This window comes from Ochlerotatus camptorhynchus, unplaced genomic scaffold, assembly GCF_037179485.1.
Source record: "Ochlerotatus camptorhynchus isolate MF236.1 unplaced genomic scaffold, CSIRO-AGI_Acam_v1.1 ptg001143l, whole genome shotgun sequence".
NCBI lineage: Eukaryota > Metazoa > Arthropoda > Insecta > Diptera > Culicidae > Ochlerotatus > Ochlerotatus camptorhynchus.
In genome coordinates, this window is record NW_027041522.1 from 54,428 (window position 1) to 185,976 (window position 131,549).

Here is a 131,549-nt window from a genome sequence, read left to right on the forward strand (position 1 = left end):
ACTATTTTATAATGTAATCTTCGAAATTCAATCAGTTTTAATCCCTGCCAGGGGCCGCCTCCCATCTTTTCGGGCCGTTCAATATGGCGTCACAAAACCGTCCGATGGGCTGTATATAATATTGTCATTTTCGCATCGAGATTTGGCTAGGTACCCCTCAGTACCCAACGCTGAAATTTTCAGAAGTACTATTTTATAAGGTAATCTTAAAAATACAACCAGTTTTAGACCCCGCCAGGGCCCGCCCACCCTCTTTTCGAGCCGTTGAATATGACGTCACAAAAACGCTTGATGGGCTGTATATCACATTGATTTCAATGAAAAGCATTGGTGTATTCAGCAAAGTTGTATATTTTAATGATGCCAACAATTTCTTAGAACATGATAAATTGATCAAATTTGAAAAAAGCACTAATTAACTCAAAAAACCAATATTAAGGTAGTCTTAAAAGAAAATCTATTATAGCTCTACAGGGTTATGATGTAGAAATTTGGTGTCTATAGCAAATGTTCATAAAATTAACTGCTCTACAACTTTGTCCAAGACATGGAACCATTATCTCGTAACTGAAAAAAGTTAGAATTTGCATGTGTAATACTAGCTTAAAGATTATTCAGGTGTGTATTTCAAAAGATGCGAGATATAATTTTGAGCAACTTCTCCCAAGACACCCAGTCTCTAAAACGTCCGAAAAGGGTAGAAAATATTTTTGACCGTCTTTATTCATATTCGTGCCACTGTGCGTCGGTCTCTGTTCCGCAATCTAGTGCCAATCACCGATGGACATCGATTGCCATCCATTGACGGCAATCGAATGTGCAGGAAGGCAGCTTCCACACCTGCGTAGGATATCGCACCCATTCACAACACACATGGGCCGGGACCAACGGCTTTACTTCCCTTCCGAAGGAAGACGTGACCAGAGATTTTTATGCCTCAGAAAAATCCCACCGACCTCGGCTGGGATTGAACCCAGACCCATCGGGGTGTTAGAAAGCAGTCACGCTTACCACTACACCACCGGCGCCGGCTGAGGGATAAATCCTGTTGATGCATAGTTTATCCATGTTGTCAAATATCATTGCTGTACTATTCCTCGAAAGAACCACTCACTTTGAACAGAAAATATACTGCCTGAAAATCTTAAATAATTATGTTTAATGTATTTTGCGGAAAACCATTTCGTGGTCTGGATAAAACAATAAAGAGATAATAATAATAATTCTGACCTATGATATTATGAGTTACTAGATAACATAATGAATTCAATTTTAGTGCAGGAACGGGAACGACGTATAGAAGCCAGAAATCGATGATTCGCACCATTATGGAATCAAATATGGCGTCTTCCGGTTTGTGAAAAACTGTCAAATATGGATACTTTCAAAACGGGGACGACGTGTAGCGGCCGGAAATCTATAATTGACATCATTTTAGAAACCAAGATGGTGACTTCCGGTTTGTGAAAAACTGTCGAAAATTGATTATTGACATCATTTTGGAATCAAGATTGCGACATCCGGTTTGTGAAAAAGTATCAAATACCTTACAATATAGGTATTTTCTGAACGGGAACGACGTGTAGAAGCCAGAAATCGATGGTTGATGCCATTTTGAAATCCAATATGGTGACTTCCACTTTGTGATGTAATTTCCAATACCCTTGAATATGGACATTTTCGGAACGGGGGCGACGTGTAGAGGCCGGAAATCGATTATTGACGCCATTTTGGAATCCAAGATGGCGACTTCCAGTTTATGAAAGTGCCAATTAAATTTTATGCTATTAGTTTTCAAATTATGTTTTTTTTTTCGATAATCTGTAATTAATATGATTACATTTACTAGAATTGTATACATTGAATGCTAAACAACATGCATGATACCAGTGACTTGGTTGTGGAATGCATGTAGCACTAGAGGTTTTATAACAAGTGGTAATGGCCTCAATAGCACCTAGCATAACTGGAACTGGAACTCACCTAACCTAACTGGAACTGGAACATAACTGAACCAGGATCTCTAGTGAAACAGCGGAATTTAATTTGAAGCTTCATTTAAAGGAAATACAACGCACTGGTAGTTAAAGTTGAAGAGTTCATAACTCAACGTCCACGATGGCCAATTGGATTTCAGTATCAAGGATTCTTCATTCACTTGGTTTCATTACCTTTGACTATTTGGCCAGCAACCATTTCAATTCCAGTTTCAATTATGTTTGGTACACAGCAAAAAATAATTTCAATATCACATCAAAGTGGATGCACTTCAATTGTGTTGAAAATATGGTGTAATTTGTCTATAGATTACAAACAGTGAGAGGTGTTGCTTTTTATCGCTTAAGATTCAATTCAAATTAAACCGTGAAAAACTTTTTTCCTGTCGGTATATCTGGTATCGTTAGAAAGGACAAAGTTAATCTGATCGTTTAATAGATGTGGATCGGTGAAAAATCGAAGAAAATTTGTATTAAATAGTGATTAATCGAATCACTATTAATATAATAATAGAGTAAAAAACATCGCACCGGCCGATGGCCGAATGCGCTCCGCCGTTAAGGACTATACAAGTGTGAAGTGCGGTTATTAACCCAACTCAGTGAGGTCGTCCCACAATCGTATGTGAGAACCAAGGAGTGCGTAAAACAATTGGCGGCTAGAATAGCCCGCAAGCGTTCTGCCGTAATCAAAACAAAACTGGAGAATGTCTGTTCAATGCGAAGTGTGTATAAAGGCTTTAAATGTAGCCAATGACCGAGTGTTTTGTTTTGGGGGATGCGGTCAAATCGTGCACGCAAAATGTTCTGATTTGACAACAGCTGGTGTAACGGCACTGCGAGAAAATGTGTCGATAAAGTATGTTTGTCATGATTGCAGAAAAAGGCAAACATGCATTAATAGTGTGATGAATAAATGTGTAGAAATGTTGCAAAAGCTTGATGATGCTATGAAGCATATGGAGTTTATGTTTGTTGAGATCGAAGAGAAGATAGTTGCAAAATTGGCGGAAAAGACTGAGCAAAAATGCAAAAATGTGATGGAAGAGTTTATGCGTAAAAATAATAAAGATTTAAAAAACACTGAGAAAAAAATTGTTGATGCCCTGACTGGTGACATTCAAAAAAATGTAAAAACCCTCGAGAAAAGTATTGAGAACATTAATGTAACCAAGGAGAGCAATGGCTCTGTGAATAGTGGATTGAGTTTACAAGGACCAAATTTTGCAGAAATTGTTGGCGGAAAAAAACAAGACCCAACTAAGTCAGTTCTTCGTTCGGGCAGAGTATTGAAAAAACCTGAAATTGCGATTACCCCAGCTGATGACAAATCAGATGAAGTATCGATAGAATTATCAAGTGAAGAAAACGCATCTGCGCCTAGTGTTGAAAATAGAAAAAGCCCAAAAAAAATAAACATTGCAAATACTGTGCGTATCAAACCAAAAGTTGTGCAGACGAATCAGGACACGAAGAAAGAAGTGCGAAGTAAAATTGATCATTCATCAGCTGGCATAAAAAGTGTGAGAAACGCAAATAATGGTGCCATTCTAGTGGAATGCAAATCGATGAATGAAGCCACAGGCAGGCAAATGACAAGTTTGGTGAAAATTATGAAATATTTATTGAACAACCAAAGAAACCAAAAATCAAAATTATTGGGATGGATGAGGAATATGAAGAAGAAAACTTAAAGGAAATCGTGATGGAACAAAATGAAATCGGTGAAATAAAGCATTTTAAAATTGTGAAAATGATCAGAGTCCCTGGCAGAAAATTCAATGCAGTATCGGTGATCTGTGAAATTGACTCGGAAGCATTCCAAAAAATTATGCGTCGGGGTAAACTGAATGTAGAGTGGGAAGTATGTAACGTTGTGGAAAATGTTAATGTATTACGTTGCTACAAATGTTGTGCTTATGGGCATCGATCAAATGATTGTACAGGTAAAAAAATCTGTGTAAGATGTGCTGGTGATCATGATGTGAAAGAATGTTTATCGGAAGAGGAGAAATGTATTAATTGTGTTACTTTGAACAGTGAGAGGAAATTAAATATAAATGTTGATCACGCTGCTTGGAGTCCAGATTGCCCAGTGTACAAAAGGAATTTGAAGGTTTCTAAGCAGTTTATAGACTATGGAAAATAGCAATTAAGTAGTGCGAATGTTATTTACCTGAACATTGGTGGACTGACTGCTCATTTTTGCGAATTAGAAATTATTGCAAGCACATTGAGACCCAAAATTCTGATGATTACCGAAACACATATAACAGATGATATTGATATGGCTGAATATCAGCTTATGAACTTCACAACATGTGTGTGTTATTCTGACTCGAGGCATACAGGAGGAGTTATCATGTATTGTCATGATTCAATACATTTCCGGGTTGTAAGCAACATTTGTTTCGAGCGTAATTGGTTTCTCGCTTTAAAAGTTGAAAATGGTTTTAAAAGAGGAATGTATGGCTTAGTGTATCATTCCCCGAATGACAGTGATTCCAATTTCCTTGAGTTTCTGGAGAACACTTGGCTTGAAAGCGTGGTTGAATCGAATGTGGACAATTTTATTGTTGGTGATTTCAATATAAATTGGCTAAATTGTAAAGATAGTGAACGGTTACGCAGTGTAATGCATGGATTTGGTCTCAAGCAAGTAGTGACTGAAAGTACAAGATGTACAGCGTATTCTGAGACAATGATTGATTTAGTGTTTAGCAATAGTTCTGTGACAGATGTGTCAGTGCTAAAAGATTACAAGATATCAGATCATGAAACTCTTCAGATCATCAGTAAAGAAGAACAAGATGTGCGAAATGAAGACACAGGTATAACAATTAAATGTTGGAGAAAATATTCAAAGGAAGCGTTGCAGGCTTTACTTAGATCTAATTTACCAGAGACGAGTGAAAGAGAACTACATGAGAAAGCAGAAGTGCTTGGATCAGTTCTAGAACATTGTGTAAATCAGCTTGTTGTGGTGAAATCAATAAAATGTACTTCTCACAAGAGATGGTATACAGTTGACCTAAAGCTTCTAAAAAATGAACGAGATGAAGCATATATGACGGCTAGTGGAAGTTGGGAAGAGCAAGATTGGGAACGATATAGGGTCTTACGAAATGAGTATTCTCATTCTGTGAGGAGGGCGAAGGCCTTATACACCCAACGTAAAATTGAAGAGAATAAAAACGATAGTCGTTCCCTCTGGAAAGTGCTTAAAACGTTATGGAATAGTAAAAATCGTAATAGTAAATGTGTCAAGTTTGATGGAGTTGACATTGAAGATGAAAGTGAAATATCAGAAAAATTCAATGGATACTTTGTAGATAGTGTACGAGAAATTCACGACAGTATTGAAAATGTTCATGATGATACGGCACTAAATGAAGACTCAAATGAGAGGTGGAATATTTTCGAACCAGTGACGATGGAAAACCTCAAGAAGGTAGTTAATAATTTGAATAATTCCTCTGGTCTCAATAATGTAAACCTACAAGTGTTAAAAGATTCCTGGGATATGTTAGGTGAGTACCTATTAGGAGTAGTAAATGAATCTCTCGAAACTGGAGAGTTTCCGCGAAGCTGGAAGCAATCAGTTGTTATTCCGATACAGAAGATTAGTGGTACAGTTAAGGCTGAGGAATTCAGACCCATAAATATGTTACCAGTTTACGAAAAAGTATTGGAAAGTATAGTTCGAGAACAAGTCACTGCGTATCTGAATTCAAATGAAATCTTAATTGCAGAACAATCAGGTTTTCGACAAAATCATTCATGCGAATCAGCGTTAAACTTACTTCTATATAAATGGAAACGTATGCTAGAGGCTCGTAAAACTATAGTAGTAATATTCTTGGATTTAAAACGTGCGTTTGAAACTATTTCACGTCCTATGATGTTGAAAACACTAAAAAAGTATGGATTGGGAGGAAATGTCCTCAAATGGTTTGAATCCTATTTAAATGATAGAACACAAGTGTGTAGATATGGTGATAAGGTGTCATCACCCCTGACAGTTCCACTTGGAGTACCGCAAGGAAGTGTGTTGGGACCACTATTATTCATAATGTACATCAACGATGTAAAGGCAGCGATAGGATCATGTGAGCTGAATCTTTTTGCGGATGATACAGTTATATTCTTTGGGTCAAAGGATCCCAAAGAAGCCTTACAAAAAATAAGAGAGGGAATCGTTCAAATTACTAAATGGTTGAGGATCAAAAAGTTGAAATTAAATGTTCAAAAAACTAAAATGATGATTATATCTAATAAAAGGAATCTGAATCTTAATGAGTTTAATGTTGATATAGAAGAAGAATTGATAGAAAGAGTACAGGAGTTTAAATATTTATGAGTGAAAATTGATGATAAACTAAATTTTAAGGTGCATATCGATTATGTGATTAGTAAAATTGCTAAAAAACATGGAATTTTATCAAGACTGAGAGGAAAGCTTCCGTTTTGGAGTAAAATTTTCTTGTATAAAACGTTAATTGCTCCCCATATAGATTATTGCTCATCGATTCTGTTTCTGGCAAGTGAAACGCAGATAAAACGGTTGCAAAGGTTGCAAAATAGACAAATGAGATTTATTCTTCAATGCAACAAGTATACACCAATCAGAATGATGTTAGATACACTGCAGTGGTTATCGGTTAAAGAACGAATAGTTTTCAATGTGTTAACAATTATATATAAAATGACACAAGATCTTTTACCAGAATATTTGAGGTCAATTTTAGTTAGTGGAAATGATATTCACGAGCATCGTACAAGACGGATTAATGACTTAAGAGTAGTTCCATTCTCGATGACATCGACGCAAAGGTCAATTTATTATAAAGGAATTAAAATGTTTAACTCCCTTCCAGGAGTTATTAAAACAGCTAGAACAGTACCTGAATTTAAAAGAGGATGTGTGCAGTGGATAAGAGTGAATTATAGATAATTAAATAGGTGATAGATTATTATAAATTAGGATAGTGTTGTTTTTTGTTGTTGTTTTTTTCATTTGTGAATTTTAAAAGTAAACATAAATTTAAGTCGGAATGAATTGATTAAATGTTAGATTTAATGAAAAACTTAAACTGTATGTAACTGTATTATGAAATTATCGGATCGATAAATAAACGAAATTTATATTATTATTACTTGCCAAAAAGGACAAAATTATCATTAATACAGTGCTTGAACTGACATTACGTTGCTTTTACTGGATTTATTTATTGTTGTGGCCATAAACATTACATGACATTTTCGATATGATTGAAGTGCATCCTCTTGGATGCCACATTAAAATTTATTTTTTGCTGTGTACTATTGAGGCCACTTGTTAGAAAACCTCTAGTGCTACATGCATTCCACAACCAAGTCGCTGCTATCACATGTTGTTAAATATTCAATATATACAATTCATGTACATGTAATTAGATAAATTATTGCGCACTTCGCACCAAAGTCGACTGCTGTTCTAAAAATAATTCCTTAAAATTGCATTACCTCATACTAGACAAACAAATTATTATCAATGTTCTATTGCCACTTGTCGATGTACTGTTAAATGTAGCAGTTTCTTACATTGAAATGGAAAATATTATTATTGATTGAACTGAGCGAAAACAAATCTGATAGATTTCTTTTATCGCAGGAGTATACTTTGGTGCAAAATGCGCAATGCAGATTATCGAAAATAAACGTCATTTAAAAACTTGTTGCTTCAATCTAGGTCAACTGACAACTTCTAGAATTAGCTACATGGGCTTACCCCAAGGTTCATGTTTAAGTCCCTTACTTTATAATTTCTATGTCAAAGATATTGATAACTGCTTAGATAATCGATGCACGCTTAGAGAGCTTGCCGTGACGATGCCGTGGTTTCCCTGAGAGGTCCACGTGCGGAAATCTTGCAAAGACCATTGCAAAATTCCCTAAATAATCTGTCTTTCTGGGCAAGAAATTTAGAAATCGAGTTTTCACCTCAAAAAACTGAATTGGTAGTGTTTACAAGGAAGCGGTTTCCAGCCCAACTGCGTCTTTTGGGCAGAGGCATTACCCAATCTTTTACCTTCAAATTCCTTGGAGTCTGGTTTGATTCAAAATGCACTTGGGGTACCCACATGAAGTATTTGAAAAAAAAAACTTTCTACGATCAATTTCCGGGACATGGTGGGGTGCTCACCCGGAAGACATAATTAAACTGTATAAAACGACTATTCTTTCAGTTCTTGCGTATGGCTCTTTTGGTTCCTCTCAGCAAGAAAAATCCACCTAATCAAATTGGAACGCATTCAATATCGTTGTGTACGTATTGCCCTTGGCTGTATGCATTCAACACACAATATGAGCCTAGAGTTTCTAGCGGGAGTAAAACCCCTGCAGAACCGTTTCTGGGAACTCTCATTAAGAATATTGATTAAATGTAGTGTCAGTAACAACCTTGTGATTGAAAACTTCGATGAAATGCTCGAATTAAGCATCCAGTCTAGATTCGTACGAATCTATCTTAATTAAATGTCATTGGATATAAGGCTTCCGTGCTATAACCCCCCTCGTGTGTGCTTTACTAACAACAGTTCCCCAATTGACTATGATCTCTCCATGAAACAGGCTATTCAAGGAGTTCCAGATCAACTTCGACCTATCTCAATTCCCCGTATTTTTGCTGAAAAGTACCAACAAGTCAATTGCAATAAAGGGTGATACGGTCAAAATTTGGTCAATATCAACTTGACGTATTTCTTTCAATTTTGCATTTAAAAAACCTGAACACCCCTCATTTTGAAGGTGTGTGTGTGTAGAATGTTGCTCCTATTTTGATTTTGGAATTCACTCTTCAATTGTCAAAATGCCGTCCAAGCAAGAAGAGCAGCGTATCAAAATTTTGCTCGCGCATCGCGAAAATCCGAGCTACTCGCACGCAAAGTTGGCAAAATCGCTAAAAGTTGCCAAATCAACCGTTACAAATGTAATTAAAGTGTTTGGGGAACGTTTGTCGACAGCCAGGAAGTCTGGATCGGGGGGAAATCGAAAACCGGAAGCCGCTGAGACGACAAAGAGAGTTGCCGGTAGTTTCAAGCGAAACCCTAACCTCTCTCTCCGAGATGCCGCAAATAAGCTGGGTGTATCGTCTACAACCGTGCATCGAGCCAAAAAACGAGCCGGACTATCGACTTACAAGAAGGTAGTGACTCCAAATCGCGATGATAAACAAAATACGACGGCCAAAGCGCGATCCCGGAGGCTGTACACGACGATGCTGACGAAGTTTGACTGCGTGGTAATGGACGACGAAACCTACGTCAAAGCCGACTACAAGCAGCTTCCGGGACAGGAGTTTTATACGGCAAAAGGAAGGGGAAAGGTAGCAGATGTTTTCAAGCACATGAAGCTGTCAAAGTTCGCAAAGAAATATCTGGTTTGGCAAGCCATCTGTACCTGTGGCTTGAAAAGCAGCATTTTCATAGCTTCCGGGACTGTCAACCAAGAAATTTACCTGAAAGAGTGTTTGAATAAACGTCTGCTGCCTTTCCTGAAGAAACACGGTTGTTCCGTACTGTTTTGGCCGGATTTGGCATCTTGCCATTACGGTAAAAAGGCCATGGAGTGGTACGCCGCCAACAACGTGCAGGTGGTTCCCAAGGACAAGAACCCTCCCAACACGCCAGAGCTCCGCCCAATTGAGAAATACTGGGCTATTGTCAAGCGGAACCTAAAGAAGACCAAAAAAAACTGCTAAGGGCGAGCAGCAGTTCAAGGCAAACTGGCTTTCTGCGGCGAAGAAGGTGGACAAGGTGGCTGTACAAAATCTGATGGCAGGGGTCAAGCGTAAGGCCCGGCAATTCGGATTTGGAAAAGCGGAAGCCTAACTGAATATTTTTCCTGAATTTTATACTAATTGAACTTGAAAAAGAAATTTAATTTGATTTTTTAAATAAACGATTTCACCGATTTACACGCGTTTTCCCTTGACCAAATTTTGACCGTATCACCCTTTAGAAGATTTTTCACTGATGGATCACGTATTGATGGATCCACTGGCTTCGGCGTCTTCAATGAATACTCAACCGCCTTCCGGAAACTTCAGGTACCTTGTTCCGTTTATGTTGCTGGGCTAGCAACAATTAACTTCGCATTGGGGATGATTTCCGACATGCCCATAGACCATTACTTCTTCTTCTCGGATAGTTTCAGTTCGATTGAGGCTATTCGGTCGATGAAACAAGGTAGGTCATCTTATTTTTTTTTTTTCAAACGTAAGGGAGCAGATGAGTTTGCTGGTCGAAAGATCATATATCATTACCTTTGTATGGGTCCCCTCACATTGGTCAATCCCAGGCAATGAGAAGGCAGACTCTCGAGCAAAGGTGGGTGCACAACAAGGCGAGATTTATGATAGAAGAATTTCACATGTAGAATTTTTCCCATTAGTACGTCAGAGTTCTCTTTTAAGTTGGTAAAACGGTTGGACAAGTAATTCTCTTGGGCGGTGGTTACATTCCATTATTCTAAATGTTTCTTCGAGAGCGTGGTTCAAAGGTCTGGACGTAAGTCAGGGATTCATTCGCGTGATGTCAAGACTTATGTCCAGTCGTCACGAAACATAGACGGCGTTGAGATTGAGTTTCAATTTCTTCAGTGCACGTTCATTGAACGCGCGTGTTATAGTACGTTCAGACTACAGAGTTATAACATGTTATAGCGCTATCTTGATGGTGGTTTTTGTGTTGCAATTATTAGACAACATGTTATAACTCTCCAGTCTGGACAGCGTTTTACCTTTCAAACTCAGGTGTACTATGCACATCGAACATGATACTTTGTACCTGCACGCAAGTGTGAACATTGAGGCTTGCTATGTTTCAACAGAAAGGGCAGACGAAATCGATGAACGCTACTTATATGCCTTTAGCCTACACATTTTTCAGAGTAATAACAGACCAGAGGTGAACATGCCAGTCTAGTACACTCAAAGTTCATGGTTCGAGCTTAAATTATTCCGTTTTATAATTCTTTTTAATATAACGGCGCCGGTGGTGTAGTGTTAAGCGTGATTACCTCTCACCCCAGCAGGCCTGGGTTCAATCCCAGTCGGCGCCGCCGCGATGTTCTGAGGCATAACATCTCTGATCACGCCTTCCTTCGGATGGGAAGTAAAGCCGTTGGTCCCCGGTTCATGAGTTGATGGGTCGATAGGTAGGATCCAGGTGTGGGAGCTGCCTTCCTGGTGGCACGTCGGTAGCATTGGTGCTCAGCACGGAAAACAAGATCGACGAAAAAAACAAACCAAAGGAAAAAAAAAATCTTTTTAATATCATTCATTCTTTCCAACGCCAACGTCTGTTTGCTGCACTTGAATACGAACGATGTTTTTTTAATACTGAAGCAAACGATGTGTGGACATAAACGTTGATGAGGTGTGTGTGTATGAGAGAATGCTTAGGTAATGCACATCAGTGAAGTTGGTGAAGTGGTTGAGTTGAGACTAAGATACTGATGCATGCTCAATATCGGTGTCATTTTTTGATTTTGTTACTAAGGAATCCGATTTTGACTGACAAACGTTTCTAAATAGTAATGGAGTAAAACGATATGCAGATGGAACAAAAAGTGGGGAGGGGCCTTACATGATAAGTATGGAAAGATGCGTGTCATAAGAGAGGGGTTAACAATTTGAAAATATGTTGTACGACATATTTGAATCGTCCTCTATACTAAACGTCAAAGTTCGTCCTCTTCTTTTTTCAAGGTTTAGTAGAAAATTATTTATCAAATTATTTAATGAAGCAAATTACCAAATTCATATAACTGTGAAACACAACATCAAATAACCTGTAGGAGAATTATTTATGGGACTTGTTGAAATTTGCTTATGGCAGCTGATAGCTGATAGCATATGATAGCTTCACAATAACAGCCGCTTCCGGGGTAATTACCAGCAATAACTTCCTTCCAATAATAGATACACTGGAGTCGCTTTTTACCCGGTTTTTTTTTACACGGTTTTTTTACGCGGTTTTTTTTTACGCGGATTCCGGAATTTACGCGGTTTTTTTTACGCGGATTTTGGTTTTTTTTACGCGGATTTCAGAATTTACGCGGTATATCGCTTTTTACGCGGTTTTTTCTTACACGGTCTTTTTTTACTCGGTTTTTTTTTTACGCGGATTTCGGAATTTACGCCGTTTTTTTTACGCGGATTCCGGAATTTATGCGGTTTTTTTTTACGCGGGACGTATCACCCGCGTAAAAAGCGACTCCAGTGTATTCGGATAAAAATTAGTTTTCCACCACGCTGAAAATGTATTGCGTTTGCCAGTCACACAATAACAACGGAAAGCAAAGCTGAGTCAAAAAACTAACGATGTTTTTCAAACGCTGAAGCAAGCGATGTTTGAACGTGAACATTGCACTCATGCTGGAGTGCAAGTTCATTTGCCTGAGTGCATGTGTGAGCATAGAGTGAATGCTCAGATAAGTGCAAAAGCCTGCTTGCACATCAGTGCTATGCTGCACCTTGAAGACTGCTTATGTCCAACCACTACTCGCTAGACGCACATCTTTACAGAACAAACCTCGTTGTCAGCAATATATGTAGGTGCAGAACCGGTTATGATGACATCAATCATGCAGTTTGGTACTGCCCGGGTAATGACGCCTCCAGAGCACGACTGTTGGATACCCATGTGGCCCGAGGTAGACAACCCTTCCGTGAAGTAAGAGATATATTGGAAACCCGTGATCTTCCCTACATGCAGTCGATCTACGAATTCCTTTGTTTGTCTGATGTTAGAGTCTGATGTGACCATCCCCTCCTTTCCAAAACAATTTCCAGCCATTGTGTCCCAGTCTTATTATCCTCCTGTTTCTGTGCTACTTGCCCCTGCCCAGCCAGGATTTGGTCAACCTTCCGAGAGTAGTATCTGAAGGAGACTTCCAGAAACCAGTTTTCTACCTAGATCCTTCCAATCGAAATTGTGATCCATTAACCTCGAGCCCGCCACGAGTAATTGGTTTCCAAAACTAACCTAGAACTACTGCTGTTTAAAATGTAAATTCAAACATTACTGATTTTGGCTCCGCAAAGTGTCACACATAACTGAGCCTAGTAAATAAATGAACTAGTTAAAAAAAAACATTTTCTCAAGTCTTGACGTTTTTCGGTTTCAGCAGTTGATTTAAATCTAGACCAACAATTGAAATGGCCTAAGCTCCATTTTGTAAAAAAAAAACCTTGTTAGGTCATTTTCTTGCGAACCGAAGTCCGCAAAGATAAACCAACATAATGAACAGGTAGGGAAAATTTTCCTCTACCCGATTGTGGTTTAGGTTTGCGAATGAAGGTTTCGGTTCGCGAGAAAATGGTCCTACAAGGTTTGTTTACAAAATGGAGTTAAGGCCATTTAAATTGTTGGTCTTGAAATGATGTCCAAAAATCATAGGTTGCTCAGTTTTTTAAGGATTCAGAAGCGAAGCTTTCACAGGTCTATAAAGAACAATCCTAGATACTAGAACAGATTGAATGGCCGAATTCCAGCACAAACCTGGTTCATTCGTTCATACTGAATAATTACAATTCTATTCAAAGTTTCACCCAAGTAACCAACAAGCCCACTATATTGTAGTATAAAGCTAATATGCGGCTAATATAAAGCTTAGCATGCCCTATGTTAGCCGTGTATCAGTCTTATTGGTTACTTGGGCACAGTATTCTGATAGGTGAAATCTGAAAATCGTTTTTTCAGTTTCGAAATTTCTTCAGCCACTGCTTTGCAGAAGATCGTTTTTAAGCCAAACGTCATATTAAATAGTTATTAATTGCTTAAGAGATTGATAATCTTATGGCATGATCGAGCAACTGTTTTGTGGGCAACACTGTATTGTGCAGAGTGAAATTGTGAATTTTTGTAATGACAAGACAGCTCCTAATCATGAGCAATTTCTGAGTTGCTTTTGATGCACCTCGAGTAACTCACAATGCTCAGTGATCTTTCTCACTGTCATTTGCTTTCTCACTTTTCGCATCACAGCAACATATTAAGGTGCACTGTCATGCGAAGCCGAAAAGCTGCTGTCAATCAAAACCTCGATCAAAACAACAATAAAAAAAAACATGTTTACAGATCTCAATAACTAAGCGAAACTCGGAGACACTTTAATTAATTGATTTGATTATCTTGCATCATCTCTGCTTAATAACCTTCGTTCAACCTTTACCAACTGTGAACTTGAACGGTACCTATGGATCATTGAAGATGCTGAGGTTTTGACAGCACCGTACTGTGGCTACCACAGTATTTTACATTGGTTCGTCCGTATACAGTAGCGCCAAATGAAAACTGTGGTGGGTTCAAAACTCAGCCATCTAAAATGATCCATTGCTGCCTAGCTGCCTTACACATACCAAGGGCGAATGATTGTCCGGCTTGATTTGGTGGAAAAACTCGATTTTTTTTTTTTTTTTTTTATTGTAGTCATTTTAACACTCTTGGGTCATTCGTGACTTGTCCGGGGGTGAGATTTGAACTCGTGACTTTGGCGTGAGAGGTATGGATGTTTACTACTACGCCGGGGTCGCCCCCGAAAAACTCGATCTGCCTGACCAAATACTCAAAATCCGGCAAATTACGTACCCCGCACGTACTACAATACTCGTCGAAGCAATCCCCTTCCCATGGCTTGGCAAACTGCCGCTGAATGAAACTGCAAACCGAGCTCTGACTGACTCATGTGCCGTTCTACTGACGGTGGACATCCATCCTTCCTCTTTTGGTGCTTCTGCTGTGCCTTCCGGATAATCGTGATACGGTCCCGTTTCTGCGATACGGCAGTCTCCTTTAAAGTAGAACATCACTAGATACGTGTGTTCTTCGGTTTCTCATTGGTTAAGTCCATAGCGGCCCAGGTGTACAATTTGTTGTTCGCCTCCATCTGTTTTATGAACAGTGCTGACGATATCGAGTGATTGGTAGCGATCTTGTGAACTTGATCACGTCTCAAGTCGATCCTGTACTTGGTCTTAACATGAGCGTGGGAATGCTAAGAGAAAGTCGACGAAGATGAATCTGTCAGCTTGATTTGCTCTTCGTCTTCCTGACGAAGAGCAGGCTTGAAATTCCAGATGTTTAGAAGGATAGCTGTTTGGAGAACTTGTTTGATCAGCGATGATCCTTTTGAAGTGACAACTGGGACTGGTTGCTGAGGAGGAAGAACAACTGTTGAAAGCTGGCTGGAACTGTAGTAAGCAGGCACCGGAACAGGTTCTTCCATAATATTCAAGCTATTCGAAAGTCTCAGGATACACTTGGGCTTATTTTGTTTACAAACAAAACTGACGTCTGATATGAGAAGCATATTCTTAAAGCGAGTAAACGGAGTAAGCAGAGAAAAAAAAACGATGAACGTTGATTAAATATTGAGGTACATTGAGTTACTCGCGAGTTACTCGCTGCAAAAAAAGCAACTCAGAGTAAACCTGTCGCACCCCTTGGAATTTTTAGAGAGATATGAACAAAACATCTCATTTTTCCATAGTAATTTCCATATAAACTCCATAAGGTTTGTGCCAAGTCAGTTTCATGATAAATTAGTTAAAATTTTGGAAGGCTAATCAGTATCCAATTTGGAAACGCTGAAACGGGATTTTGAGGAGCTCCAAATAAGGAAGTTTATATGTACCGTGATGTACCCTAATTCCAATCAGTGCCTACCTCCGTTTAAGCCAATTTGTCGTGAAACATCAGTAAAATTATGGATAAGCGTGATTACCTCTCACCCCAGAAGGCCTGGGTTCAATCCCAGTCGGCGCCGCCGGGAGGTTCTGAGGCATGACATCTCTGATCACGTCTTACTTAGCAAGGCAAGTAAAGCCGGTGGTCCCCGGTTCATGAGTTGATGGATCGATAGGTATGGTCCAGATGTTGGAGCTGCCTCCCTGGCATCGGTAGCATTGGTGCTCAGCACGGAAAACAAGATCGACGGAAAACAAAAATCAGTAAAATTATGTAGTTTAGTGTTCACCTAACGCTGCATTGTGAGAAATGATATGAACTGAGTAACCGGAAGGACTTTACCTCCAGAAGAACTTTTATACAAGTACAGACAATATTTTCAAGCACACTGCTCGGTTTTTATGTCGTATTTTGTAATACCCCGTTTTTCCACGGTTTTTTTAAACAACGCGTTTTTTACACGTATTATTGTTTACACGGTGCGTATCCTCCGTTTAAAAAAAAATACCTGAGTGTATATTGATTTACATCATTCAAGAATTGGCATAAAAGATCTTCTTATTAAATTGTTTGAGTCCCTAGTAAACGAAGCGTCCATTGATTAGACACATCGTAGAACGATTTTTAGAAGTGCATATCTAAAGCCAACGAATAAGTACGCAAAACCAGGTATTAAGAATCTTGAACAAACGTCAAACAAAGCGGCTGGTTTCAGCGAGAATCGCTCAAGTTGAAGATTAAAAAAATTTCGCCAGCACTGCCATCCTTTGCCATTGCTGCAAAAAGGACTTTGCTGAGGCATGAAACAATGAACCCGTAACTGACGGTACTTGTGGCCTGCAGCACAGGACGTCCAGTCCGACATTTGAACGGTGAACGGACTTTCAACACTCAATATGACGAAGGAGATTAAAAAAACAGCGCAAGACAAGTATTAAAAGGCTCACAACTTTATTCTGCCTCACTTGTATCACGTACCCACTACCAACAAAATAAGAAGTAACGGTAATTGTTATCCTTTTCGTTTGCAAGTATCCTTTGTACCTCAAGCGAGTGAATATGCAATGTGCTGCAGCTTTCAAGCAGCGGAGACGTTGACCACTGATTTTCACCTGCACTCAAGCGAGTAAACTGTTACATAAAGGGTAAATTACCCCCTCATTAGCGTGCCTCTTCAATCGATATTCCCTCTCTCGCTGTTGTTAGAGATGTACCGCTATTTTGAACAGTGCTGCAATTTGACATTCTGCCCTTGAAGTAGCGCTCCTTCCCCTTTGAACGACGAATTTTGAATTGGCAAGCCTTGCTGTCTACAACTATTTGTCACCCTCCCCCATTTTTAGAGTAGTCACCCCTCCGGAACTTCGTCGGTCGGGAGGGTGCAAAGGGGTGCCGTGTTCGGCTAGCCCCTTCAAATCGACACTTGCAACTTGTACTTTTTGCCAGCTATTAGAGCCGCGTGGTTTTCGGCACTTGTTCCCGGAAAAGTGCGTTTTACCCTCCAAAAAAGTACGCGCACATGAAGAAGGTTCTGACTGAGACGTTTGGTCGCACCGTGAGAAGGGGAAGAATGGCCGCCCCTTCCTCAGAATCGATCTAGACAAACACGCCATCGAGGGGGTCTAGTTTCCTGCTATTTTGAAGGGACCTGTTGATGGTGGTGGATGTCTCTAGAAGGTAGATTTGTATCGGATTTGTTCCCTGATTTGTACAAGGTGCCATCCGGTTGGCCTTGGCCGTGAATGTGTCTGGTTGGGGGAACTACCCTAGTTGTAATAATTGTATGAAAGTAATTTTGTGTTGCTGACTGAAGGCTGACCTAGTTTAATGAATCAATGCTGAAACTTCCACAAGAAGGGTGTAATCGATGAATGTTTTATGACCTTCCAGGATCTTTGTTTGCTTGTTAATTTCAAATTAACTCTCATGCTACTGTGACACAGCATCGACACGCATTTTGCAGGTTTTGTAGTATGACTGTTAATAGAGTATTACAAGTTTTCCAGAAAATTGCTTCGCATGTTCATCAAGAAAACTCAAAATGGCATAACGAAACTCACAAACTCCATGCATACATAAATAAAAACTTAATCACGAAACGAATTCAGATCCCTTCGCTGGATGACAAACCTGTCATCCGCAAGATTTGATTTTGAAAATTAATTTCTCAACTCGTCACCGATGAAGCATCACCTGGATCCCACTCTTGCCATCAACTGAGCAAGCATAAATTCATCCATTCGTGTTCACTTCCAGCCGTTACACATCGACAGATGCAAGTAATTAAAAATAATTAAAATGCAGAGACATCTGATCTGCTCAGTTGTCTACTTCTAGCGTGAAAAAAGCATCTTTACCAGTCATGCAAGCATCAAATTTTCCCTTTATTCTGGTGAAACAGCTTTGGAAAAAAATAAACTTGTTTTATTATTCTACTTTCTGCCATCGGCTACAGGTAAGCTACACTCAGGTCGGTCATTATTATTGTGGAAACATGATGTTTTTTTTTGTTTCGCTACAATCGTATCATATATTCTTCCTCTAAAGTCCCGCAGCCAACGCAAGCCCTACCGGTATGCAAATGAGAGGATCCTAGCAAAAGTTCACCTTGGTTTTCACACGTACACTTCGCAACCGCGTGGTACAATTTCACTAAATGTGATGAGCGATGATGGTTTTGTTCATTTGTTGGCATTAGTGCTACTGTATGATTCAACATGATGATGGGTATGTGGATGTATGCTCGATCCATTTTCTCGTCAGGACTCGTACTTCTACTTATGGCAAAGGGTGCGAGTCGGCATTACCGGCTCAAGTTATCCCACGATGATATAGAATGATTGTAAATGTTGCTCACGTATCAGCCATGGGTGATTTCAGAAGATGTTGGAAAATAAAATGAGATGAGATGATTTTTATGCTAAAGTTGAATGAGAGCTGTTTTGTGTTTGAATCATGCTCGCATTCATCCTCATTGAGCTTATACCAAGTAGTAAAAAATTTCAGCAGCTTGATTATGACTGAAATAAGTCGTTTAGAAGTTTCTATAACCGATTTGTTACAAGCGTGACAACAACAAAATGAACCAATTATTGAACAATTCTATTTACTTTGACTATATGTTTAAAGGGTGATACGGTCAAAATTTGGTCAAGGGAAAACGCGTGTAAATCGGTGAAATCGTTTATTTAAAAAATCAAATTAAATTTCTTTTTCAAGTTCAATTAGTATAAAATTCAGGAAAAATATTCAGTTAGACTTCCGCTTTTCCAAATCCGAATTGCCGGGCCTTACGCTTGACCCCTGCCATCAGATTTTGTACAGCCACCTTGTCCACCTTCTTCGCCGCAGAAAGCCAGTTTGCCTTGAACTGCTGCTCGCCCTTAGCAGTTTTTTGGTCTTCTTTAGGTTCCGCTTGACAATAGCCCAGTATTTCTCAATTGGGCGGAGCTCTGGCGTGTTGGGAGGGTTCTTGTCCTTAGGAACCACCTGCACGTTGTTGGCGGCGTACCATTCCATGGCCTTTTTACCGTAATGGCAAGATGCCAAATCCGGCCAAAACAGTACGGAACAACCGTGTTTCTTCAGGAAAGGCAGCAGACGTTTATTCAAACACTCTTTCACGTAAATTTCTTGGTTGACAGTCCCGGAAGCTATGAAAATGCTGCTTTTCAAGCCACAGGTACAGATGGCTTGCCAAACCAGATATTTCTTTGCGAACTTTGACAGTTTCATGTGCTTGAAAACATCTGCTACCTTTCCCCTTCCTTTTGCCGTATAAAACTCCTGTCCCGGAAGCTGCTTGTAGTCGGCTTTGACGTAGGTTTCGTCGTCCATTACCACGCAGTCAAACTTCGTCAGCATCGCCGTGTACAGCCTCCGGGATCGCGCTTTGGCCGTCGTATTTTGTTTATCATCGCGATTTGGAGTCACTACCTTCTTGTAAGTCGATAGTCCGGCTCGTTTTTTGGCTCGATGCACGGTTGTAGACGATACACCCAGCTTATTTGCGGCATCTCGGAGAGAGAGGTTAGGGTTTCGCTTGAAACTGCCGGCAACTCTCTTTGTCGTCTCAGCGGCTTCCGGTTTTCGATTTCCCCCCGATCCAGACTTCCTGGCTGTCGACAAACGTTCCCCAAACACTTTAATTACATTTGTAACGGTTGATTTGGCAACTTTTAGCGATTTTGCCAACTTTGCGTGCGAGTAGCTCGGATTTTCGCGATGCGCGAGCAAAATTTTGATACGCTGCTCTTCTTGCTTGGACGGCATTTTGACAACTGAAGAGTGAATTCCAAAACCAAAATAGGAGCAACATTCTACACACACACACACCTTCAAAATGAGGGGTGTTCAGGTTTTTTTAAATGCAAAATTGAAAGAAATACGTCAAGTTGATATTGACCAAATTTTGACCGTATCACCCTTTAGTATTACTTCTGCGTGAAGTCAATGATTTACATAGTTGAAGATGCTAATTTCAAATAAGATACTAAAGTGGTAATTTTTGTACGATAGATGAGGAGATGAAAGTATAGAATTGATAGTTCCGTTAGAGTACGGCAATGTGAAAATTGCATATAGAGAGTAAAAACGGAGAAGCGGTTTTGCTTAATGAGCAGAATATCATGGGTTTAATCCCAAGCTCTCCCACAACATAATAAACCGCCATCGTTGCGCTCCGAGAGCATAAAGCGCAGTCAACCAATAGTTGAATTGTTTAAACCATGAGTTTCGGAAAGGGTGTATGCATGATCTAGTTTGGAAGACATTGTTGGCTGCTTTCAGAGGCGCCGCTTCATTTGAATAGCTTTTTGTTAAGTCGGTCGTAGATTGTGGTAATGTAAGGGGCTCGGTGACTATAGAGCAACCGTTTTTGCTTAGTGAGTAGAAGATCATGGGTTAAAACCCAAGTCTCATTACATTACTGAGCTAATCTATCATCCAGGTCACTATTGTAGGAAATGGTTAATATCAGAAATTGAAGGAACGATTCATAAAAGTAATAAGTATACTTAGATCAATGTGACGTACGCCTGATCCGGATCGGAAGACATTGTTAATTACTTTGGAGGGTTTCATTTCATTGTAATAGCTTCTTGTAACCGATAATGAACGCTCGTTGATCGTAGTTTGTTGTGATGTAAGGGGCACGGTGGCCTTAGAGCGACCATTTTTGCTTACTGAGCAGAAGATCATGGGTTAAAACCCAAGTCTCATTACATTACTGAGTTGATAGAATCGCGTCATTTGCTTAACAGACTTTAAATGATTGCATCACTTGCTAATGTGAATCCAGATCTAATTTACCCTTCCCACTAATAAAAACGTCCTTCCCGTGACAACTGTGGATATGCAGAGGTATACTCGGTCTATAGTAACAATGGTTGTTGAAATAACAATCGTTTCCCTCCCCGATGACCGTAAAGACGTGGCCTGCACCGTTATTGACCTCAAAAATAAAGATTTTCCAGATTTTGTACACTGATTGCCAGTCCCAAGCCCCATTCATATTGTTCTTTGTGAAAATTTCGCTAAATCTGGTCAATCACGGAGTACCAACTACTGAAATGTATGGTCGTGAATGTTCATGCTCTTGCTCATGCCCTATAGCAGCTTTTCTCAATCTATGGGTCTTGACCCAACGGTGAAGATGGGATGCATAAATTCAGACCACTTGATCATAGGTCTTAAAAATGCATGCAGAATTTCTGTGATTTTAAAATTATGCTGGAATTATCAATGTCAAGGTCATTTTGGCATTATACAGCCCGTTTGGAAATTCTAGGCCATTCTGACTAATTTGGACCATTTTTGGCGGTTTTTAGGGCCATTATAACGTTTCATTATTATTGTGAGAGTTGTCATAAAATTCTTGATAAGATGTTTAGGCCAATTTGGCGTTTTTAAAGTAATTCCTGGCCGTTTAAATCATGTTTAGCTATTGTAAGGCCATTTTAAGATTATTTCAGTGTTTTAGATATTATTTTGATGGTGTTCAGGGTTTGGACCTCCCTTAGCTCAGTCGGTAAAGGCACAGCTACAAAGCAAGAGGTGGCTGGGTTCGATTCCCGATCCGGTCTAGGAATTTTTCGGGTTGGAAAATTTCTCGACTTCCCTGGGCCTAGAGTATGATTGTACTTGCCACACAATTATACTAATGCAAAAATGATACAGGCATCGAAAGCTCTCAATTAATAACTGTGGAATTGCATCTAGAACACTAAATTGAGAGCACGCAAAAAGCTAATATGCCATACGCAATAAGCTTGAAAAGCGAGGAAGAAGAAGTCAGGCCTATATTAATGCCATTTGAGCCGTTTTGAGGCCTTTCTCGCGATTTAAAGCCTTTTTTGGATTACCTGGTCATTCTGGCTGTGATAGTAGGCCTGGAGTCTTTTTTATAATGTTATAAGGTGGTTTTCCAATTAGTTTCAATACTACATTATTGTTCTCATGCGTTTAGATAGCTCTTTCAGCCCTAATTTGGGCCCATACATAAATTCAGCAATCGACTAAATTTTCAATAGCGACCAAAAATATCCACTCGCACCGTCCCAATGATGCGTTCATCTAGATAAATTTGATATTGCGCGTTTCACACCAAATTGGACTAATAAGCGCGTTTTCACTTATTAAAAAGTGTGATAAAACTGCAAGCTTACGTGTAATCATCTTGGTGTCTTCGGTGCACTTATTCCTTATGATGCAAGCAATCAAAACGATTTGACGGAAACGTGCACTTTTATCACACTTTTTGCATTTTTGGGACAGTCCAGGTTCAGATGCAATCAGCAATAAATAGCACATTTTTAGCGATGGGCCCAATCTTAGATCCATAGGCCAACATTATAGCCTGTCAAAATAAAATTGTCATGATAACGATCCTGAGCGTTCACAAGGACCAATACCGAAAACGTAAACAATAGCTTCTTTCGAAAGTTTCTCGTAGTTCAAAGTCAATCCATGTAAGCTACCAATTATATCGGATAGGAAGACTGTCCCTCTACTCCCAATCATACTGGTGGTTTACTTAAGTGGTTTTTCATTTTCGAGAAATTCACGGAAAAAGTCATTGTTTCAAGCACAGTGTGCTGAAAGTAGATTCGGCACAGCTTTGGCACATCCAACGGCACAATCAATGTAGGCATTGAAATGTTCATTAAATAAAATGGGAGCATTGCTGGACAGCTGTCATTTAAGTTGTTCACAACATTACGTGCTGTTTGACTGTGTATTTCAGAAACATAATCTAATGTAATATACTAGAGGAACTCAGACCAGGAATTCAGTTATCGGTTCACATTTAAATTCGAAATTTAGGCTTCCGAGGGCTGTCGATGGCTATCGATGCCGGTCACAAGTCTTTTAGCTACTACGCAAATGGAGTGTACTACGAACCGGAATGCAAGAATAATTTGGATGGATTGGATCATGCAGTGGTGGTGGTTGGATACGGAAAACTCAAAGGAGAAGATTACTGGTTAATCAAGAAAATTTTATGTTAAGGCAACGGCTCGGGAGTGGCAGGATGTGGCCTTGTAAGGGCCCTAGTTTTCAGCAGCAAATCACCAGCAAGCGGTCAATTGGTCATCAACCAAATCACACTCACTTGAACAATACCGAACTACTTTTCACGGCACAATAACATGGAATTTTTATTGCTTCCACTCAACCTAATTAACTTACAATGTTTAAACCGATTTTCACTGGGTGAGGTACCACGATCGAATTCTCCCAGAACTCCTACTCGATGGCAAAACCGAACGTCTTAGCTTGGGATCCTTCTTCTTGGCATAATCCATTCCGATGTTGAAAGCCTCCGAGAGCTTCTTGCCCGGAATCATCACCTTTAGCAGTTCTTCTTCCAGATTGATCAGAAAGCTGTAGTGCTTCTGAATCGTTTCCGTCGGATTGACCAGCAACGTTCGGACGACATTGGAGCAGTAGGACTTGTAACGCGCACCCAGATCACAGATGATCGATACGAAGTGCAGACAGTCTTGTCGCTGAATGAACTGAACATCAAGCTGTAATTGGCAACCGACTGGATAATCGACGGGTAGCACATGTCCAACTAGTTGGTATCCACTCCGGAGACGTACCTTTTGTCCGTCAGAGCCTGCTCGACACCCTCCGACAGTTTGGCATGTTTTATTTTCTTACCAGCATCCATAATCTCCATGATGATCCTTGTTGAATACATCTACCGTCTGATGGTGATAACCTCGGAGTCCTCCTTGGAGCACATGATGCATGCGATTGGGATACTGATGTCGAAGCTCTTGTCCTTCATGAAGGCTCGCCACGATTTACAGAATTCACCCGGGAAGTTTTCCTTGGAGAAGACGCCCAACGTTTTGCCATCTTTGGATCCCTTGATCGCCTCCAGCAGCTTATCAAAATTGGCCTTGTCTTTGTCGTTCTTATCCCGAACCAACAGCTTCACCGACGGAATGCCCTCCTCACAGTCCTTCTCGATCTGCTTCAAGAAGTCGATCTTCTTCTTGCTGGTAAGGAAAAAGACGGACTTTTCGCCCAGGACCGTAACCGTATCGGTCAGCTTGTATCCCAGCAGCCAGCAGCCAGGTCTACGCCGACCGCCATCAGAATGCAATCCAGCTTCTACAGCGAATCATCATGGGAAAACCCTGGTTCCTTCCAGTTGGCGTAGAGGCTTTTAATTCGTCGGTAGAAGAAATCCTTATCGAGCACGATATTCGAAATTTTCGGGGCCGTTCAGTTATCGCATACTAGAGATGAACTAGCCTAACGCTAAAAATCTCTTAAATAAAGTCTAAAAAAAAAAGTTATCGCATCCAACGGTTTTCTATGCGGGGACACTACCGGTTGCTCTCCGGCTTTTTGTTCTTTGTTGTGTCCTGTTGGATGACTGAGACCGCTCACGGTCCATCTCACCAGCATTCCTCCTTGGTTGCCGCTAGACCTATGTTATCCTTCGATTGCAAACCAAAACATTCAAGCTGTCAGAAATACCGGGTTGCCAAATTGGCAAATCAAAGTTGGCGCTCGTGGAGAATAGAAGAACTATAAAAGTGATGATGGTTTCAAAATTTTCCACGGGGAAGTATACGAGTGCAATCTTAAAATGCTTTTATTTTGCAAATGGAACATTTTATTTAAATCTGGTTGCTGCTACAGTGGTAGAAAAGCTCAAATCTATGTGTACACCTAAAAATCTGAAAAGAAATGAATTTTTCTATATTATTTGTTTATTGAGTAGTCCTTAAGTTTTCTACTAACATAGCATCAACCAGATTTAAATAAAATGCTCCATTTGCAAAATAAAAGCATTTTAAGATTGCACTCGTATACTTCCCCGTGGAAAATTTTGAAACCATCATCACTTTTATAGTTCTTCTATTCTCCACGAGCGCCAACTTTGATTTGCCAATATACCATATAAGTATTTTACAAAAAATCGCAGCTTGCTCTAGATCGGCACACTAAGAAAAATGTTGATCCAAATGGTGTGCGGAGTGACCTACCCTTGCATTCTTTACGTTTGCGACATTGGCTATTATGAAAGAGAAGCGGATATATGGTTGCATGCTCAGTAAACATTGACGTTGACGACAACTCTGTAACTATTTGCTCCTATGGTAAAATCCGATAAGCATCGGACAATATGTGCATAAAATCTAGCGCAATATGACAATATGTACATGGTACCAGTGAGGCGCCGTCTTTTCACGCAAAGCTTGACAGTATCTTATGGGATTTTCATAGGAGTGAAAAGATAAGGAAATTACCACCATGTTTCACGCACAGACTGACGTTTGCTGATGGGAATTTGCCATAGGAGTAAAGAGTTACAAAGTGGCCGGAAAGGCGAGTAGCAGAAGAAGCCTGATATTACTTAATATTTTTTGAAGTTCATGTTCCACTTCTGCACGAGTAACAGAATATCTTTTCTTAGCGCAATCGATACGCTAACTGCTGGTAGCTGGAGCTGATTTCTCTTCCTGAGACAGTTTTGTCACGGAACTTGGCCACAATAAAAACCTTACGTTTCTTCCATCGCTCAGGCTTAAATATCCTTAAATAGTAAAAACATATCCACTAAACTAACGAAAATTGTAGATGTCCACCAATAAGCACTTAATGTAATACCATAAGGTAACATAAGGTCCCGAAGAAACGTACTCAACTCCTGGTGAGAAAGGTGAGTAAAACCATATAGATTCTGGGTAAATGGTTCTAATTGTATGTTTCTCAAATTTAGAATGGCACCGGTATGAAAGGGCAGTTTTTGCGCTGTCTAAATATCCTTCAATACTGTGGACCCAGTAGAATCTGAACGACACTTCGAGCATATTATCAAGGCTCATTTTTAATTTGAACTTCTAGTAACCCTATTAGCATCAGAAAAGCAAGTTTATGGTAGCCTTATTTGCTGTTTTGTTTTGATTTTACGTTCTGTTTCGCATTCGCAATACTCTATTTCATGTGCTAGATGACGTTTGAGCAATATTCAGATTGCACGGTGTGCAGATTGGCAGTGTTAGAAATAAAAAGTGATCAAATTAAGAACAGTCAGATTACCGGGGGCCACGGTACTGCTGAAAATTTAACAGCTACGGAACTGTTTGAATGGTGAAGTTACCAGCAGGTAGTTGGTTAGTATATTATAATTATAAGTTTCTGAATTTTGAAAATCTTTTTAATTCTTAACGTTTCAGGTATGCAGTAGTGCATTTCTGACCAATGTTTGTGAACCTATTTACAAAACTCATTCAAAACCGCATCTATTTGGTTATGTTTCGAAACGATATCCCAACATGGGGATTGCAATGTTGAATTCTATTTCGAAAACTAATGATTAATCACCTTGATAGAGCCTAGAGGAGCCAGTCGGATGATGTTATGTCTGATATAGAACATTTGCAGCGGATCTCGGCTTTTCATTTTCACCCAGATACATAACGTCAACATCTGAGTAAACTTTACGCAGTTTCCTTCAAAAGTTGAAATTGTAGTTTTCAGATTTTTCCGGATATCACGTACTTTGAAAATTCATAACTCATGAACCAAGCATCGTAGAAATAACTTTGCATAGTAAAAGGTAAAACGGTAAGGAAATTATCTCAGCAATCCACAAAAAATATAATCTGAAAAATGTTTTTCACGAAAATCAGGAAAAACCATGGTCAGAGTAACGAAAATTTTTCCAATGTTTTTGTCATGCATCAATACTTCTTATCCTTCACTGGTGAACATTTCAGGGTGATGTCTCGTACCAGTCTTAAGTTATGACCAAACAACTATCGACCAGCCATAGCAAAGTCATGTAAATAATCGTTTTCTTTTTTTTTGTTGGGAAGTTCTCCATAATAAAGTTATGTTTACAAAGCTGGTAGGCCCTTTTTAATTGTTGGTCAAGAATTTATTGTATCGCATAAATCGAGGGGTTTCTACCAAGCTTGTAAGGTGATCGGTAACACTAGTTTACAGCATTTTTGAACTCGGTAAGGTGATGATCATTTCCAATGCAAAATCCTACGCTGAATTCAATGCCGTGGTCAGAAAAAATTAAAGTAGAGCCATTTTTGAGATATACAAAAATTTTGATTTTTTTGAATTTTGGACAAAAGTACGATTACTAAAATGTCAATATCTTTGGAACTAGTGCACCAATTGTAAATTTTTTTTTTATTAAAATGAAGCTAAATAAATTTGCTATCGTTCACTAGAATGTTATGTCTTAATTAAAAATTTAATTTTGAAGTCATTTAAAAATTTACAGCATTTTTTTTTAATTTTTGCCTGCGAATTTTCCATAAAAATCTTGTTTTAATCAACATTTTTAATGGGATAAAAAGATTCAAAAAATCATTCCATAATTTATTCTTAAAGTCCATTCAAAACCGGAGAAAATGAGCCTTTAATGGATGAAATCGGTTGGAAATTGTCGAAGTTATGAGCATTTTTGTAAAACACTTAAAAATGTTGCTGAAATACAACAGCTTTAGAGTTCCTTTTCTAGGTGTCGTTGTAAGCATCCAAATCGCATGTAAAGTTTTCATGGGAGATTCTTTTCTCTACATATCAATTTGAGTAAGGCATATCAGGATTTAAAACCGAGTTGATACAAAAGAAATTTATTTAGGTTTTATTAAAAATAATTGAGAATCGAATGACTTTGTCTTCGATGTTTTGAACTTGTTTCTCGAATCAGAACCCAACAATAGTCACCCATCATTGCTTCATCCCAAAACCCTTGGTAACGACGTTCCATCATCTTCATTTGTTGGTGAAAACGTTCGCCGTGCTCATCACTCTCGTCACCAAGATTTTCCGGGAAAAAATCCATGTGAGAATGTAGGAAATGTATCTTTAAAGACATATTCACACCTGTGTTCAGTGAAATAAAAGGATTTGAAATTAATTATATGTAACAAACACAATATTTTTGATTTATACCTATTTTCTCATAATTTTTGAGCAATTCATCGACGGCTTCCTCATAATCTGGGCTTCTGAAATTTCCTTAAAAGGTTGTGACAACACGCTGGAACGGTTTCCACGCTTCTTCCTCATCTGGTGTCAAAACTGTATTGAATGCGGAATCATTGAGCAGTTTTTTGATCTGTGGGCCAACAAATACACCTTCCTTTATCTTTGCGTCAGATAAATTTGGAAATACTGATTTCAAGTACTGGAATGCCGGCCCTTCTTTTTGCAACGCTTTGACGAAATTTTTGAATAGCCCAAGTTTTATATGTAGTGGTGGAAGTATTATGCGTTCTTTTACCACAAGAGGATCATTTTTAACGTTGTCTTTACCAATTGTGAAATTATCCCGTTTTGGCCAATCTTTTCGGACGTAGTGTTCCTTACGAGCTCGACTGTCCCATTTACACAAAAACACATATATTTTGTGTATCCCTGTTGCAATCCAGTCAACATGGCAACCACTTTAAGATTGGAACAAATTTTCGAATTGTGTTGATTGTAATTTATCAAATTGAGCAATAGAGCCATTGATTCATACGTTTCCTTCATATTAACGGCATGAGCTAATGGAATAGAAGGTTTCTCATTCCATTGATGCAGTAAAACGGCTTTCAAGCTCAACTTGCTGCTATCGATGAATAAACGCCATTCAGCTGGAGCATATGGCTCACCAAACTCTTCAAACAAACCGTTTACGTCATGGCAAAAACATGCCTTGTCCTTTGTAGAATAATATTTGTCAAATTTCTTGTGACGATTCCTGTGACAAGAAATTTTGACCTCCTTGCTCAGCATGTTGTGTTCTTTCAAGCGTGATGCCAGCAATTCGGATTTCTCCTTCGATAAGTCGAGATCTCGCACCAAATCATTTCGGATTGTGTAAACAGTTTTGGGTTTCTTTCCAATTCCACCTCGAAGTCTTCCTCGCATTCCTCCTTGAATTCCTCCTCACTTTTTGTAACGGTCGATTCAACAGAGGGCGCTCGTTTCCGCTTTGGATAAACAGGATACGGGACCGAACTTGAATGTGGAACAGGTTTTGTCATAGAAGCCACTTGTGGATACTCAACTGTTTTGTGACGTCCTTGTTGCTTAACTTTTGTCGAGCAGAAATAACAATCCGTTGCATGACAAAACGGTCGACGCCATATGGTGGGCATGTCAAAGGACAAATAGCGACTGACAGATAACAAATAAATGAGTTAGTAAGTAAGACATTAACACTTATCAAAAATAGATGAAGTAAGATAATGTCGATCAGGAAAGAACAAAGCACTACCATGCTGTACATAAATTGTTTATATGAAAGTTATTCAAAACATCAATTTACCTTGCGCCTGACATCCACCTTGCCAAGCACGTTTTGCACGAACTACATAATACTTTTGAAATCCACGGTTCGTCAAAGTCTCCAGGATCAATTTTAAAATAAAGCCTGTATGCAGTTTGCAACGAAGCAGTGAAATTGACCGATTTTGTAAATATATAGTTGCCACACGCGTAACAAAACTTTTGAGGATCATTTTTACACTTGAATTCACGTTTTGTCGTATACATCGTTAAGCAATGTTAAAGAAAGAAAGCTGTCAAATTGAGTTGGTTGCGTTAGGTTCTCGCCGAGCGGTCTCACAAACACTAGCGTAAATTATATTGTTGAAAATATCCCATTTAATTTTGCGTGACAGCTGGTAGTGTTAGTGAAATGCACCGTATGCGTACACGTCCGCAGAAAGGCTTACTGGAAGTGGTGCATGAACCTAGGAGCGGGACAACGGCCAATCTTGGAACATTCAATTTCCATGATTTTACAAAAAAATTCATAACTTCGACAATTTCCAACCGATTTCATCCATTAAAGGCTCATTTTCTCCAGTTTTTAATGGACTTTAAGAATAAATTATGGAATGATTTTTTGAATCTTTTTATCCCATTAAAAATGTTGATTAAAACAAGATTTTTATGGAAAATTCGCAGTAAAAATAAAAAAAATGCTGTAAATTTTTAAATGACTTCAAAATTGAATTTTTAATTAAGACATAATATTCTAGTGAACGATAGCAAATTTATTTAGCTTCACTTTCATAAAAAAAGATTTAAAATTGGTGCACTAATTCCAAAGATATTGACATTTTAGTAATCGTACTTTTGTCCAAAATTAAAAAAATCAAAATTTTTGAATATCGCAAAAATGGCTCTACTTTAATTTTTTCTGACCACGGCATTGAATTCAGCGTAGGATTTTGCATTAGAAACGTTGGTCAACCACTAAAGTTCACACTTTTTATGTTGTTTTGTTAACTAGTGTAATTATAAATAACCACAAATTAGGCCGGAATAAATATCTAGTTTTTCTTTTGTCAAACCCCCCCCCCAATTTTGGAATATCACCAAGGGGGAAATAAAATAAAACTTTCAGTGTATATTTATTTTTCTGAAGTAATGAAATTGGGTTGTTAGCGGAATGCTTTAATAAAACAGCAAAATAGGGTTATCTTCCATTTAATTCCACTTAATTAATTTTGGTATCCATGACAGATACGTATTTCGACTACAATGTGCAGTCTTCATCAGTGCCATTCCCACTAAAGAACTTATCAAAATCTAACCCCCTTAAGTACTCATCCCCTAGGTATAAAAGTCAAGATCACAGGTATATAAATGAAACTACAATGTGTTGAATCGGAACCTACCTAACTAATTAAAACCAAAGATTTAAGTAAGCTAAAGGAGAAAAATCTATTCAACTCTCTAATAAGGAAAATCCCAAAGGCTTGGTAGCCATCATAATGAAGTAATGAAATTGGGTTGTTAGCGGAATGCTTTAATAAAACAGCAAAATAGGGTTATCTTCCATTTAATTCCACTTAATTAATTTTGGTATCCATGACAGATACGTATTTCGACTACAATGTGCAGTCTTCATCAGTGCCATTCCCACTAAAGAACTTATTTCCTTATTAGAGAGTTGAATAGATTTTTCTCCTTTAGCTTACTTAAATCTTTGGTTTTAATTAGTTAGGTAGGTTCCGATTCAACATATTGTAGTTTCATTTATATACCTGTGATCTTGACTTTTATACCTAGGGGATGAGTACTTAAGGGGGTTAGATTTTGATAAGTTCTTTAGTGGGAATGGCACTGATGAAGACTGCACATTGTAGTCGAAATACGTATCTGTCATGGATACCAAAATTAATTAAGTGGAATTAAATGGAAGATAACCCTATTTTGCTGTTTTATTTATTTTTCGCAAATTCATTTGGATGGATACTCGCTTTGCTAGATTTTATTATGTTGTTGTTGTTTTATCACCTTGTTCTTTTAAAGAATTTTCACATAAATTGGTACTTGACCAGTACGGCATGAAAGGTCCTTGAAATCGGATCAGCCGGTTTCAGTTGTTGAAAACGGATTTCATCGAACATCATTCCTAATCTTGTTTGGCAACACACTAGATAAGCCACCTTCAATCTGATCGTTGCGCACATCTTCGTCTTGTTCCAGTCAGATCACTACCAAGAACCATTTTCATTGGGTCGTTATCCGACATTATTACGATGTGCCCAGCCCACCGTAGTCGCCAGATTTTTGCATTCGATCTACATTTCTTAACTTACAAACCTTCTGCAATGATACTTCATTTTGTGTATCCAAATAAAACATATTACATACTAAATACGCACAGGGCATCGTCTGCTGACCATTGCCGCGGGTATATCGTGGGAGTCCCAGGTACCCGGTTCAAGCTTTAGTTGGCGGCGGTGGCTCTTCTTGACCTTCTATCCCCTGAGTAGTTAGTGTGAATAAGGGCGTCTATGTGATGTTTTGCTGTACCTGTTGTGGACATCTAGTGCATCCTGTTCCCTCAACTTGTTGAGGACACCCTGTCTTGCCTCAAAAGTTACCCTTTTTGAAGTACTAGTCTTCACAACATAAAGGGCACCATTACGGAGCATGAGATTTGATCAAATTATTCGCAGTTCTACTTGTCCAACGCCCCCGGCTGGGTGAGGGATAGAGGATGACACACACACACACACACAAACCTTCTGCAATGATACTTAATGATTCGCTTCTTTTCTACAGAGATTCAAAAATTTCCGAGCTAAAACAAATCTTTTCAAAATTGGTTTAAAAATTTTAGAAGTGAGACCAAATCAGAAACGATTCAGGAAATTCCTAACTGAGGTGACACTTTTCAAAGCAGATTCAAAACTGAGTCTGAACTTTTTTGAAGTGAGTTCAAACTTTCGAATTATTTTTCAAACTGAGTCTAAACTTTTCTGTTATGTTATTCCATCGTTTTTAAAGTTGTCAAAACTTTCCTGAAGTGATTAAACATATTCCAAATCCAATCTTTAAAGAATTGGTTTCGCATTTTCTGAAGTGAGGCAACATTAGCTGATTAATCCTTTTCCTAAATGAATCCAAGGTTTCCTGCATTGATTCAACTTTTTCCGAACTGAAACCAACCTAGTCAGAACGGGTTTGATATTTTCCTAAGTGAGCTCAAGATTTTTGTTAACTACTTTGGCATTTGGCAAGGACACAATCTTGCTTAGTGAAAGTGTAGAAAATTTTCCGAAGTGAACCGACAATATTTTTAGCTTAAATTTTCCAAATGGTGTCCAACCTTTTCTGAAGTGGTTCAAAACCTTCCTTAGGGTGTCCAAACTTTTCTGTTGAGTGATTGAATTATATTGAATGTTAGCCTGAGCTTTCCTGAAGTGATTTACCGAACTTTTAACTCTGTGTTTTAACGCTCCCTTAGATCCCTTCCTCGTTCTTGTGAGATTCACATCCTTTGAAAATTAGGCTGAGATTTTAAAGAATGGACCTTCGTGTGTTCATACACGCAAACCAAAAATCTATTACAATGAATGTTAGTTCCGTTTCCTATCATCCTCTGTTCATGAACATCGCAACGAATGTTAGAAATTGACCATGCAGGCGATGTAATGGTTTTTTGTCTTTTTTTATTTCGTGTTCCATCTACGCTTTCGACTATACCAGTAAGCTTGTAGAACGACGTACATTGTAGAACATTGTAGAACGACGCACACACTTGTCTCGAATCTCTCCAGCAGAAAAAGCATACGAAGTCGAGCATTTTTATTTCGTTTTGCATCTACGCTTTCGACTATAGGTACCAGTAAGCTTGTAGAACGACGCACATTGTAGAACATTGTACAACGACGCACACACTTATCTCGAATCTCTCCAGCAGAAAAAGCATACGAAGTCGAGCATGCGAGAAAATGAGCGCTTCATGTTTGCTTTTAGGCTGACCATATTCAGAAGCATGGAAAAAGCAGTGGAGAAAGCACAGGTCTGATAGTCGCAACGTCCGTGGTTCGAGTCCAGTCGCCAACCTTTTTTCTACTTTTTTCGACATAATTAATTTCACTCACTAATACAACTCCACATTTTTCGGTATCCAATTTTCTTACATCGGACCGCAGCTAGGTATATCGCATCCTCGGTTCATGCGGTCTCCACTTACATCCTCTGATGATGAATCCCACATAATTGTAAGCGAATCTTACATCCACCGGTTGGGTGTACCTGATGGTAGAATTTTTTTTAAAGCAAGCACAATTGTTGAGAAAACTGGGTTTACATCCACAAAAGCACGTATTTTTTATAGAAATTTGGGTTTCTTGATCAACCAAGTTGGATTTTGGCTCCGTCCTTTTAAAAACAGGCTTGGATGTTATGGAATAGACCTTTGTGAGTTCATAAGTGATGGTAGATTTTTTGAAGCCAGGTTGGATTTTGGTTCAATCTTTTGAAATTTGTGCTTGGATTTTATAGAATGGAACTTGTTGAATACCGGAAGGACGAACCTGGTTAATATTCACAAAATAAGGTTAGAAAATTAATTTTTCTGTTTTTCCGAACTGAATTTTGGCTTCTATCTTTGAAAAATAGGCTTGTATTTTAATAGAAGTTGCTGAATCCATACGTGAGGATTGAATTTCTTCAAATTTTGAGAATACCGAGTTTAAATTCACAAAAGTACGTATTTTCATAAAAACTTTGATTTTCTGTTCTGCCAAATTGAATTTCGGCTCCGATCTTTGAAAATAGACTTGAATTTTATAGAATGGACTTTGCTGAATCCGTACGTGATGGTATATTTTTTGAAGCATGCTCAATTTTTTAGAAAACTGGGTTTTAATTCTCAAAAGAACGTATTTTTATAGAAATTTGGGTTTCTTGTTTAGCCAAGTTGAATTTCGGCTCCTACCTTTGAAAAATAGGAGTGGTTTTTACCGAATTGCTCAATCCATCCGTATTTTCATATAAATTTGGTTTTTCGGTTCTGCCGAATTGCATTTTGGCTCTTTGAAAAATAGGCTTATATTTTTTAGAATGGACCTTGCTGAATCTATACGTTGAACCGGGTTTGTAATTCGAAAAAGTTTTTTTTTTGGTTTTCCTTTTCTGCTTAGTTGGATTTTGATACTGTCCTTTGAAAGTTACGCTTAGACTTTATAGAATTGACCTTGCTGAATTCATATGTGATGATTATTTTTTTAAGCACACCCAAAGCCAGGTTTAAATTGACAAAATTACGTATTTTTGTTAAAATTTGGTTTTTATGTTCAGCCAAGATGGAATTTGGCTCCTTTCTTTGAATATTACAATTGGATTTTGTTGAATAGACCTTCCTGAATCAATACGTCTAGTTAGATTATATTTGGATAGGGAGGAAGTATCGAAAACAGAACGTTTTTTTTCATAAGAACTGTTACGTTTGTGGTATTCCGCTTGATGGTTTATCCGGAATTTATCAATACCCAAAAATCAATTGCTTTGATCCTATTCATCTACATTATTACCAATGTTCTTCCTTGAAAGGATACAAAAACTTATGCGTGAAATGTCTTGTTGATAACTCGAGTGTTACACATAATAAATTCAACATTTGTGGCAACAGTGTCAAATATCACGGCTTCAAAGAAGTATAAGGCTAAAGCGGAGGCTAAGAAAAAATGTTAGCGTTTGAAATATACGGTTTAGATATAATGTAAAACGAATTTCAAATGCCAAATTTCAAAATTCGACTGATGCGAGCATCAAGTGACAAAAGAAAAACTTGTGATTTGTTCCGGCCTTATTCAAATATTTAGTGATTTTTTAATTACTCAGTGATTTTAATGTAATAAAAATAATTATGGGTAATTTATGAGTAATTTCAGTAATTCCTACTGCTTGGAAAATAATTTGATAATTTTAAATATAATTAAACTGTAATTTGAGTAATTCCATAAATATTGTACACTGCAATTATCAAATTCTTTATTATTCTCTATAAATTTTATGATTTTAGTTGTTTTAGGTATACTTTACTATTGAATTAGTGGAAATCGAATTTAGATATTAAAAAAATGAAAATCCGAACAAAATAGGGGCCACATTATGCAACCCTCGATGCAACCAAATCAAATCGACGTGTTCATATTAGGGGCGATCCATTTATTATGCCCCACCCCCCTTTTGTTACGTTTTTCCTATACCTAATTCATTGCTTGTCACAAAACCATAAACCCCTCTCCCTCGCCCACCGTCTTTAAGTGTGACATAATATATGCATCACCCCTTAGCGCAATAATCGAGATTTGATTGCCAGCTTTGTTGACATTCGCATCAGCGCGCGTAAATGTCCAGATCCAAATCAAAACAAAAGCAACAGACGAGTCTTGCTATATTGAATTACATTATTCACAGTCAAAATTCAGATTTTTCAATGAAACTTTTTTTTTAACTCAGTTTGAAATATGAGTATAACATGATTCCAGTTTTGTTTTTTGCTGGGCAGCTCATTTTTAATAATCGAGCTTGGATTTCGTCACATTTCTTTAACAATTCCATCTTTGGAAACATTGTTAATCATTGAATAATTGAGTAACTTCAAAGTAATTCCTAAAATTATTCAAGTAATCGTAGTAATTTCGGTAATCGATAGTAATAAAAGTAATTTAAAAGTAATAAAGTTATTTTAATTAATTGAAAAGTAATCAGAGTAATTTTCTGTAATCTAACTGGCACTGACCGGTAATTATCGCTGGTAGAAACCCCTCGGCGTGAATGCACCTTCTAAAAAAACAAATCACTTACACTATTTCAACTTCCAGGTCCTCGTTATCGACAGTAGTGAAAACAAATGAAGCACGCATTTTTCCCTCTTTCTTGCGTTTTCCTTCTACTACCTACAAGAGAAGCAGCACCAGTAAGGTGCGTAGAAAATGTTATGTTTATGAAAAGAAAATCGATTTTTTCTCTGTTTCCTTCTACTACTACTACTCGTTCTGTTTCGCATTTCCGCACACTACCGATTAAACCAACTTAAATTTAAGTTGCGTTCACCCAAATCCGCAGAAGCGTAGGTTACTCATAGGTTGAGTAAATTTTTTATCGATTTCCTGGAATAACTTTTCGATTGTGAGAAAAATCGAGAGAGGTTTCACTCAGTCTATTAGTATAATCCCAGGCTGAATGAAAACCCACTCAATTTTGAGCCGATCTCATCGGCCGTGTTCCGTCCGTTCTACCTAACCTAACGAATGGCATATTGGCAGAAATTTCTTACGCACGAGTGGACTTTTCTTCTGCACCCAACCCGCTAGATTCTGGCCGTTGTTGTCTAGCACAATATGCACGGAAAATGCGTGCGGATCTTAACGGTGATGATGCACCGTGAAAAAAAATCACTCTTGTGGATCACACGGAGAAATTTCCAGAGAAATAATATTTGCAACTGTGCTCCAACCAGCCAAAGGATGTGCGAACGCACAATCCGATTCGTCGGTTATGGTGCCACAAGAACCGTAGTGCAAAGATGGCCACGCTGAATCAGAATCTATGTCTTCCAGTTGAAAAATGTACTCGTGAAGATAGGGGTGTTGCACGCGGTTCGACGAACAGTGCAGTAGGGGAGGAGGGGTGGCGATGCGTCATCGCAAAAAAAAACCCTCACCGTTATATCCTTGCTGCGCGTATCACAATCCTTAGCACCAGTCAGAAATGCTGGCGGAATCGGAAGAAGCAGCACTGATGTAGTGGTTATTGCGTAGGAGCAAGCATGTTCTGTATTAAGAAAGGGGTGGGGGATTCGAGTGCTGGGAGATTTCCATGATGCGAATGTGCCTTTTCGAATGTGTTTCATGGGGATTCCTCATCTCGGGGTATGGTTAATTTTATGCATGTCCTTTTGCTGTTTTATTTGCTCGCAAGGGATTTAATGAAGGCTTCTCAGTGCGTTTGAATGCACTGCTATTATTTGGGTGCATATCGGATGCAAGGCATTGTTGTGAAATCGTCATGGCATAGTAGCTCTCTGTTTGCACGAATGTCGAATTAAGGTGTACAATGGATTTGTGCGTGTACTTGTGCTCTTTATCCTCCTTTTTTTGTAATTGTCAATCTAAGTTCATGTTTTTATTCAAATGTAAACAAATGGAGCTTCATTGTTTCACGTTGACTTTATTTTGTCCTATGACGTTTTTGCATCTTCGTCTACTAATGAAATGATATTTTCCCCTTACTTTGAGATGGATCGTATTCCGTGGATTTCACAAGATTATGGTTTTGTAAAAGAAAACTGAAATGGAAATCCTTGAATGTACCGTTTTATTGCGCGAAGCCCAATCGTGGTCAGCTAGTTCAAAGTCAGCCGTCGTTCGGTTGCCAGAAGATGAATGGCCACCGCCAGGAAAATATGCGCACAAAAGGATAATAAATTTTATTTTTAATCAGCCTCGTACAGGCACCTTCGGTCATAACGCAGAACTTTTTTTTCTTCCTCCCAGGGACTGATTATCCTTGCATGCAAATATAATGCCGTCCCGTCAAACAATCAGATATGAGCAGCAAACGGTCGGTGGTAGGTAACGCTGACAGAAACAGAAGGACCTCAGCCTTGAGCCGGTCGATGTGTGGTTGTAGTGCTCGCAAACACATCGAATGCGCCAAAAATTTATTAATCTTGTAGTAATTCATGCGATACGGTCTCTGGATATAAAGTAAAATAAAAAAAATATTTAATTACCTACCAATACACGTATAGTAAGCCATAGCAGCAAAAGCATTTTTTTTTCGCTTCTCCGCAGACAATGGCTTTTATAATGGATCTCTAGTTTAATGTCGTTTTACGGTTCGGTTCCTAATTTTTATTCACAAAATGGGATTCAATACTGCAGTCGGTCAAAAGCCCCTCCGTATCAGCACGGTAACTGTAACAATGAGCAAGTCACCCTACTCGTAGATCGTACGCACTCCTGATGGTAAAAGGTTTCGTTGGTCTCACACTCTCCTGCTCTGCTGCTCGATCCTTTTATGTGTGCTCAACATATCAAATAAAACGACAGCGACAACGATGACGAAGAAGACGAAAAAGAATCGAAAGAGGAAAACTGAAATCAACATCTGCTCCTTTTTACAAACATCAAACACATTGAACCATACCCGTACACTATAAACTATGCGCTGGCAACGAACGGGCAAACCAAACAGACAGTCGGCTAGTATTCCATGTTTGTGCTGCTAGGGGTGGTCAAATTACCCACTTGCATGGATTTCACACCGAACATTGGGCTACTCGATTCATTCGTTGAGATGTCATCACGAGGACCCCTAGCATATGCACATTACATTGCGCACCACACACGCTAGAAAAAGGAGCACCGAAAAGGAGCAGAGCAATGAAAATGGTGTACGTTGGGAATGAAATTATGCTCGCACTATGCGCCACCGATCGAGATCGAGCCACATGTTTACATACGGTTTTCGAATTACGGCCTACCGGCGCTGGCCGATTGTGGAGCATGGTGGACTAACTAACACAGAGCGGATTCATGCCTGCATGCACCCTGGCACGATAATGGACTGACGGCGCGGCGGCGGAGAACAGGATCGACAAATCGTTGGGAATGAGGTTCTATGGGCAATGTAAAACAGAATGTAATGTAACGATAAAATCTACTGCCATTCCAAGTGACCGTTGTCTTAAAAGTTGGCAAAGTAATTTGCAGTTAGTGGAAAACAGATGACGTTTACAAAGTACCAGTTTGCTTCATTTTTTTCGCAGCGATGAACGAATCCGTTTAAATAGCTCAGTAAACAAACAAGTACAGACATCTTCTACCTGCTGCTGGTCGAGGTTTTCACCAATGGGTTGGTAAAGAGGAAAGTCGAAACAATAGCTTTATATGCCAAGACGATGGCAGCTGCAGCTGCAGCATATGCCAATTTAAAAGGACACATTTTTTTTCGTTCATCGTATGCGACGTTTCGTTGCTCTAGACTTCCTTGAGTTTTTTTTATCGCTTGTTCGGAATATTTCGGTGTCTAACTCAACCTTCTCACAGGTATCGCACAAGACAGATAAATTGTTTTCTTCGGCAGCCGTATGTGTGCTCCTTTAGAATCGATGAAAGGATCCAAACAAAATTAAAAAAAACGCTCCTTAATGAACACTAGACTGATGCAAAATTTGACTTTTTCGCTCCACAGTGCTTAAATGGTTTCAAATCGGGTCCTGATTAGCCTCCCAAAGTAACAACTAATTTGGTTAGAAACAGACTTCGCACAAGCCATTTGAAGTTTACATGTAAATTACTATGGGAAATCTCAACTTTATGTTCATTGCCTTCTAGTCTTTTTCCTTATTGAGCTGCGAAACAGTTTGATAGCCATTCTTATAGAAAATTTTCTCAGCTACAACTTTGCTCATGATCGTTTCTATGTAAAACGAGACAGGAAAAAGTTATTAATTATTTAAGAGATTGGTAAACTTATGACATGATCAAGCAGCTGCTCTGTAGGCAACACTGTATTTTGCAGTGTGACATAGTAGCCATGATTTGTGTGTCGTATTCAACGCCCCAGAAACACCAATGTTGCCTGCTGAGCAGTTGATTGAGCATGATCATAAGACATCAGCGCATTGAAACATTGATAACTTTCGATCCTTGCATTTAATTAAAAAGTGGTCTTCAGCAAAGTTGTAGCTGGGAAAATTTTCTACAAGCACAGTTGAAAATTATTGAAGCAGATATGGTGAATTATTAGATAGACATGAACAAAAATCTTGGTTTTACCATAGTAATTCCCTTACAAACTTCAGATGGTTTGTGTCATCTCAGTTTTTTACCAAATGGGTTCAAATTTAAAGAGGTTAGTCAGGATCCGATTTGGAATCGTTTTAGTATTGTGGAGCGAAAATTTCAAATGTTGCATCACTCTAATGAACACCCAACTGATCTAAAAAACCCAATTAAAATCCTTAAAAAGTGTGAATAATCCATAAAAAATATAAATAGGGGAATTGGCTGTAATGTTGGCCTATGGATCTAAGATTGGACCCATCGCTAAAAATCTGCTATTTATCAATTTTATCTAGATGAACGCGCGTCATTGAGACGGTACTTATGGATATTTTTGGTCGCTATTGAAATTTAGTCGATTGCTGAATTTATGTATGGGCCCAAATTTAGGGCATTTTAGTTGACATTACATCCATTTCCTCTATGTACACTTAACAACTGAGCAGTTCCAGGCCAAAAGCAAAAAAAAAGAATTTCAGACTCGACCTTCTCCGATTTGCATGAAATTGTTTGTAATAGTTTGTTATGGGCAATTATTCACATTTGCGATAAAATTCCGCCATTTTGAACCTAGCATTTTTTTTAATTTATCGTAGCAGGAGAGCGAGGGGGCGACACATCTAAAATGGCACGTAGATAGCATCTACGATAAATGTCCTTTTTTGGATCAGTGTAATTCTGTCAGATTTCTCTCCACCTTTCGCTTTTGTTTTCGCTTCATCTACTTTGCCATGCTTCAAAGATGCAAAAGATAGAAGCAGATTTTGAAATTTTGATATCAACACAGTAATCTGGACGTTGCTAGAAGGGTATGAGTGTGAAGTGAAAAATGTGTAATTTGAACAGATATCAGCAGTGATAAATGTTATTATCGGATCCGCTGTTGGTCACTATTGAGATTAATCATCACCATCGGCGTAGCTAGAAAATTTATCTGGAGGGAGCCTAGAGGGCCTGTTTCATTTATATTATTTTGCTTAACTACGGTTTAATAAAAACTCACGAAGATGTTATTCAATCAAATTGCGTCAAAGTAGCGCTTTGTTGGGTGTGATCAGTTATATGACATTGAGCCTTGCTATTATTTTATTGGTGAAACAATAAATTTGATTATATTTATTTCATAACAAAGATTGGGACCTCGATTGCGGGAGCCTTTAAAGCTTACTGATTTTGGACAAGCAATGATCGTTCAACTTTAAAAAATTCTGAGAGTTAGGTAATTCCATAATTTTGTAACTATTTTTTTAGGTTTTAAATATTTCATCATTAATATCAGACATAGGAACCAAAATTAAATTCTCAGAATTTTAATTTTATAATTTTATGAAATTCTGGCTTTGAAACATGGTAAAGTGCACACAGAAAAAAGGTTCAAGATATATGTCAATGCACAATTCTTAACATTCTGAATATTAAAATAAAAATAGTTTTGAGATTCCGCTACCATCTGATTTCATGATTTTGTAACTAAAAAAATAATTTATCTCTGATACAGGTTGTAAGCATAGATTTTTCAAATAAAAAACGTTATTAGATCAATTGTCATAATTCTAGGACTAAGATAACGGCGCAGGTGGTGTAGTGGTAAGCGTGATTACCTCTCACCCCAGCAGGCCTGGGTTCAATACCAGTCGGCGCCGCCAGGATGTTCTGAGGCATAACATCTCTGATCACGCCTTCCTTCGGATGGGAAGTAAAGCCGTTGGTCCCCGGTTCATGAGTTGATGGGTCGATAGGTAGGGTCCAGGTGTGGGAGCTGCCTTCCTGGCACGACGGTAGCATTGGTGCTCAGCACGGAAAACAAGATCGACGGAAAAAACAAACCAAAGGAAAAAAAAAATAGGACTAAGATAAAATTGAGATCCTTCCTAGGCAGTCATTTCATAAAAAATCTAGTACATGAATATTGAAAACAAATGAAATAAGAATTTCTATAATTATAATATGTTTAACCTAATCAAAAGTTTCATGAAAACTCCACAAAATAAACATGTTTGAAAAAAAAAATTCGATGAAATTTTGATCAAAATAAATTTTAGGTATAAAAAAAGGGTTTGATATAATAGGTTTCGATAAGTTTTGAATTTTCCGGACTTCAAAATTCGTAATTAGCCGACGCCGGTGGTGTAGTGGTAAGCGTGACTGCTTTCTCACCCCAATGGGTCTGGGTTCAATCCCAGCCGAGGTCGGTGGGATTTTTCTGAGGCATAAAAATCTCTGGTCACGTCTTCCTTCGGAAGGGAAGTAAAGTCGTTGGTCCCGCCCCATGTGTGTTTGATTGAATGGGTGCGATATCCTACGCAGGTGTGGAAGCTGCCTTCCTGCACATTCGATTGCCGTCAATGGATGGCAATCGATGTCCGTCGGTGATTGGCACTAGATTGCGGAACAGAGACCGACGTTAAATAAAGGAAAAAAAAATAAAAATAAAAGCAGAACTGTAGCTTGAACCTAAATAGACGATCGAATTTCAGAATGAGACCGATATGCGATTACTTTGCTGGATGGGACAAATTTGATGTTGTTTTCATATCTTTCATGAACAAAGTCCGATCTTGGCGAAGCAAGCGGTTGGCCGTTTCAAGAACCCCTTGCTTCCCACGGTTGACATACTGGAAGTCCAGAAGCTGAACTCAGTATCTTTCAGCGAGGGTAAAAAGAGCTTTACCCCCACAGACTCGTTTCGGGTGACCTTTTCTGGTTCAGCCCTTCCTCACTACATCGAGTTGGGAAAACTTCGGCTACCTGTGCGTTTGTTTGTTCCTCGGGTCATGAACTGCCAAAACTGCAAACAGTTGGAACATACGGCCTCTCACTGTGGCAGCAAGGCACGCTGTTCCAAATGCGGGGAGAAGCACGAGGATGGCACCTGCACAGTCACTGGACCAAAATGCGTGTACTGTAAGGGAACTCCTCATGGTCTCTCGTCGTGCCCGGCGTACAAACAACGCGGGGAGAAACTAGAACGCTCTCTTAAGGAGCGTTCCAGGCAGTCTTTTGCAGCAATGCTAAAAACAGCCACACCATCAACCAACGACAAAAATCCCTTTGCTGTTTAGTCTGATGACGAGTCTGACTCTGACTTGGCTGAGGAGGGAGTTTCTTTCAGTTTTCCGGAAGGTTCTGCACGGAAACGAAAACGCATCCGTTCGCGGAAAGTTGCAGATAAGGATCCCCAAATCAGCTTGCCCAAATCAAGGAGTGATGGAAAAAAGGAAGTTTCAACTCCTCCTGGTTTCCGCAGAACTGATTATAACCAGAATTTTCCATCTCTCCCGGGGACATCCAAAACCCCTGATGTCCCATTTTTAAGAACAGAAGCCCCTTCTTCATCTGGGTTGTTCTCATTTGATAAAATTGTGGACGATATTCTCAAGTACCTCAATATTTCTGATCCTCTCAAAAGCATTGTTCTGGCAATGCTTCATTCTGTGAAGACCATCTTGAAGCAATTGACATTGAAGTGGCCCCTCATTGCAGCAATCATTTCCTTCGATGGATAATTTTCCAAACGAGGTCGGGGATTTGATCACTGTTCTACAGTGGAATTGTCGAAGTCTCATTCCTAAATTAGATTCTTTTAAGTTTTTAGTTCACAATAATGATTGTGATGCATTTGCTGTTTGTGAAACTTGGCTCTCTTCAGATATAGATCTTCCTTTTTATGATTTTAACATTATTCGACTGGATCGTGAGGATTCGCGTGGAGGAGGGGTACTTTTGGGGATCAAAAAGTGCCATTCCTTCTATAGAGTGAATCTTCCACAATTTCCAGGTATTGAAGTTGTCGCATGTCAGGCTTTTATTAAAGGTAAGAGCCTTTGTATTGCTTCTGTTTATATTCCTCCTAGAGCCGTTGTTAATCGCAAACAACTTTCAGATATCTGTTCAGTACTTCCTGCTCCACGGTTGATTATGGGAGATTTGAATTCCCACGGTACAGGCTGGGGGGAACTGTATGATGACAACCGTTCTACTTTGATATATGACCTCTGCGACAGCTTTAATATGACAATTCTTAACAATGGAGAAGTAACACGTTTGGCTGGCCCATCCTCGAATGGAAGTAGATTAGACCTCACACTTTGCTCTAACTCATTATCGTTGGATTGCACGTGGAATGTGATCCAAGATCCCCACGGTAGTGATCACTTGCCGATCAAAGTTTCAGTTGCCAGTGGGTTCAATCCGTCGGAACCCGTTAACGTCGCGTACGATCTTACCCATAATATCGATTGGACAAAGTTCAAGAATGTGATAGAAGATGCCCTAACGTCGGTAGAAGGGCTTCCACCGTTGGAGGAATATAACTTCCTCTCCAATTTGATCTTGGACAGCGCGCTTCAAGCTCAAACTCGGCCGGTTCCAGGAACGTCTTTCCGTAGGAAACCTCCTTCCCCTTGGTGGGACCAGCAATGCACTGAGGTTTATCGTAAAAAGTCCGACGCGTTTAAGCTTTTCCGGAAACGTGGAACACCCGTACATTTCGAAGCGTACTCGGCTCTTGAACGCGAACTCAAGAGCCTCATCAAAGCCAAGAAACGCGGATACTGGCGGCAATTCGTGGACGGATTATCGCGCGAAACGTCGATGAATACGCTTTGGAATGCGGCGCGAAGGATGCGTAACCGGTCTTCAAACAACGAGAGCGAGGAGTACTCGGATAGTTGGATTCTCAAGTTCGCGCGAAAAGTATGTCCTGATTCTGTGCCGGCACAGATGATTCCTCGCGAAACGACGAATTCGGTAGACGAGATCAGCCAGCCTTTTTCAATGCTGGAGCTCTCACTCGCGCTCCTTTCGTGTGGTAATTCAGCTCCGGGGGCTGATAGAATCAAGTTCAACTTGTTGAAGAACCTCCCAGACGTCGCTAAGAGGCGCATGTTGAACTTGTTTGGTCAGTTCCTGGAGCTTAATATTGTTCCGGATGATTGGAGGCGGGTGAGAGTTATAGCCATTAAAAAGCCTGGAAAACCCGCGTCAGATCATAACTCGTATCGTCCCATCGCGATGTTATCGTGCATTCGAAAATTGTTGGAGAAAATGATCCTTTTTCGCCTCGACAAATGGATTGAGACGAACCACCTACTCTCAGATACTCAATTTGGTTTCCGTAGGGGCAAGGGAACGAACGACTGTCTCGCGTTGCTTTCCACTGAAATTCAGTTGGCTTTTGCTAAAAAAGAGCAAATGGCTTCTGTATTCTTGGATATCAAGGGGGCTTTTGATTCAGTATCGGTTGAAGTCCTTTCAGACAAACTCCACGCTTGTGGCCTTTCTCCATTAATTAATAACTTTTTGTACAATTTGCTGTCAGAGAAACATATGAGCTTTTCTCATGGAAACTCTACAGCTTCACGATTTAGCTACATGGGTCTCCCCCAGGGCTCATGTTTAAGCCCCCTTCTGTATAATTTCTACGTCAGAGAAATTGACAATTGTCTAAGTGACAACTGCACGTTGAGACAACTTGCAGATGATGGCGTAGTGTCTATGACAGGGCCCACAGGGGTCAACCTGCAAGGACCCTTACAGGATACCTTGGACAATTTGTCTACTTGGGCTATTCAGCTAGGTATCGAATTCTCCACGGAGAAAACTGAGTTGGTCGTTTTTTCTAGGAAGCATAGCCCAGCACAACCAAAGCTTCAACTTTTGGGTAAGCCGATCACTCATTCTATGTCCTTCAAATATCTTGGGGTCTGGTTCGATTCAAAATGCACCTGGAGATCCCACATTGATTATCTGAGACGAAAATGCCAACAAAGGATCAATTTTCTCCGAACAATTACCGGAACGTGGTGGGGAGCCCATCCGCAAGATCTTCTAACGTTGTACCGGACAACGATTTTATCGGTTTTAGAATACGGTAGTTTTTGCTTCCAGTCGGCGGCTAAAACGCACATCATCAAACTGGAACGGATCCAGTATCGCTGTCTTCGTATCGCGTTAGGATGCATGCACTCGACTCATACGATGAGTCTCGAAGTGTTGGCGGGCATGTTACCACTCTCTGATCGGTTTTCGGAATTATCCCTCAGGCTCCTCACCCGTTGTGAAATTATGAACCCACTGGTGATTGCAAACTTTGAAAAGCTTCTTGAGCTGAACCCTCAAACTCGTTTTATGTCATTGTACTACGTGTACATAACACAGGATGTCAGCCCTTCACAGCATAATCCTCATCGTGTATGCTTCTCCGACTTCGGCAATTCAGTTAGTTTTGATTTATCCATGACGCAAGAGATTCGCGGAATCCCAGAGCATCATCGTTCCATGATTGCTCCGTCAATTTTCGCTGCAAAGTTTGGCCAAGTTGATTCCACAAGATCGTTCTTCACAGATGGATCACTAATAGAGGCGTCCGCAGGTTTTGGTATTTATAACGAATTTCATAGCGCCTCTCAAATGCTTCATGCTCCTTGTTCCGTATATGTTGCTGAACTGGCGGCAATACATTATACGCTAGAAACGATCGCCTCACTTGCACCAGATCATTATTTTATTTTTACGGATAGTCTCAGTTCTGTCGAGGCTATTCGCTCCATGAGGCCGGTAAAGCACTCCTCGTATTTTCTCATGAAAATACGAGAGCTTCTAAGTGCTTTATCTTTAAGATCTTTTGTCATCACCTTTGCATGGGTCCCATCTCATTGCTCGATTGCGGGCAATGAGAAGGCGGACTCGCTTGCAAAGGTGGGCGCTATGGAAGGCGATATTTACGATCGACAAATCGCCTACGACGAATTTTTCTTCATTTACCGTCAACAGTCACTCGCCAGCTGGCAAAATAAATGGAGTGAAGGGAGTTTGGGACGATGGTTGTATTCAATTATCCCTAAGGTGTCGAAGTGTCCTTGGTTCAAAGGTTTGAAGGTGGGTCGAGACTTCATTCGTGTGATGTCTCGCCTCATGTCCAATCACTATTCACTAAGCGCTCACTTGTTCCGTGTTGGGCTGGGGGACAGTAATCTCTGTGAATGTGGACAAGGTTACCAGGACGCAGATCACATTATTTGGTCATGTGCTGAGCACCGTGGAGTCAGATCCGAGTTGTACGATTCCCTTCGGGCTCGAGGTAGACAACCTAATGTTCCAGTTCGGGATATTTTGGCTAGACGCGATCTGGAGTTTATGCAACTCATATATGTTTTCTTGAAGAATAAGTAAGTTTGATTAATCTTTTGTTTAGTTTGTATTTTGTATGTGTGTGTGTGTTTTTTTTTGCAGATTTGTTTCTGTAATAATTGTATAATTACAGAGTTGATATAACGTCGATAGGATTAAGTATATGTTTTAGAAATAGTGAAATTTTTGAATCATGAATCATACTCCAAATCTCCTTTCCCCTCTCCATATCCAAACAATTGTCATCCACTAACCTCGAGAAGACCGCGAATAATCGGTTCAAATCCTTTAATTTTAGATTTAAGACATTTATAATGTATAAAGAAAATGATAACTTGGCTCTGTAAAGTTTATTCGATTGAGCCTGTACAAATAAAGTAATTAACAAAAAAAAAATGAACAAAGTCCGTAGTTTTATCACGATATATGAAAGAAGATGCCAATTGATAGTGGATAACGTTGCTATCTTAAAATTGACGAAAATCCATATGGGTCATTCCAGCTCAAGTGGGTACAGAATTTAAAAAAGCTGAGGTCACCGATTTGACCCAAACTTGACCAAAACGCTTATTTTGGACTTCTGAACAAACGCCTTTTTTGATTTTGCTCTAAAGTGCCTAGATCCTTTTGGGTTACACCTAGTAGTCGCCTAGGTAGTCGCCAGATTTTTGCATTCGATCTAAATTTCTTAACTTACAAACCTACTGCAATGATACTTAATGATTCACTTCTTTTCTACAGTGATTTAACAATTTCCGAGCTAAATCCAATCTTTTCAAAATTGGTTTAAAATTTTTAGAAGTGAAATCAAATCAGAAACGATTCAGGGAATTCCTAACTGAGGTGACACTTTTCAAAGCAGATTGAAAACTGAGTCTGAACTTTTTTGAAGTGAGTTCAAACTTTCAATTGAGTTAACAATATTTTTTTAACTGAGTCTATACTTTTCTGTTATGTTATTCAATCCTTTTTTAAGTTGTCAAAGCTTTCCTGAAGTGATTCAACATATACCGAATCCAAGCTTTAAATAATTTTTTTTTTCCATTGGTTTGTTTTCCGTCGATCTTGTTTTCCGTGCTGAGCACCAATGCTACCGACGCGCCAGGAAGGCAGCTCCCACACCTGGACCCTACCTATCGACCCATCAACTCATGAACCGGGGACCAACGGCTTTACTTCCCTTCCGAAGGAAGGCGTGATGTAGATGTAGAGATGTTATGCCTCAGAACATCCCGGCGGCGCCGACTGGGATTGAACCCAGGCCTGTTGGGGTGATAGGTAATCACGCTTACCACAACACCACTGGCACCGTTAAGCTTTAAATAATTAGTTTTGCTTTTTCTGAAGTGAGGCAACACTTCAGCTGATTAATCCTTTTCCTAAATGAATCCAAGGTTTCCTGCATTGATTCAACTTTTTCCGAACTGAAACCAATCTAGTCAGGGCGGGTTTGACATGTTCGTAAGTGAGCTCCAGATTTTTGTTAACTGCTTTGGCATTTGGCAAGAACACAATCTTGCTTAGTGAAAGTGTAGAAAGTTTTCTGAAGGAAACCGACAATTTTTTGAGCCTAAATTTTCCAAATGGTGTCCAACCTTTTCTGCAGTGGTTCAAAACCTTCCTTAGGGTGTCTAAACTATTCTGTTGAGTGATTGAATTATATTGAATGTTAGTCTGAGCTTTCCTGAAGTGATTTACCTAACTTTTAACGTAGATTCCGCTCCCTTAGATCCCTTCCTCGTTCTTGTGGGATTCACATCCTTTGAAAATTAGGCTGAGATTTTAAAGAATGGACTTTCGTATGTTCATACCTGATGGTAGATTTTTTTAAGTAAGCACAATTGTTGAGAAAACTGGGTTTACAAAAGTACTTATTTTTATAGAAATTTGGGTTTCTTGATCAGCCAAGTTGGATTTTGGCTCCGTCCTTTGAAAAAACAGGCTTGTATGTTAAAGAATAGACCATTGTGAGCTCATACGTGATGGTAGATTTATTTGAAGCCAGGTTGGATCTCGGTTCAATCTTTTGAAATTTGTGCTTGGATTTTATAGAATGGAACTTGCTGAATACCCGAAGGACGCACCTGGTTAATATTCACAAAAGAAGGTATTTTCGTAGAAAATTATTTTTCTGTTTTGCCGAACTGAATTTTGGCTTCTATCTTTGAAAAATAAGCTTGTATTTTAAAAGATGTTGCTGAATCCATACGTGAGGATTGAATTTCTTCAATTTTTGAGAATACCGAGTTTAAATTCACGAAAGTACGTATTTTCACAAAAACTTTGATTTCTGTTCTTACTAGTTGAATTTCGGCTCCGATCTTTGAAAATAAACTTGAATTTTATAGAATGAACTTTTCTGAATCAATACGTGATGGTAAATTTTTAAAAGCATGCACAATTTTTTTAGAAAACTGGGTTTGAATTCTCAAAAGTACGTATATTTATAGAAATTTGGGTTTCTTGTTTAGCCAAGTTAAATTTCAGCTCCTTTCTTTGAAAAATAGGAGTGGATTTTACCGAATTGCTGAATCTATAGGCATTTTCATAGAAATTTGGTTTTTCGGTTCTACCAAATTGCATTTTGGCTCATATCTTTGAAAAATAGGCTTGTATTTTTTAGAATGGACCTTGATGAATCCATACGTGAAGGTTGAACCGGATTTGTAATTCGAAAAGGTTTTTTGTTTGTTTTCCTTTTCTGCTTTGTTGGATTTTGATACTGTCCTTTGAAAGTTACGCTTAGATTTTATTGAATTGACCTTGCTGAATTCATATGTGATGATTATTTTTTTAAGCACACACAAAGCCAAGTTTAAATTGACAAAATTACGTATTTTTGAAGATGCTAATTTCAAATAACAGACTGTAGTAATTTTTATACGATAGATGGAGTAGATGAAAGTGTAGAGTTGATAGTTCCGTTAGAGTACGGCAGTGTGAAAATTGCATATAGATAGTTGTGGCGGGGGGGGGGGACGGAACACCCCTCACCATCCCTCTCCAAAGGGGGAGTTTGGTAAAGAGAGATGAAAAAAATCGATTTGTACCTTCCTTAAAAGTTGTCCTAGCTCGCATGAGTTAACAGTTAACGTAACTGCCATGTTTCTTCAGCAAACCCATAGTTCAAAATCAGTTTGTAAACCATTATGTACCAAGTTTTTACTGCCATCTTATCCACCCACCGTTATTTCTGTCTTTTGGCAATTCTAACTATTTTCATTACTAGTGATATAGTGCTTTAAATTAGTCATCTACAATTAATCGGTTCGATTGGTGAGAGGACAATGAAAATGTACCTCTTCTTATGTCGCAGGCGAGTTTTGTCTTCTGAGCACTACTTGTTTTGTTTTTTTTTTTTTTTTTTCTCTAAATGAAAACTATAAGTGCAGGCTCGTCCAGCCTGTTCACTATAGCTACTATAACAAGAACAAAATGTGGGTACACTTATAAGAATCTACATTAAAAAACCTTCACATTGACGTTCTAACATCACGAATAGCTTATTTGGCTGTAGAGTAATCTCTTCTGAAAGATGAAATTTTTAAAAATTTCAAAAACTCAGGGTTGTACACTTATAAGAACTTCATAGGTACTTCAGAGCAAAATCAAAAAAGGTGTTTGCTCAGAATGCCAAAATAAGTGTTTTGGCCAAGTGTGGCTCAAATAGATGACATCGACCACAGGTGGTGTACCCACTTGAGCTGGAATGACCCATATGGGACTCAAATGCGATTATAGGCAGTGGAGGTGGCGTGTTCCATTCCCAGTGCGACAAAGACACTGTCCAAGTTGGAACTTTCCGTGGGTTTCCTGAAGATAGACCACATTATATACAACATTAAAAATAGACAAGTTTCCAATTGACAACTGTGGCAATGCAAAAGGAAAAGTTAACTGAGAGCATGTCTCATTTAGGACGTTATAACTATGAAGATAAAGGCAAATTAATAATCTAGTGGATTTTTTTTTATTTGTAACAATTGTAGCGAGTATCATGCTTTGTAATTTAGATAATAAATTAAATTAATAATAGCTTTGCAGTGGTAGTAGAATTAGAATTCTATACAAATTCTACACTAATATTTCATGATTTTGCTTTCTACTTAGTGCTCTTTTTAACAATTAAATTTCGATGAATCCTTATGTACCTAAGAGCCCATTTCTCCCCCATTCGCTTAAATGTTAATCTAGATTTACCCATATGGTTGAACCTTATGAGGTGCTTAAGCGCAGATGAAGAAATCGGCCCCAAGAGTTATAATGTAATGAAAGTGAAAGTTAATGATAAATTAAGGAATCTCTGATCCGTTTTAACCTTAGAATCTTGTAAATCACAATTGTTTCTGCTTAGATGCTAACTTAGCAAAGATTGTTTTTTTTTAAACTACACAGCGAATCTGCTTACTGTACTTCTACACACTACAATCTCATCTTGATATATTGAGCCATTATTTTTCCAGCCTTCTAGTTACTCATCGCCAACGAACACACGCAACAGCTTGGGAACCAATAGGTATCGACGTACAGGCTCTGTCCATCGGCGTCCAGCGTCAGCAATCGCTTCTGGGAGAACTTTTGCTCACACCTAGAGTTGTACCCATTCGGTAGGCTGCACAGATTAGAGCACTCAGTTGACCTAGTTGAGGGGAGAAATATGAACGATGCATCATTATTTCACACTAGATAATTACAGTTCTACATAGCAAAAATAAACCTAGGGGAGATTCCAGCACAAAGAGTTACGCAACTCAGGTGGAAAAATTCGGTCTTAGAAACTTCAATGGACCTCGAAGTGAAAGAATATCCCGCCCATATATAGGTGTATTTGAGGGGTTCGCTTCATCAGCGGGAGTGTGTCACTAGGATCTATTTCAGTCGGAGAACCCCTCCGTGAAAAGCTTCCACATTACAGCTGAGGTGACAATCAGTTCGAAACATGCAACCTAGGGGGAAATCACCTGACGTTCCTTAAAAACTTTCAAGCCCTCATTATTGCGCAACCATGAAGTACAGGTACGCTCCCTACGAATAACTGCATCGGTGACGTTCTTCCAAGGCAGTTCATCGAATCCGGTGAACTTGAAAATTTGCCCTTAATTTTGTTGTACATCGAGAAACATTCACTTGTACACGCACTCAACCGATCCTGGGAGGAAGGCACTTCCCAAAGCGGACACACGACGGAATTTTTGATGAATGCGAACGCACATACCCGCACGTTTTAATGGAGAAAGCGTGGTTTGTTTTGTATGAAAAATTGTTACCCCATTTTATTAATGTTTATCATATGCACTGCAGCAAGGCCTTGCCAAGGCTGTTCCCCTAGTTCGCGGTTCTATGAGCGTTCCGCGCGTCCGTAGCAAATTAAAACTGGGGATGGACCCTCGCAAAATGTATGCATATGATGTAAGGCTGATCTTGTGTGCAATTCATCAATACTGCCCGAGGGAAATGTCGGTAAGTTGTGAAAAAAAATGTGAAATGGTTTATATTCCGCTCTGCGCCATTGAACCGTGGCAAATGATAACGACATAGGTCAGGGATGATATGAAAGAGATAGGAAAACTTAATTTCATTCACGAGAATTTTCTGCAATTGCTTGAAGAGGGCTTAATTAGTAGCATAGAACAGTGGGGGCTGCTCGCTTTGAAAGAACGAAGGATTTCATCGGACTTGAGAATGTAGTGAAGGCAGACACGGGAGAGCATAAAGCTTTTCTATGGCATTACACATGGATCTGTTAGTATGTGCGATGCTGAAGTTACAGCTACCCGCAGCTAGGTGTCGCGTTCAAAGAGCTTCCGCGTACAGTTAGTTTCATTTGTACTGGCTCATTCAATGTTTGTCGAAGGCAGTTTGCGATATTGTGAAATAAATACTTCAGGTCGGTATTTTCTTCGCAATGCGAAATAATTGCGTGTGTGGAAGAGATAAGCTGGGACGAAATAAAAGTTAATATCAAAGTCTCGAATGGCATTATTCAGATCATTTACCATGTCTTGGGTCAATTTATGTGAACAACAAACGTAACTAATTACGAGCACCGATGAAACCAGTTGTTCTAATTTAGAGTCTTACTGAAGGACGTCATCGAAAATGAATTTCCGAGTCACATGAGTAACCAAGTCTGAGATGCAGTTTCGATCAAAGCAATTGTTTTAGAATTCAAAAACAAGTTGACATTTTTTTTTATTTTAAGATTCAAAATTTCGACTCACGAGTAAATTCATCATTGAATAGGATTTACTTGGCATTGATGATCAAATCGAAGACCAGGGAGAATATTTAGAAGACCTCATTTTAATTTTAAACAGCTGGAGCTCTTGAGAATCATGTGTGAATAACCTGAAGTCTTGATCAGCTGGAGATCTTTCAAATATTTCTCGATCAACCTGCTGTCTTGAAAGAATGTCTGAGAGACGACATTTGAATTTTTGAGCAGTTACAGATCTTCAGAATAATAATAAAGTCTTAAAAAATATCCAGAGGACTTTATTGATATTTTATCGAAGATCCGTGTGTATCCACAAAGTTCTCTAAAATTCTACATAGGTTCCTGAACTTCCATAAAGATTTTTGAGCTCAAATTAAGCTCCTTGAACATCATTCCACTCCATTGAGCTTATCCTAAGCGCCCAGGTCAGCGCCTCCCTTAATGTTTAGGAGTTCTGAAAACTCATAGAAAGTGCTGTGAACTTCTACGAATTATCAATAGCTTATAAAAACTTTCAGTTTGCTGAACTTGTATGGTGGCCGAAGTAGGCTTCTCGGCTAACAGATTTCAAGCATCCCGGCGAAACTACCATCATGTTGAATGGGAGCAGTTCCAGCACTGTGTCGACACCGCCGTCGACTACGAAGTACATCCGGACGCCCCCGAAGACGTTGACCGATGCCTGCGTTCCTTGGAGGAGGCGATATCCCAAGCCAGGGTACAACACTGGCCAATATCCAGACAGGTGAGCAATACTCTGAACCTTGATAGGCCCACTAAACACTTTATCAGACTCCGTAACACCATGCGAAGGCAGTACCAACGTACTGGACTGCCTGCCTTGAAGACCCATTGCAACCGTCTAACAAAAATAATGCAAGCCATAGAAATGAGGACTTTAGTAACAAAATGAGCTCTCTCCCAGATTGTGCTAAGCCCTTCTGGAAGCTAACCAAAATCCTTAAAAATAAGCCAAGACCCATCCCCCCACTTGTGCCGTTGAATCAACCCAATGGTTCAGTTGCTCATCTGCCATCTGCTGATGCCAGATACGGGGGTTTGAAGGTGTACTTGTACTCGAAGCGTCGATGCATACACACATAAATTTAGTTGTACAACATCACATTTAAGATAAGACATAATCAACAATAGTACGCCACAATACTCGGTTTGCTGCCGCCGCTCTCCATCCTCGGTCATGCCCAATGCTCGCTAGATCACGCTCTACCTGGGCCGCCCATCGTGCTTTCTGCACTCCACGCCTTCTTGTGCCAACCGGATCAGTAGCGAACACCAACTTTGCAGGGTTGTTGTCCGGCATTCTTGCAACATGCCCTGCCCACCGCATCCTTCCGGCTTTGGCCACCTTCTTGATGCTAGGTTCGCCGTAGAGTGCAGCGAGCTCGTGGTTCATTCTTCGCCGCCACTCACCGTTCTGTCATGTTCGGTTCCGCCTACTAGCATGTACTTAGTATTTGACGCACTCATCACCAGTCCGACCTTTGCTGCGTTCCAAATGTTCTTGCGATAATGTCCATGTCGTCCGCAAAGCACACAAATTGACCGGATTTCGTGAAAATCGTACCCCGGCTGTTGAGCCCGGCTCGTCGCATTACACCTTCTAGAGCGATGTTGAAGAGTAGGCATGAGAGTCCGTCACCTTGTCGCAATCCCCGGCGAGATTCGAATGAACTGGATAGTTCACCCGAAACCCTTACGCAGTTTTGCACACACCGTCCATCGTTGCTTTGATCAGTCTGATCAGCTTCCCAGGCAAGCCATTCCTGCCATGATTTTCCATAGCTCTGTGCGGTCGATACTGTCGTATGCCGCCTTCAAGTCAATGAACAAATGATGCGTTGGGACCTGGTATTCACGGCATTTCTGGAGGATTTGCCGTACGGTGAAGATCTGGTCCGTTGTCGATCAACCGTCGATGAAGCCGGCTTGATAACTTCCCACGAACTCGGTCATTTTAGGTGATAGACGACGGAAGATGATCTGGGATAGCACTTTGTAGGCGGCATTCAAAATGGTGATCGCTCTGAAGTTCTCACATTCCAAATGGTCGCCTTTCTTGTGAATGGGGCAGATTACCCCCTCCTTCCATTCCTCCGGTAGCTGTTCTGTTTCCCAGATCCTGACTATCATCCGGTGCAGGCAGGTGGCCAAATTTTCTGGGCCCATCTTGATGAGTTCGGCTGCGATACCATCCTTACCAGCTGCTTTGTTGTTTTTGAGCTGCTGAATGGCATCCTTAACTTCCCTCAGCGTGGGAGTTGGGTCAGTTCCGTCCTCTGCTGCACTGACGTAGTCGTTTCATTCATTGCGCTGGTCTCCCGTGCCTACGTTCTCCTTGCCATTCAGGTGCGCATTGAAGTGCTGCTTCCACCTTTCAATCACCTCACGTCCGTCCGTCAAGAGACTCCCGTCCTTATCCTTGCACATTTCGGCTCGCGGCACGAAGCCGTTGCGGGATGCGTTGAGCTTCTGATAGAACTTCCGTGTTTCTTGGGAACGGCACAGCAGTTCCATTTCCTCGCACTCCGCTTCTTCCAGGCGGCGTTTTTTCTCCCGAATGATGCGGGTCTGCTGTTTCCGCTTCTGTTTATACCGTTCCACGTTCTGTCGGGTTCCATGCTGCAGCATTACCGCCCGCGCTGCGTTCATCTCCTCCAAAATCGCTCTGCACTCCTCGTCGAACCATTAATTCCGTCGACTTCTTTCCACGTACCCGATGGTGCTCTCGGCTGCGTGATGGCTGCTTTTACTGTACTCCAGCAGTCCTCTAGAGGGGGCACATCGAGCTCGCCCTCCTCTGGCAACGCTGCCTCGAGATTCTGCGCGTATGCTAAGGCGACATCCGGTTGCTTCAGTCGCTTGTACCGTGGCGGGCGTCGGTACCGTACATTGTTGATGACGGAAAGTTTTGGGTGCAGTTTGACCATCACCAGGTAGTAGTCAGAGTCGATGTTAGCGCCACGATAGGTCCTGACGTTGATAATGTCGGAGAAGTGCTGTCCATCAATCAGAACGTGGTCGATTTGCTATTCCGTCTGCTGTGATGATCTCCAGGTGTAACGATAAGGGAGGCTGTGTTGGAAAAAGGTGCTACGTATGGCCATGTTCTTGGAGGCGGCGAAATCGATGAGTCGTAAGCCGTTCCCGTTCGTCAGCTGGTGGGCGCTGAACTTTCCAATCGTCGGTCTGAATTCCTCCTCCTGGCCTACCTGAGCGTTTAGGTCTCCTATGATGATCTTGACGTCGTGGCTTGGGCAGCGATCGTACTCGCGGTCGAGCTGCGCGTAAAATGCGTCCTTGTCATCATCAGTGCTTCCGAAGTGAGGGCTGTGCACGTTGATTATCCTAAAGTTGAAGAATCGGCCGTTGATCCTCAACCTGCACATTCTTTCGTCGATCGGCCACCAACCGATCAAGCGCTTCTGCATTTCGCCCATCACGATGAAAGGTGTGCCCAGCTCTCGTGTGTTGCCGCAACTCTGGTAGATGGTATGATTACCTCTAAACGTTCGCACCATGTATCCTGTCCAACACACCTCCTGCAGCGCTACGATGCCGAATCCACGGTCCTTCAGTAGATTCAGAAGTTTCCAATCGCAAATCCTATTTCGTCGCTGGGGTCGTTGCCGTTGGTCTCGGTTCGTATTCCTCTGTTGCTGATTTTCCGTTGCAATGCTTTTTTACGGCTGGCTCGCAGGGCCTGATACCAACCCCCTAACTTTCCGGAGGTCCAGGGTGCACAGTTATGCGTAGAGTCCTTAACTGGCACTCGGACGTAGATCAGCCGCCCCTAACATGGGGAACAGACGTTGTTGTGAGCCACTCCTCCTGGAGAACAGACGCTCAGGCTTGCCGAAGCAAACCCCCCCCCCCTTCCCTGTCAGCCTATGACCAAAGTTCCCACCGGGGTTGGTTACCCGATCTTCCCTAAGGTTGCTCACAGTTCCCGGCAGGTACCACGGGAAGGTAGGGATAGGAGTTGCTGGGAAGAGGCTAGTGATCTCAATGGGATCTGTATTGCGCATTACCCAGCATTTACCCAGCCATGCACCAGGTGCACAACTATCCGTTGGAGTTCTTGCTGTTCAACGATCGGAATCGGTTCTGGAGTAGAGTTGAGTAGCTGGTGACCGGATAAGTCAACCGGGAGGTTGAATTGGGCGTTTCCAATATGAGTTACGAAGGATGGCTCTTCCCTGGATTCTCCTGGAGCACTTTCCGTGTGTACTTCGTAAATGTTGAGCGTCGTGAGCTTGTCAACTGCCAGTACTGGAGTACCAGAAGATTCCGTTGTCACATCCAGTCGCTGGAGTTCTTGCTGTTCATCGATCGGAGCCAGATCTGCTGTGGAGCTAAATTGCTGGTGACCAGATAAGTCAACCAGAAGGTCAAACCGGGCGTGTCCTGTCTGAGTAACGGAGGTCGGCTCTTCCCTGGATTCAACCGGAGAACTTTCTGTGTGCACTTCGTAAATATTGAGCTAAGCTGGTCAACTGTCAGTACTTAAGTAGCAGAAGCTTCCGTGGTCACATCCAGTCGTTGGAATTCTTGCTGTTCAAAGATGGGAACCGGCTCTGGAGTAGCGTTGAGTTTCTGGTGATCAGATAGGTCGACCGGGAGGTTGAATCAAGCGGGTCCTTCTTCTTTTTCTTCTTCTTCTTCTACTTCTTCTTCTTCGACCGGCTGGAGTTTTTCCTCGTCAACCGGAATCTCTCGAACCTCTCCTTTGGATGCTTCATCAGTGATATCATCGGCTTCAATTTGTCTGTTTTCCGGAAGCTCTAGAAACAATTCATCGCCCCCCACAGTGCGGCCTTCAATCGTATCTTCGAATTCAATTTCCCTGTGGTCAAACTCCTGCTCATCCTCATCATCAGGAAGCTGCCTTTGCAATTCATCTCGATGTGCATTTTGACCCTCAACGATGTCCTCGAGTTCTATCGGTTTTTTTTTTCAACCTTCTGGTTCTTGGAGTTCTCGATCAACCACAGCGGAACGGAGTGGGTTGCTGCATTCGTCTTGTCGGCGTTTACTACAGTTGTAGACAGGCTCTGGAATCGCTGATCAATATCAAAGTCCAGCGGTTCCTTGTCCGGATTTTCCACATGAACCCAAACGTTCTGACTGTCCAGTTAGTTACTTTCCAGTTCTTCCGGTTCAACTAGGACAGCCGGTTAATTCTACCGAGTTTTCAGAACAGCTATGAACTAGTTCCAAACTTCCAGGAAGATCCTGAACCATTTCAACGAAAATTTCAGAACATTTGGAGAGTTTCATGAAATAAATAAAGTACCCAAAGCTTCCAGGAAGTTCATTGAACTTTTTCGAAGTAAGCTCTCTGACAAACTACTACCAACAATCAATACGAAACTAACGATTTTAAATTGGCTCACCACTTTAGTAGCCTATTGGTCCCAAGCAAACGATTAACGTACCCTATTCTAGTCGAAATTCTAGTACTACGCAATGTTTGTTTTGATTCGCTATGAAAGTTTGACAGATAAAATGAGGGGTTAGTGGTTTTTCCTATGTTTCGAGGGGTGATTCGACAAGCTTGGGACCGAAGATAGTACCAGAGGTGAGCCAAAAATTTGAGCACGTTTCTTCGGGACCTACTTGTCTTAGAGTTACCTCTATGCTACTACGAAGTTCCCTAAGCTTTCCTGAGCTTCTATGAAGTTCCCCAAACTTCTTCGAAATTTGCTGAGCTTCAACAAAGTTTACCGAACTTATAAAAAGTTCCCTCAACTTCAACAAAGTTCTCAGCTCTTCTAAGAAGCTTCTCTTTAGCTAAACTGCAAACAACTTCTGCAAAGTTCGCTAAACTACATTTTTTCGAAATTTCCTAAACTTTAAAGAATTTTGATGATTTTCGGTGACGTTCCATGGAAATCCTGCTAAGTTTCCTTGACTTCTACGGAATTCACTGACCATTCCATTAAGTCCAAGTCCATTAAGCTTCAACGAAGTAGCATGAAGCTAAAAGAAGATCCTCGAACATTATATGTGTCTTGCCCGGGAATGATATTTAAACTCGTGACATTAAGGGTGAGAGGCATGAATTCTAACTGGGCTTGTGCCCCTTGAATGGTACATCCAACTGAGAAATGTAAGATTCTATTGCAGATTCGCATGAAAAACGTGCAAAATTTGCAATGTTTCACGACAGGAATTTTGTAATGCGCTCACCGGAAGGTATTTAAAATAATTTTGTAATTTTTGAGTTAGGTTATTTTTCGGATAAAGTTGTTTCCCCCTAATGCATTGCGTTCAGAAAATCATCTCGTGTATATTTTACCCAAAAATATGTATTCTGGAAAAAGTTTGCTTTGTGCGATTGCTTCTTATGTGATGGGACAACCAACTGTCATTCCAACCAGTTTTATGAAAATATGGTTAATTAGCTACCATTTGCATTGAATAACTCAGTTTTGACAAAAACCACTATGGACCCGATATGCGAAGAGTGGCAGTACAGTCCATTGCAAAAACTGCCATTACTTTTGCTGTTTGAAACATATGCAGAGGATGTAATAAATCCAGCCTTACTTTTAATGCAAAAGAAATTTGTTATGCGTGTAAGCGTACTCAGGATTTTCTTTTACGTGACGAACTCTCAGTTTTGCATCCTCTGGCTCTTTCACTTTTACGCTGCCCCCATGACATTTCATAAGAGAAAGAGATATCGCAACCAATTCTCACCAGTCAGTGATGCAAAATATCATGACACTCACTCGACACTCGTCAACGCCTCAACCGACTATCACTGACAAAACGTTTTGTCACACAGTGAGAGTTAGAGCCATGACAAACAACAATCACCAGTAATGGTCTCACAGGCAAAACGCAGCACTCGCTGCTGACGATGAAAAGCATAGCGAAAACAGTGCAAATTTCTGCAGTACGATGATGAGAAAAAGCGAACCGGCAGGAGAAAATGAAAACAATGCCTACGCATTCTAAGTTCGGCTCGGCAGGCATGACTGTGTGAGTTACAAACAAAGCTGGCAAAATTAAACGGGAGCTGTTGGGCTCACTCACCAACACACTCACATAAGCAAGCAAAGCAGCAACTGGTTCAAAACGAGCACAGATGATTGTCGTGATTGTCGGGAATGACGAGATTGGTGATGGATCACCACCGAAGACGACATTCACCAGTTGCTTTTGACTTCTTTCGTCAACTTGATGGATGGTCATGGAGAGTGTTTCAACAAGCACATTGACAGGAATGCGTTACTACCATCAGCTGTTTGACGATCGTGATTGTGATAGGTCACAACTCTGATTCTCACTATCACATCTGCTTTCTATGACATGCAGTGACAGTTCTTCAGGCCAGGTATGCCAAGTGTATTTAGAAAAAATCTTCTACGAATTCGGCGATATGTCTTCACCGTTACTTTTAAAATTTGCGGCCGAGGGACGGTGTTCAGTATTTTAGATTTAAAAAAACTTAAAACTTCTTAGAAGTCAATGGCAATTCGTACAAATTAGGAGAACATCATTTGATGTCAGAAAACTTCATAAAAGTAAAGGGATCGTTGAAGAATTTCAAGCAACTTCATAGATCTTCATGAAACTTCGTAGAATTTTTGAAAACATCGTAGGCATTAATTAAAGTGCGAAGAAGTTCTGGAAACTTTCTAAAAGTGCAGCAAATTGTATGGACGTTCTTCGAAAAAATTTTAGGAGCAAGAACTTCAGAGAATTTTTGTAGAACTGCAGCAAGTTTTGTAGAAGTTCAGAGAACATTGTTTTTAAAAAATGGCGAATTTTAGAAAAAAATTAGCTAATTTGGAGCTTTGTTGAAGCCCAGTAATTTTGCTTTAACTTCATTGGACTTTTTAAAACTTCAGGGACCTAGTAGATGTTTATAAGACATAGTATAAATTCGGGAAATTTAACATAAACTCGGGGAACCTCGCAGTGTTTAGGAGGATTTTGAAGAAATTCAGGGTGCTGAATAAAAATTAGGGAAAACTTCGGTGGGATTAGAACCAAGTTCGGTGAACTTCGTTCAAACTAAGGAAACTTTATTTAATGATAAGTAATTTCATAAAAGTCTTCTTTTAGCTTCTTTTAGTTAGAGTTTAATGAACTTAGAATAGGCCAAGATAGTCCGTAGCAGTTCAAAGAACTTTGAACTTTCAGGGAGCTTCGTAGATAATCAATTAAATCCCAAATAGTTCAGGGAACTTTGTAGAAGTGCAGCAAACTCCATAGTAATTCTGAGAAGATTGTAAAAGTCAGGTGAATTGAGTAGGAATTTGAAGAACTTCATAAAACTTTATAGAAGTCCTGGGAATTTTGTTTTGAAGCTGTAGAAATTTAACTAAAATATTGGAAGCTCTGCGAACAGTTCAGAGAAGCTCAGAGAGTATTGTAGAAATTCAACAAATTTCTTAGAAATTTAGGGTGAATATATGTCAAAAGCTCGAATGGACAAAATGTCGAATGGACAGAAAGTTGAATGGACAAAAGGTTGAATTGAACTTAGAGAGGCAAAAGGTTGAAGTGAAAAAAGGTCAAATTTAACTTAGAGGTACAAAAGTTCGAGTGTGAAAAAGGCCGAATGGACAAAAAGGTCGAATGGACAAAAGGTCCAAATGGCCAAAAGTTCAATTGGACAAAAGATCGAATGAACAAAAAGTCAAATGGACAAAAGGTCGACTTGAACTTAGAGACAAAAGGTCGAAGGGACAAAAGTTAAAATGCACAAAAGGTCAAATAAACTTAGAGGTACAAAAGATCGAATGGACAAAAGGTCGAAATAGAGAAAAGGTCAAAATGGACAAAAGGTCGAAATGGACAAAAGGTCGAAATGGACAAAAGGTCGAAATGGACAAAAGGTCGAAATGGACAAAAGGTCGAAATGAACAAAAGGTCGAAATGGACAAAAGGTCGAAATGGACAAAAGGTCGAAATGGACAAAAGGTCGAAATGGACAAAAGGTCGAAATGGACAAAAGGTCGAAATGGACAAAAGGTCGAAGTGGACAAAAGGTCGAAATGGACAAAAGGTCGTAATGGACAAAAATTCGAATGAACATTCATCAAAATTGACAAAATATTGATAAGAAATATTTCACTCTAAGTTTAAAAAAATCTAATAAAAATACTTCCAAAGAACTGCTCGACCTTTTGAAGTACCCAAAGCTTCCCGACAGTTCATTGAACGTTTTCGAAGTAAGCTCTTTGACAAACTACTACGAAGTTCCCTAAGCTTTTCTAAGCATCTATGGAGTTCCCCAAACTTCTTCGAAATTTGCTGTGCTTCAACAAAGTTTCAGGATTTTCGTTTACGTGACGAACTCTCAGTTTTGCATCCCCAGGCTCTTTCACTTTTACCAACCGGTGGAAACTAACGATTTTATATTGGCTCACTACTTGACTGGTCCGAATAGGCTGGTCCGAAGCAAATCGATTAACGTACCCCATTCTAGTCGAAATTCTAGTACTGCACTATGTTTGTTTTGATTCGCTTTGAAAGTTTGACAGATAAAATGAGGGGCTTGTGGATTTTCCTGTATTTAGAGGGGTGCATCGATTAGCTTGGGACCGAAGATAGTACCAGAGCTGAGTCAAAAAGTTGAGCACGTTTCTTCGGGACCTACTAGTCTTAGAGTTACCGTAAAACGGGGTAGCATTGATAGTTTTTTAAAGTATATTCTAAATAATGTTTACAGAAATGAATGTTTTTCAAATTTTATATTTTTAAAACAAGTACTGAGGATCCAAGAGTCAATTCGTTAGTAATATGTTTAACGAAAATTAAAGCATTTGCACTATTTTTTTAGTCTTGCGACCGAACATCAGTATGTTGATTTGGGGTTACCTTGATAATGCACGATGAATGTAGAAAAAAAATTAGTGAAACCCAAACAATTTAGTTCTTTAAATATGAAGCTTTGAATAAGTATATAATCAGAAAACATCATAAGCAATAAGAATACAACATTGAGTTTGTGATGGCTATATCGGAAATACATTTCATAAGTGATGGTTGGAGTGCTTTTTCAAACAGGCGAAAGACACGAGAATTGTTTTTTAATATGTTTTTAAATATGTAACACATACTATATAAAAACTATAAACGATATCAACGGAAATACCCTAAGCTACAATATGGAACCAATGTTTCTAATTTGGAAAAAGCGCAGCGAGTAAATTTAATCTTTTCATTATACTATCAAAGTTACCCGCATTATCAAAGATACCCCGTTTTACGGTACTTCTATGCTTTTACGCTGCCCCCATATCCCGATATCGCAACCAATTCTCACCAGTGATGCAAAATATCATGACACTCACTCGACACTCGTCAACGCATCACCGACTATCGCTGACATAAAGTTTTGTCACGCAGTGAGAGTTAAGGCCCACGCACATTAGATCCGGATCGGACGCGTTGCGGCAAAGTGACAGCTAAATCTATTGTCTCACTGTCACATTTACGTCAACGCAACGCAAACGGATCTAATGTGGGTGGCCCTTGTGTGACAAACAACAATCACCAGTGATGGTCGCTGCTCACACGCTGCTGCTTTTCGACCACATGGACAAAAGGTCGAAGGAACAAAAGCTAAAATGGAGAAAAGGTCGAAATGGACGAAAATTCGAATGAACAGAAGGTCGCCATGGACAAAAATTCGAAGTGGACAAAAGTTTCCAACATCAATCAAAATTGAAAAAAATATTGATAAGGAATATCTCGCTCTGAGTTTAAAGGAACTTAATAAAAATACTCTCAAAGAACTGTTCATGACTAAAAAAGGAATATATTCTAGAGAAAGGCAGTTATTTGTCTCTCAAATTGCCGTGACAAGCACAGCAACTATTTGTTATACTAATTTTCCAAAGAACTGACCATGATTTAAAAATGGTAACATATTTGAGAGTTAGCCACTTATGTCATCGTCCAAAAATTAGACCAGTTTATCCATATAGACCTTTTAACCATTTGTCGACCTTTTGTCCATTCGATCTTTTGTTCACTTCGACCTTCTGTTCATTTAAAATTATATTCATTTCAACCTTTTGTCCATTCGGACTTTTGTCCATTCGACCTTTTGTCAATTCGGCCTTTTGTCCATTTGACCACTTGTCCCTCTAAGTTCAGTTTGACTTTTTGTCCCTTCGAGCTTTTGTCCTTTCGACCTTCTGTCCTTTGACCTTATGTCCTTCCACCATTTGTCCTTCAGCTTTTTGTCCTACAGAGAATTTTGAACAATAATAATTAAGTATTTGCAAAAGGTTCATGGAACTTCGCGTTTTCAAGAAGTAAAGATAAGGGAACTTTGTAGATGTTTAAGGAATATTGGACCAATTTTTTCACCCCTCAGGATTTTTGAAAGTGCTGAGTACGGTGCTACGTGTAAGGTAAGTAAGAAAAACAACCTGCATTGCTCTAAAGACATGTGGATGTTCTAAAAGAAAATCGACACAAATCGTATTAAGGTGATTCCTTGCAAAGTCCGCAAATGGTCGGCACGTAGGCTATACATGCACTTCCAATCGAAATTTCAATTACACAAATCTCGGAAATCGGTGCCCAATTTCACCTCAAATTGCTACTTCATGTATGCTGCAGTGCAGCAAACGTGGAGTAACAATTTGAATGTTGCACGTGTCGTAGAAGCTGATATTTGTGCACTTAAAGGCTCAAAGTGGTTCCGAGAATAAGGATGTCACAGCGATTCACCTTAGTGTATTAGAATATGGAAAGGATGGTGATTCCTTGGTGACAAAACTTGAGACGTGATGAGATTGAATGGTGGAAACAGATCTATTATGATCCCTCAAATTGCAGCAGATCATGATAGTAAAAAAATGTATCAATCAATCAATCTGAAAATTATCACGATCTGCAATACAAACCAGCCACTACTCGAAGCGTGGAAAGCGAGAGTCATACATCCAATACATAAAAGGGTAAGAAACGTCACTTTCAATCGTCATAACTACGCACTTGTTCAAGTCAGAGTAGATATCTATATTAAGTAAAAACAATTGCCTATACTCACGTGCATATTTCTGCTTTCACCAGTTGCCGCGAATCCTCATGATTTACGACGTACATCCAGTTGCCTAGAGTAGCAAGAAAAGACAGAAATAAACAGTCACATGAATCACTCAGATAGAGAGGGCGATAAGCTTCCACCCACCTTTGGTGTTGAGCGCCGCCTGAGGTGTAACGTACATCTCCCGCGTCTGACAGAGTTCTATCCGCCCGGCTGTGACTTGTCGCTTTTGGCGCGATCGAGTGACCGCTTCGTGATAGGCCGTCTCGTTCAAAAGCGCTGCCACCGGTCGGAAGGGTGCCGGTTTCACTTCCAATTGTGGAGGCAACTTGAACGGCGACGGAGACGGGTGTGTGCCTTGTTGTGGTCCTGCCACTCGATGGTAGCTGAACCCGTTGGCTGGATTCTGCTTTTCGGTGAGATCTCGTGCGAAACGTTTCAACCATTCGGCTGGACTGAATTGCGTCACCGGAGGTGGATAGAAATAGCCGCTAGACGAGGTGGAGGACGTCTGAGATCTTTGAGTCACTGGAGGCCTCACGTAGGTGTGGTAGTTGAACGAATATTGTGGCTTCGGGATGTAGATGGGCTGGGGCACTGGCACCGGTGGCGGTTTCTGGTCATATGCAACGGTGTTGTCATCCTGTTGGTAGTGCTGCTGCTGCTGTTTGGGTAGGTCATAGTTGTAGCCTTGGTATGGGGCAGGGGAGTTATGAGATGATGACGATGGTTGAGGCCCGTAGCTACTGGTTGGCATAGAGGGACCATAAAAATGTTGGTAATGGTGGTGATGCTGATCTTGTTCCCATTCGCTGTGCGCGTTGAAGTCAACACGTTCTTCGTTGGCCAAGATCCGATGATAGCCCAGTTGCTCCACCAGGTGCTGAATCAAGTGGCTATAAAATTTGGGAACGGTTAAATATTTTTACTTTGCTTATCTTGTTCGAGCGCACACGAGTTAGGAAACCTCAGTTGCGCAAAGCTCGTGAAATAAGTCAGGAGATGCTCAAATCAAATGCACACGAAGACAACTACGCTAATTATAAAATGTTGATTACTTTCCGTTACTTTTGGATTACATAAACAAACAAACAAAAACTCATAAGCCGTTCGTAACCCGTCGTCACTAGGTCGAATTCCTCCACGTGATGTCAAGAACTAATGAGTCATGGTATCACGTCTCGTCCCAACAATGAATCATCAACATTCTGTCTCTGAATGGAACGCATCACTCGATGACATTGCCAAAATTTAAAATCAAATTTACTCACGCTGGATATTCTAGATTCTGCTCACAAAACGTTTTACCCGGGGAAGCACACTTCGGCATCATTCCGGGTTGAGCCGGAACAAAAGTGCACGGTGCCTGTCCGTAGAGACCACACTGTTTTTGAGTTTGGTGCTGTTGCTGCTGCTGCTGCTGCTGCTGTGGGGGTGAAGCCGATATCAGCTGAAGCACGCAAAGCTATTTAAATTAAATTAGATTAATAAGAAATTGTTTTGAAATCGCCTCATTCATCTGTCAGTCATAAAAAAACGAGCATAAGCTTACAAGTGCCGCCGTTATGCTGCTACTGTCGGTGATCATCATACTTAATTCGCGTGCCGGTCGCACGATCTCTCTCAGCTATCCCGGAACAGTTGATTCAAGTGAAACAGTTCACACTGTAATGGATCGAATTCTTGCCAGATTCCAGCGGGTTAGATATCTCGTTGATTGATCCTGCTTTCAGATTAACAAATTGCAAACATGTAGCACAAACAGCTGATGATACGTATTCTCCCGTAGTCTCATGCTTTGAAGATGATGATACCTAATGAGCGCTTATATCTTGCGTTGTGAACACGTGCCGGCTGGGAATGCATAAAAAAGAGATGGGCAACAAAAATAAATTAGTTTATGAATAACAACAAAATGATAACTGTAAAATGAAAAATTTAGATCAGGCTCGCATTTCTCTAATATTTTTATACGCACGCAGGCGGAATAATTGTGAGGCATATTAATATTTAGACTAGCATGAAAAGTGGAATATGTACATACATTTAGTCAAATGCAAAAAATCGAATACAGGTATACCTCGATATAACGTAACTGTCACTTTTGACTTTCTTCGCCGATTTCTCGCAAACGATCATTCAAACAAGCAAAGTAATAAAATTATCGGACAGGTGAGATATTCTCCCTTATGTATATTGGTAATATTAATGTGTATGATTAAATTTTTATTAACGAGATATTGACAATGGAAGTCAAAAATTACAGCTTCTTTATATCGAGGTATACCTGTACGAACAACCAGTTGAGTGAAAGTTGCACATTACGGCGCACAGTGGGACGAAATCAATAGTGGGACATTTGCGACGAAACTGTTGAGTGTAGCACTTTGATCTCTTCTAAAATGTTTCTTATATTTTTAAATACTTTATTGCGGTGGTGATTTTGTTTTTTTTTTGCTTAAGATGGGAATACACTAAGATAAAAAAAAATAACTTTTTTATGTCTTGTTGAAATTGATGATTATCTATGGAAACATTGTAGATGACGTGATTTTAAGGAATTTTGTCGAAGACGTTAATATTCCTTCTCTCAAGTGGACGAAGTTATAGGGTGAAAATTGAATACTAACGGTAGTACCCCCTTAAAAACCGTTTATTTTGCCATAACTTTTTAGTTTGAATTTTACAATTTTTTCGATGTTCTACAAAGTTGTAAGTGCTTTAAAATTGAATATTTTTGCTGCAAAAAACAAATCGCTATCTCTTTGTTTTAAGGATTTAAGTCCCTTTTTATAATTTTCTGACGCTATTTGTAAGGGGGTGTATCTTGCATGGTAGAAGATATTAGCAGCTAATCTCAACGTTATTTTGTTCGGCATCTTCTAGTTTACTGTTACATATACAATTCATTTATTTTATCATACTATTTTATCTATATTGTATTTAATGTTTTGATATATTTCATTTCTCCACTACATATATTTTCATTATATAAATAAATACTGGGTTGGGAGGGAGCATCAGGGGTTCATTTGACCTGGAACTGGACGATGGAGTGGTATGAAAACCGGAGTCTAGGAGGGAATAAACACTATCATTTTCTTTATCCTACCGATTCGATTGTGGTGGTGTGAATTCTACTTCAACAGTTTCAGTGATATTGACGCGCCCTTCTTTACAAACTATCCTGTAGGAAGCTTAATAAGTATTGCGAATTGTGTTATTCGATTTGTTGGATCGTATCGTTGGAAGGAGATTCTTAAATTCCCGTGGATTTCGTGTAAGTGTCTCTGCTTACGGGTCCGCACCTCCGTTTTTGGCCCTTCATACAGCGATATTGTGAATTCAGATCGGTAGCTCAAATTGATCTTGCTATTAAGTGGAGCTGCATACAAGACAAGATCTTTGAAGGGATGGTGGCTACCTTAAAGGGCGAACACGAAATTATTGCGACACGTTCAACAGGGCATAACTTTTTTACCCTTGGGTAAAAGTCAACCAAATTTTGCACACTTTCTCATTGATGTGTATTGTGTACATGCTGTCAAACTCGAAGTCGTGTTTTTCGATTCAACGAAAATGGAGGTGAACCAACGCGAGTTGAGAGAACAAATTCTTTCCAAACACCTGGAATTTCCTGACCTGTCGCACCGGCAGTTGGGAAAAATGTTGAACATTCACCATTCAACCGTCTCCAGAGTGTTGAAGCGGTTCCAGGAGCGGTTGACGTTCACGGCAAAGGAGCTGGAAGAAAACCGGGACCGGAGAACAAAAAGACGGAGGGAAAGGTGAAGCGGATGATTAAAGCAAATCCCAACGTCTCAAGCCGTGATTTGGCTAAAAAGATCGGCATGTCGCAGAGCTACGTCCAGAATGCAAAGAAGAGAGCTGGACTACATACATACAAGGTACAGAACTTCCCAAACCACGATGAGCGGCAACAATCGACGGCTAAAACTCGGGCACGGAAGCTCTACGAGAAGATGCTGACAAAATATGGCTGCTGTGTGATGGACGACGAAGCGTATATAAAAGCCGATTTTAAGCAAATTCCGGGGTTGGAGTTTTTCACCGGCAAGAGCAAGTTCGATGTGGACGACCAATTTAAGAAGAAGAAAATGTCGAAGTTCGCCTCCAAATATCTCATTTGGCAAGCCATCTGCTCTTGCGGACTGAGGAGTGAGCCTTTCGTGACAAAGGGCACAGTAAATGGCGAGATCTACAAATCTGAGTGCCTCGAGAAGCGCCTTTTGCCGTTCTTGCAGCAGCACGACGAAGCTCCGCTATTTTGGCCAGATTTGGCATCATGCCACTATTCTAAAAGTGTCCTGGAGTGGTATGAGGCCAATTCTGTCCATTTTGTTCCAAAGGACATGAATCCGCCAAACTGTCCGGAGCTGCGCCCGGTGGAACAGTACTGGGCAATAATGAAGCGGGAACTTTGGAAGAGCAAGAAGCCAGTCAAAGACGAGAAGGACATGTTAAGAAAATGAAAAAAAAAAAACTGAGAAACTGGTACCGGATGACACTGTAAAGACTTTGATTGAGCGAAAATGCGTTCAATTTTACACTCAAGGCTCCATCGATTAACTTTTCTTTTGATTTTTGAAGTAAATATATGTATAAAACTACCCTAAAATTTTGGTTTGATTCTAAACATTATAAGAAAATTGGCATGACATTTTCGGTGTCGCAATAATTTCGTGTTCGCCCTTTACATATATACAAAACATTTATTATTTAGATTTACTCTGGAATACCTATTGAATTCCCCCCAAAAGTTTTGTCCGACTTCTCTGGAAGTCAACTTTGTTACAAATTTAGTGTTTTTAACTACTCCAGGAAGTGTCATCAGACATCTCCAGATTTTTTTTTTTTTCGTAATTTGCTCGATTTCCTATGACCTTTCTTCTAAGTTCTTCCTGAAGTTTCTTCTGATTTTCTTTAAAAGATTCTTCATGCATCCCTCGGATTTTTTTTTCCCTCCGGAAAATTCTTTCAACTTATCCTGATAGCTTATTTTGTTTATTCCCCTAAAAGAATCTGAAGGCCACTCCTGAAAATTTATTCTAATTTTCTTGGAATGTGTTACGTTTAAGTTTAGAATATGATAATAAGACACACTTTATGTCGAGCAACAACAAACTGCTTAAACCCACGCGAGCGTGTACAAATAACATTGGCCACAAGGGTCCGCGTGGCTTGAAAACGAACGAGAGCAGAAAATTGGATTGCAACACGAGAATGTATACACGAGCAGCAAGTAGTCTTCCGGTCATCTCTCACCAGGCCAGTGGCAAGGCCTATACCAACAGCAGTGTTTGACAGTAGACAGCATGTCCCGGGCTCAAATCGTTTATTTTGCTGTACTGGGCTCGCTGTCACGGTATGACATGTTGCCTACGCGCCTGCCACTGGGCTGTCTCTCACCAACAAAAGTGTATTAGTGAAAACCATCAGACGAGTGGCTGCTGGACCGTCGGACAACGAAGTCGTCGCGGAGAGTGCGGTGCTGTTTGATCCTGAGCATCGTCAGTGGATTTCGGTTGAATTCAACGCCTAGAAAATTCGGGCACCAAAGTGAAGGACTTGCCACTGACGAGCCGCACAGCATAGGACCGAGGGAGAAAAACGGACGATCGAGACAAAAAGACGATTGGAGGTTAGTAAAACACTTTCCGCTTACGGGAGAGCAATCCTGACTAAAGCTGTTTCAAGTAGCACCACACTGGAGGAAGCAGGTCGAAGCACCGTCGAAACGACCGAAGGATTGCGAGCGCATTAGAGCCGACCTAGGAGTGGATTTTCCCTGCTGCGTCACGGCATCGCAGAGCTGGGAGTCGGCCATTGGGCACAAAAAAAGCCTTCCCAAGGAAGTAGGTCCTCCCAGATGTTGACGTTGTCCACGAAGGTTGACCTAGTGGCGCCTCAGGGCTTTTTTTAAATTTAATTGCAGCTTCGAACCCTTCCAAATCGTGCAAGCCAATCCGGACAGTCTGCGATTCTTCATCGCGTCGACGGCATCGATTTCGACTCTCAACGAGCAGTGCGGTGGCAGCAAAGGCAGCGAAGCGCAACCCGCACGCATACAACAACGAGCCAGCATTCTTCTAGGTGGCCCCATCGAGTCGGGTAACCGAACGAATCTCGGGCCTATTTCATCCGTGGCCGATTGGCACATCAGGCCGACGAGTCCCTCGTATGCCCATGTGGAGCATTGTTCAACACTAGTAGGACGTGTCGGGTGCGTGTGTAGTGTCCCAGCGTGACTGGAATCGAGCGGTGGTAAGGGTGCACCCAGCCGAAACAGTGAGTAGGAAAAGAAGAGAATCGTGCAGTTGAAAGAAGAAGAAAACTTGAACCAGAAGGTAGAACAGTTTGAGGAATTAGGCAAAAGAGGAATAGGCAAGGGAAAGATGGAAGGGAGGAATAAATGTACCTAAAATGATAAGCCCGTTCTTGATTTCGTTGGTGCACATTCCTCCAGTGTTTGCGTTCTAGCCCATTTATAGGTAGTCTGCTCTACCATTAAATTAACAGTGCAACAAATGATCACCTCAACTTTATTTCACTTTTCCGTGTAAGCTTGTTCCAGTTTTATTGGGATGTTTTTTTACGACTGCCACCGAGTCCTGCAACTTCTCCTGGAAGTTATTTCTGATTTTTGTATACATGATCTAGAAGTTTCTTGTCATTGGCAAATTCTAACGGTTTACCGCAAAAGCTCCTTCCGAGTTTGGCCGAGCATGCACAAAACAGGAGGGACTTCTGATATTAATCAAAATACATATATAGAGGTGCCAGTCATGTTTTGTACTGTCAGGTATTCTATTTTGTAGTCTGTGTGAGGGAAAACACAAATCTAGTGTCATCACAATACATGGCATGTTGAGAGATTGAGCTCGTCAGAGAGAATTTTCTCTTTTTCAAATTTCAATTTTTTGGCTCCCTGGGGACTGGTAGTAAAGCGGGTAAAAATGTATGGGAAAAATGAATGATTTCTTTAGGATGTCATCTACTTTTTTGATCTAAATATGCATGAAAAGCGTATTATATCCACTTTTACAAATTTCTATATGGGTATTTTATATTACTTGCTACCAATGGAATAGCGCCACCTGTGTGGAAAATAACCATGACTTAATCGTTAATTTAGACTTGAATTGCTGTTCCTGGGTTTAGAAACAATTGCAAGATCTCAGAACTGTTTTTTTTTATCTGGGGACCTTCGTTTATCCTATGCAAAGTATAAAATTGTTATAACAATATATTTCGGGTTCGCCAGCTGAAGTTCTAACATAGAGGTAACTCTAAGACCAGAAGGTCCCGAATAATCGTGCTCAACTTTTTGGCTCAGCTCTGTTACTCAATTCGGTCCCAAGCTAATCGATGCAACCCTCGAAACATAGGAAAATCCACGACCCCCTCATTTTATCTGTCAAACTTTCATAGCGAATCAAAACAAACATAGTGTAGTACTAGAATTGCGACTAGAATAGGGTACCGTTAATCGATTTGCTTGGGACCAATAGGCTAGTCAAGTAGTGAGCCAATTTAAAAGCGTTAGTTTCCACCGGTTGGTTCTAATCTTGATGTTCTAAATGCTCATCAAAATCTTGTGCGATGTTTCGATATATAGTACGAATGCATGGTGATTCGTTTAATTTTATTACGTACATCGTGCTCTTTTGCTGTACGAATCTATTTTATATATGCAAGTGTTACTACTACCTAAAGTTACAAAAAATTAAACAGCACTTCTCAGTGCTAAATATTACTGATACATTTTCGACAATGCTTTGTTCGTATTCCTATTCAATTCTTGTTTGGACCCTACCCAAGGTTATCCTGTTTGGACATCGATGTGAAAAATTCCTCTTTGATCCTTCGGATTATTATAGTAATCTGCTTAAAAGCCGATTAGGAGAAACTTTCTTCTGCCGCCAAGGCGCCTAAATGCAACAGAAAACGATAATCTCTTGATCCCCCTGCTCATTAAGTTCATTGAGCAATCAATTTCATATGCTCACGGATGATGACAATGATTCATCATCCACGCAAAATTCGAATGAAATTTTCTGAGTTAATGCCACGAAGGAAAAGGTCCCCTCTATTATGGTAACCACTTCCGATTTCCATGGTCTTCACACGGAAATTTTGAGCTTCGTAAAATTCAAGTTTTCACTCCAAATTGGCCATCGCCCCCAGTGGTTGAAAAGTCCATTTTGACGCTCTTAATGAATAGCACCATGGAGAGTGGATTTAGAGTTTTGACGTCTTCAGCAAAGTTGATGAGTATGACATGTTTCATCTTTTGACGTCATGGGTTTTGTGATTAATCCCCCTAAAAGTGAAATGAAACATTTATTTTTTCACAATGTCGAGATAAATGGTTGACGTCTTCAGCAAAGTTGTAGCAAAAATGGTTACAAACAACTTTGTTGAAGACATAAAAGTTGTTAACTTCACTTAAATCGATATAGAGAGCGTTGTTTGAGGACGGACCCCCCAAAAACACGTTTTTCATCAAAACACATATTTTCTTTAATTTTAGGTCTTCACTATGTTCAACAAAGTTGATTTGTATACTAAAGTACACATCTTTCTAGAACACACTATACCTGCATAATTTTAATAGGTTGAGCTATTGATAAATTTTCTTCTATTTTCTACATATTTTGGGCTTGCGTACTTTTCTTAGGTGCAAGAAGGTGCAGATGAAGTCAAATGCATCTAAAACTACATTAAAAGAGTTTTCAAATGGTGGTAAACTTGTCCGTCCACGACCGTCTGCTGGAGAGTTGTGATCAGGCATGGAAAATCATTTGCATTCATTTCGTGCATTCATTTACATTCATTTGCCTCTAACTTTTTTCATCAACAGCATTCCGCAAAATAATGTGCATAGCTTTTGTAGGTTTTGTTAATAGCTACAACTTTTGTTAAAAAGTCAAATCCGTATCTCTGATGCACGACGAACTAGAGCGAACAGAAGCCACTACTGTTTTTCAATATTTTACATTCACTGAAAAACAGTAACAAGTTCTGTCCACTCTAGTTCGTGATGCATAAGGGATACAGATTTGAGTTATGAGCAAAAGTTGTAGTTAATAACAATACCTACAAAAGCTCTTTACATTATTTTGCAGAATGCTGTTGATGAAAAAAGTTAAAGGTAAATGAATGTAAATGAATGAATGAAATGAAATTAAATGATTTTCCATGCCTGGTTGTGATCAGAACAAACACCCGTTTATAGGCTTTATAGAAGGCATGTAAACATCAAGGAGATACTGCGTTTTATACCGCGTAATAAATTCGTTTCGATAGTAACCGGCTCCATAAACAAAGTTCCTACTTCTCAGAGCTTATAAAATTCAAGAACTGCACATTTTCTTTTTAAACGGTTCCCAGAAGGCAAAACTGAAGCATCAAGAATGAAAAAATCTGTCAAACTCAGTTAAAATTGTGAGTCGATAAATGTTTTTCCATAGTGCTCATCACTGTTTTTCATCAAGCGTGAAGCAATTGTGAAAGAAGATGAAAGAACGTAAGATAAAGAACTGCGGAAGCCAAGCAAAGAAGAGAGAAACTAATTCTGCCAAAGAAACCAGACAGCAGAGGAAGCTACGAGAGCAGGACTTTGAAGTAAAATGGTAGGGCTTAATTTCTTTTAAATTTTTCAATTCATCGTTAGATCACAACAAGTGCGAATGATCTTTTTTTTTATTCTTGATTCAATTTAAGTTGAAATTGATAAGCTCTTGTCACTCTGGTAAAAAACGAGTGGAGGCCGATCATCAAAATTCAACTGCGTGCATGAGAAGGTACTCCAGTGTTATGCCATAAATGTGAATATTATGCCGGATGTGGCTGCACATGTCGGAAAACCCGTGAAAACGATGTGCGACTTTTTTCAAAAGCTCTGGACCAAACATGCTCGTGCATGGTTGTCAAGTGTCACACCGAGTATTTCTAGTTCACGCTTCTTTGCCCCGTAACGTGGGTAGATCACCTTTTCGTGGTACGTTACGGGATGTAAGATCTGCCACCGATTACTAGTCCCGACTACTTCAAACTAGGGGAATAGGATTTTTCAGTAATTAAAGGAACACATCTTAGTCCTTGTTACGTTGTATGCCTTGTTGATAGTGATAAGTCCTCGGGTTGCCTGGACCGAAGATGATCTTGAAACAAGGAAAAAAATGAGTTAGTTAGTCTTCATCTATGTGATTCCTAATCTTCTATTCGTTGTTCCCTAGTTTGAAGTGGTTAAGACTAGGGTTCTGATGCATGGTCATTATCGGTGTCATTCCTTAATTTTGTTGCTAAGGAATCCAATTTTGACTGACAAAGTGGCGCGCCTTTGGAGGGTGATTCAACACTCCGAAGGGTATAAAGAGCAGGACCTTTCAATTAGAGTCGGATCCTTGCGATAAATGCGAGAATGACAACTGTAAAACAATCGAATAGGGTTGACTACCCCATTTCCGGCCTATTAAGCACAACCCGCACGTAGTATTTCTTAATCTAGCGCAGTTTTGCACCAAACGGAATTTTATTATTACTGATGGCTTCCAAATGTATTTACCTTTCCGTACGTACCGTAAGATTTGATAAAGAGAAACCAATTGTTGAGATATTTTCAAAAGTCTAACACTGCTTCTTGACGCCAAACTCGGCCTACGGATTCTAAACTCGGCAAAACGCATTGAAACCAGGGGATGGATATGGCTGTCATATCGCTTAAGTTTGCTGCGTACCGAACATCTGCAACGTTGTCAGCGGTACCATGATATGTTTTGTTGGTTTGATGTTGAGTACGTGTATTCAGCTATATGTCAAACCCCTGATTGAAACCCCATTGAAACGCCAATGAATTCACTTCGGCCTATCGGATGAAGACAAAAATTGATTCGGTCGGAGCGCTTCTTTTGTTTTTGAGAATAATGGGTGCAAACCTTCATATCACGCGTTCTCATTGACTTCGTTTGGTAGCTTATTAACTAAAGTATCGTACCAAACGCATAATTGACTTGTTAACTCTGAAATCATGGATTTATTTGAAGTTTTCTGCTCGATAGGTCCAAAATGGGCGATTAGGCCGAAGTAGTTCTCTACCCTACTTCATCATTTCTCAATATTGATGGAGTAATACGACATGCACTAAACTAAAGAAACGGGCTATACTACAATAGATCAAAGTACTGGTCGCAGTGGTGTTAGGTCCCGAACAGAGGAAAAAAACGCCGTTCACGCTTCCGGAAAACGTTTCGAACTTGCTTCCGTCTACTTCTGAAAATGCGAAAAGTGTGGCAGGACGGAAGGTTGTTCCTTTCGAAGAATGTTGTGAAACAACGTAGAGAAAGAAAACTGCAGAGGTTCGGAATAGATACCAGCTTAATATTCCAGAGTGAAATACACATATTCTACACATGGTGTAAAAAAAGCCTATTAGAACTGAATGTAAAAAAAAATGCAACTTAATATCATTTAGCAGAAAAAGAACACCATCAAACATTTCAATTGCATTAGGAAATCAGAATGTAGAAAAATGTGAAAGAGTCAGGGATTTAGGGATTATCTTAGACTCCAAACTAACTTTCATAGACCATTACAATACAATTATTCACAGGGCAAATAACATGCTAGGCTTTATCAAGCGCTTTTGCTATAACTTTCAGGACCCATACACAATTAAAACACTATATATTGCCTATGTGAGGTCAATACTGGAATATTGCAGCATTGTATGGTCTCCATTTTCAATCACGCACGAAGAAAGATTAGAATCAGTACAAAAGCAATTTCTATTATATGCCCTTCGTAAATTAGGTTGGACATCATTTCCTCTTCCATCATATGAAGCACGCTGCATGCTTATAAACATACAAACATTAAAAGAGCGTCGTGAATATGCAATGGTTTCGTTTGTAAACGATATCGTTTCGCAGCGCATTAACTCAGCAGAACTTTTATCAAAATTAAATTTTTATGTACCTACTCGACAACTCAGAAATCGAAATTTATTTGCCATAACCCATCATCGCACAAATTATGCAAAATTTGGGCCATTAAATCGCATGATGGCGTCTTACAATCAATACTGCGAAACCATTGACTTTTCAATGTCTCGGCATAAACTAAAACAATATTTTAACTCCATACGGAATCATAACTCGTAGGAAGTAAAAATATAATAGCTGACAATATATTTTTTAATATTCTTAAGAAAAACAAATTTGTATATGTATTTGTACTAGTCTACATCGGTTGATGAAATAAATAAATAAATAAATAAATAAATGAGCTAGCATTTGCGACACAAATGAAGATGAGAGAATCATGTGAGAAAGAGGTGGCGGATATCCAGAAAAACGTTTATCACGCAAGTCATACAGATGAAAATAAGTTGGTTCATTCTTTGATGAATTCCTTGAGCAACCCTATACCCGAATACACAGATCTACAAGCTTTGGCTTTGTTAATCGACACCAACCTATCGAACCTGGTATTACTTGCCAGCTACTATTCATAAAGTATTGCATGGATCAGCCGTGATTGAACATTTCCTTGTTCCAATCGGTCAGCTTTCTGAGGAAGCACAGGAGGCAAGGAACAAGGATTGGAAGAGGTACATGTATTTAACCAAAATAACAACCAATAAATTAATAAAACTTTTATTTAATAGATACCGAGAGTTCAATACCCGCAAGCAATCAAGATAGCTTACAAATCGTGATCTATTGAACTGGCTCCTAGTATCATCAGATCCATTGATTACTAGCATTCGTGGATGGCCTAAAAAGCACGAGAAGCCATTGTCGAGCGATGCTAAACAGCTGCTAGCACAAGAAGCTAAAGTAAACGATGATGATGATATTAACGGTTATGATTATGATAATAATATTGTTAATTAAATACAATACAAAATATTGACAACAAAAATGCAAAACCAATCGAACAAAAAGAATTTAATCAAGAAAAATATGTGGGTATGTTGTAGTTGATTATCTTTTTAATACTGGTTATATCATAAAACAGAGTAAAGATATGGAATGGATACTTGTTTTGATCACAACTATCCAGCAGACGGTCGTGGACGGACAAGTTTACCACCATTTGAAAGCTCTTTTAATGTAGCTTTAGATGCATTTGACTTCATCGCAAGACCAAAATATGTAGAAAATAGAAGAAAAATTATCAATAACTCAACCTATTAAAATTATGCAGGTATGTGTATTTTAGTATACCAATCAACTTTGTTGAACATAGTGAAGACCTAAAACTAAAGAAAATATGTGTTTTGATGAAAACGCTCTCTATCTCGATTTGAGTGAAATTTACGACTTTTATGTCTTCAGCAAAGTTGTTTGTAACCATTTTTGCTACAACTTTGCTCATGACGTCAACCATTTATCTCGACATTGTGAAAAAATAAATGTTTCATTTCACTTTTAGGGGAATTAATCACAAAACCCATGACTTCAAAAGATGAAGCATGTCATACTCATCATCTTTGCTGAAGACGTCATGACTCGAAATCTACTCTCCATGGTGCTATTAATTAAGAGCGTCAAAATGGACTTTTCAACCACTGTGCTTCGGTGAGTTCAGACAATACAACATTTTTACTGTTTTGGAATACTGAAAGAGCCAAAAATCCCCAAGGCAGTCCCTTCTATATATCAGTCGCGAGTTCTCAAATACATATATAGTGCATGATATTATCGATGGGACCTCCCTTAGCTCAGTCGGTAAAGGCGAAGCTACAAAGCAAGACCATGCTGGAGGTGGCTGGGTTCAATTCCCGGTCCGGTCTAGGAATTTTTCGGGTTGGAAAATATCTCGACTTCCCTGGGCATAGAGTATGATTGTACTTGCCACACAATTATACTAATGCAGAAATGGTACAGACATCGAAAGCTCTCAATTAATAACTTTGGAAGTGCATCTAGAACACTAAGTTGAGAGCACGCAATAAGCTAATATGCGATATGTAATAAGCTTGAAATGCAAAGAAGAAGAAGAAGCATGGGACTTCGCAAATCTCTACGGATTCAAAAAAAAGTGAGACATCGCACAATACTTTGTCTGTAGAACATCAAGATCAGAACTCCAAGTTGATTTGGAGAATCGAAAATAACGTTTTTACACAAATTTATATAACAAAGGATGTTATGAGGTCCCAGTAGAGAGACCAAGTAAAACTTCATTGAGCATTTAGAACTTCAAAATCTTTTTTCAAAGATGTATTGCCTCAGATATGCTGTAAGATTTCCAAGTAGGATGAATTCATATTACAGCTTGTCTTAATCTTAAAGCGCAGCTCTTCGCACATTCTCCACAGATTAACTGTCAAATTTTCAATATGCTACAAAACCAGCTGTGGTTGATTCAACTGTGCAAACTATCATGAATCAATCAATTTTCTCAACTGAAAGTGCACATTGTGTAAACAAACAACATTCCTGTCTAAACTCCACAACATGTTCTCCTACACGTAAACAAAACGATGATCACGTTCAACAACTGCCCCGCTACCTACCACACAGTATGGTAAACAATAACAACAAAAAACATCAACGCCAAAGGCCTTGCACTTCTGCTATCGGCCAACCTGCGCAAGAGTGCAACGATCTCGTAAACCATGAGCCGTGCATGTTACGAATCTTTACTTCTTGCAAGCTCCCGCAATTAAACGAAACAAAACCTTTCCCGTCTAACCTTAAACGAATAACCCTCGGCCAGACCCGGCGAACGCCACGCGGAAAGAAAGGTGAATCAGAATTAACCTCTCACGATTTATTGACACCGAGGAAACAGTTTCCGTTTTCGATCTCTGTCTCCCACCACCTCATTGCATCCAGCGGGTGCTGAATTTAATCGGTCTTTAATCGGTAGATTTCACTTTTTCACTCTTAAACGCTTCGTTCGCTCATAAACAACACATGTGTACGTTCGTTATCTTCCACGCATAATGGCTCGCACCTTGCATCACCTTCACATCGCGCTTGCCAATTAAGATCGAAACCAACCCTGAAGACATAATCGATCGATTTGAGGAAATCTACCTATGTTGACCTCGTAACAACGATGCATTGCAGGCGACGCGACGGTGGGGTTTTACAACTGTGAGAAATCCTACCTACCTACGTACTTTTTTCACTACCGTGTTATACAATTAATTAACTGTCTTCTTCAGTTCCTTATGGTTTGCGGCACTCGTTGCAAAAGCACCCAGTTTGAAACTGCTACCAAAATCAAAACGAAGCCTCATTAGTCATTCAGCGGCCGTAATCTACTGCACTGATCGACAATTGCAAATAAATTTGCGTGTCACCTGGTGCATTTGTTTTATGAATTTATGAATGAATATTGAAGAGACTGCGGCGCAATTTTCCATGGAGTGGAATGGTCTGCGGTTGAGTAGCACGACTTCAAAATATCGAAACATCGTCATAGGTAATTGAAATGGAGATTTCAATGAGTGCGTTTGCAACAATAAGAGACGAACCTGAAAAGCCTGTTGAAATATGATACATGGTGTTGCTGTGGATAAATCACATGAGCATGCGTGGTGCACTTTTACAAGAGTTAGTTATCAAACAGTTGATGTTGTTTAGTTTACTGTGACTGATAGTAATATAAAAAATGCACTGAAGTTGTTCGCAACTATTTATCATTTTATGACAGCAACGTGTGAAAAAGCAATGAAATTATGAACAAATAGTTTGGTTTTCCCATATTAATTACCATACAAACTTTTGATTGTGCTAAATCAGTTGTCAACTAAATGAGTTCCATTTTTAGGTATAGTGCGATAATTTATTAACTAGAGAAGGTTCAGAAGAGAATAGTTGATATTTCCGCTAGAGTATGGCAGTGTGAAAATTTAACAGAAGCTGAAATTGAGCGAAGGGCCATTAATGCTACAATACTAATCAAACAGCTCATACATTGATGGATGGGGGGATATGATTTATGTCCTCAAATCCACAGGCAAAAGAGTGCGCGTTTGACTTGCTCGTGTACTATCCTCTTCAGAACTTTCTCTAGCTAATAAATTATTGCAATAAAAGCTTCATGTTGATATAAGTATAGCATTTTTTTTCATCTTCTTCTTTTTCTAGTAAATGCGATGATCGATTCTCTTCGTCGATTTTCTCTTCTGTTAAGAACTCGCTAGATTTAACGTTTCTCGGTGCGTTTGCTGTTGCTTTTGATAGTCAATACAACCTGTTACAACTCTGCATTGAACAAATTCTAGAAAATTGTTTCGCTTAGCTGTAGCAATGCAAAGAGAAAATCGATGAAGAGAATCGATAATCGCGTATACGCCTTTATGCATCCTCACTGTCAAAATTATGTTTTCCTTTGCCTTTGTATGTTTTCCTTTTTTCTGTTGGGTACATTACCATGGGGAATTTATTTGATCTATTGTAGTAATTTTCCCCGGTTTTTTTGTTAACCTTATTAGGGTGAAAAACTACTATTAGAAGTAACCATCAACGCCTAACTTTAGGTATATTCCCAGCAAGGCATTATGTGTCGTATGAAACGCACTACCTTACTAGGAGATGAACACCATATTTCAACTTTACCCTTCTGTTAAGAAGTGCAGCACAGTTGCACAATAAATGTTCGGAGGTTTCTGTTTCCTCGTTACAAAACCGACAAATATCATCATCAGGGCTGTCATCTGACCACTCAATGCGCCCAATATACTGATTTTCTGAAGTATACAAAGTGAGAATCAAGCAAACACAAAGTTGGCGTGTTTTTCACCCTGTGCAAGTGAAAAGCAGCGGAGAAGAGAAGACAGGAACACACCCAGAGATAACGAAAGCTCAATGTGTAGCAATCGCTCCGACGGCTTCGACGTAAAGAGCACCACTCAGTGCAGGGGAAACACAGCAAATAGACAAAATTCTTCTTTGTTATGCCCTTCTACATCTTTTATGCATGCAGTCATGGTAAGCAAAGTCTGCAAAGAATTCAAATAAGACATTAGCGCTTGTTGTATTATATTCGCTTCCTGCGCCGCACGGAGTGTACCACTCATTGTGTGGATCACTTTCTCACAGATTAGTTGGAAAAGAGTGTGCAAAGTAAATGGAAGAACCACACACTCTTTGCCGAGTGTTGTGAGATGCATGCACAAAGTTGCTTTGCTAACGCTCTGAGATGCTTTCCAGCCCTGATCATCATCAACTTTTTTAACTAGGTTTAGATGATATTTTGCTGGACAGTGCCCTGTAATTAGTCCTATGTAAGTACATAGGTCTTTCTTTGAGAGGCTAGGGAGTTTTTGTGTGTTTGGTTCATTTGGCATCACAAACTTTCTTGATTGTCGGGCTGTGGCAGTATTATTCCAATTACAATCTATCATCATCTTTTCCCAGTTCCTTAATTCCATCTTGATGGAGCTTGGAGAGACCCCACAGAATGGTTCAGGTCCTAGAAATTGTTTAGATGATCCTTGTCTGGCTAGTTCATCAGCCTTTTCGTTACCTTATACTCCACAGTGTCCTGGCATCCAGTAGAGATTTACTGTATTGTTATTAGACAACTGTTGAAGTAACTGAATGCATTCCCATACTAATTTGGAAGTACATGTAAATGATTTTAATGCATTCAAAGCTGCTTGGCTATCAGAAAAGATGCATAGATTTGCATGTTTATATTTTCACTTTAAACACACAATAGTGCATTCTAATATGGCTTGAATTTCAGCCTGAAAAACGGTTGGCCATCCACCCATGGAAACTGAAATATTAACACCAGGACCTGTCACACCAGCTCCCACTTTATCATTTTGTTTTGATCCATCAGTAAAGAATACAACTGATCCTGGACGGATTTGTGGTCCTCCCGCACTCCAGAGAGAGCGGTCTGGTTGTACCACATTGAACAGTCGACTAAAATTGAATTTTGTCTCCATCCAATCATTACTGACTGTAACTAATGGATTGATTCGAATTAGTTTTAATATATGTAAGTGTCCCTTAATGTTCCCTTCAAACAAGGTTTTAGTTCGCTTAAGTCTTAGTGCGCTCTTTTCAGCATCTAATTGCACAAATTGGTGTAGTGGAAGAAGATTTAGTATCGCATCTAAGGCTTTCGTAGGTGTGCTACGCATCGCACCTGTTGTAGATACCGTAGCCAGTCTTTGCAACTTTTCTAGTTTGTTGATTGCACACTTTTCCTTAGTTTTTGGCCACCATACTAATGAGGCATATGTAACTCTGGGTTGTATTATAGCCGTGTATATCCAATGGATCATTGCTGGCCTCAGTACCCGTTTATTTCCGAAGGTTCTTTTACTTATCCATAGTGCGTTTGTTGCTTTACCTATGATTTGGTTTAAGTGTTGGTTCCAGTTAAGTTTATAATCAATTGTCATTCTTAGATATTTGACTTCAGGTGAAAGTTTCATTGATGTCCTTCCATGTGCAGACCAGTTATTTTTAGTTTTCTTCTTTTTGTGAACGGGATAATACGTGTTTTTGAGGATTTATGCTCAATCCTTCTGACTTGCACCATGCAATGGTGTAATTTATGGCTTGTTGCATCCTGTTTGTAATGACATCATCATATTTTCCCCGAACAATTATTACAATATCATCTGCAAACTCAATTATTTCAAAACCCTGTGATTCTAGATTTGTTAGTAAATCGTCTACTACTAATGACCGCAGAAGTGGAGACAAAACACCCCCTTGTGGGCATCCTTTAACAGCTCTTACTGAAATAGATGAGCTACCCAACAAACAATTTTAGTTGCAGACTAGTTTATATAGGCAAAAATTTGCTGATACAGCCAATTTTTGGCTGTATAAGCTAATCTGCATCTAAAATTGTTAGTTGGGTACCGAGCTCAGCCGAAATTTCACGTTTTTCGCCATTGACTTCTCGACGCAAGATCTCACTTATTCAACCTAGCTAGTGTAACCGTGTAAAATCGATTTGTTTATTATTTTCAACCACGAAATCAGCTGTCAAAGTGTTCACCTTGACAGCGGTTTGTTTTTTTTTTATTTTCAACCAGTAAAACGCATGTATTAGTGAAACTGCTCACTAATACTAACGGTGATAGAGAACTCTATAGAAGTGTGTGATGCGTTGTCAAACGCTCCCTCAATATCGAGAAATGTTGCAAGCAAAATTTATTTTACTTCAAACGATTTTTCTATTTTTGAAACAATTGTGTGTAACGCTGTTATAGTCGATTTTCCTGATTGATAAGCAAACTGATGGCTGCTCAAAGGATTACTTTTCAAAATTTTTGATGTTATGTGTTGATCTATAAGCTTTCCACGATTTTTAGCATTACGGATGATAAGCTTATTGGTCTAAACAAGTCATATCTTTTTTGTTAGCTTTCGGAATAAATACAACACGTACTTTTTGCCATGATGACGGTATATACAGGGTGGCCAGACCTACCGATTTATCGGTAGTCCTACCGATTTTCGGGATGCCTACCTATTCAGAGACAAAAGGATAAAAACTACCGATTTTTCACTTTTCCTATCGAGAATCACAGATTTTTAGTAGTCTTGAAAAATGTTCGATTCCTATTAATTAGTAATATTGATTTCGACACTTTTAATGTAGAAATATTCAGAGGGCGGAGATAATGAGTCAAATGAACTGTCAAAATCTCAGCCAATCAAACATTCCCATAAGATTTTTTCCGAGGATTTCTTATTCTTACTAGATTAAATTTGAGAATATTGCAATCGAACAGAAATTCAATCACCTTCATGTTTCGCGTGCTTCTCAAATTCAACTAGTTTTTGGATTCAAAAACAATATTCTAACTTTATTGATTAATTGATCTTAGTTGGTAAATTAATGGCACATGTGCAAAATTTTGTGATGCACTCAATTATTATTTTTCACGTAAATCGAATCACAAATAAAAGTCAGGTGAAATGCTGGTTGCGAGATAATTTAGGTACAAATCCCTGCTGCCAAATTGTATTTTGTTTTCTCCGCCCATCTTTCCCTCTGAGTATTTCTAGTTTAAGGGGAAGCTCACCGCTCCGAAAAAAATAATTACGTTTTGATTTTTCTAAAAATATTGGAAAAATATATCAAAATTCTAAGAAAATCACATATTTTTTAATTTTTCAAAGAAAATTCACGTGCAAAAACATTTTTTACTCAAAAAACCACAAAACATCAACTTTTCGGTTTTTCTGAGAGTCCAATTTTTTTCATGATGGGATAGAAAAAAATTTTTTGCATGTAATTTTTGACAAAAGTCTTAGGAAGAAACTGATTTTCTTGGATTTTTGATAATTTTTCCCAATATTTTTAGAAAAATAAAAACGTACCGAAAATATTTTTTTTATTTTTGGGCCGGTGAGCTTCCCCTTAATAACAGAAGAACTGAAGGACAGTGTATTGTTCTGGAGCAGAGTCCTACCCTCCCCCCCCCCTACCCGCGCTCACAAAGGTTTAAAGTATCAGGAAAGCCTTCATAAGACGGCCTACCAATAACTACCAATAAAGGTTTGAGATGCTACCGATAGTGAAAAAAATAATCTGGCCACCCTGGGTATATACTAGGGTGTCCCAAAATTGCCCTATGTCTGGAAATCTGGGGGATCACCCTCCAAATGATAGCTAAGGGTGTTACAAACAAACTTTTGTATGGCGGCAACTCTTGGAAATGTTGTTTAGAGGTCGCCTGACGATATTTTTGAAAAAAAGTCCATTTTTCATAGCTATTATCCAATAAATGTTTTTAGTTCTTTAAATTTCAGTGAAATTTCACCCTTTTATATTTTTCGCAGATTACCAAGGGTCAAAACTTTAAGAGAAAAAATTGCTACGGCATGTTCTGTGTCCAATTTGTTAGGTACAATTTTTCAAATTCTCTAAAATGATGTTTTTTGTTGTACATCACTGTATTCAATTATCAAAAGTGGGTATCAAACATAGCGCTATTATCAATCAAATGCAGCAGAAATATGGGAAATTTTATAAGCAAAAACTTAGCCGAAGACACTTTAACCTCATTTTTAACTGTTAAAAATTTATTTGTGATTTACTGTGGAAAGAATAGTTCAGAATTTCAATACTTGCAGTATGTCTACCAGCAAATCAAACTATCATTGAAATCGATAAATACAAATCACCTACTTTGTTGCAAATCACTTGATAACATTTGTTTCGAAGTTTCTAGAATTCAATAGGAGGATATATGAGCGGAGAGGGATCACACAATTTATTTGTTTCCATTTGATTGCCGTAGCAAGCTGAACTAAAAAAGAAAATCATGTCACCAAAAACCAAACTCAAGTCGGATCTCATCACCGGTATTGCGAGGAAGCATTTGCCCAGAAACCGTTTGACATCAGAGTTGGACATCATCTGGTACTTTCTATTCAAGCATGAAACCCAACAACTTTCAATCGGACAAAGCATTCAAGTTGTGGCTTGGTAATCTGCGAAAAATATAAAAGGGTGAGATTTCACTGAAATTTAAAGAACTAAAAATATTTATTGGATAATAGCTATGAAAAATGAACTTTTTTTCAAAAATCTCGTCGGGGCGACATCTAAACAACATTTCCCAGAGTTGCCGCCATACAAAAGTTTGTTTGTAACACCCTTAGCTATCATTTGGAGGGTGAGCCCCCAGATTTCCAGACATAGTGCAATTTTGGGACACCCTAGTATATACCCAAGCATAAGACTTGCTTTAAACATATTAGTAAGAGATGAAGTAAGTATCCCATTATTTACTTTTTTTATATCTTTATTAAGGAGACTTTCAGCCCTGGGCTGGTTCGTCTCCGGCATTTCTTTATTTTTTTTTTTATTTTTTTGAAGAAAGGCAAGAAATCCACTATGGCCCATTCTACCTTAGAACTAGTAAACATTTCATCAGCTATGCTTCTTCCATCATATGTAGATGTTAATAAACCAGCATTGGACCTATTTATGTTAGATTCATCATGAGCATTTATCTTGGGTTTGATTTGATCAGTATTGTCCTGTAAGGTTGGTAAATTGTTTTTGCTTATAAGTGCTGAACATGGGAAATGTGTTTGCATCATTACTTCCAGTGTTTCAGTTCCATCGGAAGTAAAGCAATTGTTTTCCCTTTTGAGAGTTCCTAAACCATTTGAATGGTCTTTGGAAAGGACTTTTTGCAGTCTTGCAACTACAGGAGTGTTTTCAATGTTTTCACATGTATGCCTCCAGTCCATTCTTTTTGATCTTCTTATTTCTTTATTATATTCGATTAGGGCACTTCTATATTGATCCCATTATTGCATTGTATTTTTTGCTTTATGGAACAATTTTCGGGTTTTCTTTTTAAACTTTTGTAAGCCTTTGTTCCACCAAGATACGTCTCTATCATTTGAACGCTCAGTAACTGGACAACTAGCATAAAATGCCTACTTTGACTATATTTTTAGTATTACTTCTGCGTGAAGTGAACGATTTACATAGTTGAAGATGCTAATTTCAAATAACAGACTAAAGTGGTAATTTTTATACGATAGATGAGAAGGAGATAGATTCTCATGTTATTTGAAATTAGCATCTTCAACTATGTAAATCGACTTCACGCAGAAGTAATACTAAACATATAGTCAAAGTACATAACTCTGGATGGGAGCATACTATCAATTACTGTCATTGGTCGAAAGGTACAGTAGCAGCACCTACCCCACCCGTGTCCCCTCAAGATCGTCAAGTCGACGATGACAGGAGCACATACCGTGGTAGGGGTAACAATAGCTGCAATTTCCAAACCTACGACTGGATGCCTTCCTTCAAATAACAACTGGAGTGCGGTAAAATTGCGGAAGAACTGTTTCAAACACATCGTTGGTACTTGAGCGGTCGGTGATCATCTCTTTTTGCCAGTGGTGGCGGGGGGAGGGGGACACCCCTCACCATCCCTCTCCAAAGGGGGAGTTTGGTAAAGAGAGATGATAAAACCGATTTGTACCTTCCTTAAAAGTTGTCGTAGCTCGCTGTATACTCTCTATATGCAATTTTCACATTGCCGTACTCTAAACGGAACTATCAATTCTATACTTTCATCTCCTTCTCATCTAAAGCTCGATTCAAAGTAAATCTGGACGCACGGTTTAATACATCACCGCGCCCCTGGTGGTTGGAACAAAAAACGTTTGACAGGCATTTGTTGATGTTTCATTGACGAAGAAATTGGTGAAAAGTTTTTCTCGATTGATCGATGCATCCCGAAATTACGGATCATGGAACTTGAGAATAGAAAATTAATTGTGCACAAATATCTAGAGAACCCTTCGTGGTCTGCTTCAAAAATTGCAAAAGTGTTAAAATTCCCAAAGTCAACGGTGAGTCTTGTAATTAAACGTAACAAGGATACTCTGAGTGTGGACAGAGTACAGCGCATCTATCATACAAGTGGCACTAGGGACAAAGAGCTGAGGACAAAGGTGTTGAGGTACGTGATTTGGCAAAGAAATAGGATTCAGACTTTTCCACCGTGCGTAACATCCTTTCAAGAGAAGGATATAAGTCTTTTTGTGCCAGTGAACATCCGAATCGCTCCCTGAAACAAAATTTAGTGGCCAAAAAGCGAGCACGATTACTATACGAACGAGTTTTGACGAAATTTGATGGCTGTATTTTAATGGACGACGAAACATATGTCAAAATGGATTATAAACAAATCCCCGGACGAAAATTTTACCAGGAAACGGGTCATGGGGATGTACCTTCCAGGTATAAATTTGTTTTTGCTGATAAGTTTGCTCGGAAACTAATGATTTGGCAAGGAATCTGCAGTTGTGGCCTTAAAACCAAGGTTTTCATCACATCTCACACAATGACGTCGAAGGTTTACATAAAAGAGTGTCTGAAAAAGCGGATTTTACCCTTCATTTGGCATCACAAGACCAACGTTATGTTTTGGCCGGATCTAGCCAGCTGCCGCTACTCTAAGGAGGTACTAGAATGGCATGCTGCAAACAATGTTAATTTTGTCGCCAAAGAGATTAATCCTCCGAATTGCCCTGAGTTCAGACCGATCGAAAAATATTGGGCAATTGTCAAACGAAAACTTCGAGGATGCGTTAAGAAGTGACAAATGCACAACAAATGCGTTTAAAGTGTCACCAGCGACTGTGCAGATCATGATGACATCGATCACAAGTAAAGTGCGTCAGTTCGTTCGGAACGGTGAAATGTAATAACTTGTTATCGTTTGAAAGCTGAATAAATATGCTTTTGTTTGACGTTTTGATCAACCGTGTATGTTGTTTAATTCTTGAGTTATGATCACTTGAATGCGTCCAAATTTACTTTGAATCGGGCTTTATCGTATAAAAATTACCACTTTAGTCTGTTATTTGAAATTAATATCTTCAACTATATCAAATGCCTGTTGAATTACGCTTGATACTTGCACCAAAGCATCTTGTAGTTTTTGAGTTGTAGTAAAGCTACCTACAGGAAGTCAACCTTCTTGTGTTAAATTTGTACAATATAAATTCCAGTTAGTTTTCCTGGGATTCCGAAAAATCTCTTTTCTTCAATTCGTTTGCCTGATATTCGAACAATATTTGTCTGTGGTCAGACAAGGATATTTCATCCGATACATGCCAATTTTTAGTGTTTTCTGATAATCTGACACCACATAGAGTCAGATCAAGAACTTCTTTTCTAATTGAATTAATAAAGGTTGGTTCACAGCCCTTGTTGCAAATATCAATATTGTTATTAATAATATATTCTAAAATGAACTCACTTCGATTATTGACATCAGTGCTACTCCATACTGTATGGTGAGCATTCGCATCACAACCGATAATAAACGGTTTTTTGTTCCTTTTACAATAAAAGATAAAGTTTTTAACATCAGTTGGAGGAATTTCCTCGTCATCTCCAGTAAAGTAACTGGAAGCCACATACATTTCCTTCACTCCACGTGCAGTTGGAACCTCCATATATTCCGCTATTGGTAAGAAATTAGTTTTACAATTGACGAGAATGACTGCTTTTGGTGCTAGCTGATATTTGTCCAATATCAACCTCAACTTACTTGACTGTGTACACCCAACCGGTGGATGTAAGATTCGCTTACAATTATGTGGGATTCATCATCAGAGGATGTAAGTGGAGACCGCATGAACCGAGGATGCGATATACCTAGCTGCGGTCCAATGCAAGAAAATTGGAGACCGAAAAATGTAGAGTGTATTAGTGAGGTAAATTAGTTATGTCGAAAAAAAATAGGAAAAAGGTTGCCGACTGGACTCGAACAACGAACGTTGCGATTATCAGACCTGTGCTTTCTCCACTGCTCTCTGCATGCTTCTGAATAAGGATAGCCTAATAGCAAACAAGAAGCGCTCATTTCCTCTCACACTTGACTTCGTATGCTTTTTCTGCTGGAGAGATTCGAGGCAAGGGTGTGCGTCGTTCTACCATGTTATACATAAAAATCAAGGCAAATGCTTGCTTGTGTAGGTAAAAGCACAGACAGAACAGGAAATAAAAATGATAAAAAACTATTACATCGCCTGCAAGGTCAACTTCTAACATTCGCTGCGTTTTTAATGAACAGAGGATGATAGGAACTGGAACTAACATTCATTGTAATAGATTTTTGGTTTGCGTGTAGGTATTCCCAATACTCTACAGTTTTCCTTTGCCACAGTATGAAATAGTATGCAAATGAGCACCTTGAAAAAGAAGTACAACTTCTACAAGTGAGCGACTCCAGGCGAATTTGCAAATCCATTAATTTTCGTATTTTTTATTTAGCTGAAAATTGTTAGAAACGTTCTTATGACCAAAAATGCAATTTTGCATCTTCAGATCACCATTTTAAATCGAGCCTAAAATTTGAAAAGGGCCGATAGAAAAATGTTGAGTTTACCTTCACTGTTACTCGAAAAATGTGTGTCCAATCGGTTTGGTACCTTGCGCAATGTTTTAGGGAACATCTGGAACTATTTGAACAAGAAATGAACTAAATTAAAAATCATTAGAAATTCCGTTGCGCGAATCGCCAGGACGGGATTTCATTTTCATTTTGATTACTTGGAGTGGCAGAACTCCAAGTAATTTTGCCAGTTCATCTTTGATCTGATCCAGGGATTCACCAATGGGCAGACCTTTCATGGCAACCTTGAACACACGTTTAGTTTTGGTGTCGTAAGTAAAACAAATATGCTGCTTCTCAGTATCATAACAACGCTAACGCTAACGTCAGTAAAACAAATATGCTGCTTCTCAGTAAGATATTTGAGAAAACATTTAAATCCATCCAAGGTGTCAGCCAACCCCGACGTCCAATTTGTAGTGAAAACTCAAATTTCACGAAGTTCAAAAGTTTCGTGCGATGAGCATGGAAATCGGAAGTGGTTATCACAATAAGAGGAATCTTTTCCTTCTTGGCATTAATCCGGGAAAGTTTACTTGAATTTTTCCTGGATGATGGATCATTCTCATCATTCGTGAGCAGATCAAATTGATTGTTCAAATTAATTTCATCAAAAGGGAGATCAAGAGATTGCCCTTTTCTTTTGCGCTTAGGCGCCAAGGCAGCAGTAAATGTTTTATTCAAATCGACTTCCAATCAGATTAGTATAAGAATCTGAAGAAGGATCGAAGAGGAATTTTCCAAATCGATATCCAAGAAGGATTACCTCGGGTAGGGTCCAAACAAGGATCGAAGAAGAATAAGAGTTGAACATCGTAGAAATTTTACAGGTTGAGCACAGAAAAGTGCTGTTTAAATTTGTTGTAGCTTTAGGTAGTAGTAACACGTCCTTCATCTAAAAGCAAATAGATCCGCATGGCAAGAGAGCACGATGTCGACTGGTATACAGCAAAACATTATTTCAACAACGCAATCGTAATATCCTAGAACGCACCAAAGTACAAATGTAGTAACTCAACAAACGGAGACTATGCAGATGTTGCTGTTGAAATAATGGTTTGCTGTGTATTGATTGAAACAATGTAAAATCAACAATTTATGTTTTCCGTTGCCTATGTGTTTACACACAGTATGAAATACTATGCAAATGAGCACCTTGAAAGCGAAGTACAACTCCTTCAAGTGCAACATCTCGGCAGGTGCCTTAATATGTCGGTACTACACGCCAAGAGCAGATAAGCCATCTATAGATTAATTTTACCCAGATTGGACGTAAAGCGGACAAACCCAACTATGGGTAAATTTGTTCAACCCATATGTGGGTAAACATGATCCAAGTAAGTTGTAAGCAAATTTTACTTAAATTTACCCATATTTGGGTTTGTCCGCTTTACGCCCAATCTGGGTAAACTTAATCTACATATGGCTTATCTTATCTTAGCGTGTGTATACTATCCGTTAGCATGATCTCCATATTTGAGAGACAGTTGGTTGAGCATTCAAATGCACTTCTGCATGGATCGGGCGCTGCTAATATTTGTCAAACAATTAGCACCCTGTAGTCTGTAGTACTCATTGCATGAAAAACACCAGATCAGTATTGTCAAGGTTGTTTGCATCTCAGGTCTGGTCGTTGATTGATCTAGTTGTTTTAAAAAATAAGCGTGACTCGGCAAGAAAAATCCAAAGTTCATTCAACTTAAACCGATCCAATTTCTATATCTAACTCCTGTAAGCCGTGTCTTATATTGTATGAGATAGCGATCGAGCCGAATCGTTCCACGCGTTTGTGACGTCAATCGAAGGTTCTCTTCGTATCGTCTAGACGCAAAAAATGAAATATTCGCAAAGTCTGACGTCATCGATTTGTGCTGGTTAGTTCTGCCGATTCAGAAGACCTGACTGTGCTTTGGGTTGGGTAGTTTTTTGCTTGGATCTGGCTGTGAAACGACCTCAATTATTCGGTAGTTATCTTATTCTTTTCCCCCTACACCGCGCCACAGACACCACTGTGAAGATCCAGATAACAAGGATGCTCGACGGTCATAAATAGAGAGTTACCGTTCACTGATCCCGAGACGGCATTAGCACGTTTATTCGGTGCGGTCATGGTCAGGTACCTAAGCCTTTTCGATTCCGCTTGCCATGGAAATTTTATTTCACTACAATGGCCAATTCCATGCTTGGCACGTGCAATATTAGGAGGACTGATTTTTTTTTTTCGTTCAGTACGTTATATTGTGAAAATGCAATGACGTAAATCCGGTTGTTCATTATGCGATGTTAGATTGATTCAGTAAATTTTTGCAACACTACCCCAGTATACTCCTGTCAGATCGGTTGGTTTTGATCGTTTAGAGATGAACATCCCATACTTCGGGCCAAGAAGAGATTATTATTACTCTTGGATAAATAATTGATTCAGATGGAAGATTAAGCTAATTGGTGATTGAACAATTGCTGATGGTGATTTAGTTTTTTTTAGTCACTCTTGCGCAATTCGTGACTTGTCCGAGGAATCACGGTCACTCATGAGCAGGGTTGCTTCCACTCACTTGCTATAAAAACATATTTTTCGGAATTATGCAATCATTAGATGATATAATGATATGCTGTACTTGTAAGTAACGAGAAGAGGGTTTAAAGTATGTGTTTGACTCATAAAACCTGTCAATTTTGCTTTCAGAGCGTCACAATAAGCGATCTTATGATTCGTGAGCGTTCACTCAGAGTGAGCACTCACGAGTCGTAAAATTGCTGATTGTGACGCACTGAAAGCAATATTGACATATTTTATGTGTCAAACACATACTTCACGTCCTCATCTTGTAACTTACAAAAACGAATTATCAGTATACCATCTCATGATTTAATAATTCTGAAAAAATATTTTTTTATAGCAAGTGAGTGGAAGTAACCCTGCTCATGAGCTGAGTAAAATGTTCCCCGATTTTCCTCATCTTCGAGCAGATTTCAGCTCGGTTATGAGTGACAGTTTATCCACATTAGATTTGTTCCCTTATACGGTATATAGATATACCGATTCTGTAACTTCTTCTTCGGAATATTTTCACTGACTTCTGCTAGAGGAGGAGCATCAGTTTATAAAATTAATGTTAGCTCATTTTTCAAACTAAGGTTTTTCTCCTTAGACCCACAATCCGACCTAATTGGACGGCAGATGCTAAAAGTCCAGAAAAAAGGCTAATCTTATGTGAAACAAATGTGGATCATTGAAGGGTGTCGGGCATGACTTCAGGAAGGGATGTATTTTGCCCAAAATTTAGCTTGGTGCTGCTATAATTGCACCCACGTGCACTGGTGAAAAACAGGTTGGGACAATTAACTCTGCACACTGTGCCAAAATACAGCATGGCACACTGTTCGGCACGATATGCACACTTTGGTTAGTAGGACAGAAACAATATAATATAAAACGGCATCACTGTTAATCGGTTGAATACTTTGTTTACTCAAAAGTGCAGCTAGTGAGAAAATTTGTTGTCATACATGAATCTGGTGAAAAAACGATTTAATCAAGAATTTAAGAACGACAAACTGGTTTCAAGGATCGTTCGAAAAAAATCTGTCTCAACCGATTCACAGTAAAAATCCCAGTGGCTCGTGATTTCATCCAGAACAGCTTCTATTCGGGCTTGACTTCAATCAAGTTCATCGACACCATAGCCGGTCAAGACGGTCTTGTCGATACGGCAGTCAAGACGACCTCCAGCGACCGACGGTTGGTCAAAAGCTACCTATGGTGCGAACTGGTTGGATCTCGTGATCATGAAAATCTTTTTTTTTTTTTTTTTAATTATAGTCACTTTAACGCTCTTGGGTCATTCGTGACTTGTCCGGGGGTGAAATTTGAACTCGTGACTTTGGCGTGAGAGGTATGAATGCTAACCACTACGCCCGGGTCGCCCCCCTCATGAAAATCAAAAACAAACCTAACACGTCATTTTATGCACGTTCGCAGTGCATATCATAGGGACGCATATCAAAATTAGAAGAAGTCTATTATGGTATCATCGGGAAATTGAGAAGAAAATTGATTGTACGTCCGACAAATTATGACTACGCTGGGGATGAGTAATACTTACGTACCGATACGTTTTCGATTGAGGATGGAATGATTTTGAAAAATGCCAGCTGATGATAAATATGGTAGGCCACCTAGACAATCTCATCAATGTCAAGCAAAAGGAATATATAGAATAAACCTCGTGGACAGCAACATCTGTCGGTGTGGAAACGGTTACGACGACATCGATCACGCAGTTTGGCAATGTACGGATAGTGACGCCGCCAGAGAGCGACTTTTGAATACCCTTGAGGCCCAAGGAAGACAACCCTATGTTCCTATCAGAGACGTGTTGGGAACTCGCGATATCTGCTATATGCAATCGGTTAATGTGTTTCTTCAAATGTCTAGTATAAGAATTTAATTCCTTTGTCTTTTGTCTCTCTTTAAATGTTTTTGTTTGCCTTGTCCCCCCGTCTCGATGAGTCTCATCGTCGCCCACTGGTCACCATAGCCGGTCGAACTCCAGACGAAACTAGAACCGCACTACCATTCATACTGGCGACAACACTCTGATGAGACAACGAAACCTTACCCCCAAGCTCCTCCCCTGATCCTATCCTTCGACAATGTACCTCTCTAGCCTCGAGTAAGCCGCGAGTGTTCGGCCCAACTCCTACTAGACATAGAATTAAGTGAATTTTGTTACAAACAAAGAACAATGAACTATCGGCTCCGTAAAGCTAACGCGATTGAGCCTACCAAATAAACGAACTAGTTAAAGCAAAAGGAATCAAACTATATGCCGGAGATGAAACTCGATGAACATTCTCGCCCACATGCTTTCACCACAGCTCACCCACTGGAGGCTTTATTCCAGAATATGCTTCTTATTTTAGGACTAAATGTTTTGTACTGTCGTGGGTATCCGATCTCGAAGCGTACAACGGATTTCAGAGCAGGATCTTCTGCGAGAGTTGAGCTAGATTTACAAGTCTGTTATACAGATTAAACAATAAAGAAGAAGGCTTATGCCGAGGAAAATCCGGGATTGAAATTTTCTGATTTTCCCCTGCCTTTTTTTCTCGGATACTCTTGCCAGTCATTGGACTCAATTGATATGGACTTCGATAGGATATCCACAGGACTTTATAGGGATGTCTATATAATATTTAATAAAGTCCCAGTAGTTCTGGGGGAAGTCAATAGTTACTAACCCCACATATTCTATCAGTCCTGGATCAGTGTACGATTGCCTTAGTGCAATATTATAGGATTTATAGGAACGGATCATTGCAGTTAAATTTGCAATTACATTATATTCCACGAGTCCGACATCAAGCATATCATTTTGCAGATGCATCTCTGTCATCATCCTTCTGGTGAACTAGCTCGTATCAAAGGACCCCAGTGCGATGGGTGGCCTACCGATCTATGAACTGTACCCAAATAACAAAAAGTTCTGTTAAAAGGCTATTTGTGGCTTAAGCAGCTTGGTTGAAGGTGGTCTATAGAATTCTAAGCAGCCTCATTTTTAAGTCGCTATAAGAACTTGAAAGTTTCGGTACCAAAATTGAAAGGCATTATAAACAGCTTCTGACAGAATTTGAACGGAAATTTTAGAAGAAAAAAAAGTTAAAAAGGGTTTTTGTCTCCTCTACACCAGTTCTATATTAAGTTCGCACTTTTATGAAAGTTAATTCTAAATTCAGGTCTTTATGAAAGTTATTATGATTTATTTGAGCCACTGATCATTTCATATTTCCGTACATAAAATTTTGTTACTAATAAAGACTTGTGCGGATTGCTTCATGTGGGCTATGACAGACCTTTTTAGAAACTTTCAAGTTCCTAAGAAGTTCCGCAGTGAACCGTTGAGATACTTTAAAGTTGCTAAGAAGTTCCGCTGGGAACTTGTTTGGAACTTTGTTGTGGCCATATTTTCAGTCTTGCCTGAAGTTCCTAATAAATGCTTAGGGATGCTTTTTGGAATTTCTTGACGTAAAACTACGTCTTTGTGGACTACACTGGGGTGCAAATCAAAAAAAAAATGTATGGCTAAATAGTGTTAGGTTGAAATACATGTTTTTCCCAAACCCAGTCGAATTTTAAAGTAAACATTACAACCTCAGAAGAAAGGTTTGTGTATTTGCTCATTTTTCCATGCGTTCCACCTTCGCTCGAACGCAGCACTACTGTATCTGTCGCTTGTATTCCGGCAGAGTTGCCAGTCTTCTTGATTTGATGTCTTCGATGAGATTCTATTTGGGATTTAACTCTCACTACAACTAAACAGTGTGTCTGTTATTACTCAAATTTATGTCAAAATTGAATCTTATAAAGGGTGATACGGTCAAAATTTGGTCAAGGGAAAACGCGTGTAAATCGGTGAAATCGTTTATTTAAAAAATCAAATTAAATTTCTTTTTCAAGTTCAATTAGTATAAAATTCAGGAAAAATATTCAGTTAGGCTTCCGCTTTTCCAAATCCGAATTGCCGGGCCTTACGCTTGACCCCTGCCATCAGATTTTGTACAGCCACCTTGTCCACCTTCTTCGCCGCAGAAAGCCAGTTTGCCTTGAACTGCTGCTCGCCCTTAGCAGTTTTTTTGGTCTTCTTTAGGTTCCGCTTGACAATAGCCCAGTATTTCTCAATTGGGCGGAGCTCTGGCGTGTTGGGAGGGTTCTTGTCCTTGGGAACCACCTGCACGTTGTTTGCGGCGTACCACTCCATGGCCTTTTTACCGTAATGGCAAGATGCCAAATCCGGCCAAAACAGTACGGAACAACCGTGTTTCTTCAGGAAAGGCAGCAGACGTTTATTCAAACACTCTTTCACGTAAATTTCTTGGTTGACAGTCCCGGAAGCTATGAAAATGCTGCTTTTCAAGCCACAGGTACAGATGGCTTGCCAAACCAGATATTTCTTTGCGAACTTTGACAGTTTCATGTGCTTGAAAACATCTGCTACCTTTCCCCTTCCTTTTGCCGTATAAAACTCCTGTCCCGGAAGCTGCTTGTAGTCGGCTTTGACGTAGGTTTCGTCGTCCATTACCACGCAGTCAAACATCGTCGTGTACAGCCTCCGGGATCGCGCTTTGGCCGTCGTATTTTGTTTATCATCGCGATTTGGAGTCACTACCTTCTTGTAAGTCGATAGTCCGGCTCGTTTTTTGGCTCGATGCACGGTTGTAGACGATACACCCAGCTTATTTGCGGCATCTCGGAGAGAGAGGTTAGGATTTCGCTTGAAACTACCGGCAACTCTCTTTGTCGTCTCAGCGGCTTCCGGTTTTCGATTTCCCCCCGATCCAGACTTCCTGGCTGTCGACAAACGTTCCCCAAACACTTTAATTACATTTGTAACGGTTGATTTGGCAACTTTTAGCGATTTTGCCAACTTTGCGTGCAAGTAGCTCGGATTTTCGCGATGCGCGAGCAAAATTTTGATACGCTGCTCTTCTTGCTTGGACGGCATTTTGAAAACTGAAGAGTGAATTCCAAAATCAAAATAGGAGCAACATTCTACACACACACACCTTCAAAATGAGGGGTGTTCAGGTTTTTTAAATGCAAAATTGAAAGAAATACGTCAAGTTGATATTGACCAAATTTTGACCGTATCACCCTTTATGTCACTCTCAGAGCACCTAAACTTACATAATTTTTTCTAAGTGTGTATGTCTCAACATATGGCTGTAAAAAACATGCGTAATTCCTGGAAGCGCGTGTAGAATCGACAGGCAGACGGTTCTCCGAAACGACCCAAGACTGCTGCAAAGTGAATTCGGTGTTATCGGGCCGACCTGAAAGCAGACAGAGGTAATGCTACTGATTGGGACACTGGAGAAGGTCCTTCAACTCGAAGTAGGGAATTCAAATTATTTTTAACAACCTTTCGAACCGCATACGTTCGACACGTCGTAACTATGTTGCTTACTATCAAAACATTGAACAGGTGGAGAACCTGTACGAGCTTTTGTTCTGACTTTGAAATTTAATTACTGATTCCCACTAATTTTATATTAACGTTTGGAACCTAATTATGAATAATAAAGGAACTGATTTTCTAATTCTCAAATTGAATCTTAATATTAGTATAAATTGATTGATGAGCATTTTAGTAGAATGACGTAAATAATGCGGTCGTGCTTTGGACACAACCCTTAACTTTTTTGAACTTCAAGTTGCTAGGACTACGCATCGGAACTTTTTGGAGACTGAAGTTCCTTGTGCGCTTTCTATAGCTTCTGAAGTAGCCAGAATGTTGTGTCAGAAATTTATATGCACTTTATAAAACTTAAAAGTGGGTTTTATTGTTGAATGCGGAACTTTTGGTTAGATGGGTAAGGCCTTGCTCAGTACTAAAAATTTGATTTGAGGCTTTATCAAAAACTGGCCCGACGATGGTGCCCCTAAAGCTTGAGTCATTTAATATATGGACGCACTGTTTATCAGGTTTATGTCAGGTTCAAAAATCGCGAAGTCGTTGAAATTGGCTAAATCGACCATGTGCAGTGTTCTCAAACGTTTCCGTGAGCGGCATACTATCGATCGGCAGGATCATAGCAAGCGTCGTAGTGGAACTAAGGATCGTAAGCTGATTTTGAAGGTGTTGAGAATATTTTTTTTGACGTAGGACTACGTTTTTGATTTCTATAGTACACTTTGTGAAAACCGAAAATGGAACATGTAACAAATTAAGAAAGATTTTGAACGTTAATAACTCAGCTGCCCCTGGTACAATTTCAATAATTTTATCACCAATCGATCAGAAATATGGCTACAATGCTTCCGAATGTTGATTTTCAACAAGAAACTATTGAAAAACTGGTAAATGTCCAGCATTGTCCAAAAGCGTCGAATTAACTAACAAATCCACCAATTACCTACATGCATATGCTGCTTCCCCAGCACAGTCGTCAGATAGTAGTAAATAGACGAAACCAGTTGAAGTGGCATTCGCCTCCGATCCTCGGGCGCGTGCGAATATGGAGGATGGAATTGCGTAATACTTTGCACACTCATCGCCATATTTAGAACCAAACGCAAATTCTTCGAGATAACCACCATCCGTCGTCTGGCTCGCCGTGGCGGTGTCTGACGTATTTCCGGTCTGATTTACGAGGTGTGCTGAACGTGTTACTGAAAAATGAGATCCGTGATACTGTCACCTACACTAAACACGCCAAGCGTAAGCGGCCATGGATGTCATCTACACGGAGATGAAAAACTACCCTAAATTTAGTACTTTTCCCTCAATTCCGGGCCCAATAACCCAAATTTGAGTAAATCGCATATAGTAGTTTCCATTTAACACCAGCAAAAAAATTACCTACACTTAAGTATATTATACCCAAAATTAAGTTTAATTCACGTAAATTTGAGAATATGCAATTTACTCAAAAGTAACTTATTGGGCTGAACTATATCGTAGGGTCGAATCTCTCGTTCCTTTTTTGACAACAATAACGAGTGCAAGTGAGAGGCTGAAGCCAATATTAAGTAAAAAGAATTCAAATTTTGGGTAGTATTTTTTCTCCGTGTACGTTTTGAAGTGACAGAGACGCACTCTGTTTGGTTTCGGAGGTTAAATCATCACCAACTTTGGCAACAAAACGGCTCTTTCCAGGGCCACCAAGCTTATTACAGTAAAGAGTAGGAATAGAATTCATCTGCCAGTTTGTCCATATTCAGAACCAACGACCACACAAAATGCTCATGTAATCAAACTGGAAGCAGGGGTACAAATTATTTTGATCAACCTTGATCAACTTTGAATCGCCACGGCCGGATATTTTCGATGGAAGAAGCAACAATCTAGCATCTAATTCGACGAAGACGGCAGGAAACATTTGTGAAGCCGAGTTATTTACGAAAGAGAGTGTCGATGAAGAGAATCGATCAATGTAGATAGGACCTATTTAAAAGTGTCGCGAGATTTGTTTTCCGTACTGAGCTCCAATGCTACCGACGCCAGGGACACCTGGACTCTACCAATCGACCCATCAACTCAACCGGGGACCAACGGCTTTACTTCCCGAAGGAAGGCGTGATCAGAGATGTTATGCCTTAGAACGTGGCGCCGACTGAGATTGAACCCAGGCCTGCTGGGGTGAGAGGTAATCACGCTAACCAACGGCGCCGATATCTTTCAAGGTGATATCACGGCGAATGAGATTGACCCAAATTTGAGTTTAGTTATCTCAGAAATAAGAAAAATTCCAGAATTTGAGAAAAGTAAAGATTGGATTCACTCAGTCTATTGGTACTACTCCGAGACTGAATTTTTTTTCGTCAAATTCCTCATGAGACAAATTTACTCATCGCTGAGTTCCTGCACTTTTGGCGATTATGAGTGAACTAAACTCAAATTTGGGTCGTTCTGGCATGCATGCTCTCCAGAGTTGTAATCTTGTAACCAAACTTGGAAGCAGGGGTGCAAGTGATTTTGATTGATTCTCTTAATCAACTTTCTCTTTGAAAAAAATACTACTGTAATAGTACTTACTGGTACGCCTACAATTCAAAAGCGGAAAAAGATGAGATAATAGATAATTGATCAATTAAAAGAACTAAATGCTCTTCACATTTATTCCGTCAACTAGCGGTCCTACGTCAAGCTTCCGTTCGTGCCCCTAGGCACAGACCCTTCTACTTTTTTTCTTTATTAAGGAGACTTTCAGCCCTGGGCTGGTTCGTCTCCGGACACCCCAGAAGGGGGTATCCCAAAGGGAGAGAAGGTACAGAGTTTTTATTTTGCGGAGTTGAATGGTGGTTGCGGTTCCAGAGGGGAACTTATTTTGCCTTACTGTCCTATGTTGCTGTCATCTTTTGTGTTGTCTGTTTTGTTTTGAGGACCCCAGCAGAGCCCCACCGGTAGCAGCTGCCAGGAGAGACCTGGCACCCGCTACCGGCAGGGAATGCCGGGCCTACTGTAATAATATATATGGGTTAAACCCTCTTGTAGATTCCGGCCTCCTTCGCGAAACATATCAGTTGTGCCTCTGCTACCGGGTCGTTCTGAAGGCCGTCTCGGATGTTGCCCGGGATCCCGTAAAGTTCTCGTGGTCCGTGGAAACAAGGGCAGTTTATTAGAAGGTGCTCGACCGTCATTATAGTTCTGTAGGTGTCGCATCTTTGGCGGAAGTTTCTGCCACTGCTGCTCCCCATGTTGTGGGTGATGCGGGTGTGGCCGGTTCTTAACCGGGACAGGAATCTCTGGTCGTTAAACCTTGGGACATCCGTCCAGGGAAGGGTTACCCCTTTGGTCTTCCGGATGAAGAGGTCTCTCCTGGCGAACCATTCGCGGTCCCATGCCGTCCTGAGGGTAGACTTGATCAAAATTTTCAGGTCCTGTCTGGGGACCGAAGTGTTGGCGAGTCGGCCATTTCGTCCAATGGCTGCGAGGTGGTCTGCTTCTGTGTTTCCGGCAATTCAGCAGTGTCCCGGTATCCACATGAAAGTGGTGCCAGGGGGGGGGGGGGGGTGTGGTTTTGTATGGCCTGAATCCAGGGGTGGCGGGCGGTGGCGGATTCCAGTGCCACGAGGGCGCTAGCAGAGTCGGTTAGTACACATAGCGGGAAGGATGGTAGGGAAGCTGCGTAATGGAGGGCTGCAGTCTCGGCCGAGAAGACCGGGCATTGATCGAAGAGTCTCCAGAAGTGTGAGGTCTGTCCATCAGTTACTCCAAAGCCGACCCTCCCTCCTGCCTTTGTTGAGAATATAGTGGTATTCGAAGAAAAGTTCGAGACTTCATCAAAACCAAATCGGAATAATTTTTTTCGCTATTTTTCATTTAAAGTTCAATAAACTACGTTCATTTTGAGCACTAAGCACTTTTATTTCATTAAGATGGTTCCGAGATGCATCCGTTTTTTTGCGTCCAGATATTAAATGACTCAAGCTTTAGGGTGAGATTTAATTCTCGCCCGTTCACTTTAGTCGGGTTGCTTTAGTCAGGAAGAATTGACAGGTGGACGGGTTGAACACCGTACAGTTTTAATGGTTTCCATTTTCTCTTCCACCTCCCGATCTGCAAACACTGTAATGAGAATGAACGGAAGCTTAATTCCTTGTGTGATCCATCAAAGAAATTGAGAATGTAAACACAATAAAAAAAATCATAGCTCTCGGGGTTGCCAAACTCATGGAATATTGACACATTTATAGGCACACTTTGATTGAAACATTGATAGGCACGTTCGGCACAGCTCAATCACTCGGCACGGATTAAGGGGTGCAAAGTTGAATACCCCTTTGATTAGGAAGTTGAATGGTCTCATGTTGATCAGACCTCAATAAATGGCGAGGGGGACGACTCTATCTACGATGCAGGAAAGATTGTGTTTTGCTGTGGCTAGCTGCGTGCACGCTGAGTTGATAGAAAAAAGATTGACGACGATTCTGAAGATTTCCTGCAAAAAGATGATGCGCGATGCAAGTAGATGCGAGAAATGAAAGAAGAATTTTCGAAGATTGATTCGCTAGTTGGAGATTTGTTAAGCATCTAAACTTGAGATTTAGATGTGTCACCCCCCTCGATAAATGGTAAATTTTCCTCGATTCCCTCTTAAAAGGCACACAGAAAAAAAAATTAGTATTACATCCAACATGATGCACTTCAATCAACCGGTGGAAACTAACGATTTTAGATTGGCTCACTACTTGACTAGCCTATTGTCCCAAGTACATCTATAAGCGTACCCCATTCTCGTCGAAATTCTAGCACTAAACTATGTTTGTTTAGATTCGCTATGAAAGTTTGACAGATAAAATTAGGGTTTCGTGGATTTTCCTATGTTTCGAGGGGTGCATCGATTAGCTTGAGACCAAAGAGAGTACCAGAGCTGAGCCAAAAAGTTGAGCACGTTTTTACGAGACCTTCTGGTCTTAGAGTTACCTCTATGGTAAATCTGCGACCTTCATTTTAGAGCCCAATATTTCATAACTTGTTCAACCTTGTTTAAATGATCAAATCTTGTCATTTTAGTGTTTATTTTTCAAAGCAGCTGGAAAGCAATTGAATTGAATTGCATAAATTTTACCGAACAGTTCAGCTGTTTAGATTGCGGTAAAAATTACCGAAGTCAGGCATAATTTCTAAGTGTGTACGCTTTAAGAAATTTATTCACTCTCTGAGATAATTTCGTTTTCAGTGTGCAACGCAACGTACACCCCTGTGTATAACTCGGCAGCCAAACGATCACTGTAGTTAAACTTTCTACGTTTCGCATAATTAAACATTTGTATTATCATTCTATGTTCCTTTCTTTTTTTATGTTTTCAGCTGATGTAGGTGAATGAATAGAAAAAATGCTACGATGTTCACGCTGCATGAATATGCGGCATCGACTTGGGTTGTTAGGGACCAACTTTCTGATGTATGTGTTAGGGGTGAGTACCTTGCGGTCGAAGAAAAAGTATGAGAAATTTGAATGTTTCCATATTTCTTAATTTTTAGCTATTACAATATTTAACATTTATAATGTGTAACACAAAAATCTTATGAAACTTCCGAATCGACCTACATACAAATCATCAAAATCCATTGATTATTGGTCAAGTTATTAGCATTTAAAGTCTGATTAATTTTCGTAAAATTTCCCTAGATTGACACCCTTTCCGAAAGACGTAGTCCTACGTCAAAATGTCACTATGATAAGACAACGTAGGTAGGTGGTTGGTAAGGTAAGATTGATGAAAATTGGATTATACATACAAGGCACTCAGCTGTAGGCGTCATTTAAAAATAGTTCAATGATCAAAAATCTTTCAAACATAGAATACACAAAAAAACATGATTAATGTATCGAGAAGTGCAAGTTTGAGAAGTTTTGGGATGTTAGTTAATTTTGCGCATGTTACAAATATCTCATATACTCAATCAATAAAAAAAATATATCGGGGTTCGGGACGGACCACCCGATTGAAGCGATTTGGATAGGGAGAGTGGCATTGCCAACTCCCTGTTGCTAACATTTCGTGGATATAGGGGGGCTCTTATCCTCGTCTATTGGGACGTTCTGCCAAACGATGGTTTGATTTGGTTTCTGGTTGTATGAACTTACTTCCCGTGGGTTTCGCGTAAATGTCTCTGCTTACGGGTCCGTCCCATCGTTTTTGGCCCTTCATACAGGAGTATGATGAGTATGATAAGAAATCAGATCTTGATCAAGTCATGTAGTAGGAACATGTCCATTGCTATGAGCAGGTGCTTTGCTACAATAGGTGGTAGTCTATCATCATCATCATTATTTTGAACTTAACCTTTTCATGATTAATCCACCGTGATAATTTTGAACAAAGCGTGATTTTTTTTTAGGTTTCCAGTACAATTTTATTATTTTCTCATAATCATATCGGCGGAGAAAATGATTGAAAACTAATGATTTTATATGGATTGGGCAGCACTTTATCGAAGACATCATATCAAGAAGACTGGCAACTTTGCCAGAATCCAAGCGACAGATACAATAGCGTTGCGCTTGAGTGAAGGTGGAAGCAACGTATAGAGAAATGAGTAAACCTTTCTTCTGAGGATGTAATCTTTGCTATCAAATTCGTTCGAAGCATTTACCTTTGAGCGGCAGATGACGCGATTGTGTCTGTCTCATAGCGTTCGTATGAGAAAATGGAAGAGTTGCCAGTCTTCTTGATTTGTTGTCTTTGACTTTATGCTATCAAAGACAAAATGGGGTATATTTATATTACAAAAATGTTTGTAGAACATGTCGATGGAGGAAATTTTCTGCTAGGAGCTATTGCAATATTTTTTTTAGAAGTCTCCATACAAAAATCTTTTATTCTTAAAAAGCTGTGAGAAGTAGAGAGTTGATGTCTACAAAAATGCTTAACTAAATTTCATTTAAAACTTTAAAACTAAGACACCATTTTACCAACCGGTGGAAACTAACGATTTCAAATTGGCTTACTATTTGACTAGCCTATTGGTCCCAAGCAAATCGATTAACGTACCCCATTCTAGTCAAAATTCTAGTATACTACACAATATTTGTTTTGATTCGCTATGAAAGTTTGACAGATAAAATGAGGGGTTCGTGGATTTTCCTATGTTTCGAGGGGTGCATCGATTAGCTTGGAACCGAAGATAGTACCAGCTAATCGATTCACCCCTCGAAACATAGGAAAAACCAATAACCCCTCATTTTACCTGTCAAACTTTCATAGCGAATCAAAACAAACATAGCGTAGTACTAGAATTTTAACTAGAAAGGGGTACGTTAATCGTTTGCTTGGGACCAATAGGCTAGTCAAGCAGTGAGTCAATTTAAAATCGTTAGTTTCGTATTGATTGTTGCCAGAGGTGAGCCAAAAAGTTGAGCACTTTTTTTCGGGACCTTCTGGTCTTAGAGTTACCTCTATGAAAATACCTAGTAGATTCCAAGGTAGATTGTGGTCTTGAGAATATTCTGAAACCTCTTAGAATTGGATTTTTTTTTCAAGTGTCTTCGATGGATGTTCCTGAAAATTTTGAGGTTCTGGTGCATTATGAGCAGAATTTCAAAATAGTTCTGAAGAAAACTCTATGAAACTTGTGTAGAGAAACTCTGTAAGAATTGCGAGGAGGAATTTTATTGTTGAGTAAGTTTGAGTAGACTTTCAATGGAACCCGAGGGAAAAGAATTCCGAGGAGGGGTAAAAAAATGGGAATGATTCCAGCAGAATTGAATAACATGGAATTTTTAAAGGGTTTGTGAGTAGCCATTTTAGAAAATCTCTTGGAGCAATCTTAGAGATGCAAAGTATTAGAGGGGAATTAAAACAAAAGGAGCGTTGACCCCCACGGTTGCTACTCTGTTAATTCCAGATCAGCTATAATTACGCAGAGAAGCAATAGACGATGCTTGGGACTACAATTCATCCTCAATGTATAAAAAAACGAGTGATCTCAAACTAGGTAACAGCCGCGCCGGCAGCGCCCGACCACAGCTCAATAAAGGAATAAGTAGGAATGTGTTGACTTGATAATCGCTTTGATGGAAGCCGGGGAGTCCTCTGCTTTTCCACGAGGAATCACTGGAATTTTGGGTAAGAGGGTTGGGTTGCAGCATTGTTCGTTTTGGTAAACGATAAGCCTATCGATCATATAACGCAAAGAAGTTTGGGATTGAACACACGGTCTCCTGCCCAGTAAGCAAGAACGCTTGCCACTAGGCAAACGAGCCCCGTTTCAATGATCGAGTTGCTGTTATTACCATGTAGTCAAATTAACGAATAAAACGATTGACTGTTGATGGGCCTGAGATTAGACTGATGATGTTCTGCTCAGTAAGCAAAACGATTGCTACAAGGCCACCGAGCCCCTCATATCACATCATATCGTTACTCGAGTTGTTGTCACCATTCAAACCCGGGACCGATGATGACGGCAAGTTTCACAAAATACACGATAAACAAGTAATTTGACCATAAACCTCTTTAATATGGAAAAAACTGGGACCGCAATTTTCTGCTCAGTAAGCAAGCCACTGCTACCGATGATCTACCAAATCCGAAAACTAAAAGCTTCGAAAAAGTACTTAGGCCTTCATTAAGTTCCACTGTCACGCGACGGTCAATGTTTCGATTTGCTATTTACGCTTTGTTCAGGCTATCACCGACGTAACGATTCGTTAAGTCCTGGTTAAACAAGCTATTCAAGTGAAATTACGTTCTCGAAAACAGCCAATAATGTATCCCAAACTGGATCAAGCGTGCGCCCTAGTTTACTAAACATTCCGAAGCGTTCCGCCCAAGATCTATCAGCTACGATTTTCTACAATTATAGCCTGAGATAAATCATAATGTCTATTCCCCACAAGACTCAACTATGTTCTTGCATTCGGGTACACACCTTACCGACAGTATCGCTTTTCTCATGTTCTAACTAAAACCGGAAAATAGATCATGCGCGATCGAGGTTATCCCGACAGGAAACAAACGGAGTCTTTTTAACTGGAAAAAAAAACTCATCAAATACAATCATTATGGCAGCACCAACACAGCCTTAAATAAATAAAAGGAAAAAATAAACACAACTACCATTGAACGTCCATTGAACTCTTTGAATCACAACACATTATAAACAGTGAAATTATGTGCAAGCATCAAATCTATGAAAAAACTTTTTTTATTCCCGGACGCGTACATAGAATTTTATAAAATACGATTAGGCACAAGTCCATTTGATACGTAACTTGCCACCGAGTTAATTAAGAAACATCAGCAACAACTACTTTTACCTTACACTATAGTATATAAGTGCTAAGCAAAATTTCCCAGTAAGCTTATCTAAAAGTATTCCTTCTTTCAAGAAATGTTCAATTTAATTTTAAATTTGATTTAAATTTACTTTACAATTCATCAGGCATTGTAACAACTTCTCCGAGTCACTATTAACAAGGCTTAAAAGAAAAAAAGGACTAAAATGTGTTCCTTTGATTACTGAAAAATCCTGTTCTCCTAGTTTTAAGTTGTCAGGACTATAGTTCGGAGGTAGATCTTATAGCAGTAACGCACAACGAGAAGGTAATCTACCAGCGTTACTGGTTGAAAAAAGGAGTGTTCTAAAAATAAACTCATTGAAAACATGAGAATAATTTCAAGGAATTTCTGAATTTCTTGTCCAAGGGAATTCTGAGTAACCAGAATTTCAAAGGGACCTGCATAGTGGCCACTGAACCGGGAAAACCGGGAATTAATCAGGAATTTAAAAACAAAACGAGGAAAACCGGACAGATGTTTGATATTTTGTTTTGCTCTTTCAATCTTAATTTATTTTGAAAATTTATCGTGGTCTGGGGTTGATGATATTTTTTAAAAGGTAATGATTTTTAAAGATCCTGAATTTAAAAAATATTTTGACACGTCCAGTACCGTGGACGCCCGTTAATTTGAACGACACTTCGTACACACTAACGGGGTTCATTTTTAATTTGAACTTCTAGAAAACCTAAGAGCATCAGAAAACGTGATTCTGGTAGCCTTATTGGCTGTTTTGTTTTGATTCTGCGGTCCGTGTCGCATCGTTTCTTTTTGCTTTGCTCCATTATTGGGTGCACTAAATCACGTTTGAGCAGTTTTTAGTTTGCATGGCGTGTAGATGAACCCCCCGTCAAATCAAATTGTGTTTAGGTTAAAAATGGGTCAGAACAAACGTACCGAAAGGCTATACCGTATTATGTTTTAAAATGCAGTATGTTTTTTTCGAAGTCAGACAACTTGAATATTGCTCCCACTGACGGTAAAATTTTTCCAAGTCCCTACCCTTTGGTTCAGTGAGGGTTAAGGCGTGTTCTGCCAGGTTGGTTGAGGCAGATTTCATGTGTTAGTAAGTGATGACACTGGTCATTGTTATGTGCAATTCACTTTAAAAGGTGCGTTTCATATTTCACCACATGTAGCTCCAAAGAGCCTGAATGAAATGTATATATCTATATCTTTTCCGGTACCATGCAGTCAACAAAGTAAGAGTAAAAGGTGATCAGCAAAATGAAGCACATGCGGTATGACAATGGAGTGATGATCGCTAAGAAAATACCCGGAGATGGGCACGGTCTATTTTCCGCGCTGGTGTTACAGTTTTATATGACGCAACTACAGGGTTCGGAATAATTATCCGTGTTTTATGATTTAGTCGTAGCTTTATTACTTGTGTATTGATTTACAACATATTTATGGGAAATGTAGGAACACCATCATGGTTTATGATATTCACAACAATTTCTCAAAATATGCTCCTTTGACTCGTACACACGCCTTCAACCTCTTAGGGAAATTATCGACGATGGACGTTAGTTCCTCCACAGATCTTGCATCCCAGACTTTTGTCAAACTTGCTTTCAGATGACCTATGTGTGAGATATGTGTGACTTAGTACAGGCTCTGGACTCAAGAATAGACCAGACGGAATAGTCCATTGGATTTAAATCAGGAGAGTTTGAAGGCCATTCATATTTTGTCAAATAGCTAGGAAAAAGTTTGCTACAAAACTCCAGCGTCTTTTTCGCTCCATGCGATGGTGTCCAATCCTGTTCAAATGTCCAATCGTTGTTACCGAAATACGTACGTGCCCAAGATGCAACTGTGTCCGTCAGCAGCTTCTGGTAGACTATTTGGTTGATTTTGACGCCTTTTTCGATAAATATTAAGGGAGTTTTACCGGAAGCCATTCTTCCCGCCCAAACCATCACCGAAGCTGGATGATGTGATCTGGCAACACTCGTACGGTTAGTGGAACCCTTTGGAAATAGCTGGCGATCGTTTTGGTAGTTGTGGTATTGCTCAGCAGTGAAAATCTTCTCATCGGTGAATAAAATCGTGCGATGCCGTCCATTGCCGAAATCCTTCCATAAAATCTTGGATTTTTGGTACCGATTCCTTTTCATCCTGCCATTTAGGTAATGGTTCTTCGAAAATTTGTAAGAATGCAATCCGTAGAATAGTTCGTACTGACTTTGGGTCGATTTTCAATGATTCCGCCATTTTTCGGATAGACCGTTTAGAATTTCGATTAATCCTAAGAGGAAATATGTTCCGGTTCTGAAGGATCCTCGCACTTCTTTTTCTGCCTCTTCCTGAACGGTCCTCCAAATATCCGAGTTCATGGTATCGTTTTATAGCATCCCGAACTGTTTGCGAAGGCATTTGCAATGTTTTTGCAATACGTGCCGGACGAAGTCCTTGTTTATAAAGCTTAATTACCGCACTTCGTAGTGGACTGGACTTCAGTACGGCAATACACGTGAACCGATTCAAACGCAACTACAAGCGTTTGTATCAAGGTCTCAATTGGCAGAAGTGTGCTCATTTCAGCATCAGTCAAATTCGAGCTATACACCAAGAGAAAAAACACGAATAATTTTTCCTGACAGCGGCGCTGGTGGTGTAGTGGTAAGCGTGATTGCCTCTCACCCCAGCAGGCCTGGGTTCAATCCCAGTCGGCGCCGCTGGGATGTTCTGAGGCATAACATCTCTGATCTGCGCGAAGATGAAGTACTCAAGGTAGTTAAGTTGGTTCGAAAAAATGCGGATATCTCGAATCTTCGATTCGTGACATTTAAGATCGGCATTGATAAAATGCATCGGGACTTGGCACTAGCTGCTGACTCTTGGCCTGAAAACGTAAATTTCCGTGAGTTCAGTGACGACCGAACAAAAAACGTTACCAGGATAACCAGGATAAGGAGTCAAGGTTCGGATCAACCCCACGAGCTGAAACCACCGGATGCGAATTAGATGCGAATTAGATGCGAATTTGAGGTCATCTAAACCAGAACGCACTGCTTGTCGCCCTATGGAAGCCCCTAATCCTCCCAACCCAGTCCTGCTTCCTGTTTCCTGCCATCACTGCCGTTCTGGTCCTGTGGTCGTGGCTGGCAATGGGGGTTTCCAACATCCTTCTGCAGGCAAGTATGCGCCCCTGTGTAACACTTCACCGCCTCATAATTCTTCGTGTTCTACACCCAACCGAGGGATGTAAGATTCGCTTACAATTATGTGGGATTCATCATCAGAGGATGTTAGTGGAGACCGCATGAACCGAGGATGCGATATACCTAGCTGCGGTCCAATGCAAGAAAATTGGAGACCGAAAAATGTAGAGTGTATTAGTGATGTAAATTAGTTATGTCGAAAAAAAATAGGAAAAAGGTTGCCGACTGGACTCGAACCAAGAACGCTTCGATTATCAGACCTGTGCTTTCTCCACTGCTCTCTCCATGCTTCTGGAAAACGATAGCCTAAAAGCAAGGAAGAAGCGCTCATTTCATCTCACACTCGACTTCGTATGCTTTTTCTGCTGGAGAGATTCGAGGCAAGTGTGTGCGTCGTTCTACAATGTTCTACAATGTGCGTCGTTCTACAAGCTTACTGGTATAGTCGAAAGCGTAGATAGAACACGAAATGAAAAAGACAAAAAACCATTACATTGCCTGTAAGGTCAACTTCTAACATTCGCTGCGATGTTCATGAACAGAGGATGATAGGAAACGGAACTAACATTCATTGTAATAGATTTTTGGTTTGCGTGTAGCACTGTATTTTATGCTCCTGACTCCCGTTATGAATGCCAACACCTTCACCAACTGCTGTCGTCAGAGGATGGTGCACATCGTTCTCCTGGATCTCCGACGTCGCATATGGGCACCATCGCCAGATTCATCAAACCAGAACGCATTGCCTGTCGTATCATGGGAGCCCTTAAGCCACTCAACACAGTCGCGTTTGCTGATTCCTGCCATCGTAGTCGTTCTGTGGTCGGAGATAAGGCGAGGGTCTCCCATCCTGGCTTTTCAGGCAAGTATGCGTGCTTTCTCGGTGATTCTCCTCGTGATCAACATTTGGACCCACTCAAATTCATTGCATTCTGCCGAGGAACGGACGAGAAGTTTGTGACAATCCTTCCTCAACAACTTCCGAGCTACGCATTTACTATCAGAATACACGAGGACTTCGGACAAAGATAGATTCTTTCTTCTTAGCTACAACTGACTCGGAATATGATGTTATCGTGATAACTGAGACTTGGCTGAACGATTGCATCTTGTCTACTCAATTATTCAACGACTCTTACACTGTGTTCATGACAGATCGTAGCTCTTTGAACAGTCGAAAAACTCGTGGTGGAGGTGTATTGATAGCCGTCTCTTCTAAATTGTGTTGCTGTATTGATCCAGCTCCGATAAGTAATGCTCTCGAGCAGCTTTGGATCAAAATCAAACTGCAGAACTATGATGTCAGCATTGGAGTGCTTTATCTACCACCTGATTGCAAAGATGACCTGTCGCTCATACAGCAGCATACTGACTCCATTGATTCAATCCTTTCCGGCTTGAGGCCTCATGACCTTACTTTCCAGTTTGGAGACTATAATCATCCTGAAATGCACTGGGTACCATCAGAGGATGGTGGCCTCACAATAGATTTCCATACATCGAGATTAACGAATGCTAGTTGTGCTTTGTACGATGCCTTCTGCTTCCAGGGTCTGACACAAATAAATACTGTGAAGAACTCCAGTTCACGGATTCTCGATTTAATACTCGTGAATGACTCAGCGTTATCAAGCTGTTGCGTATCCGAAGCGGCTGAATCGCTCGTAGAAATCGATACTCCACATCCTGCTATTGACGTCACCGTTTCTATTTCGGTACCAGTGTCATTTGAACTATCTCTAGACGACTGCCGGTTCGATTTTCGTCGGGCTGATTATAGTTCGATGAATGATGCGCTATTATCAATCGATTGGCAATTTTTGGATTCTGATCAGGATCTGGACGATATTGTATGTATTTTTAACACGGAGATACGTCAAGTCATCGAAGCTCACGTGCCTCTTCAGCGCCCTCCACTGAAGCCTCCTTTGACGAACAGGAGCCTCCGCCAGTTGAAGCGCCGTAGGCGATCTGCACTTCGAACGTATAGTCGGAGTCGTTCGCAGCACTCCAAACATCGCTTTGTAATGGCCAGTAACAAGTACACACGGTATAACCGTCTATTGTATGCTCGATACGTTGATCGTACGCAGAGAAATTTACGTCTACATCCCAAACAGTTCTGGTCTTTTGTTCGTACTAAACGCAAGGAAGATGGATTGCCAACGTCCATGTATTTCGGCGACCAATTTGCTAGCACAGCCTCTAGTAAATGTGATGCAAATATACGCCTGCTACGCCATCGCAGATAGAGGCTGCTGTTCGTGATACGCCGCTAGACAGCATCGACTTTGGAATTTTCCAGATCAGCGAGGAGCATGTCGAAAATGCATTACGTAAGCTCAAACATTCCGTGTCACCCGGTCCTGGGATTATATAAAAAATATTTTTTTGTATGAGAATTTCGTTCGAAACGAAATACAGAATAGGGGTGATTGTCTTTCAAGTACCTTGAAGTTTGGTTTATTTCTGAGTGTACTTGCAATACCCACATTACGTATTTGAAGCAAAAATGTCAGCAGAGGATCAACTTTCTCCGTTCAATTTGTGACACATGGAGGGGTCGCGTCTCCATGGATCCCCTGGCTTCGGTTTCTTCAATGAAAACTCTAACTCCTTCCACAAACTTCAGGAACCCTTTTCCGTTTTTGTTGCTGAGTTGGCAGTAATCAACTTCGCATTGGGGATGATTTCCAACATGTCCGCAGACCATTACTTCATCTTCTCGGATAGTCTCAGTTCGATTGAGGCTATTCGGTCGATGAAACAAGGTAGGCAGCCATTTCCTTTCAAAGGTAAGGGAGCAAGCAGATATGAGTGTGCTGGAAGGCGAATTTTATGACAGGCAAATTTCATACGATGAATTTTACCATTTAGTGCGCCAGAGTACCCTTTCGAGTTGGCAAACCGATTGGGACATTGGAAATCTTGGACGGTGGTTACGTTCAATTATTCCTAAGGTTTCTTCTTCGTGGGGCCTCCCTTAGCTCAGTCGGTAAAGGCGCAGCTACAAAGCAAGACCATGCTGGAGGTGGCTGGGTTCAATTCCCGGTCCGGTCTAGGAATTTTTCGGGTTGGAAAATTTCTCGACTTCCCTGGGCTTAGAAGTATGATTGGACTTGCCACACAATTATACCAATGCAAAAATGGTACAGGCATCGACAGTTCTCAATTAATAACTGTGGAAGTGCATCTAGAACACTAAGTTGAGAGCACGCAATAAGCTAATATGCGATATGCAATAAGCTTGAAATGCGAAGAAGAAGAAGAAGAAGAAGAAGGTTTCTTCGAGAGTGTGGCTTAAAGGCTTGGACTTAAGTCGTGACTTCATTCGCGTGATGAGTAGACTTATGTCCAACCCCTACTGCGCATCTCCATAGAAAAAATGTCGTGGACAGAATCATCTGTCGGTGTGGAAACGGTTACGATGACATCGATCACTCAGTTTGGCAATGTACGGATAATGATGCCGCCAGAAAGCGACTTTTAAATACTCTCGAGGCCCAAGTAAGACAACCCTATGCTCATGTCAGAGACGTGTTGGGAACCCGCGATCACTGCTATATGCAGTCGATTTATGTGTTTCTGCAAATGTCTAGGGTGTCCACGATGAAATTGCCACACTATGAAATTGCTCTAACTTTTTAACCGTTGGGTAGAATTTAATGAAAATTTGGGTGGATTTAGTTCATAGTGCATTATTTACATCCTGCAAGTTTTAAAGTCCTGTGATCAAAACTCGCGGAAATGGAGTCGAAAGAACAGCTCGTGCGTGATAAAATCTTGCGCATTCATCACGAGAACAAGGATCTCTCGCATCGTTCCATCGCTAAAACGTTGGGAATCGCGAATTCCACGGTGTCGCGAGTGATTAAGCGGTTCGAGGAACGGTTGACCACCGATCGGAATCCCAGAAGTGAAGGAAAAAGTATTCCGTACAACACCAAAAATCACAACCGCGTAGTTGGGGCCTTCAACCGAAATCCGAACGCCTCCGTTAGGGATGTGGCTAAGAAGCTGCACCTAAGCCGAAGTTTTGTCCAGAAGGCCAAAACTAAGGCTGGGCTTCGAACGTTCAAGGTACAAAAGGCCCCTAATCGCGACGAGAAGCAGAACAAGTCCGCCAAAACCCGTACCAGGAAGTTGTACCTCAACATGCTGACGAAAGTTGAATGCTGCATCATGGACGACGAAACATATGTGAAGGCCGACTTCAAACAGATCCCCGGCAACCTGTTTTTCACGGCCAAGGATAAGTTCAGCGTTCCGGAGCATGTCCGCACTCAGAAGATGTCCAAATTTGCGAAGAAATTCCTGGTTTGGCAAGCCATCTGCACGTGCGGGAAGCGGAGTGCACCTTTCGTGACCCAGGACACGATGAACGGACAGGTGTACATAAAAGAGTGCCTCCAGAAGCGGCTGCTTCCTCTCCTGAAGGCCCACTACGTCCCAACAATCTTCTGGCCGGATTTGGCCCCATGCCACTACTCCAAGGACGTGCTGAAGTGGTATGCGGACAATAAGGTCAATTTCGTGCCGAAAATGTTCAACCCTCCCAACACTCCGGAGCTCCGCCCCATCGAGAAGTACTGGGCGATTATGAAGCAGCACCTTCTTAAACGACCTAAGGTAGTGAAGACAGTTGAGGAACTGAAGAAAGTATGGGTTTACATGCAAAAAACGGTTGATTCACAGGTTGTGCAGAATCTTATGGCCGGGGTTAAGGCCAAGGTGTGGGCATTTGCGTATGGACTGTAAATAAAATACGAGTAAAATGGTAAAATGAAGTTTAATAGTTATTTCTCAATCCCTGAAAATTTGATGGCAATCGGATGAAAACTCGAATTTTGCGAATCAATTTTGTGTGTGGCAATTTCATCGTGGACACCCTTTAGTATAAAGTCTGGAACGCGCAAAAATTGGTCAACTTCCAATTGGTGTATTTCTGTTACAAATGCATAAAAAAAACCTACAATGCTGAATTTGGAAGTTGAGTGTATATACAATGGTTGCTAGGATAAGTTTACACGATTTGCTCTCCAGTTTTCAAAATGACGTCCAAGCAAGAGGAGCAGCGTGTCAAAATTTTGCTCGCACAGCAAGAGAATCCGACGTTGTCACACGCCAAGTTGGCAACATTGCTGGATGTGGCCAAATCTACCGGGAAAAATGTTTTAAAAGTGTTCGGGGAGCGTCTGTCGACCGCCAGGAAGCCTGAAAGCGGCGGCAATCGTAATCCGGACGTGGCCGCGACAACGAAGAAGGTGACGGTGAAATATAAGCGAAATCCTAGTCTCTCCATCCGAGACGTCGCCGGCAAGCTCAATGTCTCCCATACTACTGTTCAGCGGGCCAAGAAACGAGCCGGGTAGTCGACCTTTAAGCAGGTGATGGTGGCGAACCGAGATTACAAACAAAACACGTCGGCAAAGCAGCGGTCCCGAAAGCTGTATACGAATCTGCTCACAAAGTTCGACTGTGTCGTCATGGACGACGAAACTTATGTGAAGGTGGATTTCAAGCAGCAGGAGTTTTATACCGCATCAGGAAAAGGGAAGATGGCTGAAATTTTCAAAACCATCAAACTATCGAAGTTCCCGAAAAAATATGTCGTCTGGCAGGCCATATGCACGTGTGGTCTAAAAAGCGGCATTTTCATTACTACGGGAACCATCAATCAAGAGATCTGCGTCCAGGAGTGCCTAAAAAAGCGGCTGCTACCATTCCTAAAGCAACATAATAGACCTGTGCTGTTCTGGCCAGACTTGGAGAGCTGCCACTATTTGAAAAAGGCAATCGAGTGGTACGATGCGAACAACGTGGTTGTGGTACCCAACGACCACAACCCTCCCAACAGCCCAGAACTTCACCCTATCAAACGGTATAGGGCCTTGGTCAAACGGAATCTCAAAAAAAAAAACTAATAAATCCATGGAAAACGAGCAGCAGTTGAAACCTAACTGGCGTTCGGCGGCGAATAAAGTCGATGAGACCACTGTGCAAAATTTAATGGAGGGGTTAAGCGGATGGCACGGCAGTTCAGATTTGGCAAACCAAAAGAATAAACGAACATTTTTTTCCTTTAAATAAACGAATTGAAATACCAAAAGAAAAATAAGAAGATTTTTGTGATAGGAATTTTGACTGAAAGAAACGATTTTTTTGTCGACCAATTTTTGTGCGTTCCAGTCTTTAAAAATTTAATTCCTTTGTCTTTTGTCTCTCTTATTTAGTTTTTGTTTGTTTTATTCCCCCGTCTTGATGTGTCTCATCTTGTCCTACTGGTCACCGTACCCGAGCAAAGTCTGAGATCAAATTGAAATCTAAATTTGATGTTGTGATTTCGCTGATAATGATTACTCAGGTTGTTGTCGTTTTGGTCGTTTTAATGGTTAAAATATCAAAATTGAGAGCAAACATATCTTCCTGTGACATCACATTGAAAACTATTTCTGCTATCAGTGAGAGCAAACTGAAAACCAAATTTGCTATCCATTTTTCCTGTTGATAACAAAACAAGTATTCAATTTGATGTTATGCTAAGGCAATGAAAACAAACCCGTAACAACATATTTTTAAAGAGCAAATGTACAGCTAAATGAAAACAAAATTTGGCATCAAATTTGTCAATGTGTAAACTGAAATCAAATTATGATTTCAGTTTGATGTTGATATCAAAACTTGATTTCAATTTGCTGTCATTTTGATGCTGGACTTTGCTCGGGTAGCCGGTCGAACGAATCTAGAACCGCACTACCGTTCATACTGACGCCATCGCTCTGATAAGACAACGAAATTCCACCCCCAAGCTCCTCCCCTTATCCTATCCTTCGAAAATGTACCCCTCAAACATCGGGTAAGCCGCGAGTATTTGACCCAACTCCTACTAGACATAGAATTAGGTGAATTTTGTTACAAATAAAGGACAATGAATTATTGGTTCCGTAAAGCTAACGCGATTGAGCCTTCCAAAACGAACTAAATAAAATAAAAACTCTCCCTTACTAGGTTTGTCTCTAACTAGATATTCACCCTAGCTCGACGTAAATCCAGGCTACTTTGACCACGCTTCCCAAACAAATTTCTCAAATTAACCTCCAAACCGCGATGCTCTCTCGAACTCGATGATCCCTTCAATAACGAGTTAGGGAGAGTTGATTGTATAATCTTTGTGTAACCAAGCTTTTACGCCTAAAAAAAATAGTATATATTACGTCATTGCTAAACATATTTTGAAGAAATAGCTTTCAAAGGATCATAAATTCAAGTTTATGATTTTGCTAAGGTTGTCCATAATTCCGGTCTTATTATGAAATAATTTGGAAATTCCTTGGGGTCAGCACGGGTTCTAAAAAAACGTTCTGCCTCCAAGCTTTTTTTTTATATTTAAAGTATTTAACAATTCCTGATCGATTTGAAGTTGTTTCATTAAAATCGATCAAGAAATAACGAAATGGGAGCCATTTCTAATTTCCAATGTTCTAATTTCCTAATTTAATAAAAGATGCAAACGTCAATATCGAGGATGTTTTTTAATGATTGTCGGACCTTATGTACCTCACTGAATCATAAAATTATAATGCATTGTCATAGAATCGCTTACTGCGTTCCCTTCAATGCTGATGACAAGTAGGGTTACGGTATGTAATGTGGGTCTAGTCCTTTCATTCGGCCTATCACGCAAATAAATAATTAATTAAGGAATATTACACAAAAAATAAGGAAAATATTGATCACTGATGATTGATAAATGTGTACCACACACAAATCAATTTATATCACAACATTTCAATACATTTTCAGCTCTCGTAAGTAATAAAACTGGTTGAGAATATCACTCTGTTCGGAGTTTTTAGCCGCCATGACTTCTAAGGTTAAGATGGGAAGGTTGCACTGACGATCATCAAATGGCCTGATTATGGCATTTATTGAATGGAATTACCTGATAATACACACTAGACGTAAAACTCACAGTTACTGTTTGAATATTTTATGTTTATTTTAATTGTTTAACAACGTTTTCACAAGTAAATCATGGACCCAACTTTAGGGACACATTTCTTTTCTATGTTCCTAACTTTGGCCCATGAAATTCATTTGACAGCATATAGCAATAAGAGTAACGTCAACAATGTGGTTTGCATTTGGATGATAAGGAACGAACAGGAAGGGAGATTTTTTCTGCCAAATCTGTATAATGAACATCACAATGTTTTGATTTAGATATTCTGCGGTCGAAAGACGATAAGCGAAATTTTTAATTTTTAATTTTTAACTTGAGTGATTTAATGTAGTTTTCGTAAAATTTTCTCTAAAAAATGTTTTGAGGAATGAAGAGTATTAAGTTAACAGTGATAGTGATAAAAAAAAATACATAAGAAAACGTTACCAAGAGCGTTTTTTTTGAGAATCAAACAGGATAGGACGAAGTTGCATCCATAAATAGACCCAATTTGGGGACAATAGACCGATATTACATACATTTCCCTGGTGAGTTTTTGTCTTAAAAAAAGTAAGTTTTTCAACTTTTTGCGGTTCCTGATAGCAAACGACATGATAAGCATATCTAAGCATACCATTTAGCAGTAGAATATCGTTTGCAGGTAAATTAATTGATGAGTTATGATTAAAAACGTAATCTATGGCTGCATATTAGACCGAGGTTAGGGACGTATACCCTACATACAAAAATTAAATCAGTTTTGAAAAGAACTTGAATTTCACAAAATTGTTCACGGATCAAAAGCTCCAAGGAGTTCCTACCTCAAATATCTACGTTTTACAACCAATCTAGAAAGCTATCAGTCCTGAAAATTCCAGGGTGCGATTAGAGGCGATTACGTAGATAGGGGAAATGTATGTAATGTCGGCCTAAATGCTCCTAATTTGGGCCCATACATAAATTCAGCAATCGACTAAATTTTCAATAGCGACCAAAACTATCCATTAGTACCGTCCCAATGACCCGTTCATCTAGAGATAAAATTGATAAATAGCAGATTTTTAACGATGGGCCCAATGTGTGATCCATAGGTCAACATAGAGCCATTTCCCCTACGATTTAGAATGTTGTGTCAAATGTATTGCTATTTGCGCAATATATTTAAAATGATGCGTCAAAACAGGATGGTATCTTCGGCAATGTTCTAAGTTTTATTGAATCACTTTTCAAAAAAAAATAAAAAGCAGCACTTTTTCTTGAAAAAAAAAATCATAGTAAAGTGTAAATAACCGATTTATTCATCTTTTAAACTAAAAATAATAATTTATCAATTCATATTGAATTAACTCAATTAATTATTATTATTAAGTTTATTTTTTTACACAAGCTCAAGCTGATAAAAATCAACTACTTTATCACCACAAGCATGATTCAGCATTTCCATTTTCACTGTAAATCCAGGCAAATATGATTTCTTCATCGTACAGTTTGAGTTAATATGCATTTACTCACTTGTATAATAAACTTAGGATCTTATCGTGTCGAAAACACTTTCTTCTCAGAATACACTAAAACACTTTCCTATCGTCGCACTGGGTTTCTTCGCCAATTCAAAAAGCACGTCTTCTCGTCAAAGCCGCTAACCGTCAACTGCACGCGATCGGCCCAAGCTTAACGGCTTACATGCGCGACTTTACATGCGCACCAGCAAAGCACCATAAACTTTTTCCCGCATCCAGTAGGTGGAAGGAATTCTCGCGTCACTTTTCAAATAGACCAATCGATTCTCTTCAGCGACTCTCTCTCTCTCTCTTTCGTTAATAACTTGGCTGCACACATATTTCGGGCTAATTTTTCTACATGGTCTGTTAAAAGAAAGTATCACTAAGCGTATTGGATGAAAAGAACAGCTGAACATGTTTTTGGAGCCGAGTTATTAACGAAAGAGAGAGAGCCGATGAAGAGAATCGATCAAAGTAGATTGGTCTATTTGAAAAGTGACGCGAGAATTCACGCTTTCTCAGAGATTTACGACCGAGCTTAATTTTGGCTACTCTTGCGATTGTGTATCTCTTCTCTCGGAGTATCTCTCTGGTGTTTGCGAAATTCTCGCGAATCGTAAGACGTGCGGATAGGACGAACGAACCTCCTACTCTCGCGTGCTTTTCGAGAGGTGCATCCGATCGAGCCTTCGGTACGACCCACCGCCATCACCCAATCAACGATCGATCAAGCAGCCAGCCAGGCAGCCGACCGGCCGGCCTTTGCTACACTTTCTGCCATTTTTTGTTTAATCTTCAAAATCTGAGCAAACATCCGGATAGTTTCAAACTGAAGTAGCAAGGCATCATGAGTCATCGAAAAAATTTATGAATGAACGATTATACGCGATCTTGATCATTTGTAACTACTTTATGAGTGTTGGCGAGGCGTTCGCTAAGGTGGTCGCAATTGGAGTAGTACCTATCTTTTTCGTCTTGAAAAATTTGTTGACCAAGGCCCGAGCACTTCAGTGATTTCAAAGTGGAAGCTTCAAGAGATATTATTACTCACCGTGTGTGCCGTAATGTCAAACAATTACTTGCATGTTGATTGGTTTGTTGAACTTTCATCCTGTAAATCATTCGGTAAAAGTTCATTCCATCTGGGGTGTCACATGGGGATTGATGTTACTGTCCACTGATCTTCATATTATTCGTTCACTCATTGCCTGTACCTTGGGCTCAATTTGACCCCAGGTCTCGATGGGAACTTTTGATGTAGGATTACGTCTTTGTGGAATACACTGGGGTGCAAAACAAAAAATGTGTGACAAAATAGTGTCAGGCTTTAAACGCTTATAACTTGGACACACACTTTGAAAAATTGATGTAAATTTAGGTGCTTTGAGACTGACATATACGAGCGTCAATTTAGACAGAAAATTGAGTCATAACAAACCCGAAATTCAGCTCAATCAAACGTACTTTCGAACTTTTCAGTCTCGGAGCACTTAATTTTACATGACATGTTTGTTTACGTCTCATCTTCTATGTCAAAGATGGATTCCGTCACGTGTAAGATTAGGTATTTCTTAGTGTGCATTTATGGATGGATTTTTCAATTCTTATCACACCATTTGATTCAGATTGGATGTAAGATTTATTTTGTATAAAGATTATGGTAGATAATCGATAGAAAACTATTACTTACTTAGCGGTGGTGTAGTGGTAAGCTTGATTACTTCTCACCCCAGCAGGCCTTGGTTCAATCCCAGTCGGCGAAGCCGTTCAATCCCAGAGAAGTGAAGCCGTTGGTCCCCGGTTCATGAGTTGATGGGTCGATAGGTAGGGTCCAGGTGTAGGAGCTGCCTTCCTGGCGTCGGTAGCATTGGTGCTCAGCACGGAAAACAAGATCGACGGAAAACAAAACAAGGAAAAAAAATATTACTTACTTAAAATGATGTTTATTTCTTGAATTTGTGTGGATTACATGCACACTTAGAAAAAAATCATGTAAATTTAGGTGCTCTGAGAGTGACGTATACGTGCGTCAAATTTAACATAAATATGAGTCATAACAGACGCGAAAAATAGCTTAATCACACGTACTTTTCGACGAGCAACGAATTTTTCAGTCTCGGGGACTTAGTATTACATGACATGTTTGTTTACGGTTCAATTTACTTTGATGCTTTTTCGAAAAATTGAAGAGCAGTTTTTTTCAACGCATTAGTTCAGATTGCAAAATGCTTGCACTATTCGATTCCTTTTGCTATTCTAAACAAAATGACGCGAGCTTTTAGCAATCCGAAATAATGCGTCGAAAAAAACTGCTTTTGAATTTTTCGAAAATGCATCAAAGAAAATTGAACCTCACGTCTTATCTTTTATGTAAAAGATGGATTCCGTCGCGTGTAAAATTAGTTATTTCTAAGTGTGTAGTTTTAATCTCAACAATTTTGAAATCTAATTTAGAAACGTTTGCAGCGGCACCAGTGGTGTAGTGGTAAGCGTGATTACCTCTCACCCCAGCAGGCCTAGGTTCAATCCCAGTCGGGGATCGATGCCACCACGTGGAAAATCAAAATCAATGTCTGCAAAACACAAACAATCATGTTCCTCCATTGGCAATCGCCCAAACTAAAACCGGCTCCATCTTGTACTGTAATCATAACTCTGTGTGATGGCGAACAGTGTAGTTCAATTTGTTGTGCAGTGAAAAATTATTTTTAATTACGTGTGAAATTGTGTTGTGTGCCGCGATTGATTAATTGCAACGCGTGCCCAAGTGTATTTGATAACAGTAGGAGAACAGGTTACAAAAGTAGCCGTTCTCGTAAAATTTTGCTTATTCTTCGACCCCCTCCCCCCCCCCCCCCCCCGGCGCACTGAAAGGAAGCAATTGCTTTCCTATTGTAGCTGCGGCGGTGAAATCGATATTTAATTGTTTCTTCTGTACCATGCAAACTTAAAAATAACTACTTTTACACGAGACGTAATCCATTTTTGACGTAAATTATGGAACGTAAACAAACATGTCATGTAAAATTAAGTGTTCCCAAACCGAAACATACACAACTCAACGAAAAGTACGATTGATTGAATTTATTTTGATTCTTATGTCATTTGGGCCGCTTGCATGAGTCGGTCTCAGGGCACGAAAATTTACATGGTAGTGTGTGTGTATTGTTGCATGCAGTGTCTGTTGACTGTGTTTAGGTAGAAATGGAATGTCCAAAGTTGACCTGTAGTGGTAAGTGTTCTCGTGCAGGGGTTTGACATATACAGTCGAAGCTCTTTACAGCGACATCACAGGGGACTGTCGTTTTAGAGAACTGTCGTTATAAAAGATAGTCGTTATATAGAATTTCAATGCCGTTATAGAGAGAGAAACGTTACTCCATGCTAAACAATCAAAGTATATTTTTAGATGATTGCAATCGATTTTTAACAATACAATACATATCGTTTAAGATTAAACCCATTCCATTCATTCGTCCCTTACACCTTAGCCCACATGAAATTAACGCTTTATTTGGGGTAAATTTAGACGATATTTCGTGTAAATTTGAGCTCAATAAGGGGCCATTCAATAATTACGTAAGCATGATTTCCAATATTTCAGACCCCCCCTCCCCCCCTTGTAAGACATAGTAAGATTTTTCAATACCACCCCTCCCCCCCTGTAAGATCTTACCAACTTTGTTTTTTTCTTAAATCGGTATTTCGAAAGAATCGGCTTTTTTGGTGATCAAAACAACACTTTTTTATTTAAACAACCATTTAAAAGGTAAAAAGAACTTCACAGATCAACAGGTTAAAACTAAACAGTATCAAGTTAAAACCAATCAAAAACAAAATGATTATTACTCGTCATCGACAGTAAATTCATTCTTCGCCCACACGCGTGCTGGATGAATTTCAGCATCGCCTAATCCTTCAGGAAATTCGGTTGTCTCAGATGTCTCTCCCCCATCAATATCGTTAACATCAATCCACTCCACGTCTTGAGCTCCAGTTTTCTCGTCCTGAAGCAAGCACAATACTTCATTTCCTCGTCTGCCTTTAATTCGAGTTAATCGTTCCTTCGTATTTTTCGTTTTACGAACTTTGCCATGGAGTGCCTTTGAATGAATATCCATACTTTTCTTAGACGCAAAATACAACCCACATGTCGCACAGATTCGTCCAGGTAGTTCAGCTGTGACGGATGGACAAAACATATCATAAGGCATCACGTCCGTTTGAGGAGGCATAGGGCGAGGAATATCTAGAGATATATTCTGAAATAGTGGTAAGGGACCATTCAATAATTACGTAAGCATTAAGGGGGGGAGGGGGAGTTTTCAAATTTCTTACGATCTCTTATGATGGGGGGAGGGGGGGTTCATAAAAATCTTACGTAAGAAAAAGATTGTTAGTGCAGCTTCCCAAATAACAATTCTAGTATTTCCTAGAATGTTCAATGTTCAATTTGCTGGTCCGTACTTCTGACAGTAATCACCATTACCCGAGCAGGAGAAAATAACAAATGAATACCTAATTCTGATCTGGTACCAAAATTTCGTATTGACCTGCATGACATAAGAGGAAAAATACCAAAGAATAATACCAAAAATTGTGGGGTTCTGTACAAGACACGACCGCAGGGTTGACGTAGACTACGTTAAGCTGTGTAGCGAAATTGTAGTCGAAATACGTATCTGTCATGTATACCAAAATTAATTAAGTGGAATTAAATGGAAGATAACCCTTATTTTGCTGTTTTATTTAAGCATTCCGCTAACAACCCAATTTCATTACTTCATTATGATGGCTACCAAGCCTTTGGGATTTTCCTTATTAGAGAGTTGAATAGATTTTTCTCCTTTAGTTTACTTAAATCTTTGGTTTTTATTAGTTAGGTAGGTTCCGATTCAACACATTGTAGTTTCATTTTTATACCTGTGATCTTGACTTTTATACCTAGGGGATGAGTACTTGAGGGAATTAGATTTTGATAAGTTCTTTAGTGGGAATGACACTGATGAAGACTGCACATTAGAGTGATGCAAAATTTGAAATATTCGCTCCACAATACTTAAAATATTCGAAATCGAATCCTGACTAACCACCACTTTTTGATTAAAGACCACTTTTTGACTAAATGCAAAGATCGAAAGTTATCAATGGTTCAATGCGCTGATGTCTTATGATCATGCTCAATCAGCTGCTCAGCAGGCAACAGTGGTGTTTCTGGGGCGTTGAATAGGACACAAAAATCATGGCTACTATGTCACACTGCAAAATACAGTGTTGCCTACGCTCTAGCTGCTTGATTATGTCATAAGTTTAGCAATCTCTTAAATAATTAATAACTTTTTCCTGTCTCGTTTAACATAGAAACAATCTTCAGCAAAGTTGTAGCTGAGAAAATTTTCTATAAGAATAGTTATCGAACTGTTTCGCAGCTTAATATTGAAAAGACTAGAAGGCACTGAACAAAAAGTTGAGATTTCGTTTGAGACTGCGCGCTTGACAGGAACCGCCTTCTTACTGCTGCTACTGCTGCTGCTACCTGCTTACCCGCCGTCCGAAGCGAAAATGAGTTGAGGCACATTAGCAGCGCTGTTTAATAAATTTTCTGATTCAAGCAGCACAATGTGCAACCAAATTGTACTTGATTATGAGGACTGGGTATGGGGAGAACGTTTATTTCATGAAAACAGTGATAAAATTATCACTTTTTTATTGGCCATTTTTAAAACAGTTTTTATGAAAAATTGAAAAAAAATTTTTATTGCAACAGCTCACGAAAGGTATTTCCTATCGATTTTTGTATTCGGATTTTAATTTCATCTATAAATGACAAAGCTTATAGCGTTCAAAAAATAACACCTTTTCGTGACGGTCGCAATTTTAGATTTTCGATTTACCCCCAGTACCTTCCCGTAAGACTTAGTCTACGTCAAAAAAAAAAGAAAATATATTTATTTTCTCATCGCAAGAAGCAATATTTGAAGAGGCATCGAAGATACCTATGTAAAATTTGAATATCCTCACTTTCGCCATGAGCTTAAGCGGAATTAAGTTTACCGCTACCGCCGAAAAATTCACGTTTATATTTTTCTAAAAATAATGGAAAAATATACCAAAAATCTGTAAAAACATCAGTTTTTCTCCGCAAAATTCAAAGGAAACTGACGTATTACAATTTTTTTCTGTATCTAAAAAAGTTGGCTATAAAATATCGAAAAATCAGATTTTTTTAATTTGTTTTATATCCAACTTTTTTAAATAATGAGATAAAAGAATGTTTTATGCGTAAATTTTCTTTGAAATCTACGAAAAAAAACGGATGTTTTTGAATTATTGAATTTTTGAAAGAATTTTAGAAAAAATAAAATGCGCATCAAGGTCTATTTCTACGGACCCGGCGGTAATCTTCTTGTTAATGGATCGTTTATTAATAATGTCATCCACTCTTCCAGTTTACCAATGCTCTAAACAATACTTCAATACTGAATACCAAAACGTCAAGGACTATTACTATTATAAATCGTTTTTGTCCTACCTGGTATATGGTTTTCTAAAACCTTGCTCGCAACTGACTGATATCATAACAATATGGCGATTGTTTTGTTGGTTACATCGAGAGTTGCAAGTTGTTTTGGTGTGATAGAAATTGATCGATTTAAGTACATAGTTTTGTAATTTCCGTAATTTTTAAAACGTTTTTGTCTTGTTATCGTTTTTCAAACGGTATGTCTAAACAAGGGGACCTACACATCAAGCTGCAGCGGGCTTTTAAGGAAGCTCATTCGGAATTTTCAGCAGCTGTTGCACAACAAAAAGCGAATGATGTTTGGCGAGAAATCAAAGAAGCCAATAAATCGTTTGACGACTTGCAAAATGCAGTCAGTATCAAAATTCAAAAATTTGAAGCAATGAAACTGAAAAAACGCAGCAGTTATGCGTTATTTTTCAGTAAAGTAAGTAACAACACATACATTTTATCATATCTCATTTACCTTATATTGTACGTTTATTTTAAATAAGGCTGCTTCAACGTCATCAGATGGTCAAACTTCCGTTGAACAAACAACCTCGGTTCCCTCTGGTCAATATACGATGACAGACACTCCAAGAGAAAATCAACTGTCGGATACAGGCAGCTCATCACAGAAGAATCCCACTCCATCGCAGGATAAGATTGCATCCGAGATGACGGTGCTTATTGCGCAAAAAAACGCATTGATTACAGCTCGTGATGCCGGACTAGGCGATGGATCGGATGCAAAAATCAAAAAGGTGAAGAAGGACATCAAGCAAAAACAGCAAACTTTAAAACGAATGCGAGATAATGCGGAGTACCAGAAGAAATTCAGAGCAAAGAGACGGGAAACGATGAAAAAGCTTGTAGAAGCTGCTCCGGAAGCGTCTTCTTCCATCAATGTGCAATATGGTCCTGGCCGTCCACGAATCGAAGATGAGGATGTTCTTTTAGAAACAATCATTGACTTGGTGCTTCTGAAAAGTGCAGCAGACGGAAGAAGAAGAACAGAAATGATACGCACCTATCGAACATTAGACGATCTGCATGGTGCTATTTTGGACGAAGGATTCAAAATTTCAAGAAGCGGGTTATATTTGAGGCTCCTACCAAGAAACTCGTCCACAATCGAAGGAAAAAGGCATGTGAAAACTGTTCCGGTAAGCAAAAAAACACATATATACATAAAAAATACACTTGATTCTGTTTTACGTGATTCCCCCCCATTTTTTGATCGTGTGATCTCAAATTAGGTACAACCTAATCTTATATAATTTGGTTAAAAATCACATAAAATGCATGAGAGCAAATATGAAATAAATAAAAATCGCGTAAAACGAAATTGAGTGTATACCATATTATATAAGAAAACCCATACGAATAACGGCAGTGTTTTTATAAATGCTTGTTTTTATTCTAGGTAAAACTGTGTAAAGCTCAAACCGATGAACACAAAACGCACGTTGATGGAGTTTTTTGCACGTCTACTATACGTGGTGTTGAATCTCTAGCATCTATGTTGGGACCCGACCAAGTTATATTCTTGAGTCAAGATGATAAAGCGAAAGTTCCGATAGGTCTCACTGCAGCGAATAAACAAGCGCCGCTCATGATGCACTTGGAATATCGAGTTAAACTGCCAGATCACGATTGGGTTATAGCGCCTAAGCATAAATTAACTCCATCGGTATATAGTACCATGGTTATTAAAGAGCAGGGTCTTGGTTCACCTGATGCAATCTCCTATTCAGGACCAACGTATATTGCAGTTAGAAGCCAAAAACACTCAGCATCAAATGCTAACACGCATGCCGAAGATTTCAATACACTTCTTGAGATGGACGTTTTTAAACAGCATGTCAAGAATAGTGCTGGTTTGGTGAAATCTGTTGTGGTTGTTTCAGTGGACGGAGGACCGGACGAGAATCCCAGGTGGGTTTGTTCAATATTTAATATGTTGATGAAAATATTGATGTGATCTTTCAATTATAGGTATCCAAAGGTGATTCTTTTCGCTATTAAACATTTCCTAGACCACGACCTTGATGCGATGTTTGTGGTGACGAATGCTCCCGGTAGAAGTGCGTTTAATCGAGTTGAACGACGGATGGCCCCTTTGAGCGCTCAGTTGGCTGGGTTAATTCTACCAAGTGACGCATACGGAACCCACCTTAACGGAAAGGGTGTGACTCAAGACGCTGATCTTGAGTTGAAAAACTTCAAAGCTGCAGGAGACGTTCTTTCAAGTGTATGGAGCTCTTTAGTTATTGATGGTTATGAGGTCGTCGCGGAATACAAGGAAGGAAATAGTGAACCAGCCTTGCCATCACAACCTGATCCACAATGGTACAGTGTACATGTCCGCGAATCACAATATGCTCTACAAATTGTTAAGTGCATTGACCCATCGTGCTGCAAACCGATGCGTAGTAATATCTTGAATATCCTCCCTAAACGATTCCTGCCTCCACCATGTCCGTTACGACAAACATCTGATGGCCTAAAAGTTCCTGATTTGAACGAAGTTAAGAAGACGGATCTTTTCTTAGGGGCCATTCAATAATTACGTAAGCATGATTTCCAATATTTCAGACCCCCCCTCCCCCCCTTGTAAGACATAGTAAGATTTTTCAATACCACCCCTCCCCCCCTGTAAGATCTTACCAACTTTGTTTTTTTCTTAAATCGGTATTTCGAAAGAATCGGCTTTTTTGGTGATCAAAACAACACTTTTTTATTTAAACAACCATTTAAAAGGTAAAAAGAACTTCACAGATCAACAGGTTAAAACTAAACAGTATCAAGTTAAAACCAATCAAAAACAAAATGATTATTACTCGTCATCGACAGTAAATTCATTCTTCGCCCACACGCGTGCTGGATGAATTTCAGCATCGCCTAATCCTTCAGGAAATTCGGTTGTCTCAGATGTCTCTCCCCCATCAATATCGTTAACATCAATCCACTCCACGTCTTGAGCTCCAGTTTTCTCGTCCTGAAGCAAGCACAATACTTCATTTCCTCGTCTGCCTTTAATTCGAGTTAATCGTTCCTTCGTATTTTTCGTTTTACGAACTTTGCCATGGAGTGCCTTTGAATGAATATCCATACTTTTCTTAGACGCAAAATACAACCCACATGTCGCACAGATTCGTCCAGGTAGTTCAGCTGTGACGGATGGACAAAACATATCATAAGGCATCACGTCCGTTTGAGGAGGCATAGGGCGAGGAATATCTAGAGATATATTCTGAAATAGTGGTAAGAAAAGATCCGTCTTCTTAACTTCGTTCAAATCAGGAACTTTTAGGCCATCAGATGTTTGTCGTAACGGACATGGTGGAGGCAGGAATCGTTTAGGGAGGATATTCAAGATATTACTACGCATCGGTTTGCAGCACGATGGGTCAATGCACTTAACAATTTGTAGAGCATATTGTGATTCGCGGACATGTACACTAGGGTGTTTCATTTTGAAAAAAGTGATGAATTTTTGATAGGCCACCCTCCAGTT

The 131,549-nt window shown here is 39.7% G+C and overlaps 1 protein-coding gene across 1 annotated transcript; it reads right to left on the bottom strand.

Moving 5' to 3' along the window:
* Positions 1 to 51,796: 51,796 nt before the first annotated feature.
* Positions 51,797 to 121,625, bottom strand: LOC135716161 (protein spaetzle 5-like). The gene is made up of 6 exons (XM_065238920.1): positions 121,535 to 121,625; positions 67,261 to 67,562; positions 66,980 to 67,173; positions 65,853 to 66,604; positions 65,712 to 65,775; positions 51,797 to 52,087 (listed from the first exon to the last, which is right to left on the bottom strand). The coding sequence occupies exons 2-6, from the start codon at positions 67,297 to 67,299 to the stop codon at positions 51,916 to 51,918; spliced, it is 1,221 nt and encodes a 406-aa protein (XP_065094992.1). The 5' UTR covers positions 67,300 to 67,562; positions 121,535 to 121,625; the 3' UTR covers positions 51,797 to 51,915.
* Between the last annotated feature and the right edge of the window lie 9,924 nt (positions 121,626 to 131,549).

Coding starts and splice junctions, on each gene's coding strand:
- LOC135716161 (XM_065238920.1), bottom strand. CDS start 67,299: ATGATGATCACCGACAGTAGCAGCATAACGGCGGCACTT. Junction 65,776..65,852: donor GGCGGCGCTCAACACCAAAG/GTGGGTGGAAGC, acceptor TTGCTACTCTAG/GCAACTGGATGTACGTCGTA. Junction 52,088..65,711: donor GTGAAAGCAGAAATATGCAC/GTGAGTATAGGC, acceptor CCCCTCAACTAG/GTCAACTGAGTGCTCTAATC.